Below are 144,179 nucleotides of genomic sequence, written 5' to 3'. Positions count from 1 at the left end.
AGGTATGATCTCTTTTAATAAAGTTTTTACTACTTCTCTAGCTTGATTCGTTCTACAGGGAAATGCTTCTAGCCACCCTGAAAAGGTACATACGTATACCAATAAATACTTAAACCCTTTTGATTTAGGTAATTCTGCAAAATCCACTTGCCAATAGTCACCTGGTTCTATTCCCACTTTCAAAGTTCCCATTGGAATTTGTTTTCGTATTACCGGATTATTCTTTAAACATACTGGACACTTCGCATTCACCCCTTTTGCTATTGTTAACATTTGTGCAGATATAATGCTCCGCTTTAAAAACTGCACCAATGCTTCTGCTCCCCAATGGCATTTATTATGTTCAGTTTGTATTATTCGTTTCATAATTGTAGCAGGCACTACTACTTGTCCATTACCTGTTACATACCATCCATGTGAATTCTTCTGTGCCTTTACCAAATCGGCTAATTTTTCATCTTCTTGGGTATAAAAGGGATTTACAGAGAGATGAGCAGTAATCGGGCTTACCTTAGTAGGTATTAGAGCTAATTCAGTCCATACTTGCCGTGCAGCAATTTTGGCTGCCTGGTCTGCCTTCATGTTTCCTTGTGCCACATCGCTGTCATCCCTCTGATGTCCTCGACAATGCATTACAGCCACTTGCTGAGGTAGTACCACAGCCTCTAATAACTGTAAGATCTCGGTTCGATATTTAATAATACTACCTTGAGCCGTCAACAATCCTCTTTCCTTCCATAAAGCTCCATGTATATGTATTATTCCAAAAGCGTATTTAGAATCTGTCCAAATATTCACTCTCTTATCCGTACTCGGTATTAAAGCCCGAATTAGAGCGACCAGTTCTGCCTTTTGCGCTGACGTTCCTGGCATTAATGCCTTTGCTTCAATTACTTCAAGCTTAGTAACCACAGCATATCCAGAATATCGTGTTCCATTCTCAACAAAGCTGCTACCGTCTGTAAATAATGTCCAGTCAGGATTTACAAGGGGAATATCTTTCAGATCTACCCTACTGGCGTAAGTTTGTTCGATCACCTCAATACAATCATGTTCCAGCTCGCCTTCCTCTATTTTGCTACCTAAAAATTCAGCGGGATTCAAACATGTTGTTATCTTTAAAAATATATCATCCTGTTCTCTCAATATTGCCTGATATTTCAACATTCTACTGGATGACAACCAATGACCCCCCTTTTGTTCCAAAACTGCAATCACCACGTGGGGCACAAATACTTCCATTTTTGTTCCCAATGTCAATTTTCTAGCTTCTTGGACTAACGTTACAGTAGCAGCCACTGCTCGGAGGCAAGAAGGCCATCCGGCACTTACCATATCCAACTGCTTGGAAAAATAGCCCACCGGTCTCTTCCATGATCCAATTCGTTGAGTTAAAACTCCAAGCGCTAGTCGTTGCCGCTCATGTACAAAGAGTTGAAATGTTTTTGTCAAATCAGGCAATCCTAATGCTGGGGCTTCTTGCAGAGCCTGTTTTAAGTCTTGAAAAGCCCTTTTACACTCTAAACTCCAAACTAATTGTGGCTCTTTTAAAGCTGCATACAGTGGTTTGGCTAACAGTCCGTAATTCAAAATCCAGAGTCTGCACCACCCTGTCATTCCTAGAAAAGTTCGTAACTCGTGCAAATTTCTAGGTTCAGGGATGGCACAAATCGCTTGTATTCTATTCACCCCCAACCGTCTTTGTCCTTGGGAAATTTCACATCCCAGATATATCACTTTTTCCCGGGCAATTTGGGCTTTTTCCTTAGAAACTCGATAACCGCTCTGTCCCAGTAAATTTAATCACGCAACTGTAACAGTAATGCAGTTTTCATACCTTTCTGTCGCCACGAAAATGTCATCCACATATTGCAACAATAAGTATGCTTTTGATGGTAATTGAAAATATCCTTGCTCCTTCCAATCCTCCAGTTCTCGTGCCAGCTGATTCCCAAATATTGTAGGACTGTTTTTGAAGCCTTGTGGTAACCTGGTCCAGGTCAGCTGTCGTTTTCGTCCTGTATCCGGATTTTCCCATTCAAACGCAAATAATTTCCTACTTTGTAATGCCAATGGGATGCAGAAGAAAGCATCTTTTAAATCAATTACAGAAAAGTATCTAAATTGTTCTGCCACAGATGTTAACAATGTATAAGGATTTGCTACTACTGGATGTATATCTTTAACTATTTCGTTTACAGCTCTTAAATCTTGAACTAACCTATAATCTCCGTTAGGTTTTCTTATAGGAAATATTGGTGTATTATATTCAGATTCACATTCTTCTAACACATTGTGCATCAAAAATTTTGCAATTAATGGTGCTACCCCTTTCCTAGCTTCTAACTGTATAGGATATTGTCTAACTCTTACCGGTTGGACACCTTCTTTCAATTCTACTATGACAGGTTTTGCTGCTTTCGCTAATCCCGGTACTTGTGTCTCCCATACCCATGGTACTACAGCGTTTTCTACCTCTATTGGTATTGTTGTATTAGCTATTTCTTTTACTATAAATATTCTAGCTATTTCTTCCTCAGGTATCTGCAACTTAGCTTTTCCATTTTCAAATATTATTTTAGCATTAAATCTTGACAATAAATCTCGTCCTAACAAAGATGTAGGACAATCCGGTACATAGAGAAATTCATGATCTAATTCTTTACCCCTAAAATTTAGATGCAATGGCCGCAGAAAGGGCCGTTGCTCTGTTTTTCCTGTAGCTCCTACCACAGTTATCATCGTATCTCCTATCTTTCCTAAACAAGTATTTAAAACAGAATAAGTTGCCCCAGTATCTACCAATAATTGTTTCTCTTCCCCATCAATTTCTGTTGTCACTTTTAATCCATCACTTAGTCAGCTACTATGTTGCCCCAAATGTCCTAACATCATTGTTTCTGCCATTGGTGTTCCTCCTACTGAAGTCTGCTGGGCCAAATTCATTTTCACTGGGCACTCATTTTTCCAATGTCCCTGTTGTCTGCAAAACGCACACTGATTTATCCCTAGCTGATTTTGAGGTATTCCCCGCATGCCTCCTACCCTGTATCCTCCTCGACCTCGTCCTCTACTTCTGCCTCTTATTCCTTGATTTACTCGTTGTAACATTGCTAATAATCCTGCCTGATTTCTCTTTGTGGTTTGTTTTTTTTTTTTTTTTCCCTATTATTGTACACTTTCCAGCTGATTGCTTCCAAATTACTAAATCTCCTGGGGAAAAAGGAACTTTCCCATATACTTTATCAGTCCCCGAAATTGCCTCTCGTAAAGGGGCTAATAATACTTTACTGTTTTGCTCTTGTTCCTTCCTCCCTTGTCTTGTTCTCTGTGCAATTGGGGTTCGTTGCGCTTGTCTTGGGCATGATGAATGCCCTGGCGAACCCTTCGGTGTTAACTTAATCTGGATCGCTCCAGTATTAATTGATTCTGACGGTTTTACCGCCTTAATACTATCAGTATCACTATCGTCCCCTGCATCTATATCGGACATCACAGGGGCCGTCGGTGATGCTAAAAGTGATACCTCCTCTGGCTCTCTTATTGAATTTTGTATTGCCAAACAAGTCATACACTTCTTATTACCTACACATCCTCCACGTTTTGTTTTATCTTTTTTTCGGGATGTACCAACAACATTCCACATTCTCTCTGCATATCTGGATGATTACGTATATCATAAAATAGATCAACATATGGTACTTCATCCCATTTTTCAAGTTCTTAACAATATCTCATTAATGGACCTATAACACCCGGATCTAAACTTCCGTGTTCAGGCCACCGGGGTCCATCATACTCATATTGTGGCCACCAATTCGTACAATAATCTATAAATCGACTTTTACTCATACTCTGAAAATATCCCGCACTTTTCCAATGCTTTAATAAACATCCTAACGGAGAATTATCCGGTATTACCATGGTCTTACACACTCACTCCACACACACACACACTAAATCTACGGGGTAGAAAACGGAAAGATAGCCTCTGATGGGAAACAAAAGACCAAACCAAACTCACGAGACAGCCACGTATGTCCGTGAGTGCTGGACCTGCGGGGCTTTCGCTCCGTCTGACGGCCAGCGCCTAGGCTTCCACAGACCAGACCTCGAGCTCGTTAGCCCAACCTTGCGTGAATCGCCGTCACGTCTTATTAGGCAGGCACCCGACCAAATATTACAATAAAGCACCTTCGGGCTTACCACTTTGGGACGTCAGGAGCAGCGCAGAGCGGGCGCAGCCGATGGCTCCCCGAGAATTCCTCGGTGCCGGCACGGAGCAAAATCGGAAAGCGAACCGTCAACACTACTCCCGAAGTCCCATCTGGGTCGCCAGAAAACTGTTGCCCGTAAAGAAACACATAACTACGAAAGCAGTTATATGCGGTGCTTTATTCGGGGCCCGGGGTCTCAGGGACTCATGTCCAAAGCTGAGAATCCCAAATCCCCGTTTAACTTGGTTAATATTTATAGTGTTCGGTTACGTAACATAATCAACAGAATTGCTAAGCTACATGATTGTTTCCCATTTATAGTTTCTTCAGTTACTGTTGCCAAGATTTGCTTATCATTTACCTAGTTCATCAGATTGTGCTGTACCCAGTTCATCAGATTGTACTGTACCCACTTCATCAGATTGTACTGTACCCAACACCTGCAATTATACCTTCATCTTGTCTACCAAGTATAACCTATTCTAATCAATATAATGTAACAATTCCCCCCTTTGAAAATACTTCAAGTCTTCCAGACTGCAAGGATTTTCATCATCAGTTCCGCAGATTTCCATATTCTTTGGACCGTCTCAAACTGGTGATTGTAGCTGCAATGAATTATTTCCAATGTCTTCATATCTCGGGGGAAGTTCATGATTCTTCCTGGTAACAGCTTTTAAAATTTTCCCCAAGTGTTGCCGTTCCTTATTAACAATATTTTGAATCAAACGCAACACTCCCATAATAGCTAACATAATAATTATAATTATTATACACCATTGAATTAAAGATGCTACCCAACCAGAGATGTTCAATCCAAATGACTTTGCTAAAGCAGCCACCCAATTATGGGTACTTTCTTCTCTTTCTTCCTCAGTTGCACGTTCAATTTGTGTTAGCTGAGACAAATCACGTTCTACCGCGGCTGTAACATTCGGAATATGTACACAACAATGATCAATCTTATCTCGTAAATAACCACATACTCCATGTTCTTTTAGCAACAGCATATCTAATGCCATTCTATTTTGCAGGGTCATTTTTGTGGTTGCCTGTAATTGTAAGTTTATTTCCTTAAATCCTTCTTTAGTCACTCTTGCTAGCCTTTCCGTTTGTCCTAACAACCGGTACAACATTTCTCTATTCCGATAAGTACTAATTGGAGCAAACAATGATTCTAAAGCCCAACCTAACTTCACACCGGATGATGGTTCTTGCCAATCATCATCATCCTTTATTTCTCTCTTCATTATCCATAAATTTTCTAATCTACCCTTAAATGGCGCTTTCTTCCAAATTGGGCAGAGAGTTGGTAACCCTAAAGTTATTTCAGTCACCAACCCATCCAAGGGGAGGTGAGTCGTCCATTGTCCATCACTTGTAACCCAAACTAAATTTCCTGTGCTCCTGCTCGTAGTTCTACAATCTATTCTCACTCCGAATTGTATTACAGGTTCACTCATTGAGTATTTAATTCCTCTACAGGCACAACCTGTCCTTAATGCAAGGACCACAGGTGGAAAGGTAACTTCACTTTCGGGGTGTCACAAGCGTATACTTTTGTACAGTTCTAGACTGGGTGTTTTTCAGCTAACTTTCTTTTGCATTAGATTTTCTTGTGTTTCCTGTTGTGGCGCCTGGATTATTTGTATTGGTTGCATTTCGTCTTTTTCCAAATCTTTTAACTCTCTCCTGGCTCTGTTTCTTTTCTGCATAGGTTCTGATTTTGCAGTAACCTCTAATGCCCTTTTTCCATAATCAAAACTCTCTTTAATCCAAACAATACAGGTGTGGTTTCCTACATCTGTCTTACTTACATTTCGCAATGATAAAATCATAGTACCCCTTCGTGTATCACTATCCCATCGGATTGTAAACCCAGCTGACAATTTGGACTCATTCTTCTGCCAATAGCAACTAATGTCTTGGATTGAACTTCTCATATCTCCAACAAAATCACAAGTCAAATTTACATCCATTCGTTCTTCTATATGTACAGTAGCATATGTATGTATTATTTGAGCGAAACCATTACTTAATCCTACCCAGCATAGTATTACCAAGATGTAAATCTCAGTTTTGTAGGAGTGATCATTTTTACCCCCCATTGTGATGGTACCTTCTTCACTCTGGTATAATGAATCCAATTATCAATTCCTGCTACTTTCACAGCGGTAAATGTTATCAATAGTACCAAATAAAGTCCATGCCACTGTTCCTTTAAAGGCTCCGTTTGCCAGTTTCGAACATACGCTTGGTCTCCTGGTTGATTCTCCAACGGCAAAGGGCGATTCCAGATGATCGCGGCACGTAAGGCTGTGAGTAATCTGCTTAAAGAAATTATATAACTATAAACATCTTGATCTCCTTGGAGGTGTAAATCTGCACTTCCCATTCCCTTCGTTGGTGCAGTATATGGCTTACCGTACAGAATTTCATAGGGACTTACAGACAACCCTTCTCTAGGTTTTATACGAATTCTCAATAAAGCAAGGGGCAATGCCTGTGGCCATTGGATTTGAGCTTCCTGGCATATCTTTTTAATTTGTCCTTTTAATGTTTGATTCATCCTTTCTACCTTTCCACTAGATTGTGGCCTCCACGGTGTATGTAAATCCCAGCTAATTCCAAGCATTTCACTAATTTCCTGTACTATTTTAGCTATAAAGTGTGGGCCTCGATCTGAAGAAATTCCTAAAGGTACCCCAAATCTAGGTATGATCTCTTTTAACAAAGTTTTTACTACTTCTCTAGCTTGATTCGTTCTACAGGGAAATGCTTCTAGCCACCCTGAAAAGGTACATACGTATACCAATAAATACTTAAACCCTTTTGATTTAGGTAATTCTGCAAAATCCACTTGCCAATAGTCACCTGGTTCTATTCCCACTTTCAAAGTTCCCATTGGAATTTGTTTTCGTATTACCGGATTATTCTTTAAACATACTGGACACTTCGCATTCACCCCTTTTGCTATTGTTAACATTTGTGCAGATATAATGCTCCGCTTTAAAAACTGCACCAATGCTTCTGCTCCCCAATGGCATTTATTATGTTCAGTTTGTATTATTCGTTTCATAATTGTAGCAGGCACTACTACTTGTCCATTACCTGTTACATACCATCCATGTGAATTCTTCTGTGCCTTTACCAAATCGGCTAATTTTTCATCTTCTTGGGTATAAAAGGGATTTACAGAGAGATGAGCAGTAATCGGGCTTACCTTAGTAGGTATTAGAGCTAATTCAGTCCATACTTGCCGTGCAGCAATTTTGGCTGCCTGGTCTGCCTTCATGTTTCCTTGTGCCACATCGCTGTCATCCCTCTGATGTCCTCGACAATGCATTACAGCCACTTGCTGAGGTAGTACCACAGCCTCTAATAACTGTAAGATCTCGGTTCGATATTTAATAATACTACCTTGAGCCGTCAACAATCCTCTTTCCTTCCATAAAGCTCCATGTATATGTATTATTCCAAAAGCGTATTTAGAATCTGTCCAAATATTCACCCTCTTATCCGTACTCGGTATTAAAGCCCGAATTAGAGCGACCAGTTCTGCCTTTTGCGCTGACGTTCCTGGCATTAATGCCTTTGCTTCAATTACTTCAAGCTTAGTAACCACAGCATATCCAGAATATCGTGTTCCATTCTCAACAAAGCTGCTACCGTCTGTAAATAATGTCCAGTCAGGATTTACAAGGGGAATATCTTTCAGATCTACCCTACTGGCGTAAGTTTGTTCGATCACCTCAATACAATCATGTTCCAGCTCGCCTTCCTCTATTTTGCTACCTAAAAATTCAGCGGGATTCAAACATGTTGTTATCTTTAAAAATATATCATCCTGTTCTCTCAATATTGCCTGATATTTCAACATTCTACTGGATGACAACCAATGACCCCCCTTTTGTTCCAAAACTGCAATCACCACGTGGGGCACAAATACTTCCATTTTTGTTCCCAATGTCAATTTTCTAGCTTCTTGGACTAACGTTACAGTAGCAGCCACTGCTCGGAGGCAAGAAGGCCATCCGGCACTTACCATATCCAACTGCTTGGAAAAATAGCCCACCGGTCTCTTCCATGATCCAATTCGTTGAGTTAAAACTCCAAGCGCTAGTCGTTGCCGCTCATGTACAAAGAGTTGAAATGTTTTTGTCAAATCAGGCAATCCTAATGCTGGGGCTTCTTGCAGAGCCTGTTTTAAGTCTTGAAAAGCCCTTTTACACTCTAAACTCCAAACTAATTGTGGCTCTTTTAAAGCTGCATACAGTGGTTTGGCTAACAGTCCGTAATTCAAAATCCAGAGTCTGCACCACCCTGTCATTCCTAGAAAAGTTCGTAACTCGTGCAAATTTCTAGGTTCAGGGATGGCACAAATCGCTTGTATTCTATTCACCCCCAACCGTCTTTGTCCTTGGGAAATTTCACATCCCAGATATATCACTTTTTCCCGGGCAATTTGGGCTTTTTCCTTAGAAACTCGATAACCGCTCTGTCCCAGTAAATTTAATCACGCAACTGTAACAGTAATGCAGTTTTCATACCTTTCTGTCGCCACGAAAATGTCATCCACATATTGCAACAATAAGTATGCTTTTGATGGTAATTGAAAATATCCTTGCTCCTTCCAATCCTCCAGTTCTCGTGCCAGCTGATTCCCAAATATTGTAGGACTGTTTTTGAAGCCTTGTGGTAACCTGGTCCAGGTCAGCTGTCGTTTTCGTCCTGTATCCGGATTTTCCCATTCAAACGCAAATAATTTCCTACTTTGTAATGCCAATGGGATGCAGAAGAAAGCATCTTTTAAATCAATTACAGAAAAGTATCTAAATTGTTCTGCCACAGATGTTAACAATGTATAAGGATTTGCTACTACTGGATGTATATCTTTAACTATTTCGTTTACAGCTCTTAAATCTTGAACTAACCTATAATCTCCGTTAGGTTTTCTTATAGGAAATATTGGTGTATTATATTCAGATTCACATTCTTCTAACACACTGTGCATCAAAAATTTTGCAATTAATGGTGCTACCCCTTTCCTAGCTTCTAACTGTATAGGATATTGTCTAACTCTTACCGGTTGGACACCTTCTTTCAATTCTACTATGACAGGTTTTGCTGCTTTCGCTAATCCCGGTACTTGTGTCTCCCATACCCATGGTACTACAGCGTTTTCTACCTCTATTGGTATTGTTGTATTAGCTATTTCTTTTACTATAAATATTCTAGCTATTTCTTCCTCAGGTATCTGCAACTTAGCTTTTCCATTTTCAAATATTATTTTAGCATTAAATCTTGACAATAAATCTCGTCCTAACAAAGATGTAGGACAATCCGGTACATAGAGAAATTCATGATCTAATTCTTTACCCCTAAAATTTAGATGCAATGGCCGCAGAAAGGGCCGTTGCTCTGTTTTTCCTGTAGCTCCTACCACAGTTATCATCGTATCTCCTATCTTTCCTAAACAAGTATTTAAAACAGAATAAGTTGCCCCAGTATCTACCAATAATTGTTTCTCTTCCCCATCAATTTCTGTTGTCACTTTTAATCCATCACTTAGTCAGCTACTATGTTGCCCCAAATGTCCTAACATCATTGTTTCTGCCATTGGTGTTCCTCCTACTGAAGCCTGCTGGGCCAAATTCATTTTCACTGGGCACTCATTTTTCCAATGTCCCTGTTGTCTGCAAAACGCACACTGATTTATCCCTAGCTGATTTTGAGGTATTCCCCGCATGCCTCCTACCCTGTATCCTCCTCGACCTCGTCCTCTACTTCTGCCTCTTATTCCTTGATTTACTCGTTGTAACATTGCTAATAATCCTGCCTGATTTCTCTTTGTGGTTTGTTTTTTTTTTTTTTTTTTTTTTCCCTATTATTGTACACTTTCCAGCTGATTGCTTCCAAATTACTAAATCTCCTGGGGAAAAAGGAACTTTCCCATATACTTTATCAGTCCCCGAAATTGCCTCTCGTAAAGGGGCTAATAATACTTTACTGTTTTGCTCTTGTTCCTTCCTCCCTTGTCTTGTTCTCTGTGCAATTGGGGTTCGTTGCGCTTGTCTTGGGCATGATGAATGCCCTGGCGAACCCTTCGGTGTTAACTTAATCTGGATCGCTCCAGTATTAATTGATTCTGACGGTTTTACCGCCTTAATACTATCAGTATCACTATCGTCCCCTGCATCTATATCGGACATCACAGGGGCCGTCGGTGATGCTAAAAGTGATACCTCCTCTGGCTCTCTTATTGAATTTTGTATTGCCAAACAAGTCATACACTTCTTATTACCTACACATCCTCCACGTTTTGTTTTATCTTTTTTTCGGGATGTACCAACAACATTCCACATTCTCTCTGCATATCTGGATGATTACGTATATCATAAAATAGATCAACATATGGTACTTCATCCCATTTTTCAAGTTCTTAACAATATCTCATTAATGGACCTATAACACCCGGATCTAAACTTCCGTGTTCAGGCCACCGGGGTCCATCATACTCATATTGTGGCCACCAATTCGTACAATAATCTATAAATCGACTTTTACTCATACTCTGAAAATATCCCGCACTTTTCCAATGCTTTAATAAACATCCTAACGGAGAATTATCCGGTATTACCATGGTCTTACACACTCACTCCACACACACACACACTAAATCTACGGGGTAGAAAACGGAAAGATAGCCTCTGATGGGAAACAAAAGACCAAACCAAACTCACGAGACAGCCACGTATGTCCGTGAGTGCTGGACCTGCGGGGCTTTCGCTCCGTCTGACGGCCAGCGCCTAGGCTTCCACAGACCAGACCTCGAGCTCGTTAGCCCAACCTTGCGTGAATCGCCGTCACGTCTTATTAGGCAGGCACCCGACCAAATATTACAATAAAGCACCTTCGGGCTTACCACTTTGGGACGTCAGGAGCAGCGCAGAGCGGGCGCAGCCGATGGCTCCCCGAGAATTCCTCGGTGCCGGCACGGAGCAAAATCGGAAAGCGAACCGTCAACACTACTCCCGAAGTCCCATCTGGGTCGCCAGAAAACTGTTGCCCGTAAAGAAACACATAACTACGAAAGCAGTTATATGCGGTGCTTTATTCGGGGCCCGGGGTCTCAGGGACTCATGTCCAAAGCTGAGAATCCCAAATCCCCGTTTAACTTGGTTAATATTTATAGTGTTCGGTTACGTAACATAATCAACAGAATTGCTAAGCTACATGATTGTTTCCCATTTATAGTTTCTTCAGTTACTGTTGCCAAGATTTGCTTATCATTTACCTAGTTCATCAGATTGTGCTGTACCCAGTTCATCAGATTGTACTGTACCCACTTCATCAGATTGTACTGTACCCAACACCTGCAATTATACCTTCATCTTGTCTACCAAGTATAACCTATTCTAATCAATATAATGTAACAATTCCCCCCTTTGAAAATACTTCAAGTCTTCCAGACTGCAAGGATTTTCATCATCAGTTCCGCAGATTTCCATATTCTTTGGACCGTCTCAAACTGGTGATTGTAGCTGCAATGAATTATTTCCAATGTCTTCATATCTCGGGGGAAGTTCATGATTCTTCCTGGTAACAGCTTTTAAAATTTTCCCCAAGTGTTGCCGTTCCTTATTAACAATATTTTGAATCAAACGCAACACTCCCATAATAGCTAACATAATAATTATAATTATTATACACCACTGAATTAAAGATGCTACCCAACCAGAGATGTTCAATCCAAATGACTTTGCTAAAGCAGCCACCCAATTATGGGTACTTTCTTCTCTTTCTTCCTCAGTTGCACGTTCAATTTGTGTTAGCTGAGACAAATCACGTTCTACCGCGGCTGTAACATTCGGAATATGTACACAACAATGATCAATCTTATCTCGTAAATAACCACATACTCCATGTTCTTTTAGCAACAGCATATCTAATGCCATTCTATTTTGCAGGGTCATTTTTGTGGTTGCCTGTAATTGTAAGTTTATTTCCTTAAATCCTTCTTTAGTCACTCTTGCTAGCCTTTCCGTTTGTCCTAACAACCGGTACAACATTTCTCTATTCCGATAAGTACTAATTGGAGCAAACAATGATTCTAAAGCCCAACCTAACTTCACACCGGATGATGGTTCTTGCCAATCATCATCATCCTTTATTTCTCTCTTCATTATCCATAAATTTTCTAATCTACCCTTAAATGGCGCTTTCTTCCAAATTGGGCAGAGAGTTGGTAACCCTAAAGTTATTTCAGTCACCAACCCATCCAAGGGGAGGTGAGTCGTCCATTGTCCATCACTTGTAACCCAAACTAAATTTCCTGTGCTCCTGCTCGTAGTTCTACAATCTATTCTCACTCCGAATTGTATTACAGGTTCACTCATTGAGTATTTAATTCCTCTACAGGCACAACCTGTCCTTAATGCAAGGACCACAGGTGGAAAGGTAACTTCACTTTCGGGGTGTCACAAGCGTATACTTTTGTACAGTTCTAGACTGGGTGTTTTTCAGCTAACTTTCTTTTGCATTAGATTTTCTTGTGTTTCCTGTTGTGGCGCCTGGATTATTTGTATTGGTTGCATTTCGTCTTTTTCCAAATCTTTTAACTCTCTCCTGGCTCTGTTTCTTTTCTGCATAGGTTCTGATTTTGCAGTAACCTCTAATGCCCTTTTTCCATAATCAAAACTCTCTTTAATCCAAACAATACAGGTGTGGTTTCCTACATCTGTCTTACTTACATTTCGCAATGATAAAATCATAGTACCCCTTCGTGTATCACTATCCCATCGGATTGTAAACCCAGCTGACAATTTGGACTCATTCTTCTGCCAATAGCAACTAATGTCTTGGATTGAACTTCTCATATCTCCAACAAAATCACAAGTCAAATTTACATCCATTCGTTCTTCTATATGTACAGTAGCATATGTATGTATTATTTGAGCGAAACCATTACTTAATCCTACCCAGCATAGTATTACCAAGATGTAAATCTCAGTTTTGTAGGAGTGATCATTTTTACCCCCCATTGTGATGGTACCTTCTTCACTCTGGTATAATGAATCCAATTATCAATTCCTGCTACTTTCACAGCGGTAAATGTTATCAATAGTACCAAATAAAGTCCATGCCACTGTTCCTTTAAAGGCTCCGTTTGCCAGTTTCGAACATACGCTTGGTCTCCTGGTTGATTCTCCAACGGCAAAGGGCGATTCCAGATGATCGCGGCACGTAAGGCTGTGAGTAATCTGCTTAAAGAAATTATATAACTATAAACATCTTGATCTCCTTGGAGGTGTAAATCTGCACTTCCCATTCCCTTCGTTGGTGCAGTATATGGCTTACCGTACAGAATTTCATAGGGACTTACAGACAACCCTTCTCTAGGTTTTATACGAATTCTCAATAAAGCAAGGGGCAATGCCTGTGGCCATTGGATTTGAGCTTCCTGGCATATCTTTTTAATTTGTCCTTTTAATGTTTGATTCATCCTTTCTACCTTTCCACTAGATTGTGGCCTCCACGGTGTATGTAAATCCCAGCTAATTCCAAGCATTTCACTAATTTCCTGTACTATTTTAGCTATAAAGTGTGGGCCTCGATCTGAAGAAATTCCTAAAGGTACCCCAAATCTAGGTATGATCTCTTTTAACAAAGTTTTTACTACTTCTCTAGCTTGATTCGTTCTACAGGGAAATGCTTCTAGCCACCCTGAAAAGGTACATACGTATACCAATAAATACTTAAACCCTTTTGATTTAGGTAATTCTGCAAAATCCACTTGCCAATAGTCACCTGGTTCTATTCCCACTTTCAAAGTTCCCATTGGAATTTGTTTTCGTATTACCGGATTATTCTTTAAACATACTGGACACTTCGCATTCACCCCTTTTGCTATTGTTAACATTTGTGCAGATATAATGCTCCGCTTTAAAAACTGCACCAATGCTTCTGCTCCCCAATGGCATTTATTATGTTCAGTTTGTATTATTCGTTTCATAATTGTAGCAGGCACTACTACTTGTCCATTACCTGTTACATACCATCCATGTGAATTCTTCTGTGCCTTTACCAAATCGGCTAATTTTTCATCTTCTTGGGTATAAAAGGGATTTACAGAGAGATGAGCAGTAATCGGGCTTACCTTAGTAGGTATTAGAGCTAATTCAGTCCATACTTGCCGTGCAGCAATTTTGGCTGCCTGGTCTGCCTTCATGTTTCCTTGTGCCACATCGCTGTCATCCCTCTGATGTCCTCGACAATGCATTACAGCCACTTGCTGAGGTAGTACCACAGCCTCTAATAACTGTAAGATCTCGGTTCGATATTTAATAATACTACCTTGAGCCGTCAACAATCCTCTTTCCTTCCATAAAGCTCCATGTATATGTATTATTCCAAAAGCGTATTTAGAATCTGTCCAAATATTCACCCTCTTATCCGTACTCGGTATTAAAGCCCGAATTAGAGCGACCAGTTCTGCCTTTTGCGCTGACGTTCCTGGCATTAATGCCTTTGCTTCAATTACTTCAAGCTTAGTAACCACAGCATATCCAGAATATCGTGTTCCATTCTCAACAAAGCTGCTACCGTCTGTAAATAATGTCCAGTCAGGATTTACAAGGGGAATATCTTTCAGATCTACCCTACTGGCGTAAGTTTGTTCGATCACCTCAATACAATCATGTTCCAGCTCGCCTTCCTCTATTTTGCTACCTAAAAATTCAGCGGGATTCAAACATGTTGTTATCTTTAAAAATATATCATCCTGTTCTCTCAATATTGCCTGATATTTCAACATTCTACTGGATGACAACCAATGACCCCCCTTTTGTTCCAAAACTGCAATCACCACGTGGGGCACAAATACTTCCATTTTTGTTCCCAATGTCAATTTTCTAGCTTCTTGGACTAACGTTACAGTAGCAGCCACTGCTCGGAGGCAAGAAGGCCATCCGGCACTTACCATATCCAACTGCTTGGAAAAATAGCCCACCGGTCTCTTCCATGATCCAATTCGTTGAGTTAAAACTCCAAGCGCTAGTCGTTGCCGCTCATGTACAAAGAGTTGAAATGTTTTTGTCAAATCAGGCAATCCTAATGCTGGGGCTTCTTGCAGAGCCTGTTTTAAGTCTTGAAAAGCCCTTTTACACTCTAAACTCCAAACTAATTGTGGCTCTTTTAAAGCTGCATACAGTGGTTTGGCTAACAGTCCGTAATTCAAAATCCAGAGTCTGCACCACCCTGTCATTCCTAGAAAAGTTCGTAACTCGTGCAAATTTCTAGGTTCAGGGATGGCACAAATCGCTTGTATTCTATTCACCCCCAACCGTCTTTGTCCTTGGGAAATTTCACATCCCAGATATATCACTTTTTCCCGGGCAATTTGGGCTTTTTCCTTAGAAACTCGATAACCGCTCTGTCCCAGTAAATTTAATCACGCAACTGTAACAGTAATGCAGTTTTCATACCTTTCTGTCGCCACGAAAATGTCATCCACATATTGCAACAATAAGTATGCTTTTGATGGTAATTGAAAATATCCTTGCTCCTTCCAATCCTCCAGTTCTCGTGCCAGCTGATTCCCAAATATTGTAGGACTGTTTTTGAAGCCTTGTGGTAACCTGGTCCAGGTCAGCTGTCGTTTTCGTCCTGTATCCGGATTTTCCCATTCAAACGCAAATAATTTCCTACTTTGTAATGCCAATGGGATGCAGAAGAAAGCATCTTTTAAATCAATTACAGAAAAGTATCTAAATTGTTCTGCCACAGATGTTAACAATGTATAAGGATTTGCTACTACTGGATGTATATCTTTAACTATTTCGTTTACAGCTCTTAAATCTTGAACTAACCTATAATCTCCGTTAGGTTTTCTTATAGGAAATATTGGTGTATTATATTCAGATTCACATTCTTCTAACACACTGTGCATCAAAAATTTTGCAATTAATGGTGCTACCCCTTTCCTAGCTTCTAACTGTATAGGATATTGTCTAACTCTTACCGGTTGGACACCTTCTTTCAATTCTACTATGACAGGTTTTGCTGCTTTCGCTAATCCCGGTACTTGTGTCTCCCATACCCATGGTACTACAGCGTTTTCTACCTCTATTGGTATTGTTGTATTAGCTATTTCTTTTACTATAAATATTCTAGCTATTTCTTCCTCAGGTATCTGCAACTTAGCTTTTCCATTTTCAAATATTATTTTAGCATTAAATCTTGACAATAAATCTCGTCCTAACAAAGATGTAGGACAATCCGGTACATAGAGAAATTCATGATCTAATTCTTTACCCCTAAAATTTAGATGCAATGGCCGCAGAAAGGGCCGTTGCTCTGTTTTTCCTGTAGCTCCTACCACAGTTATCATCGTATCTCCTATCTTTCCTAAACAAGTATTTAAAACAGAATAAGTTGCCCCAGTATCTACCAATAATTGTTTCTCTTCCCCATCAATTTCTGTTGTCACTTTTAATCCATCACTTAGTCAGCTACTATGTTGCCCCAAATGTCCTAACATCATTGTTTCTGCCATTGGTGTTCCTCCTACTGAAGCCTGCTGGGCCAAATTCATTTTCACTGGGCACTCATTTTTCCAATGTCCCTGTTGTCTGCAAAACGCACACTGATTTATCCCTAGCTGATTTTGAGGTATTCCCCGCATGCCTCCTACCCTGTATCCTCCTCGACCTCGTCCTCTACTTCTGCCTCTTATTCCTTGATTTACTCGTTGTAACATTGCTAATAATCCTGCCTGATTTCTCTTTGTGGTTTGTTTTTTTTTTTTTTTTTTTTTTCCCTATTATTGTACACTTTCCAGCTGATTGCTTCCAAATTACTAAATCTCCTGGGGAAAAAGGAACTTTCCCATATACTTTATCAGTCCCCGAAATTGCCTCTCGTAAAGGGGCTAATAATACTTTACTGTTTTGCTCTTGTTCCTTCCTCCCTTGTCTTGTTCTCTGTGCAATTGGGGTTCGTTGCGCTTGTCTTGGGCATGATGAATGCCCTGGCGAACCCTTCGGTGTTAACTTAATCTGGATCGCTCCAGTATTAATTGATTCTGACGGTTTTACCGCCTTAATACTATCAGTATCACTATCGTCCCCTGCATCTATATCGGACATCACAGGGGCCGTCGGTGATGCTAAAAGTGATACCTCCTCTGGCTCTCTTATTGAATTTTGTATTGCCAAACAAGTCATACACTTCTTATTACCTACACATCCTCCACGTTTTGTTTTATCTTTTTTTCGGGATGTACCAACAACATTCCACATTCTCTCTGCATATCTGGATGATTACGTATATCATAAAATAGATCAACATATGGTACTTCATCCCATTTTTCAAGTTCTTAACAATATCTCATTAATGGACCTATAACACCCGGATCTAAACTTCCGTGTTCAGGCCACCGGGGTCCATCATACTCATATTGTGGCCACCAATTCGTACAATAATCTATAAATCGACTTTTACTCATACTCTGAAAATATCCCGCACTTTTCCAATGCTTTAATAAACATCCTAACGGAGAATTATCCGGTATTACCATGGTCTTACACACTCACTCCACACACACACACACTAAATCTACGGGGTAGAAAACGGAAAGATAGCCTCTGATGGGAAACAAAAGACCAAACCAAACTCACGAGACAGCCACGTATGTCCGTGAGTGCTGGACCTGCGGGGCTTTCGCTCCGTCTGACGGCCAGCGCCTAGGCTTCCACAGACCAGACCTCGAGCTCGTTAGCCCAACCTTGCGTGAATCGCCGTCACGTCTTATTAGGCAGGCACCCGACCAAATATTACAATAAAGCACCTTCGGGCTTACCACTTTGGGACGTCAGGAGCAGCGCAGAGCGGGCGCAGCCGATGGCTCCCCGAGAATTCCTCGGTGCCGGCACGGAGCAAAATCGGAAAGCGAACCGTCAACACTACTCCCGAAGTCCCATCTGGGTCGCCAGAAAACTGTTGCCCGTAAAGAAACACATAACTACGAAAGCAGTTATATGCGGTGCTTTATTCGGGGCCCGGGGTCTCAGGGACTCATGTCCAAAGCTGAGAATCCCAAATCCCCGTTTAACTTGGTTAATATTTATAGTGTTCGGTTACGTAACATAATCAACAGAATTGCTAAGCTACATGATTGTTTCCCATTTATAGTTTCTTCAGTTACTGTTGCCAAGATTTGCTTATCATTTACCTAGTTCATCAGATTGTGCTGTACCCAGTTCATCAGATTGTACTGTACCCACTTCATCAGATTGTACTGTACCCAACACCTGCAATTATACCTTCATCTTGTCTACCAAGTATAACCTATTCTAATCAATATAATGTAACAATTCCCCCCTTTGAAAATACTTCAAGTCTTCCAGACTGCAAGGATTTTCATCATCAGTTCCGCAGATTTCCATATTCTTTGGACCGTCTCAAACTGGTGATTGTAGCTGCAATGAATTATTTCCAATGTCTTCATATCTCGGGGGAAGTTCATGATTCTTCCTGGTAACAGCTTTTAAAATTTTCCCCAAGTGTTGCCGTTCCTTATTAACAATATTTTGAATCAAACGCAACACTCCCATAATAGCTAACATAATAATTATAATTATTATACACCACTGAATTAAAGATGCTACCCAACCAGAGATGTTCAATCCAAATGACTTTGCTAAAGCAGCCACCCAATTATGGGTACTTTCTTCTCTTTCTTCCTCAGTTGCACGTTCAATTTGTGTTAGCTGAGACAAATCACGTTCTACCGCGGCTGTAACATTCGGAATATGTACACAACAATGATCAATCTTATCTCGTAAATAACCACATACTCCATGTTCTTTTAGCAACAGCATATCTAATGCCATTCTATTTTGCAGGGTCATTTTTGTGGTTGCCTGTAATTGTAAGTTTATTTCCTTAAATCCTTCTTTAGTCACTCTTGCTAGCCTTTCCGTTTGTCCTAACAACCGGTACAACATTTCTCTATTCCGATAAGTACTAATTGGAGCAAACAATGATTCTAAAGCCCAACCTAACTTCACACCGGATGATGGTTCTTGCCAATCATCATCATCCTTTATTTCTCTCTTCATTATCCATAAATTTTCTAATCTACCCTTAAATGGCGCTTTCTTCCAAATTGGGCAGAGAGTTGGTAACCCTAAAGTTATTTCAGTCACCAACCCATCCAAGGGGAGGTGAGTCGTCCATTGTCCATCACTTGTAACCCAAACTAAATTTCCTGTGCTCCTGCTCGTAGTTCTACAATCTATTCTCACTCCGAATTGTATTACAGGTTCACTCATGGAGTATTTAATTCCTCTACAGGCACAACCTGTCCTTAATGCAAGGACCACAGGTGGAAAGGTAACTTCACTTTCGGGGTGTCACAAGCGTATACTTTTGTACAGTTCTAGACTGGGTGTTTTTCAGCTAACTTTCTTTTGCATTAGATTTTCTTGTGTTTCCTGTTGTGGCGCCTGGATTATTTGTATTGGTTGCATTTCGTCTTTTTCCAAATCTTTTAACTCTCTCCTGGCTCTGTTTCTTTTCTGCATAGGTTCTGATTTTGCAGTAACCTCTAATGCCCTTTTTCCATAATCAAAACTCTCTTTAATCCAAACAATACAGGTGTGGTTTCCTACATCTGTCTTACTTACATTTCGCAATGATAAAATCATAGTACCCCTTCGTGTATCACTATCCCATCGGATTGTAAACCCAGTTGACAATTTGGACTCATTCTTCTGCCAATAGCAACTAATGTCTTGGATTGAACTTCTCATATCTCCAACAAAATCACAAGTCAAATTTACATCCATTCGTTCTTCTATATGTACAGTAGCATATGTATGTATTATTTGAGCGAAACCATTACTTAATCCTACCCAGCATAGTATTACCAAGATGTAAATCTCAGTTTTGTAGGAGTGATCATTTTTACCCCCCATTGTGATGGTACCTTCTTCACTCTGGTATAATGAATCCAATTATCAATTCCTGCTACTTTCACAGCGGTAAATGTTATCAATAGCACCAAATAAAGTCCATGCCACTGTTCCTTTAAAGGCTCCGTTTGCCAATTTCGAACATACGCTTGGTCTCCTGGTTGATTCTCCAACGGCAAAGGGCGATTCCAGATGATCGCGGCACGTAAGGCTGTGAGTAATCTGCTTAAAGAAATTATATAACTATAAACATCTTGATCTCCTTGGAGGTGTAAATCTGCACTTCCCATTCCCTTCGTTGGTGCAGTATATGGCTTACCGTACAGAATTTCATAGGGACTTACAGACAACCCTTCTCTAGGTTTTATACGAATTCTCAATAAAGCAAGGGGCAATGCCTGTGGCCATTGGATTTGAGCTTCCTGGCATATCTTTTTAATTTGTCCTTTTAATGTTTGATTCATCCTTTCTACCTTTCCACTAGATTGTGGCCTCCACGGTGTATGTAAATCCCAGCTAATTCCAAGCATTTCACTAATTTCCTGTACTATTTTAGCTATAAAGTGTGGGCCTCGATCTGAAGAAATTCCTAAAGGTACCCCAAATCTAGGTATGATCTCTTTTAACAAAGTTTTTACTACTTCTCTAGCTTGATTCGTTCTACAGGGAAATGCTTCTAGCCACCCTGAAAAGGTACATACGTATACCAATAAATACTTAAACCCTTTTGATTTAGGTAATTCTGCAAAATCCACTTGCCAATAGTCACCTGGTTCTATTCCCACTTTCAAAGTTCCCATTGGAATTTGTTTTCGTATTACCGGATTATTCTTTAAACATACTGGACACTTCGCATTCACCCCTTTTGCTATTGTTAACATTTGTGCAGATATAATGCTCCGCTTTAAAAACTGCACCAATGCTTCTGCTCCCCAATGGCATTTATTATGTTCAGTTTGTATTATTCGTTTCATAATTGTAGCAGGCACTACTACTTGTCCATTACCTGTTACATACCATCCATGTGAATTCTTCTGTGCCTTTACCAAATCGGCTAATTTTTCATCTTCTTGGGTATAAAAGGGATTTACAGAGAGATGAGCAGTAATCGGGCTTACCTTAGTAGGTATTAGAGCTAATTCAGTCCATACTTGCCGTGCAGCAATTTTGGCTGCCTGGTCTGCCTTCATGTTTCCTTGTGCCACATCGCTGTCATCCCTCTGATGTCCTCGACAATGCATTACAGCCACTTGCTGAGGTAGTACCACAGCCTCTAATAACTGTAAGATCTCGGTTCGATATTTAATAATACTACCTTGAGCCGTCAACAATCCTCTTTCCTTCCATAAAGCTCCATGTATATGTATTATTCCAAAAGCGTATTTAGAATCTGTCCAAATATTCACCCTCTTATCCGTACTCGGTATTAAAGCCCGAATTAGAGCGACCAGTTCTGCCTTTTGCGCTGACGTTCCTGGCATTAATGCCTTTGCTTCAATTACTTCAAGCTTAGTAACCACAGCATATCCAGAATATCGTGTTCCATTCTCAACAAAGCTGCTACCGTCTGTAAATAATGTCCAGTCAGGATTTACAAGGGGAATATCTTTCAGATCTACCCTACTGGCGTAAGTTTGTTCGATCACCTCAATACAATCATGTTCCAGCTCGCCTTCCTCTATTTTGCTACCTAAAAATTCAGCGGGATTCAAACATGTTGTTATCTTTAAAAATATATCATCCTGTTCTCTCAATATTGCCTGATATTTCAACATTCTACTGGATGACAACCAATGACCCCCCTTTTGTTCCAAAACTGCAATCACCACGTGGGGCACAAATACTTCCATTTTTGTTCCCAATGTCAATTTTCTAGCTTCTTGGACTAACGTTACAGTAGCAGCCACTGCTCGGAGGCAAGAAGGCCATCCGGCACTTACCATATCCAACTGCTTGGAAAAATAGCCCACCGGTCTCTTCCATGATCCAATTCGTTGAGTTAAAACTCCAAGCGCTAGTCGTTGCCGCTCATGTACAAAGAGTTGAAATGTTTTTGTCAAATCAGGCAATCCTAATGCTGGGGCTTCTTGCAGAGCCTGTTTTAAGTCTTGAAAAGCCCTTTTACACTCTAAACTCCAAACTAATTGTGGCTCTTTTAAAGCTGCATACAGTGGTTTGGCTAACAGTCCGTAATTCAAAATCCAGAGTCTGCACCACCCTGTCATTCCTAGAAAAGTTCGTAACTCGTGCAAATTTCTAGGTTCAGGGATGGCACAAATCGCTTGTATTCTATTCACCCCCAACCGTCTTTGTCCTTGGGAAATTTCACATCCCAGATATATCACTTTTTCCCGGGCAATTTGGGCTTTTTCCTTAGAAACTCGATAACCGCTCTGTCCCAGTAAATTTAATCACGCAACTGTAACAGTAATGCAGTTTTCATACCTTTCTGTCGCCACGAAAATGTCATCCACATATTGCAACAATAAGTATGCTTTTGATGGTAATTGAAAATATCCTTGCTCCTTCCAATCCTCCAGTTCTCGTGCCAGCTGATTCCCAAATATTGTAGGACTGTTTTTGAAGCCTTGTGGTAACCTGGTCCAGGTCAGCTGTCGTTTTCGTCCTGTATCCGGATTTTCCCATTCAAACGCAAATAATTTCCTACTTTGTAATGCCAATGGGATGCAGAAGAAAGCATCTTTTAAATCAATTACAGAAAAGTATCTAAATTGTTCTGCCACAGATGTTAACAATGTATAAGGATTTGCTACTACTGGATGTATATCTTTAACTATTTCGTTTACAGCTCTTAAATCTTGAACTAACCTATAATCTCCGTTAGGTTTTCTTATAGGAAATATTGGTGTATTATATTCAGATTCACATTCTTCTAACACACTGTGCATCAAAAATTTTGCAATTAATGGTGCTACCCCTTTCCTAGCTTCTAACTGTATAGGATATTGTCTAACTCTTACCGGTTGGACACCTTCTTTCAATTCTACTATGACAGGTTTTGCTGCTTTCGCTAATCCCGGTACTTGTGTCTCCCATACCCATGGTACTACAGCGTTTTCTACCTCTATTGGTATTGTTGTATTAGCTATTTCTTTTACTATAAATATTCTAGCTATTTCTTCCTCAGGTATCTGCAACTTAGCTTTTCCATTTTCAAATATTATTTTAGCATTAAATCTTGACAATAAATCTCGTCCTAACAAAGATGTAGGACAATCCGGTACATAGAGAAATTCATGATCTAATTCTTTACCCCTAAAATTTAGATGCAATGGCCGCAGAAAGGGCCGTTGCTCTGTTTTTCCTGTAGCTCCTACCACAGTTATCATCGTATCTCCTATCTTTCCTAAACAAGTATTTAAAACAGAATAAGTTGCCCCAGTATCTACCAATAATTGTTTCTCTTCCCCATCAATTTCTGTTGTCACTTTTAATCCATCACTTAGTCAGCTACTATGTTGCCCCAAATGTCCTAACATCATTGTTTCTGCCATTGGTGTTCCTCCTACTGAAGCCTGCTGGGCCAAATTCATTTTCACTGGGCACTCATTTTTCCAATGTCCCTGTTGTCTGCAAAACGCACACTGATTTATCCCTAGCTGATTTTGAGGTATTCCCCGCATGCCTCCTACCCTGTATCCTCCTCGACCTCGTCCTCTACTTCTGCCTCTTATTCCTTGATTTACTCGTTGTAACATTGCTAATAATCCTGCCTGATTTCTCTTTGTGGTTTGTTTTTTTTTTTTTTTTTTTTTTCCCTATTATTGTACACTTTCCAGCTGATTGCTTCCAAATTACTAAATCTCCTGGGGAAAAAGGAACTTTCCCATATACTTTATCAGTCCCCGAAATTGCCTCTCGTAAAGGGGCTAATAATACTTTACTGTTTTGCTCTTGTTCCTTCCTCCCTTGTCTTGTTCTCTGTGCAATTGGGGTTCGTTGCGCTTGTCTTGGGCATGATGAATGCCCTGGCGAACCCTTCGGTGTTAACTTAATCTGGATCGCTCCAGTATTAATTGATTCTGACGGTTTTACCGCCTTAATACTATCAGTATCACTATCGTCCCCTGCATCTATATCGGACATCACAGGGGCCGTCGGTGATGCTAAAAGTGATACCTCCTCTGGCTCTCTTATTGAATTTTGTATTGCCAAACAAGTCATACACTTCTTATTACCTACACATCCTCCACGTTTTGTTTTATCTTTTTTTCGGGATGTACCAACAACATTCCACATTCTCTCTGCATATCTGGATGATTACGTATATCATAAAATAGATCAACATATGGTACTTCATCCCATTTTTCAAGTTCTTAACAATATCTCATTAATGGACCTATAACACCCGGATCTAAACTTCCGTGTTCAGGCCACCGGGGTCCATCATACTCATATTGTGGCCACCAATTCGTACAATAATCTATAAATCGACTTTTACTCATACTCTGAAAATATCCCGCACTTTTCCAATGCTTTAATAAACATCCTAACGGAGAATTATCCGGTATTACCATGGTCTTACACACTCACTCCACACACACACACACTAAATCTACGGGGTAGAAAACGGAAAGATAGCCTCTGATGGGAAACAAAAGACCAAACCAAACTCACGAGACAGCCACGTATGTCCGTGAGTGCTGGACCTGCGGGGCTTTCGCTCCGTCTGACGGCCAGCGCCTAGGCTTCCACAGACCAGACCTCGAGCTCGTTAGCCCAACCTTGCGTGAATCGCCGTCACGTCTTATTAGGCAGGCACCCGACCAAATATTACAATAAAGCACCTTCGGGCTTACCACTTTGGGACGTCAGGAGCAGCGCAGAGCGGGCGCAGCCGATGGCTCCCCGAGAATTCCTCGGTGCCGGCACGGAGCAAAATCGGAAAGCGAACCGTCAACACTACTCCCGAAGTCCCATCTGGGTCGCCAGAAAACTGTTGCCCGTAAAGAAACACATAACTACGAAAGCAGTTATATGCGGTGCTTTATTCGGGGCCCGGGGTCTCAGGGACTCATGTCCAAAGCTGAGAATCCCAAATCCCCGTTTAACTTGGTTAATATTTATAGTGTTCGGTTACGTAACATAATCAACAGAATTGCTAAGCTACATGATTGTTTCCCATTTATAGTTTCTTCAGTTACTGTTGCCAAGATTTGCTTATCATTTACCTAGTTCATCAGATTGTGCTGTACCCAGTTCATCAGATTGTACTGTACCCACTTCATCAGATTGTACTGTACCCAACACCTGCAATTATACCTTCATCTTGTCTACCAAGTATAACCTATTCTAATCAATATAATGTAACAATTCCCCCCTTTGAAAATACTTCAAGTCTTCCAGACTGCAAGGATTTTCATCATCAGTTCCGCAGATTTCCATATTCTTTGGACCGTCTCAAACTGGTGATTGTAGCTGCAATGAATTATTTCCAATGTCTTCATATCTCGGGGGAAGTTCATGATTCTTCCTGGTAACAGCTTTTAAAATTTTCCCCAAGTGTTGCCGTTCCTTATTAACAATATTTTGAATCAAACGCAACACTCCCATAATAGCTAACATAATAATTATAATTATTATACACCACTGAATTAAAGATGCTACCCAACCAGAGATGTTCAATCCAAATGACTTTGCTAAAGCAGCCACCCAATTATGGGTACTTTCTTCTCTTTCTTCCTCAGTTGCACGTTCAATTTGTGTTAGCTGAGACAAATCACGTTCTACCGCGGCTGTAACATTCGGAATATGTACACAACAATGATCAATCTTATCTCGTAAATAACCACATACTCCATGTTCTTTTAGCAACAGCATATCTAATGCCATTCTATTTTGCAGGGTCATTTTTGTGGTTGCCTGTAATTGTAAGTTTATTTCCTTAAATCCTTCTTTAGTCACTCTTGCTAGCCTTTCCGTTTGTCCTAACAACCGGTACAACATTTCTCTATTCCGATAAGTACTAATTGGAGCAAACAATGATTCTAAAGCCCAACCTAACTTCACACCGGATGATGGTTCTTGCCAATCATCATCATCCTTTATTTCTCTCTTCATTATCCATAAATTTTCTAATCTACCCTTAAATGGCGCTTTCTTCCAAATTGGGCAGAGAGTTGGTAACCCTAAAGTTATTTCAGTCACCAACCCATCCAAGGGGAGGTGAGTCGTCCATTGTCCATCACTTGTAACCCAAACTAAATTTCCTGTGCTCCTGCTCGTAGTTCTACAATCTATTCTCACTCCGAATTGTATTACAGGTTCACTCATGGAGTATTTAATTCCTCTACAGGCACAACCTGTCCTTAATGCAAGGACCACAGGTGGAAAGGTAACTTCACTTTCGGGGTGTCACAAGCGTATACTTTTGTACAGTTCTAGACTGGGTGTTTTTCAGCTAACTTTCTTTTGCATTAGATTTTCTTGTGTTTCCTGTTGTGGCGCCTGGATTATTTGTATTGGTTGCATTTCGTCTTTTTCCAAATCTTTTAACTCTCTCCTGGCTCTGTTTCTTTTCTGCATAGGTTCTGATTTTGCAGTAACCTCTAATGCCCTTTTTCCATAATCAAAACTCTCTTTAATCCAAACAATACAGGTGTGGTTTCCTACATCTGTCTTACTTACATTTCGCAATGATAAAATCATAGTACCCCTTCGTGTATCACTATCCCATCGGATTGTAAACCCAGTTGACAATTTGGACTCATTCTTCTGCCAATAGCAACTAATGTCTTGGATTGAACTTCTCATATCTCCAACAAAATCACAAGTCAAATTTACATCCATTCGTTCTTCTATATGTACAGTAGCATATGTATGTATTATTTGAGCGAAACCATTACTTAATCCTACCCAGCATAGTATTACCAAGATGTAAATCTCAGTTTTGTAGGAGTGATCATTTTTACCCCCCATTGTGATGGTACCTTCTTCACTCTGGTATAATGAATCCAATTATCAATTCCTGCTACTTTCACAGCGGTAAATGTTATCAATAGCACCAAATAAAGTCCATGCCACTGTTCCTTTAAAGGCTCCGTTTGCCAATTTCGAACATACGCTTGGTCTCCTGGTTGATTCTCCAACGGCAAAGGGCGATTCCAGATGATCGCGGCACGTAAGGCTGTGAGTAATCTGCTTAAAGAAATTATATAACTATAAACATCTTGATCTCCTTGGAGGTGTAAATCTGCACTTCCCATTCCCTTCGTTGGTGCAGTATATGGCTTACCGTACAGAATTTCATAGGGACTTACAGACAACCCTTCTCTAGGTTTTATACGAATTCTCAATAAAGCAAGGGGCAATGCCTGTGGCCATTGGATTTGAGCTTCCTGGCATATCTTTTTAATTTGTCCTTTTAATGTTTGATTCATCCTTTCTACCTTTCCACTAGATTGTGGCCTCCACGGTGTATGTAAATCCCAGCTAATTCCAAGCATTTCACTAATTTCCTGTACTATTTTAGCTATAAAGTGTGGGCCTCGATCTGAAGAAATTCCTAAAGGTACCCCAAATCTAGGTATGATCTCTTTTAACAAAGTTTTTACTACTTCTCTAGCTTGATTCGTTCTACAGGGAAATGCTTCTAGCCACCCTGAAAAGGTACATACGTATACCAATAAATACTTAAACCCTTTTGATTTAGGTAATTCTGCAAAATCCACTTGCCAATAGTCACCTGGTTCTATTCCCACTTTCAAAGTTCCCATTGGAATTTGTTTTCGTATTACCGGATTATTCTTTAAACATACTGGACACTTCGCATTCACCCCTTTTGCTATTGTTAACATTTGTGCAGATATAATGCTCCGCTTTAAAAACTGCACCAATGCTTCTGCTCCCCAATGGCATTTATTATGTTCAGTTTGTATTATTCGTTTCATAATTGTAGCAGGCACTACTACTTGTCCATTACCTGTTACATACCATCCATGTGAATTCTTCTGTGCCTTTACCAAATCGGCTAATTTTTCATCTTCTTGGGTATAAAAGGGATTTACAGAGAGATGAGCAGTAATCGGGCTTACCTTAGTAGGTATTAGAGCTAATTCAGTCCATACTTGCCGTGCAGCAATTTTGGCTGCCTGGTCTGCCTTCATGTTTCCTTGTGCCACATCGCTGTCATCCCTCTGATGTCCTCGACAATGCATTACAGCCACTTGCTGAGGTAGTACCACAGCCTCTAATAACTGTAAGATCTCGGTTCGATATTTAATAATACTACCTTGAGCCGTCAACAATCCTCTTTCCTTCCATAAAGCTCCATGTATATGTATTATTCCAAAAGCGTATTTAGAATCTGTCCAAATATTCACCCTCTTATCCGTACTCGGTATTAAAGCCCGAATTAGAGCGACCAGTTCTGCCTTTTGCGCTGACGTTCCTGGCATTAATGCCTTTGCTTCAATTACTTCAAGCTTAGTAACCACAGCATATCCAGAATATCGTGTTCCATTCTCAACAAAGCTGCTACCGTCTGTAAATAATGTCCAGTCAGGATTTACAAGGGGAATATCTTTCAGATCTACCCTACTGGCGTAAGTTTGTTCGATCACCTCAATACAATCATGTTCCAGCTCGCCTTCCTCTATTTTGCTACCTAAAAATTCAGCGGGATTCAAACATGTTGTTATCTTTAAAAATATATCATCCTGTTCTCTCAATATTGCCTGATATTTCAACATTCTACTGGATGACAACCAATGACCCCCCTTTTGTTCCAAAACTGCAATCACCACGTGGGGCACAAATACTTCCATTTTTGTTCCCAATGTCAATTTTCTAGCTTCTTGGACTAACGTTACAGTAGCAGCCACTGCTCGGAGGCAAGAAGGCCATCCGGCACTTACCATATCCAACTGCTTGGAAAAATAGCCCACCGGTCTCTTCCATGATCCAATTCGTTGAGTTAAAACTCCAAGCGCTAGTCGTTGCCGCTCATGTACAAAGAGTTGAAATGTTTTTGTCAAATCAGGCAATCCTAATGCTGGGGCTTCTTGCAGAGCCTGTTTTAAGTCTTGAAAAGCCCTTTTACACTCTAAACTCCAAACTAATTGTGGCTCTTTTAAAGCTGCATACAGTGGTTTGGCTAACAGTCCGTAATTCAAAATCCAGAGTCTGCACCACCCTGTCATTCCTAGAAAAGTTCGTAACTCGTGCAAATTTCTAGGTTCAGGGATGGCACAAATCGCTTGTATTCTATTCACCCCCAACCGTCTTTGTCCTTGGGAAATTTCACATCCCAGATATATCACTTTTTCCCGGGCAATTTGGGCTTTTTCCTTAGAAACTCGATAACCGCTCTGTCCCAGTAAATTTAATCACGCAACTGTAACAGTAATGCAGTTTTCATACCTTTCTGTCGCCACGAAAATGTCATCCACATATTGCAACAATAAGTATGCTTTTGATGGTAATTGAAAATATCCTTGCTCCTTCCAATCCTCCAGTTCTCGTGCCAGCTGATTCCCAAATATTGTAGGACTGTTTTTGAAGCCTTGTGGTAACCTGGTCCAGGTCAGCTGTCGTTTTCGTCCTGTATCCGGATTTTCCCATTCAAACGCAAATAATTTCCTACTTTGTAATGCCAATGGGATGCAGAAGAAAGCATCTTTTAAATCAATTACAGAAAAGTATCTAAATTGTTCTGCCACAGATGTTAACAATGTATAAGGATTTGCTACTACTGGATGTATATCTTTAACTATTTCGTTTACAGCTCTTAAATCTTGAACTAACCTATAATCTCCGTTAGGTTTTCTTATAGGAAATATTGGTGTATTATATTCAGATTCACATTCTTCTAACACACTGTGCATCAAAAATTTTGCAATTAATGGTGCTACCCCTTTCCTAGCTTCTAACTGTATAGGATATTGTCTAACTCTTACCGGTTGGACACCTTCTTTCAATTCTACTATGACAGGTTTTGCTGCTTTCGCTAATCCCGGTACTTGTGTCTCCCATACCCATGGTACTACAGCGTTTTCTACCTCTATTGGTATTGTTGTATTAGCTATTTCTTTTACTATAAATATTCTAGCTATTTCTTCCTCAGGTATCTGCAACTTAGCTTTTCCATTTTCAAATATTATTTTAGCATTAAATCTTGACAATAAATCTCGTCCTAACAAAGATGTAGGACAATCCGGTACATAGAGAAATTCATGATCTAATTCTTTACCCCTAAAATTTAGATGCAATGGCCGCAGAAAGGGCCGTTGCTCTGTTTTTCCTGTAGCTCCTACCACAGTTATCATCGTATCTCCTATCTTTCCTAAACAAGTATTTAAAACAGAATAAGTTGCCCCAGTATCTACCAATAATTGTTTCTCTTCCCCATCAATTTCTGTTGTCACTTTTAATCCATCACTTAGTCAGCTACTATGTTGCCCCAAATGTCCTAACATCATTGTTTCTGCCATTGGTGTTCCTCCTACTGAAGCCTGCTGGGCCAAATTCATTTTCACTGGGCACTCATTTTTCCAATGTCCCTGTTGTCTGCAAAACGCACACTGATTTATCCCTAGCTGATTTTGAGGTATTCCCCGCATGCCTCCTACCCTGTATCCTCCTCGACCTCGTCCTCTACTTCTGCCTCTTATTCCTTGATTTACTCGTTGTAACATTGCTAATAATCCTGCCTGATTTCTCTTTGTGGTTTGTTTTTTTTTTTTTTTTTTTTTTCCCTATTATTGTACACTTTCCAGCTGATTGCTTCCAAATTACTAAATCTCCTGGGGAAAAAGGAACTTTCCCATATACTTTATCAGTCCCCGAAATTGCCTCTCGTAAAGGGGCTAATAATACTTTACTGTTTTGCTCTTGTTCCTTCCTCCCTTGTCTTGTTCTCTGTGCAATTGGGGTTCGTTGCGCTTGTCTTGGGCATGATGAATGCCCTGGCGAACCCTTCGGTGTTAACTTAATCTGGATCGCTCCAGTATTAATTGATTCTGACGGTTTTACCGCCTTAATACTATCAGTATCACTATCGTCCCCTGCATCTATATCGGACATCACAGGGGCCGTCGGTGATGCTAAAAGTGATACCTCCTCTGGCTCTCTTATTGAATTTTGTATTGCCAAACAAGTCATACACTTCTTATTACCTACACATCCTCCACGTTTTGTTTTATCTTTTTTTCGGGATGTACCAACAACATTCCACATTCTCTCTGCATATCTGGATGATTACGTATATCATAAAATAGATCAACATATGGTACTTCATCCCATTTTTCAAGTTCTTAACAATATCTCATTAATGGACCTATAACACCCGGATCTAAACTTCCGTGTTCAGGCCACCGGGGTCCATCATACTCATATTGTGGCCACCAATTCGTACAATAATCTATAAATCGACTTTTACTCATACTCTGAAAATATCCCGCACTTTTCCAATGCTTTAATAAACATCCTAACGGAGAATTATCCGGTATTACCATGGTCTTACACACTCACTCCACACACACACACACTAAATCTACGGGGTAGAAAACGGAAAGATAGCCTCTGATGGGAAACAAAAGACCAAACCAAACTCACGAGACAGCCACGTATGTCCGTGAGTGCTGGACCTGCGGGGCTTTCGCTCCGTCTGACGGCCAGCGCCTAGGCTTCCACAGACCAGACCTCGAGCTCGTTAGCCCAACCTTGCGTGAATCGCCGTCACGTCTTATTAGGCAGGCACCCGACCAAATATTACAATAAAGCACCTTCGGGCTTACCACTTTGGGACGTCAGGAGCAGCGCAGAGCGGGCGCAGCCGATGGCTCCCCGAGAATTCCTCGGTGCCGGCACGGAGCAAAATCGGAAAGCGAACCGTCAACACTACTCCCGAAGTCCCATCTGGGTCGCCAGAAAACTGTTGCCCGTAAAGAAACACATAACTACGAAAGCAGTTATATGCGGTGCTTTATTCGGGGCCCGGGGTCTCAGGGACTCATGTCCAAAGCTGAGAATCCCAAATCCCCGTTTAACTTGGTTAATATTTATAGTGTTCGGTTACGTAACATAATCAACAGAATTGCTAAGCTACATGATTGTTTCCCATTTATAGTTTCTTCAGTTACTGTTGCCAAGATTTGCTTATCATTTACCTAGTTCATCAGATTGTGCTGTACCCAGTTCATCAGATTGTACTGTACCCACTTCATCAGATTGTACTGTACCCAACACCTGCAATTATACCTTCATCTTGTCTACCAAGTATAACCTATTCTAATCAATATAATGTAACAATTCCCCCCTTTGAAAATACTTCAAGTCTTCCAGACTGCAAGGATTTTCATCATCAGTTCCGCAGATTTCCATATTCTTTGGACCGTCTCAAACTGGTGATTGTAGCTGCAATGAATTATTTCCAATGTCTTCATATCTCGGGGGAAGTTCATGATTCTTCCTGGTAACAGCTTTTAAAATTTTCCCCAAGTGTTGCCGTTCCTTATTAACAATATTTTGAATCAAACGCAACACTCCCATAATAGCTAACATAATAATTATAATTATTATACACCACTGAATTAAAGATGCTACCCAACCAGAGATGTTCAATCCAAATGACTTTGCTAAAGCAGCCACCCAATTATGGGTACTTTCTTCTCTTTCTTCCTCAGTTGCACGTTCAATTTGTGTTAGCTGAGACAAATCACGTTCTACCGCGGCTGTAACATTCGGAATATGTACACAACAATGATCAATCTTATCTCGTAAATAACCACATACTCCATGTTCTTTTAGCAACAGCATATCTAATGCCATTCTATTTTGCAGGGTCATTTTTGTGGTTGCCTGTAATTGTAAGTTTATTTCCTTAAATCCTTCTTTAGTCACTCTTGCTAGCCTTTCCGTTTGTCCTAACAACCGGTACAACATTTCTCTATTCCGATAAGTACTAATTGGAGCAAACAATGATTCTAAAGCCCAACCTAACTTCACACCGGATGATGGTTCTTGCCAATCATCATCATCCTTTATTTCTCTCTTCATTATCCATAAATTTTCTAATCTACCCTTAAATGGCGCTTTCTTCCAAATTGGGCAGAGAGTTGGTAACCCTAAAGTTATTTCAGTCACCAACCCATCCAAGGGGAGGTGAGTCGTCCATTGTCCATCACTTGTAACCCAAACTAAATTTCCTGTGCTCCTGCTCGTAGTTCTACAATCTATTCTCACTCCGAATTGTATTACAGGTTCACTCATGGAGTATTTAATTCCTCTACAGGCACAACCTGTCCTTAATGCAAGGACCACAGGTGGAAAGGTAACTTCACTTTCGGGGTGTCACAAGCGTATACTTTTGTACAGTTCTAGACTGGGTGTTTTTCAGCTAACTTTCTTTTGCATTAGATTTTCTTGTGTTTCCTGTTGTGGCGCCTGGATTATTTGTATTGGTTGCATTTCGTCTTTTTCCAAATCTTTTAACTCTCTCCTGGCTCTGTTTCTTTTCTGCATAGGTTCTGATTTTGCAGTAACCTCTAATGCCCTTTTTCCATAATCAAAACTCTCTTTAATCCAAACAATACAGGTGTGGTTTCCTACATCTGTCTTACTTACATTTCGCAATGATAAAATCATAGTACCCCTTCGTGTATCACTATCCCATCGGATTGTAAACCCAGTTGACAATTTGGACTCATTCTTCTGCCAATAGCAACTAATGTCTTGGATTGAACTTCTCATATCTCCAACAAAATCACAAGTCAAATTTACATCCATTCGTTCTTCTATATGTACAGTAGCATATGTATGTATTATTTGAGCGAAACCATTACTTAATCCTACCCAGCATAGTATTACCAAGATGTAAATCTCAGTTTTGTAGGAGTGATCATTTTTACCCCCCATTGTGATGGTACCTTCTTCACTCTGGTATAATGAATCCAATTATCAATTCCTGCTACTTTCACAGCGGTAAATGTTATCAATAGCACCAAATAAAGTCCATGCCACTGTTCCTTTAAAGGCTCCGTTTGCCAATTTCGAACATACGCTTGGTCTCCTGGTTGATTCTCCAACGGCAAAGGGCGATTCCAGATGATCGCGGCACGTAAGGCTGTGAGTAATCTGCTTAAAGAAATTATATAACTATAAACATCTTGATCTCCTTGGAGGTGTAAATCTGCACTTCCCATTCCCTTCGTTGGTGCAGTATATGGCTTACCGTACAGAATTTCATAGGGACTTACAGACAACCCTTCTCTAGGTTTTATACGAATTCTCAATAAAGCAAGGGGCAATGCCTGTGGCCATTGGATTTGAGCTTCCTGGCATATCTTTTTAATTTGTCCTTTTAATGTTTGATTCATCCTTTCTACCTTTCCACTAGATTGTGGCCTCCACGGTGTATGTAAATCCCAGCTAATTCCAAGCATTTCACTAATTTCCTGTACTATTTTAGCTATAAAGTGTGGGCCTCGATCTGAAGAAATTCCTAAAGGTACCCCAAATCTAGGTATGATCTCTTTTAACAAAGTTTTTACTACTTCTCTAGCTTGATTTGTTCTACAGGGAAATGCTTCTAGCCACCCTGAAAAGGTACATACGTATACCAATAAATACTTAAACCCTTTTGATTTAGGTAATTCTGCAAAATCCACTTGCCAATAGTCACCTGGTTCTATTCCCACTTTCAAAGTTCCCATTGGAATTTGTTTTCGTATTACCGGATTATTCTTTAAACATACTGGACACTTCGCATTCACCCCTTTTGCTATTGTTAACATTTGTGCAGATATAATGCTCCGCTTTAAAAACTGCACCAATGCTTCTGCTCCCCAATGGCATTTATTATGTTCAGTTTGTATTATTCGTTTCATAATTGTAGCAGGCACTACTACTTGTCCATTACCTGTTACATACCATCCATGTGAATTCTTCTGTGCCTTTACCAAATCGGCTAATTTTTCATCTTCTTGGGTATAAAAGGGATTTACAGAGAGATGAGCAGTAATCGGGCTTACCTTAGTAGGTATTAGAGCTAATTCAGTCCATACTTGCCGTGCAGCAATTTTGGCTGCCTGGTCTGCCTTCATGTTTCCTTGTGCCACATCGCTGTCATCCCTCTGATGTCCTCGACAATGCATTACAGCCACTTGCTGAGGTAGTACCACAGCCTCTAATAACTGTAAGATCTCGGTTCGATATTTAATAATACTACCTTGAGCCGTCAACAATCCTCTTTCCTTCCATAAAGCTCCATGTATATGTATTATTCCAAAAGCGTATTTAGAATCTGTCCAAATATTCACCCTCTTATCCGTACTCGGTATTAAAGCCCGAATTAGAGCGACCAGTTCTGCCTTTTGCGCTGACGTTCCTGGCATTAATGCCTTTGCTTCAATTACTTCAAGCTTAGTAACCACAGCATATCCAGAATATCGTGTTCCATTCTCAACAAAGCTGCTACCGTCTGTAAATAATGTCCAGTCAGGATTTACAAGGGGAATATCTTTCAGATCTACCCTACTGGCGTAAGTTTGTTCGATCACCTCAATACAATCATGTTCCAGCTCGCCTTCCTCTATTTTGCTACCTAAAAATTCAGCGGGATTCAAACATGTTGTTATCTTTAAAAATATATCATCCTGTTCTCTCAATATTGCCTGATATTTCAACATTCTACTGGATGACAACCAATGACCCCCCTTTTGTTCCAAAACTGCAATCACCACGTGGGGCACAAATACTTCCATTTTTGTTCCCAATGTCAATTTTCTAGCTTCTTGGACTAACGTTACAGTAGCAGCCACTGCTCGGAGGCAAGAAGGCCATCCGGCACTTACCATATCCAACTGCTTGGAAAAATAGCCCACCGGTCTCTTCCATGATCCAATTCGTTGAGTTAAAACTCCAAGCGCTAGTCGTTGCCGCTCATGTACAAAGAGTTGAAATGTTTTTGTCAAATCAGGCAATCCTAATGCTGGGGCTTCTTGCAGAGCCTGTTTTAAGTCTTGAAAAGCCCTTTTACACTCTAAACTCCAAACTAATTGTGGCTCTTTTAAAGCTGCATACAGTGGTTTGGCTAACAGTCCGTAATTCAAAATCCAGAGTCTGCACCACCCTGTCATTCCTAGAAAAGTTCGTAACTCGTGCAAATTTCTAGGTTCAGGGATGGCACAAATCGCTTGTATTCTATTCACCCCCAACCGTCTTTGTCCTTGGGAAATTTCACATCCCAGATATATCACTTTTTCCCGGGCAATTTGGGCTTTTTCCTTAGAAACTCGATAACCGCTCTGTCCCAGTAAATTTAATCACGCAACTGTAACAGTAATGCAGTTTTCATACCTTTCTGTCGCCACGAAAATGTCATCCACATATTGCAACAATAAGTATGCTTTTGATGGTAATTGAAAATATCCTTGCTCCTTCCAATCCTCCAGTTCTCGTGCCAGCTGATTCCCAAATATTGTAGGACTGTTTTTGAAGCCTTGTGGTAACCTGGTCCAGGTCAGCTGTCGTTTTCGTCCTGTATCCGGATTTTCCCATTCAAACGCAAATAATTTCCTACTTTGTAATGCCAATGGGATGCAGAAGAAAGCATCTTTTAAATCAATTACAGAAAAGTATCTAAATTGTTCTGCCACAGATGTTAACAATGTATAAGGATTTGCTACTACTGGATGTATATCTTTAACTATTTCGTTTACAGCTCTTAAATCTTGAACTAACCTATAATCTCCGTTAGGTTTTCTTATAGGAAATATTGGTGTATTATATTCAGATTCACATTCTTCTAACACATTGTGCATCAAAAATTTTGCAATTAATGGTGCTACCCCTTTCCTAGCTTCTAACTGTATAGGATATTGTCTAACTCTTACCGGTTGGACACCTTCTTTCAATTCTACTATGACAGGTTTTGCTGCTTTCGCTAATCCCGGTACTTGTGTCTCCCATACCCATGGTACTACAGCGTTTTCTACCTCTATTGGTATTGTTGTATTAGCTATTTCTTTTACTATAAATATTCTAGCTATTTCTTCCTCAGGTATCTGCAACTTAGCTTTTCCATTTTCAAATATTATTTTAGCATTAAATCTTGACAATAAATCTCGTCCTAACAAAGATGTAGGACAATCCGGTACATAGAGAAATTCATGATCTAATTCTTTACCCCTAAAATTTAGATGCAATGGCCGCAGAAAGGGCCGTTGCTCTGTTTTTCCTGTAGCTCCTACCACAGTTATCATCGTATCTCCTATCTTTCCTAAACAAGTATTTAAAACAGAATAAGTTGCCCCAGTATCTACCAATAATTGTTTCTCTTCCCCATCAATTTCTGTTGTCACTTTTAATCCATCACTTAGTCAGCTACTATGTTGCCCCAAATGTCCTAACATCATTGTTTCTGCCATTGGTGTTCCTCCTACTGAAGTCTGCTGGGCCAAATTCATTTTCACTGGGCACTCATTTTTCCAATGTCCCTGTTGTCTGCAAAACGCACACTGATTTATCCCTAGCTGATTTTGAGGTATTCCCCGCATGCCTCCTACCCTGTATCCTCCTCGACCTCGTCCTCTACTTCTGCCTCTTATTCCTTGATTTACTCGTTGTAACATTGCTAATAATCCTGCCTGATTTCTCTTTGTGGTTTGTTTTTTTTTTTTTTTTTTTTTCCCTATTATTGTACACTTTCCAGCTGATTGCTTCCAAATTACTAAATCTCCTGGGGAAAAAGGAACTTTCCCATATACTTTATCAGTCCCCGAAATTGCCTCTCGTAAAGGGGCTAATAATACTTTACTGTTTTGCTCTTGTTCCTTCCTCCCTTGTCTTGTTCTCTGTGCAATTGGGGTTCGTTGCGCTTGTCTTGGGCATGATGAATGCCCTGGCGAACCCTTCGGTGTTAACTTAATCTGGATCGCTCCAGTATTAATTGATTCTGACGGTTTTACCGCCTTAATACTATCAGTATCACTATCGTCCCCTGCATCTATATCGGACATCACAGGGGCCGTCGGTGATGCTAAAAGTGATACCTCCTCTGGCTCTCTTATTGAATTTTGTATTGCCAAACAAGTCATACACTTCTTATTACCTACACATCCTCCACGTTTTGTTTTATCTTTTTTTCGGGATGTACCAACAACATTCCACATTCTCTCTGCATATCTGGATGATTACGTATATCATAAAATAGATCAACATATGGTACTTCATCCCATTTTTCAAGTTCTTAACAATATCTCATTAATGGACCTATAACACCCGGATCTAAACTTCCGTGTTCAGGCCACCGGGGTCCATCATACTCATATTGTGGCCACCAATTCGTACAATAATCTATAAATCGACTTTTACTCATACTCTGAAAATATCCCGCACTTTTCCAATGCTTTAATAAACATCCTAACGGAGAATTATCCGGTATTACCATGGTCTTACACACTCACTCCACACACACACACACTAAATCTACGGGGTAGAAAACGGAAAGATAGCCTCTGATGGGAAACAAAAGACCAAACCAAACTCACGAGACAGCCACGTATGTCCGTGAGTGCTGGACCTGCGGGGCTTTCGCTCCGTCTGACGGCCAGCGCCTAGGCTTCCACAGACCAGACCTCGAGCTCGTTAGCCCAACCTTGCGTGAATCGCCGTCACGTCTTATTAGGCAGGCACCCGACCAAATATTACAATAAAGCACCTTCGGGCTTACCACTTTGGGACGTCAGGAGCAGCGCAGAGCGGGCGCAGCCGATGGCTCCCCGAGAATTCCTCGGTGCCGGCACGGAGCAAAATCGGAAAGCGAACCGTCAACACTACTCCCGAAGTCCCATCTGGGTCGCCAGAAAACTGTTGCCCGTAAAGAAACACATAACTACGAAAGCAGTTATATGCGGTGCTTTATTCGGGGCCCGGGGTCTCAGGGACTCATGTCCAAAGCTGAGAATCCCAAATCCCCGTTTAACTTGGTTAATATTTATAGTGTTCGGTTACGTAACATAATCAACAGAATTGCTAAGCTACATGATTGTTTCCCATTTATAGTTTCTTCAGTTACTGTTGCCAAGATTTGCTTATCATTTACCTAGTTCATCAGATTGTGCTGTACCCAGTTCATCAGATTGTACTGTACCCACTTCATCAGATTGTACTGTACCCAACACCTGCAATTATACCTTCATCTTGTCTACCAAGTATAACCTATTCTAATCAATATAATGTAACAATTCCCCCCTTTGAAAATACTTCAAGTCTTCCAGACTGCAAGGATTTTCATCATCAGTTCCGCAGATTTCCATATTCTTTGGACCGTCTCAAACTGGTGATTGTAGCTGCAATGAATTATTTCCAATGTCTTCATATCTCGGGGGAAGTTCATGATTCTTCCTGGTAACAGCTTTTAAAATTTTCCCCAAGTGTTGCCGTTCCTTATTAACAATATTTTGAATCAAACGCAACACTCCCATAATAGCTAACATAATAATTATAATTATTATACACCACTGAATTAAAGATGCTACCCAACCAGAGATGTTCAATCCAAATGACTTTGCTAAAGCAGCCACCCAATTATGGGTACTTTCTTCTCTTTCTTCCTCAGTTGCACGTTCAATTTGTGTTAGCTGAGACAAATCACGTTCTACCGCGGCTGTAACATTCGGAATATGTACACAACAATGATCAATCTTATCTCGTAAATAACCACATACTCCATGTTCTTTTAGCAACAGCATATCTAATGCCATTCTATTTTGCAGGGTCATTTTTGTGGTTGCCTGTAATTGTAAGTTTATTTCCTTAAATCCTTCTTTAGTCACTCTTGCTAGCCTTTCCGTTTGTCCTAACAACCGGTACAACATTTCTCTATTCCGATAAGTACTAATTGGAGCAAACAATGATTCTAAAGCCCAACCTAACTTCACACCGGATGATGGTTCTTGCCAATCATCATCATCCTTTATTTCTCTCTTCATTATCCATAAATTTTCTAATCTACCCTTAAATGGCGCTTTCTTCCAAATTGGGCAGAGAGTTGGTAACCCTAAAGTTATTTCAGTCACCAACCCATCCAAGGGGAGGTGAGTCGTCCATTGTCCATCACTTGTAACCCAAACTAAATTTCCTGTGCTCCTGATCGTAGTTCTACAATCTATTCTCACTCCGAATTGTATTACAGGTTCACTCATGGAGTATTTAATTCCTCTACAGGCACAACCTGTCCTTAATGCAAGGACCACAGGTGGAAAGGTAACTTCACTTTCGGGGTGTCACAAGCGTATACTTTTGTACAGTTCTAGACTGGGTGTTTTTCAGCTAACTTTCTTTTGCATTAGATTTTCTTGTGTTTCCTGTTGTGGCGCCTGGATTATTTGTATTGGTTGCATTTCGTCTTTTTCCAAATCTTTTAACTCTCTCCTGGCTCTGTTTCTTTTCTGCATAGGTTCTGATTTTGCAGTAACCTCTAATGCCCTTTTTCCATAATCAAAACTCTCTTTAATCCAAACAATACAGGTGTGGTTTCCTACATCTGTCTTACTTACATTTCGCAATGATAAAATCATAGTACCCCTTCGTGTATCACTATCCCATCGGATTGTAAACCCAGTTGACAATTTGGACTCATTCTTCTGCCAATAGCAACTAATGTCTTGGATTGAACTTCTCATATCTCCAACAAAATCACAAGTCAAATTTACATCCATTCGTTCTTCTATATGTACAGTAGCATATGTATGTATTATTTGAGCGAAACCATTACTTAATCCTACCCAGCATAGTATTACCAAGATGTAAATCTCAGTTTTGTAGGAGTGATCATTTTTACCCCCCATTGTGATGGTACCTTCTTCACTCTGGTATAATGAATCCAATTATCAATTCCTGCTACTTTCACAGCGGTAAATGTTATCAATAGCACCAAATAAAGTCCATGCCACTGTTCCTTTAAAGGCTCCGTTTGCCAATTTCGAACATACGCTTGGTCTCCTGGTTGATTCTCCAACGGCAAAGGGCGATTCCAGATGATCGCGGCACGTAAGGCTGTGAGTAATCTGCTTAAAGAAATTATATAACTATAAACATCTTGATCTCCTTGGAGGTGTAAATCTGCACTTCCCATTCCCTTCGTTGGTGCAGTATATGGCTTACCGTACAGAATTTCATAGGGACTTACAGACAACCCTTCTCTAGGTTTTATACGAATTCTCAATAAAGCAAGGGGCAATGCCTGTGGCCATTGGATTTGAGCTTCCTGGCATATCTTTTTAATTTGTCCTTTTAATGTTTGATTCATCCTTTCTACCTTTCCACTAGATTGTGGCCTCCACGGTGTATGTAAATCCCAGCTAATTCCAAGCATTTCACTAATTTCCTGTACTATTTTAGCTATAAAGTGTGGGCCTCGATCTGAAGAAATTCCTAAAGGTACCCCAAATCTAGGTATGATCTCTTTTAACAAAGTTTTTACTACTTCTCTAGCTTGATTCGTTCTACAGGGAAATGCTTCTAGCCACCCTGAAAAGGTACATACGTATACCAATAAATACTTAAACCCTTTTGATTTAGGTAATTCTGCAAAATCCACTTGCCAATAGTCACCTGGTTCTATTCCCACTTTCAAAGTTCCCATTGGAATTTGTTTTCGTATTACCGGATTATTCTTTAAACATACTGGACACTTCGCATTCACCCCTTTTGCTATTGTTAACATTTGTGCAGATATAATGCTCCGCTTTAAAAACTGCACCAATGCTTCTGCTCCCCAATGGCATTTATTATGTTCAGTTTGTATTATTCGTTTCATAATTGTAGCAGGCACTACTACTTGTCCATTACCTGTTACATACCATCCATGTGAATTCTTCTGTGCCTTTACCAAATCGGCTAATTTTTCATCTTCTTGGGTATAAAAGGGATTTACAGAGAGATGAGCAGTAATCGGGCTTACCTTAGTAGGTATTAGAGCTAATTCAGTCCATACTTGCCGTGCAGCAATTTTGGCTGCCTGGTCTGCCTTCATGTTTCCTTGTGCCACATCGCTGTCATCCCTCTGATGTCCTCGACAATGCATTACAGCCACTTGCTGAGGTAGTACCACAGCCTCTAATAACTGTAAGATCTCGGTTCGATATTTAATAATACTACCTTGAGCCGTCAACAATCCTCTTTCCTTCCATAAAGCTCCATGTATATGTATTATTCCAAAAGCGTATTTAGAATCTGTCCAAATATTCACTCTCTTATCCGTACTCGGTATTAAAGCCCGAATTAGAGCGACCAGTTCTGCCTTTTGCGCTGACGTTCCTGGCATTAATGCCTTTGCTTCAATTACTTCAAGCTTAGTAACCACAGCATATCCAGAATATCGTGTTCCATTCTCAACAAAGCTGCTACCGTCTGTAAATAATGTCCAGTCAGGATTTACAAGGGGAATATCTTTCAGATCTACCCTACTGGCGTAAGTTTGTTCGATCACCTCAATACAATCATGTTCCAGCTCGCCTTCCTCTATTTTGCTACCTAAAAATTCAGCGGGATTCAAACATGTTGTTATCTTTAAAAATATATCATCCTGTTCTCTCAATATTGCCTGATATTTCAACATTCTACTGGATGACAACCAATGACCCCCCTTTTGTTCCAAAACTGCAATCACCACGTGGGGCACAAATACTTCCATTTTTGTTCCCAATGTCAATTTTCTAGCTTCTTGGACTAACGTTACAGTAGCAGCCACTGCTCGGAGGCAAGAAGGCCATCCGGCACTTACCATATCCAACTGCTTGGAAAAATAGCCCACCGGTCTCTTCCATGATCCAATTCGTTGAGTTAAAACTCCAAGCGCTAGTCGTTGCCGCTCATGTACAAAGAGTTGAAATGTTTTTGTCAAATCAGGCAATCCTAATGCTGGGGCTTCTTGCAGAGCCTGTTTTAAGTCTTGAAAAGCCCTTTTACACTCTAAACTCCAAACTAATTGTGGCTCTTTTAAAGCTGCATACAGTGGTTTGGCTAACAGTCCGTAATTCAAAATCCAGAGTCTGCACCACCCTGTCATTCCTAGAAAAGTTCGTAACTCGTGCAAATTTCTAGGTTCAGGGATGGCACAAATCGCTTGTATTCTATTCACCCCCAACCGTCTTTGTCCTTGGGAAATTTCACATCCCAGATATATCACTTTTTCCCGGGCAATTTGGGCTTTTTCCTTAGAAACTCGATAACCGCTCTGTCCCAGTAAATTTAATCACGCAACTGTAACAGTAATGCAGTTTTCATACCTTTCTGTCGCCACGAAAATGTCATCCACATATTGCAACAATAAGTATGCTTTTGATGGTAATTGAAAATATCCTTGCTCCTTCCAATCCTCCAGTTCTCGTGCCAGCTGATTCCCAAATATTGTAGGACTGTTTTTGAAGCCTTGTGGTAACCTGGTCCAGGTCAGCTGTCGTTTTCGTCCTGTATCCGGATTTTCCCATTCAAACGCAAATAATTTCCTACTTTGTAATGCCAATGGGATGCAGAAGAAAGCATCTTTTAAATCAATTACAGAAAAGTATCTAAATTGTTCTGCCACAGATGTTAACAATGTATAAGGATTTGCTACTACTGGATGTATATCTTTAACTATTTCGTTTACAGCTCTTAAATCTTGAACTAACCTATAATCTCCGTTAGGTTTTCTTATAGGAAATATTGGTGTATTATATTCAGATTCACATTCTTCTAACACACTGTGCATCAAAAATTTTGCAATTAATGGTGCTACCCCTTTCCTAGCTTCTAACTGTATAGGATATTGTCTAACTCTTACCGGTTGGACACCTTCTTTCAATTCTACTATGACAGGTTTTGCTGCTTTCGCTAATCCCGGTACTTGTGTCTCCCATACCCATGGTACTACAGCGTTTTCTACCTCTATTGGTATTGTTGTATTAGCTATTTCTTTTACTATAAATATTCTAGCTATTTCTTCCTCAGGTATCTGCAACTTAGCTTTTCCATTTTCAAATATTATTTTAGCATTAAATCTTGACAATAAATCTCGTCCTAACAAAGATGTAGGACAATCCGGTACATAGAGAAATTCATGATCTAATTCTTTACCCCTAAAATTTAGATGCAATGGCCGCAGAAAGGGCCGTTGCTCTGTTTTTCCTGTAGCTCCTACCACAGTTATCATCGTATCTCCTATCTTTCCTAAACAAGTATTTAAAACAGAATAAGTTGCCCCAGTATCTACCAATAATTGTTTCTCTTCCCCATCAATTTCTGTTGTCACTTTTAATCCATCACTTAGTCAGCTACTATGTTGCCCCAAATGTCCTAACATCATTGTTTCTGCCATTGGTGTTCCTCCTACTGAAGCCTGCTGGGCCAAATTCATTTTCACTGGGCACTCATTTTTCCAATGTCCCTGTTGTCTGCAAAACGCACACTGATTTATCCCTAGCTGATTTTGAGGTATTCCCCGCATGCCTCCTACCCTGTATCCTCCTCGACCTCGTCCTCTACTTCTGCCTCTTATTCCTTGATTTACTCGTTGTAACATTGCTAATAATCCTGCCTGATTTCTCTTTGTGGTTTGTTTTTTTTTTTTTTTTTTTTTCCCTATTATTGTACACTTTCCAGCTGATTGCTTCCAAATTACTAAATCTCCTGGGGAAAAAGGAACTTTCCCATATACTTTATCAGTCCCCGAAATTGCCTCTCGTAAAGGGGCTAATAATACTTTACTGTTTTGCTCTTGTTCCTTCCTCCCTTGTCTTGTTCTCTGTGCAATTGGGGTTCGTTGCGCTTGTCTTGGGCATGATGAATGCCCTGGCGAACCCTTCGGTGTTAACTTAATCTGGATCGCTCCAGTATTAATTGATTCTGACGGTTTTACCGCCTTAATACTATCAGTATCACTATCGTCCCCTGCATCTATATCGGACATCACAGGGGCCGTCGGTGATGCTAAAAGTGATACCTCCTCTGGCTCTCTTATTGAATTTTGTATTGCCAAACAAGTCATACACTTCTTATTACCTACACATCCTCCACGTTTTGTTTTATCTTTTTTTCGGGATGTACCAACAACATTCCACATTCTCTCTGCATATCTGGATGATTACGTATATCATAAAATAGATCAACATATGGTACTTCATCCCATTTTTCAAGTTCTTAACAATATCTCATTAATGGACCTATAACACCCGGATCTAAACTTCCGTGTTCAGGCCACCGGGGTCCATCATACTCATATTGTGGCCACCAATTCGTACAATAATCTATAAATCGACTTTTACTCATACTCTGAAAATATCCCGCACTTTTCCAATGCTTTAATAAACATCCTAACGGAGAATTATCCGGTATTACCATGGTCTTACACACTCACTCCACACACACACACACACTAAATCTACGGGGTAGAAAACGGAAAGATAGCCTCTGATGGGAAACAAAAGACCAAACCAAACTCACGAGACAGCCACGTATGTCCGTGAGTGCTGGACCTGCGGGGCTTTCGCTCCGTCTGACGGCCAGCGCCTAGGCTTCCACAGACCAGACCTCGAGCTCGTTAGCCCAACCTTGCGTGAATCGCCGTCACGTCTTATTAGGCAGGCACCCGACCAAATATTACAATAAAGCACCTTCGGGCTTACCACTTTGGGACGTCAGCAGCAGCGCAGAGCGGGCGCAGCCGATGGCTCCCCAAGAATTCCTCGGTGCCGGCACGGAGCAAAATCGGAAAGCGAACCGTCAACACTACTCCCGAAGTCCCATCTGGGTCGCCAGAAAACTGTTGCCCGTAAAGAAACACATAACTACGAAAGCAGTTATATGCGGTGCTTTATTCGGGGCCCGGGGTCTCAGGGACTCATGTCCAAAGCTGAGAATCCCAAATCCCCGTTTAACTTGGTTAATATTTATAGTGTTCGGTTACGTAACATAATCAACAGAATTGCTAAGCTACATGATTGTTTCCCATTTATAGTTTCTTCAGTTACTGTTGCCAAGATTTGCTTATCATTTACCTAGTTCATCAGATTGTGCTGTACCCAGTTCATCAGATTGTACTGTACCCACTTCATCAGATTGTACTGTACCCAACACCTGCAATTATACCTTCATCTTGTCTACCAAGTATAACCTATTCTAATCAATATAATGTAACAATTCCCCCCTTTGAAAATACTTCAAGTCTTCCAGACTGCAAGGATTTTCATCATCAGTTCCGCAGATTTCCATATTCTTTGGACCGTCTCAAACTGGTGATTGTAGCTGCAATGAATTATTTCCAATGTCTTCATATCTCGGGGGAAGTTCATGATTCTTCCTGGTAACAGCTTTTAAAATTTTCCCCAAGTGTTGCCGTTCCTTATTAACAATATTTTGAATCAAACGCAACACTCCCATAATAGCTAACATAATAATTATAATTATTATACACCACTGAATTAAAGATGCTACCCAACCAGAGATGTTCAATCCAAATGACTTTGCTAAAGCAGCCACCCAATTATGGGTACTTTCTTCTCTTTCTTCCTCAGTTGCACGTTCAATTTGTGTTAGCTGAGACAAATCACGTTCTACCGCGGCTGTAACATTCGGAATATGTACACAACAATGATCAATCTTATCTCGTAAATAACCACATACTCCATGTTCTTTTAGCAACAGCATATCTAATGCCATTCTATTTTGCAGGGTCATTTTTGTGGTTGCCTGTAATTGTAAGTTTATTTCCTTAAATCCTTCTTTAGTCACTCTTGCTAGCCTTTCCGTTTGTCCTAACAACCGGTACAACATTTCTCTATTCCGATAAGTACTAATTGGAGCAAACAATGATTCTAAAGCCCAACCTAACTTCACACCGGATGATGGTTCTTGCCAATCATCATCATCCTTTATTTCTCTCTTCATTATCCATAAATTTTCTAATCTACCCTTAAATGGCGCTTTCTTCCAAATTGGGCAGAGAGTTGGTAACCCTAAAGTTATTTCAGTCACCAACCCATCCAAGGGGAGGTGAGTCGTCCATTGTCCATCACTTGTAACCCAAACTAAATTTCCTGTGCTCCTGATCGTAGTTCTACAATCTATTCTCACTCCGAATTGTATTACAGGTTCACTCATGGAGTATTTAATTCCTCTACAGGCACAACCTGTCCTTAATGCAAGGACCACAGGTGGAAAGGTAACTTCACTTTCGGGGTGTCACAAGTGTATACTTTTGTACAGTTCTAGACTGGGTGTTTTTCAGCTAACTTTCTTTTGCATTAGATTTTCTTGTGTTTCCTGTTGTGGCGCCTGGATTATTTGTATTGGTTGCATTTCGTCTTTTTCCAAATCTTTTAACTCTCTCCTGGCTCTGTTTCTTTTCTGCATAGGTTCTGATTTTGCAGTAACCTCTAATGCCCTTTTTCCATAATCAAAACTCTCTTTAATCCAAACAATACAGGTGTGGTTTCCTACATCTGTCTTACTTACATTTCGCAATGATAAAATCATAGTACCCCTTCGTGTATCACTATCCCATCGGATTGTAAACCCAGTTGACAATTTGGACTCATTCTTCTGCCAATAGCAACTAATGTCTTGGATTGAACTTCTCATATCTCCAACAAAATCACAAGTCAAATTTACATCCATTCGTTCTTCTATATGTACAGTAGCATATGTATGTATTATTTGAGCGAAACCATTACTTAATCCTACCCAGCATAGTATTACCAAGATGTAAATCTCAGTTTTGTAGGAGTGATCATTTTTACCCCCCATTGTGATGGTACCTTCTTCACTCTGGTATAATGAATCCAATTATCAATTCCTGCTACTTTCACAGCGGTAAATGTTATCAATAGTACCAAATAAAGTCCATGCCACTGTTCCTTTAAAGGCTCCGTTTGCCAATTTCGAACATACGCTTGGTCTCCTGGTTGATTCTCCAACGGCAAAGGGCGATTCCAGATGATCGCGGCACGTAAGGCTGTGAGTAATCTGCTTAAAGAAATTATATAACTATAAACATCTTGATCTCCTTGGAGGTGTAAATCTGCACTTCCCATTCCCTTCGTTGGTGCAGTATATGGCTTACCGTACAGAATTTCATAGGGACTTACAGACAACCCTTCTCTAGGTTTTATACGAATTCTCAATAAAGCAAGGGGCAATGCCTGTGGCCATTGGATTTGAGCTTCCTGGCATATCTTTTTAATTTGTCCTTTTAATGTTTGATTCATCCTTTCTACCTTTCCACTAGATTGTGGCCTCCACGGTGTATGTAAATCCCAGCTAATTCCAAGCATTTCACTAATTTCCTGTACTATTTTAGCTATAAAGTGTGGGCCTCGATCTGAAGAAATTCCTAAAGGTACCCCAAATCTAGGTATGATCTCTTTTAACAAAGTTTTTACTACTTCTCTAGCTTGATTCGTTCTACAGGGAAATGCTTCTAGCCACCCTGAAAAGGTACATACGTATACCAATAAATACTTAAACCCTTTTGATTTAGGTAATTCTGCAAAATCCACTTGCCAATAGTCACCTGGTTCTATTCCCACTTTCAAAGTTCCCATTGGAATTTGTTTTCGTATTACCGGATTATTCTTTAAACATACTGGACACTTCGCATTCACCCCTTTTGCTATTGTTAACATTTGTGCAGATATAATGCTCCGCTTTAAAAACTGCACCAATGCTTCTGCTCCCCAATGGCATTTATTATGTTCAGTTTGTATTATTCGTTTCATAATTGTAGCAGGCACTACTACTTGTCCATTACCTGTTACATACCATCCATGTGAATTCTTCTGTGCCTTTACCAAATCGGCTAATTTTTCATCTTCTTGGGTATAAAAGGGATTTACAGAGAGATGAGCAGTAATCGGGCTTACCTTAGTAGGTATTAGAGCTAATTCAGTCCATACTTGCCGTGCAGCAATTTTGGCTGCCTGGTCTGCCTTCATGTTTCCTTGTGCCACATCGCTGTCATCCCTCTGATGTCCTCGACAATGCATTACAGCCACTTGCTGAGGTAGTACCACAGCCTCTAATAACTGTAAGATCTCGGTTCGATATTTAATAATACTACCTTGAGCCGTCAACAATCCTCTTTCCTTCCATAAAGCTCCATGTATATGTATTATTCCAAAAGCGTATTTAGAATCTGTCCAAATATTCACCCTCTTATCCGTACTCGGTATTAAAGCCCGAATTAGAGCGACCAGTTCTGCCTTTTGCGCTGACGTTCCTGGCATTAATGCCTTTGCTTCAATTACTTCAAGCTTAGTAACCACAGCATATCCAGAATATCGTGTTCCATTCTCAACAAAGCTGCTACCGTCTGTAAATAATGTCCAGTCAGGATTTACAAGGGGAATATCTTTCAGATCTACCCTACTGGCGTAAGTTTGTTCGATCACCTCAATACAATCATGTTCCAGCTCGCCTTCCTCTATTTTGCTACCTAAAAATTCAGCGGGATTCAAACATGTTGTTATCTTTAAAAATATATCATCCTGTTCTCTCAATATTGCCTGATATTTCAACATTCTACTGGATGACAACCAATGACCCCCCTTTTGTTCCAAAACTGCAATCACCACGTGGGGCACAAATACTTCCATTTTTGTTCCCAATGTCAATTTTCTAGCTTCTTGGACTAACGTTACAGTAGCAGCCACTGCTCGGAGGCAAGAAGGCCATCCGGCACTTACCATATCCAACTGCTTGGAAAAATAGCCCACCGGTCTCTTCCATGATCCAATTCGTTGAGTTAAAACTCCAAGCGCTAGTCGTTGCCGCTCATGTACAAAGAGTTGAAATGTTTTTGTCAAATCAGGCAATCCTAATGCTGGGGCTTCTTGCAGAGCCTGTTTTAAGTCTTGAAAAGCCCTTTTACACTCTAAACTCCAAACTAATTGTGGCTCTTTTAAAGCTGCATACAGTGGTTTGGCTAACAGTCCGTAATTCAAAATCCAGAGTCTGCACCACCCTGTCATTCCTAGAAAAGTTCGTAACTCGTGCAAATTTCTAGGTTCAGGGATGGCACAAATCGCTTGTATTCTATTCACCCCCAACCGTCTTTGTCCTTGGGAAATTTCACATCCCAGATATATCACTTTTTCCCGGGCAATTTGGGCTTTTTCCTTAGAAACTCGATAACCGCTCTGTCCCAGTAAATTTAATCACGCAACTGTAACAGTAATGCAGTTTTCATACCTTTCTGTCGCCACGAAAATGTCATCCACATATTGCAACAATAAGTATGCTTTTGATGGTAATTGAAAATATCCTTGCTCCTTCCAATCCTCCAGTTCTCGTGCCAGCTGATTCCCAAATATTGTAGGACTGTTTTTGAAGCCTTGTGGTAACCTGGTCCAGGTCAGCTGTCGTTTTCGTCCTGTATCCGGATTTTCCCATTCAAACGCAAATAATTTCCTACTTTGTAATGCCAATGGGATGCAGAAGAAAGCATCTTTTAAATCAATTACAGAAAAGTATCTAAATTGTTCTGCCACAGATGTTAACAATGTATAAGGATTTGCTACTACTGGATGTATATCTTTAACTATTTCGTTTACAGCTCTTAAATCTTGAACTAACCTATAATCTCCGTTAGGTTTTCTTATAGGAAATATTGGTGTATTATATTCAGATTCACATTCTTCTAACACATTGTGCATCAAAAATTTTGCAATTAATGGTGCTACCCCTTTCCTAGCTTCTAACTGTATAGGATATTGTCTAACTCTTACCGGTTGGACACCTTCTTTCAATTCTACTATGACAGGTTTTGCTGCTTTCGCTAATCCCGGTACTTGTGTCTCCCATACCCATGGTACTACAGCGTTTTCTACCTCTATTGGTATTGTTGTATTAGCTATTTCTTTTACTATAAATATTCTAGCTATTTCTTCCTCAGGTATCTGCAACTTAGCTTTTCCATTTTCAAATATTATTTTAGCATTAAATCTTGACAATAAATCTCGTCCTAACAAAGATGTAGGACAATCCGGTACATAGAGAAATTCATGATCTAATTCTTTACCCCTAAAATTTAGATGCAATGGCCGCAGAAAGGGCCGTTGCTCTGTTTTTCCTGTAGCTCCTACCACAGTTATCATCGTATCTCCTATCTTTCCTAAACAAGTATTTAAAACAGAATAAGTTGCCCCAGTATCTACCAATAATTGTTTCTCTTCCCCATCAATTTCTGTTGTCACTTTTAATCCATCACTTAGTCAGCTACTATGTTGCCCCAAATGTCCTAACATCATCGTTTCTGCCATTGGTGTTCCTCCTACTGAAGTCTGCTGGGCCAAATTCATTTTCACTGGGCACTCATTTTTCCAATGTCCCTGTTGTCTGCAAAACGCACACTGATTTATCCCTAGCTGATTTTGAGGTATTCCCCGCATGCCTCCTACCCTGTATCCTCCTCGACCTCGTCCTCTACTTCTGCCTCTTATTCCTTGATTTACTCGTTGTAACATTGCTAATAATCCTGCCTGATTTCTCTTTGTGGTTTGTTTTTTTTTTTTTTTTTTTTTTCCCTATTATTGTACACTTTCCAGCTGATTGCTTCCAAATTACTAAATCTCCTGGGGAAAAAGGAACTTTCCCATATACTTTATCAGTCCCCGAAATTGCCTCTCGTAAAGGGGCTAATAATACTTTACTGTTTTGCTCTTGTTCCTTCCTCCCTTGTCTTGTTCTCTGTGCAATTGGGGTTCGTTGCGCTTGTCTTGGGCATGATGAATGCCCTGGCGAACCCTTCGGTGTTAACTTAATCTGGATCGCTCCAGTATTAATTGATTCTGACGGTTTTACCGCCTTAATACTATCAGTATCACTATCGTCCCCTGCATCTATATCGGACATCACAGGGGCCGTCGGTGATGCTAAAAGTGATACCTCCTCTGGCTCTCTTATTGAATTTTGTATTGCCAAACAAGTCATACACTTCTTATTACCTACACATCCTCCACGTTTTGTTTTATCTTTTTTTCGGGATGTACCAACAACATTCCACATTCTCTCTGCATATCTGGATGATTACGTATATCATAAAATAGATCAACATATGGTACTTCATCCCATTTTTCAAGTTCTTAACAATATCTCATTAATGGACCTATAACACCCGGATCTAAACTTCCGTGTTCAGGCCACCGGGGTCCATCATACTCATATTGTGGCCACCAATTCGTACAATAATCTATAAATCGACTTTTACTCATACTCTGAAAATATCCCGCACTTTTCCAATGCTTTAATAAACATCCTAACGGAGAATTATCCGGTATTACCATGGTCTTACACACTCACTCCACACACACACACACTAAATCTACGGGGTAGAAAACGGAAAGATAGCCTCTGATGGGAAACAAAAGACCAAACCAAACTCACGAGACAGCCACGTATGTCCGTGAGTGCTGGACCTGCGGGGCTTTCGCTCCGTCTGACGGCCAGCGCCTAGGCTTCCACAGACCAGACCTCGAGCTCGTTAGCCCAACCTTGCGTGAATCGCCGTCACGTCTTATTAGGCAGGCACCCGACCAAATATTACAATAAAGCACCTTCGGGCTTACCACTTTGGGACGTCAGGAGCAGCGCAGAGCGGGCGCAGCCGATGGCTCCCCGAGAATTCCTCGGTGCCGGCACGGAGCAAAATCGGAAAGCGAACCGTCAACACTACTCCCGAAGTCCCATCTGGGTCGCCAGAAAACTGTTGCCCGTAAAGAAACACATAACTACGAAAGCAGTTATATGCGGTGCTTTATTCGGGGCCCGGGGTCTCAGGGACTCATGTCCAAAGCTGAGAATCCCAAATCCCCGTTTAACTTGGTTAATATTTATAGTGTTCGGTTACGTAACATAATCAACAGAATTGCTAAGCTACATGATTGTTTCCCATTTATAGTTTCTTCAGTTACTGTTGCCAAGATTTGCTTATCATTTACCTAGTTCATCAGATTGTGCTGTACCTAGTTCATCAGATTGTACTGTACCCACTTCATCAGATTGTACTGTACCCAACACCTGCAATTATACCTTCATCTTGTCTACCAAGTATAACCTATTCTAATCAATATAATGTAACAATTCCCCCCTTTGAAAATACTTCAAGTCTTCCAGACTGCAAGGATTTTCATCATCAGTTCCGCAGATTTCCATATTCTTTGGACCGTCTCAAACTGGTGATTGTAGCTGCAATGAATTATTTCCAATGTCTTCATATCTCGGGGGAAGTTCATGATTCTTCCTGGTAACAGCTTTTAAAATTTTCCCCAAGTGTTGCCGTTCCTTATTAACAATATTTTGAATCAAACGCAACACTCCCATAATAGCTAACATAATAATTATAATTATTATACACCATTGAATTAAAGATGCTACCCAACCAGAGATGTTCAATCCAAATGACTTTGCTAAAGCAGCCACCCAATTATGGGTACTTTCTTCTCTTTCTTCCTCAGTTGCACGTTCAATTTGTGTTAGCTGAGACAAATCACGTTCTACCGCGGCTGTAACATTCGGAATATGTACACAACAATGATCAATCTTATCTCGTAAATAACCACATACTCCATGTTCTTTTAGCAACAGCATATCTAATGCCATTCTATTTTGCAGGGTCATTTTTGTGGTTGCCTGTAATTGTAAGTTTATTTCCTTAAATCCTTCTTTAGTCACTCTTGCTAGCCTTTCCGTTTGTCCTAACAACCGGTACAACATTTCTCTATTCCGATAAGTACTAATTGGAGCAAACAATGATTCTAAAGCCCAACCTAACTTCACACCGGATGATGGTTCTTGCCAATCATCATCATCCTTTATTTCTCTCTTCATTATCCATAAATTTTCTAATCTACCCTTAAATGGCGCTTTCTTCCAAATTGGGCAGAGAGTTGGTAACCCTAAAGTTATTTCAGTCACCAACCCATCCAAGGGGAGGTGAGTCGTCCATTGTCCATCACTTGTAACCCAAACTAAATTTCCTGTGCTCCTGATCGTAGTTCTACAATCTATTCTCACTCCGAATTGTATTACAGGTTCACTCATGGAGTATTTAATTCCTCTACAGGCACAACCTGTCCTTAATGCAAGGACCACAGGTGGAAAGGTAACTTCACTTTCGGGGTGTCACAAGTGTATACTTTTGTACAGTTCTAGACTGGGTGTTTTTCAGCTAACTTTCTTTTGCATTAGATTTTCTTGTGTTTCCTGTTGTGGCGCCTGGATTATTTGTATTGGTTGCATTTCGTCTTTTTCCAAATCTTTTAACTCTCTCCTGGCTCTGTTTCTTTTCTGCATAGGTTCTGATTTTGCAGTAACCTCTAATGCCCTTTTTCCATAATCAAAACTCTCTTTAATCCAAACAATACAGGTGTGGTTTCCTACATCTGTCTTACTTACATTTCGCAATGATAAAATCATAGTACCCCTTCATGTATCACTATCCCATCGGATTGTAAACCCAGTTGACAATTTGGACTCATTCTTCTGCCAATAGCAACTAATGTCTTGGATTGAACTTCTCATATCTCCAACAAAATCACAAGTCAAATTTACATCCATTCGTTCTTCTATATGTACAGTAGCATATGTATGTATTATTTGAGCGAAACCATTACTTAATCCTACCCAGCATAGTATTACCAAGATGTAAATCTCAGTTTTGTAGGAGTGATCATTTTTACCCCCCATTGTGATGGTACCTTCTTCACTCTGGTATAATGAATCCAATTATCAATTCCTGCTACTTTCACAGCGGTAAATGTTATCAATAGCACCAAATAAAGTCCATGCCACTGTTCCTTTAAAGGCTCCGTTTGCCAATTTCGAACATACGCTTGGTCTCCTGGTTGATTCTCCAACGGCAAAGGGCGATTCCAGATGATCGCGGCACGTAAGGCTGTGAGTAATCTGCTTAAAGAAATTATATAACTATAAACATCTTGATCTCCTTGGAGGTGTAAATCTGCACTTCCCATTCCCTTCGTTGGTGCAGTATATGGCTTACCGTACAGAATTTCATAGGGACTTACAGACAACCCTTCTCTAGGTTTTATACGAATTCTCAATAAAGCAAGGGGCAATGCCTGTGGCCATTGGATTTGAGCTTCCTGGCATATCTTTTTAATTTGTCCTTTTAATGTTTGATTCATCCTTTCTACCTTTCCACTAGATTGTGGCCTCCACGGTGTATGTAAATCCCAGCTAATTCCAAGCATTTCACTAATTTCCTGTACTATTTTAGCTATAAAGTGTGGGCCTCGATCTGAAGAAATTCCTAAAGGTACCCCAAATCTAGGTATGATCTCTTTTAACAAAGTTTTTACTACTTCTCTAGCTTGATTCGTTCTACAGGGAAATGCTTCTAGCCACCCTGAAAAGGTACATACGTATACCAATAAATACTTAAACCCTTTTGATTTAGGTAATTCTGCAAAATCCACTTGCCAATAGTCACCTGGTTCTATTCCCACTTTCAAAGTTCCCATTGGAATTTGTTTTCGTATTACCGGATTATTCTTTAAACATACTGGACACTTCGCATTCACCCCTTTTGCTATTGTTAACATTTGTGCAGATATAATGCTCCGCTTTAAAAACTGCACCAATGCTTCTGCTCCCCAATGGCATTTATTATGTTCAGTTTGTATTATTCGTTTCATAATTGTAGCAGGCACTACTACTTGTCCATTACCTGTTACATACCATCCATGTGAATTCTTCTGTGCCTTTACCAAATCGGCTAATTTTTCATCTTCTTGGGTATAAAAGGGATTTACAGAGAGATGAGCAGTAATCGGGCTTACCTTAGTAGGTATTAGAGCTAATTCAGTCCATACTTGCCGTGCAGCAATTTTGGCTGCCTGGTCTGCCTTCATGTTTCCTTGTGCCACATCGCTGTCATCCCTCTGATGTCCTCGACAATGCATTACAGCCACTTGCTGAGGTAGTACCACAGCCTCTAATAACTGTAAGATCTCGGTTCGATATTTAGTAATACTACCTTGAGCCGTCAACAATCCTCTTTCCTTCCATAAAGCTCCATGTATATGTATTATTCCAAAAGCGTATTTAGAATCTGCCCAAATATTCACCCTCTTATCCGTACTCGGTATTAAAGCCCGAATTAGAGCGACCAGTTCTGCCTTTTGCGCTGACGTTCCTGGCATTAATGCCTTTGCTTCAATTACTTCAAGCTTAGTAACCACAGCATATCCAGAATATCGTGTTCCATTCTCAACAAAGCTGCTACCGTCTGTAAATAATGTCCAGTCAGGATTTACAAGGGGAATATCTTTCAGATCTACCCTACTGGCGTAAGTTTGTTCGATCACCTCAATACAATCATGTTCCAGCTCGCCTTCCTCTATTTTGCTACCTAAAAATTCAGCGGGATTCAAACATGTTGTTATCTTTAAAAATATATCATCCTGTTCTCTCAATATTGCCTGATATTTCAACATTCTACTGGATGACAACCAATGACCCCCCTTTTGTTCCAAAACTGCAATCACCACGTGGGGCACAAATACTTCCATTTTTGTTCCCAATGTCAATTTTCTAGCTTCTTGGACTAACGTTACAGTAGCAGCCACTGCTCGGAGGCAAGAAGGCCATCCGGCACTTACCATATCCAACTGCTTGGAAAAATAGCCCACCGGTCTCTTCCATGATCCAATTCGTTGAGTTAAAACTCCAAGCGCTAGTCGTTGCCGCTCATGTACAAAGAGTTGAAATGTTTTTGTCAAATCAGGCAATCCTAATGCTGGGGCTTCTTGCAGAGCCTGTTTTAAGTCTTGAAAAGCCCTTTTACACTCTAAACTCCAAACTAATTGTGGCTCTTTTAAAGCTGCATACAGTGGTTTGGCTAACAGTCCGTAATTCAAAATCCAGAGTCTGCACCACCCTGTCATTCCTAGAAAAGTTCGTAACTCGTGCAAATTTCTAGGTTCAGGGATGGCACAAATCGCTTGTATTCTATTCACCCCCAACCGTCTTTGTCCTTGGGAAATTTCACATCCCAGATATATCACTTTTTCCCGGGCAATTTGGGCTTTTTCCTTAGAAACTCGATAACCGCTCTGTCCCAGTAAATTTAATCACGCAACTGTAACAGTAATGCAGTTTTCATACCTTTCTGTCGCCACGAAAATGTCATCCACATATTGCAACAATAAGTATGCTTTTGATGGTAATTGAAAATATCCTTGCTCCTTCCAATCCTCCAGTTCTCGTGCCAGCTGATTCCCAAATATTGTAGGACTGTTTTTGAAGCCTTGTGGTAACCTGGTCCAGGTCAGCTGTCGTTTTCGTCCTGTATCCGGATTTTCCCATTCAAACGCAAATAATTTCCTACTTTGTAATGCCAATGGGATGCAGAAGAAAGCATCTTTTAAATCAATTACAGAAAAGTATCTAAATTGTTCTGCCACAGATGTTAACAATGTATAAGGATTTGCTACTACTGGATGTATATCTTTAACTATTTCGTTTACAGCTCTTAAATCTTGAACTAACCTATAATCTCCGTTAGGTTTTCTTATAGGAAATATTGGTGTATTATATTCAGATTCACATTCTTCTAACACATTGTGCATCAAAAATTTTGCAATTAATGGTGCTACCCCTTTCCTAGCTTCTAACTGTATAGGATATTGTCTAACTCTTACCGGTTGGACACCTTCTTTCAATTCTACTATGACAGGTTTTGCTGCTTTCGCTAATCCCGGTACTTGTGTCTCCCATACCCATGGTACTACAGCGTTTTCTACCTCTATTGGTATTGTTGTATTAGCTATTTCTTTTACTATAAATATTCTAGCTATTTCTTCCTCAGGTATCTGCAACTTAGCTTTTCCATTTTCAAATATTATTTTAGCATTAAATCTTGACAATAAATCTCGTCCTAACAAAGATGTAGGACAATCCGGTACATAGAGAAATTCATGATCTAATTCTTTACCCCTAAAATTTAGATGCAATGGCCGCAGAAAGGGCCGTTGCTCTGTTTTTCCTGTAGCTCCTACCACAGTTATCATCGTATCTCCTATCTTTCCTAAACAAGTATTTAAAACAGAATAAGTTGCCCCAGTATCTACCAATAATTGTTTCTCTTCCCCATCAATTTCTGTTGTCACTTTTAATCCATCACTTAGTCAGCTACTATGTTGCCCCAAATGTCCTAACATCATTGTTTCTGCCATTGGTGTTCCTCCTACTGAAGTCTGCTGGGCCAAATTCATTTTCACTGGGCACTCATTTTTCCAATGTCCCTGTTGTCTGCAAAACGCACACTGATTTATCCCTAGCTGATTTTGAGGTATTCCCCGCATGCCTCCTACCCTGTATCCTCCTCGACCTCGTCCTCTACTTCTGCCTCTTATTCCTTGATTTACTCGTTGTAACATTGCTAATAATCCTGCCTGATTTCTCTTTGTGGTTTTTTTTTTTTTTTTCTCCCTATTATTGTACACTTTCCAGCTGATTGCTTCCAAATTACTAAATCTCCTGGGGAAAAAGGAACTTTCCCATATACTTTATCAGTCCCCGAAATTGCCTCTCGTAAAGGGGCTAATAATACTTTACTGTTTTGCTCTTGTTCCTTCCTCCCTTGTCTTGTTCTCTGTGCAATTGGGGTTCGTTGCGCTTGTCTTGGGCATGATGAATGCCCTGGCGAACCCTTCGGTGTTAACTTAATCTGGATCGCTCCAGTATTAATTGATTCTGACGGTTTTACCGCCTTAATACTATCAGTATCACTATCGTCCCCTGCATCTATATCGGACATCACAGGGGCCGTCGGTGATGCTAAAAGTGATACCTCCTCTGGCTCTCTTATTGAATTTTGTATTGCCAAACAAGTCATACACTTCTTATTACCTACACATCCTTCACGTTTTGTTTTATCTTTTTTTCGGGATGTACCAACAACATTCCACATTCTCTCTGCATATCTGGATGATTACGTATATCATAAAATAGATCAACATATGGTACTTCATCCCATTTTTCAAGTTCTTAACAATATCTCATTAATGGACCTATAACACCCGGATCTAAACTTCCGTGTTCAGGCCACCGGGGTCCATCATACTCATATTGTGGCCACCAATTCGTACAATAATCTATAAATCGACTTTTACTCATACTCTGAAAATATCCCGCACTTTTCCAATGCTTTAATAAACATCCTAACGGAGAATTATCCGGTATTACCATGGTCTTACACACTCACTCCACACACACACACTAAATCTACGGGGTAGAAAACGGAAAGATAGCCTCTGATGGGAAACAAAAGACCAAACCAAACTCACGAGACAGCCACGTATGTCCGTGAGTGCTGGACCTGCGGGGCTTTCGCTCCGTCTGACGGCCAGCGCCTAGGCTTCCACAGACCAGACCTCGAGCTCGTTAGCCCAACCTTGCGTGAATCGCCGTCACGTCTTATTAGGCAGGCACCCGACCAAATATTACAATAAAGCACCTTCGGGCTTACCACTTTGGGACGTCAGGAGCAGCGCAGAGCGGGCGCAGCCGATGGCTCCCCGAGAATTCCTCGGTGCCGGCACGGAGCAAAATCGGAAAGCGAACCGTCAACACTACTCCCGAAGTCCCATCTGGGTCGCCAGAAAACTGTTGCCCGTAAAGAAACACATAACTACGAAAGCAGTTATATGCGGTGCTTTATTCGGGGCCCGGGGTCTCAGGGACTCATGTCCAAAGCTGAGAATCCCAAATCCCCGTTTAACTTGGTTAATATTTATAGTGTTCGGTTACGTAACATAATCAACAGAATTGCTAAGCTACATGATTGTTTCCCATTTATAGTTTCTTCAGTTACTGTTGCCAAGATTTGCTTATCATTTACCTAGTTCATCAGATTGTGCTGTACCCACTTCATCAGATTGTACTGTACCCAACACCTGCAATTATACCTTCATCTTGTCTACCAAGTATAACCTATTCTAATCAATATAATGTAACAATTCCCCCCTTTGAAAATACTTCAAGTCTTCCAGACTGCAAGGATTTTCATCATCAGTTCCGCAGATTTCCATATTCTTTGGACCGTCTCAAACTGGTGATTGTAGCTGCAATGAATTATTTCCAATGTCTTCATATCTCGGGGGAAGTTCATGATTCTTCCTGGTAACAGCTTTTAAAATTTTCCCCAAGTGTTGCCGTTCCTTATTAACAATATTTTGAATCAAACGCAACACTCCCATAATAGCTAACATAATAATTATAATTATTATACACCATTGAATTAAAGATGCTACCCAACCAGAGATGTTCAATCCAAATGACTTTGCTAAAGCAGCCACCCAATTATGGGTACTTTCTTCTCTTTCTTCCTCAGTTGCATGTTCAATTTGCGTTAGCTGAGACAAATCACGTTCTACCGCAGCTGTAACATTCGGAATATGTACACAACAATGATCAATCTTATCTCGTAAATAACCACATACTCCATGTTCTTTTAGCAACAGCATATCTAATGCCATTCTATTTTGCAGGGTCATTTTTGTGGTTGCCTGTAATTGTAAGTTTATTTCCTTAAATCCTTCTTTAGTCACTCTTGCTAGCCTTTCCGTTTGTCCTAACAACCGGTACAACATTTCTCTATTCCGATAAGTACTAATTGGAGCAAACAATGATTCTAAAGCCCAACCTAACTTCACACCGGATGATGGTTCTTGCCAATCATCATCATCCTTTATTTCTCTCTTCATTATCCATAAATTTTCTAATCTACCCTTAAATGGCGCTTTCTTCCAAATTGGGCAGAGAGTTGGTAACCCTAAAGTTATTTCAGTCACCAACCCATCCAAGGGGAGGTGAGTCGTCCATTGTCCATCACTTGTAACCCAAACTAAATTTCCTGTGCTCCTGATCGTAGTTCTACAATCTATTCTCACTCCGAATTGTATTACAGGTTCACTCATGGAGTATTTAATTCCTCTACAGGCACAACCTGTCCTTAATGCAAGGACCACAGGTGGAAAGGTAACTTCACTTTCGGGGTGTCACAAGTGTATACTTTTGTACAGTTCTAGACTGGGTGTTTTTCAGCTAACTTTCTTTTGCATTGGATTTTCTTGTGTTTCCTGTTGTGGCGCCTGGATTATTTGTATTGGTTGCATTTCGTCTTTTTCCAAATCTTTTAACTCTCTCCTGGCTCTGTTTCTTTTCTGCATAGGTTCTGATTTTGCAGTAACCTCTAATGCCCTTTTTCCATAATCAAAACTCTCTTTAATCCAAACAATACAGGTGTAGTTTCCTACATCTGTCTTACTTACATTTCGCAATGATAAAATCATAGTACCCCTTCGTGTATCACTATCCCATCGGATTGTAAACCCACTTGACAATTTGGACTCATTCTTCTGCCAATAGCAACTAATGTCTTGGATTGAACTTCTCATATCTCCAACAAAATCACAAGTCAAATTTACATCCATTCGTTCTTCTATATGTACAGTAGCATATGTATGTATTATTTGAGCGAAACCATTACTTAATCCTACCCAGCATAGTATTACCAAGATGTAAATCTCAGTTTTGTAGGAGTGATCATTTTTACCCCCCATTGTGATGGTACCTTCTTCACTCTGGTATAATGAATCCAATTATCAATTCCTGCTACTTTCACAGCGGTAAATGTTATCAATAGCACCAAATAAAGTCCATGCCACTGTTCCTTTAAAGGCTCCGTTTGCCAGTTTCGAACATACGCTTGGTCTCCTGGTTGATTCTCCAACGGCAAAGGGCGATTCCAGATGATCGCGGCACGTAAGGCTGTGAGTAATCTGCTTAAAGAAATTATATAACTATAAACATCTTGATCTCCTTGGAGGTGTAAATCTGCACTTCCCATTCCCTTCGTTGGTGCAGTATATGGCTTACCGTACAGAATTTCATAGGGACTTACAGACAACCCTTCTCTAGGTTTTATACGAATTCTCAATAAAGCAAGGGGCAATGCCTGTGGCCATTGGATTTGAGCTTCCTGGCATATCTTTTTAATTTGTCCTTTTAATGTTTGATTCATCCTTTCTACCTTTCCACTAGATTGTGGCCTCCACGGTGTATGTAAATCCCAGCTAATTCCAAGCATTTCACTAATTTCCTGTACTATTTTAGCTATAAAGTGTGGGCCTCGATCTGAAGAAATTCCTAAAGGTACCCCAAATCTAGGTATGATCTCTTTTAACAAAGTTTTTACTACTTCTCTAGCTTGATTCGTTCTACAGGGAAATGCTTCTAGCCACCCTGAAAAGGTACATACGTATACCAATAAATACTTAAACCCTTTTGATTTAGGTAATTCTGCAAAATCCACTTGCCAATAGTCACCTGGTTCTATTCCCACTTTCAAAGTTCCCATTGGAATTTGTTTTCGTATTACCGGATTATTCTTTAAACATACTGGACACTTCGCATTCACCCCTTTTGCTATTGTTAACATTTGTGCAGATATAATGCTCCGCTTTAAAAACTGCACCAATGCTTCTGCTCCCCAATGGCATTTATTATGTTCAGTTTGTATTATTCGTTTCATAATTGTAGCAGGCACTACTACTTGTCCATTACCTGTTACATACCATCCATGTGAATTCTTCTGTGCCTTTACCAAATCGGCTAATTTTTCATCTTCTTGGGTATAAAAGGGATTTACAGAGAGATGAGCAGTAATCGGGCTTACCTTAGTAGGTATTAGAGCTAATTCAGTCCATACTTGCCGTGCAGCAATTTTGGCTGCCTGGTCTGCCTTCATGTTTCCTTGTGCCACATCGCTGTCATCCCTCTGATGTCCTCGACAATGCATTACAGCCACTTGCTGAGGTAGTACCACAGCCTCTAATAACTGTAAGATCTCGGTTCGATATTTAGTAATACTACCTTGAGCCGTCAACAATCCTCTTTCCTTCCATAAAGCTCCATGTATATGTATTATTCCAAAAGCGTATTTAGAATCTGCCCAAATATTCACCCTCTTATCCGTACTCGGTATTAAAGCCCGAATTAGAGCGACCAGTTCTGCCTTTTGCGCTGACGTTCCTGGCATTAATGCCTTTGCTTCAATTACTTCAAGCTTAGTAACCACAGCATATCCAGAATATCGCGTTCCATTCTCAACAAAGCTGCTACCGTCTGTAAATAATGTCCAATCAGGATTTACAAGGGGAATATCTTTCAGATCTACCCTACTGGCGTAAGTTTGTTCGATCACCTCAATACAATCATGTTCCAGCTCGCCTTCCTCTATTTTGCTACCTAAAAATTCAGCGGGATTCAAACATGTTGTTATCTTTAAAAATATATCATCCTGTTCTCTCAATATTGCCTGATATTTCAACATTCTACTGGATGACAACCAATGACCCCCCTTTTGTTCCAAAACTGCAATCACCATGTGGGGCACAAATACTTCCATTTTTGTTCCCAATGTCAATTTTCTAGCTTCTTGGACTAACGTTACAGTAGCAGCCACTGCTCGGAGGCAAGAAGGCCATCCGGCACTTACCATATCCAACTGCTTGGAAAAATAGCCCACCGGTCTCTTCCATGATCCAATTCGTTGAGTTAAAACTCCAAGCGCTAGTCGTTGCCGCTCATGTACAAAGAGTTGAAATGTTTTTGTCAAATCAGGCAATCCTAATGCTGGGGCTTCTTGCAGAGCCTGTTTTAAGTCTTGAAAAGCCCTTTTACACTCTAAACTCCAAACTAATTGTGGCTCTTTTAAAGCTGCATACAGTGGTTTGGCTAACAGTCCATAATTCAAAATCCAGAGTCTGCACCACCCTGTCATTCCTAGAAAAGTTCGTAACTCGTGCAAATTTCTAGGTTCAGGGATGGCACAAATCGCTTGTATTCTATTCACCCCCAACCGTCTTTGTCCTTGGGAAATTTCACATCCCAGATATATCACTTTTTCCCGGGCAATTTGGGCTTTTTCCTTAGAAACTCGATAACCGCTCTGTCCCAGTAAATTTAATCACGCAACTGTAACAGTAATGCAGTTTTCATACCTTTCTGTCGCCACGAAAATGTCATCCACATATTGCAACAATAAGTATGCTTTTGATGGTAATTGAAAATATCCTTGCTCCTTCCAATCCTCCAGTTCTCGTGCCAGCTGATTCCCAAATATTGTAGGACTGTTTTTGAAGCCTTGTGGTAACCTGGTCCAGGTCAGCTGTCGTTTTCGTCCTGTATCCGGATTTTCCCATTCAAACGCAAATAATTTCCTACTTTGTAATGCCAATGGGATGCAGAAGAAAGCATCTTTTAAATCAATTACAGAAAAGTATCTAAATTGTTCTGCCACAGATGTTAACAATGTATAAGGATTTGCTACTACTGGATGTATATCTTTAACTATTTCGTTTACAGCTCTTAAATCTTGAACTAACCTATAATCTCCGTTAGGTTTTCTTATAGGAAATATTGGTGTATTATATTCAGATTCACATTCTTCTAACACATTGTGCATCAAAAATTTTGCAATTAATGGTGCTACCCCTTTCCTAGCTTCTAACTGTATAGGATATTGTCTAACTCTTACCGGTTGGACACCTTCTTTCAATTCTACTATGACAGGTTTTGCTGCTTTCGCTAATCCCGGTACTTGTGTCTCCCATACCCATGGTACTACAGCGTTTTCTACCTCTATTGGTATTGTTGTATTAGCTATTTCTTTTACTATAAATATTCTAGCTATTTCTTCCTCAGGTATCTGCAACTTAGCTTTTCCATTTTCAAATATTATTTTAGCATTAAATCTTGACAATAAATCTCGTCCTAACAAAGATGTAGGACAATCCGGTACATAGAGAAATTCATGATCTAATTCTTTACCCCTAAAATTTAGATGCAATGGCCGCAGAAAGGGCCGTTGCTCTGTTTTTCCTGTAGCTCCTACCACAGTTATCATCGTATCTCCTATCTTTCCTAAACAAGTATTTAAAACAGAATAAGTTGCCCCAGTATCTACCAATAATTGTTTCTCTTCCCCATCAATTTCTGTTGTCACTTTTAATCCATCACTTAGTCAGCTACTATGTTGCCCCAAATGTCCTAACATCATTGTTTCTGCCATTGGTGTTCCTCCTACTGAAGTCTGCTGGGCCAAATTCATTTTCACTGGGCACTCATTTTTCCAATGTCCCTGTTGTCTGCAAAACGCACACTGATTTATCCCTAGCTGATTTTGAGGTATTCCCCGCATGCCTCCTACCCTGTATCCTCCTCGACCTCGTCCTCTACTTCTGCCTCTTATTCCTTGATTTACTCGTTGTAACATTGCTAATAATCCTGCCTGATTTCTCTTTGTGGTTTGTTTTTTTTTTTTTCTCCCTATTATTGTACACTTTCCAGCTGATTGCTTCCAAATTACTAAATCTCCTGGGGAAAAAGGAACTTTCCCATATACTTTATCAGTCCCCGAAATTGCCTCTCGTAAAGGGGCTAATAATACTTTACTGTTTTGCTCTTGTTCCTTCCTCCCTTGTCTTGTTCTCTGTGCAATTGGGGTTCGTTGCGCTTGTCTTGGGCATGATGAATGCCCTGGCGAACCCTTCGGTGTTAACTTAATCTGGATCGCTCCAGTATTAATTGATTCTGACGGTTTTACCGCCTTAATACTATCAGTATCACTATCGTCCCCTGCATCTATATCGGACATCACAGGGGCCGTCGGTGATGCTAAAAGTGATACCTCCTCTGGCTCTCTTATTGAATTTTGTATTGCCAAACAAGTCATACACTTCTTATTACCTACACATCCTTCACGTTTTGTTTTATCTTTTTTTCGGGATGTACCAACAACATTCCACATTCTCTCTGCATATCTGGATGATTACGTATATCATAAAATAGATCAACATATGGTACTTCATCCCATTTTTCAAGTTCTTAACAATATCTCATTAATGGACCTATAACACCCGGATCTAAACTTCCGTGTTCAGGCCACCGGGGTCCATCATACTCATATTGTGGCCACCAATTCGTACAATAATCTATAAATCGACTTTTACTCATACTCTGAAAATATCCCGCACTTTTCCAATGCTTTAATAAACATCCTAACGGAGAATTATCCGGTATTACCATGGTCTTACACACTCACTCCACACACACACACTAAATCTACGGGGTAGAAAACGGAAAGATAGCCTCTGATGGGAAACAAAAGACCAAACCAAACTCACGAGACAGCCACGTATGTCCGTGAGTGCTGGACCTGCGGGGCTTTCGCTCCGTCTGACGGCCAGCGCCTAGGCTTCCACAGACCAGACCTCGAGCTCGTTAGCCCAACCTTGCGTGAATCGCCGTCACGTCTTATTAGGCAGGCACCCGACCAAATATTACAATAAAGCACCTTCGGGCTTACCACTTTGGGACGTCAGGAGCAGCGCAGAGCGGGCGCAGCCGATGGCTCCCCGAGAATTCCTCGGTGCCGGCACGGAGCAAAATCGGAAAGCGAACCGTCAACACTACTCCCGAAGTCCCATCTGGGTCGCCAGAAAACTGTTGCCCGTAAAGAAACACATAACTACGAAAGCAGTTATATGCGGTGCTTTATTCGGGGCCCGGGGTCTCAGGGACTCATGTCCAAAGCTGAGAATCCCAAATCCCCGTTTAACTTGGTTAATATTTATAGTGTTCGGTTACGTAACATAATCAACAGAATTGCTAAGCTACATGATTGTTTCCCATTTATAGTTTCTTCAGTTACTGTTGCCAAGATTTGCTTATCATTTACCTAGTTCATCAGATTGTGCTGTACCCACTTCATCAGATTGTACTGTACCCAACACCTGCAATTATACCTTCATCTTGTCTACCAAGTATAACCTATTCTAATCAATATAATGTAACAATTCCCCCCTTTGAAAATACTTCAAGTCTTCCAGACTGCAAGGATTTTCATCATCAGTTCCGCAGATTTCCATATTCTTTGGACCGTCTCAAACTGGTGATTGTAGCTGCAATGAATTATTTCCAATGTCTTCATATCTCGGGGGAAGTTCATGATTCTTCCTGGTAACAGCTTTTAAAATTTTCCCCAAGTGTTGCCGTTCCTTATTAACAATATTTTGAATCAAACGCAACACTCCCATAATAGCTAACATAATAATTATAATTATTATACACCATTGAATTAAAGATGCTACCCAACCAGAGATGTTCAATCCAAATGACTTTGCTAAAGCAGCCACCCAATTATGGGTACTTTCTTCTCTTTCTTCCTCAGTTGCATGTTCAATTTGCGTTAGCTGAGACAAATCACGTTCTACCGCGGCTGTAACATTCGGAATATGTACACAACAATGATCAATCTTATCTCGTAAATAACCACATACTCCATGTTCTTTTAGCAACAGCATATCTAATGCCATTCTATTTTGCAGGGTCATTTTTGTGGTTGCCTGTAATTGTAAGTTTATTTCCTTAAATCCTTCTTTAGTCACTCTTGCTAGCCTTTCCGTTTGTCCTAACAACCGGTACAACATTTCTCTATTCCGATAAGTACTAATTGGAGCAAACAATGATTCTAAAGCCCAACCTAACTTCACACCGGATGATGGTTCTTGCCAATCATCATCATCCTTTATTTCTCTCTTCATTATCCATAAATTTTCTAATCTACCCTTAAATGGCGCTTTCTTCCAAATTGGGCAGAGAGTTGGTAACCCTAAAGTTATTTCAGTCACCAACCCATCCAAGGGGAGGTGAGTCGTCCATTGTCCATCACTTGTAACCCAAACTAAATTTCCTGTGCTCCTGATCGTAGTTCTACAATCTATTCTCACTCCGAATTGTATTACAGGTTCACTCATGGAGTATTTAATTCCTCTACAGGCACAACCTGTCCTTAATGCAAGGACCACAGGTGGAAAGGTAACTTCACTTTCGGGGTGTCACAAGTGTATACTTTTGTACAGTTCTAGACTGGGTGTTTTTCAGCTAACTTTCTTTTGCATTGGATTTTCTTGTGTTTCCTGTTGTGGCGCCTGGATTATTTGTATTGGTTGCATTTCGTCTTTTTCCAAATCTTTTAACTCTCTCCTGGCTCTGTTTCTTTTCTGCATAGGTTCTGATTTTGCAGTAACCTCTAATGCCCTTTTTCCATAATCAAAACTCTCTTTAATCCAAACAATACAGGTGTAGTTTCCTACATCTGTCTTACTTACATTTCGCAATGATAAAATCATAGTACCCCTTCGTGTATCACTATCCCATCGGATTGTAAACCCACTTGACAATTTGGACTCATTCTTCTGCCAATAGCAACTAATGTCTTGGATTGAACTTCTCATATCTCCAACAAAATCACAAGTCAAATTTACATCCATTCGTTCTTCTATATGTACAGTAGCATATGTATGTATTATTTGAGCGAAACCATTACTTAATCCTACCCAGCATAGTATTACCAAGATGTAAATCTCAGTTTTGTAGGAGTGATCATTTTTACCCCCCATTGTGATGGTACCTTCTTCACTCTGGTATAATGAATCCAATTATCAATTCCTGCTACTTTCACAGCGGTAAATGTTATCAATAGCACCAAATAAAGTCCATGCCACTGTTCCTTTAAAGGCTCCGTTTGCCAGTTTCGAACATACGCTTGGTCTCCTGGTTGATTCTCCAACGGCAAAGGGCGATTCCAGATGATCGCGGCACGTAAGGCTGTGAGTAATCTGCTTAAAGAAATTATATAACTATAAACATCTTGATCTCCTTGGAGGTGTAAATCTGCACTTCCCATTCCCTTCGTTGGTGCAGTATATGGCTTACCGTACAGAATTTCATAGGGACTTACAGACAACCCTTCTCTAGGTTTTATACGAATTCTCAATAAAGCAAGGGGCAATGCCTGTGGCCATTGGATTTGAGCTTCCTGGCATATCTTTTTAATTTGTCCTTTTAATGTTTGATTCATCCTTTCTACCTTTCCACTAGATTGTGGCCTCCACGGTGTATGTAAATCCCAGCTAATTCCAAGCATTTCACTAATTTCCTGTACTATTTTAGCTATAAAGTGTGGGCCTCGATCTGAAGAAATTCCTAAAGGTACCCCAAATCTAGGTATGATCTCTTTTAACAAAGTTTTTACTACTTCTCTAGCTTGATTCGTTCTACAGGGAAATGCTTCTAGCCACCCTGAAAAGGTACATACGTATACCAATAAATACTTAAACCCTTTTGATTTAGGTAATTCTGCAAAATCCACTTGCCAATAGTCACCTGGTTCTATTCCCACTTTCAAAGTTCCCATTGGAATTTGTTTTCGTATTACCGGATTATTCTTTAAACATACTGGACACTTCGCATTCACCCCTTTTGCTATTGTTAACATTTGTGCAGATATAATGCTCCGCTTTAAAAACTGCACCAATGCTTCTGCTCCCCAATGGCATTTATTATGTTCAGTTTGTATTATTCGTTTCATAATTGTAGCAGGCACTACTACTTGTCCATTACCTGTTACATACCATCCATGTGAATTCTTCTGTGCCTTTACCAAATCGGCTAATTTTTCATCTTCTTGGGTATAAAAGGGATTTACAGAGAGATGAGCAGTAATCGGGCTTACCTTAGTAGGTATTAGAGCTAATTCAGTCCATACTTGCCGTGCAGCAATTTTGGCTGCCTGGTCTGCCTTCATGTTTCCTTGTGCCACATCGCTGTCATCCCTCTGATGTCCTCGACAATGCATTACAGCCACTTGCTGAGGTAGTACCACAGCCTCTAATAACTGTAAGATCTCGGTTCGATATTTAGTAATACTACCTTGAGCCGTCAACAATCCTCTTTCCTTCCATAAAGCTCCATGTATATGTATTATTCCAAAAGCGTATTTAGAATCTGCCCAAATATTCACCCTCTTATCCGTACTCGGTATTAAAGCCCGAATTAGAGCGACCAGTTCTGCCTTTTGCGCTGACGTTCCTGGCATTAATGCCTTTGCTTCAATTACTTCAAGCTTAGTAACCACAGCATATCCAGAATATCGCGTTCCATTCTCAACAAAGCTGCTACCGTCTGTAAATAATGTCCAATCAGGATTTACAAGGGGAATATCTTTCAGATCTACCCTACTGGCGTAAGTTTGTTCGATCACCTCAATACAATCATGTTCCAGCTCGCCTTCCTCTATTTTGCTACCTAAAAATTCAGCGGGATTCAAACATGTTGTTATCTTTAAAAATATATCATCCTGTTCTCTCAATATTGCCTGATATTTCAACATTCTACTGGATGACAACCAATGACCCCCCTTTTGTTCCAAAACTGCAATCACCATGTGGGGCACAAATACTTCCATTTTTGTTCCCAATGTCAATTTTCTAGCTTCTTGGACTAACGTTACAGTAGCAGCCACTGCTCGGAGGCAAGAAGGCCATCCGGCACTTACCATATCCAACTGCTTGGAAAAATAGCCCACCGGTCTCTTCCATGATCCAATTCGTTGAGTTAAAACTCCAAGCGCTAGTCGTTGCCGCTCATGTACAAAGAGTTGAAATGTTTTTGTCAAATCAGGCAATCCTAATGCTGGGGCTTCTTGCAGAGCCTGTTTTAAGTCTTGAAAAGCCCTTTTACACTCTAAACTCCAAACTAATTGTGGCTCTTTTAAAGCTGCATACAGTGGTTTGGCTAACAGTCCATAATTCAAAATCCAGAGTCTGCACCACCCTGTCATTCCTAGAAAAGTTCGTAACTCGTGCAAATTTCTAGGTTCAGGGATGGCACAAATCGCTTGTATTCTATTCACCCCCAACCGTCTTTGTCCTTGGGAAATTTCACATCCCAGATATATCACTTTTTCCCGGGCAATTTGGGCTTTTTCCTTAGAAACTCGATAACCGCTCTGTCCCAGTAAATTTAATCACGCAACTGTAACAGTAATGCAGTTTTCATACCTTTCTGTCGCCACGAAAATGTCATCCACATATTGCAACAATAAGTATGCTTTTGATGGTAATTGAAAATATCCTTGCTCCTTCCAATCCTCCAGTTCTCGTGCCAGCTGATTCCCAAATATTGTAGGACTGTTTTTGAAGCCTTGTGGTAACCTGGTCCAGGTCAGCTGTCGTTTTCGTCCTGTATCCGGATTTTCCCATTCAAACGCAAATAATTTCCTACTTTGTAATGCCAATGGGATGCAGAAGAAAGCATCTTTTAAATCAATTACAGAAAAGTATCTAAATTGTTCTGCCACAGATGTTAACAATGTATAAGGATTTGCTACTACTGGATGTATATCTTTAACTATTTCGTTTACAGCTCTTAAATCTTGAACTAACCTATAATCTCCGTTAGGTTTTCTTATAGGAAATATTGGTGTATTATATTCAGATTCACATTCTTCTAACACATTGTGCATCAAAAATTTTGCAATTAATGGTGCTACCCCTTTCCTAGCTTCTAACTGTATAGGATATTGTCTAACTCTTACCGGTTGGACACCTTCTTTCAATTCTACTATGACAGGTTTTGCTGCTTTCGCTAATCCCGGTACTTGTGTCTCCCATACCCATGGTACTACAGCGTTTTCTACCTCTATTGGTATTGTTGTATTAGCTATTTCTTTTACTATAAATATTCTAGCTATTTCTTCCTCAGGTATCTGCAACTTAGCTTTTCCATTTTCAAATATTATTTTAGCATTAAATCTTGACAATAAATCTCGTCCTAACAAAGATGTAGGACAATCCGGTACATAGAGAAATTCATGATCTAATTCTTTACCCCTAAAATTTAGATGCAATGGCCGCAGAAAGGGCCGTTGCTCTGTTTTTCCTGTAGCTCCTACCACAGTTATCATCGTATCTCCTATCTTTCCTAAACAAGTATTTAAAACAGAATAAGTTGCCCCAGTATCTACCAATAATTGTTTCTCTTCCCCATCAATTTCTGTTGTCACTTTTAATCCATCACTTAGTCAGCTACTATGTTGCCCCAAATGTCCTAACATCATTGTTTCTGCCATTGGTGTTCCTCCTACTGAAGTCTGCTGGGCCAAATTCATTTTCACTGGGCACTCATTTTTCCAATGTCCCTGTTGTCTGCAAAACGCACACTGATTTATCCCTAGCTGATTTTGAGGTATTCCCCGCATGCCTCCTACCCTGTATCCTCCTCGACCTCGTCCTCTACTTCTGCCTCTTATTCCTTGATTTACTCGTTGTAACATTGCTAATAATCCTGCCTGATTTCTCTTTGTGGTTTGTTTTTTTTTTTTTCTCCCTATTATTGTACACTTTCCAGCTGATTGCTTCCAAATTACTAAATCTCCTGGGGAAAAAGGAACTTTCCCATATACTTTATCAGTCCCCGAAATTGCCTCTCGTAAAGGGGCTAATAATACTTTACTGTTTTGCTCTTGTTCCTTCCTCCCTTGTCTTGTTCTCTGTGCAATTGGGGTTCGTTGCGCTTGTCTTGGGCATGATGAATGCCCTGGCGAACCCTTCGGTGTTAACTTAATCTGGATCGCTCCAGTATTAATTGATTCTGACGGTTTTACCGCCTTAATACTATCAGTATCACTATCGTCCCCTGCATCTATATCGGACATCACAGGGGCCGTCGGTGATGCTAAAAGTGATACCTCCTCTGGCTCTCTTATTGAATTTTGTATTGCCAAACAAGTCATACACTTCTTATTACCTACACATCCTTCACGTTTTGTTTTATCTTTTTTTCGGGATGTACCAACAACATTCCACATTCTCTCTGCATATCTGGATGATTACGTATATCATAAAATAGATCAACATATGGTACTTCATCCCATTTTTCAAGTTCTTAACAATATCTCATTAATGGACCTATAACACCCGGATCTAAACTTCCGTGTTCAGGCCACCGGGGTCCATCATACTCATATTGTGGCCACCAATTCGTACAATAATCTATAAATCGACTTTTACTCATACTCTGAAAATATCCCGCACTTTTCCAATGCTTTAATAAACATCCTAACGGAGAATTATCCGGTATTACCATGGTCTTACACACTCACTCCACACACACACACTAAATCTACGGGGTAGAAAACGGAAAGATAGCCTCTGATGGGAAACAAAAGACCAAACCAAACTCACGAGACAGCCACGTATGTCCGTGAGTGCTGGACCTGCGGGGCTTTCGCTCCGTCTGACGGCCAGCGCCTAGGCTTCCACAGACCAGACCTCGAGCTCGTTAGCCCAACCTTGCGTGAATCGCCGTCACGTCTTATTAGGCAGGCACCCGACCAAATATTACAATAAAGCACCTTCGGGCTTACCACTTTGGGACGTCAGGAGCAGCGCAGAGCGGGCGCAGCCGATGGCTCCCCGAGAATTCCTCGGTGCCGGCACGGAGCAAAATCGGAAAGCGAACCGTCAACACTACTCCCGAAGTCCCATCTGGGTCGCCAGAAAACTGTTGCCCGTAAAGAAACACATAACTACGAAAGCAGTTATATGCGGTGCTTTATTCGGGGCCCGGGGTCTCAGGGACTCATGTCCAAAGCTGAGAATCCCAAATCCCCGTTTAACTTGGTTAATATTTATAGTGTTCGGTTACGTAACATAATCAACAGAATTGCTAAGCTACATGATTGTTTCCCATTTATAGTTTCTTCAGTTACTGTTGCCAAGATTTGCTTATCATTTACCTAGTTCATCAGATTGTGCTGTACCCACTTCATCAGATTGTACTGTACCCAACACCTGCAATTATACCTTCATCTTGTCTACCAAGTATAACCTATTCTAATCAATATAATGTAACAATTCCCCCCTTTGAAAATACTTCAAGTCTTCCAGACTGCAAGGATTTTCATCATCAGTTCCGCAGATTTCCATATTCTTTGGACCGTCTCAAACTGGTGATTGTAGCTGCAATGAATTATTTCCAATGTCTTCATATCTCGGGGGAAGTTCATGATTCTTCCTGGTAACAGCTTTTAAAATTTTCCCCAAGTGTTGCCGTTCCTTATTAACAATATTTTGAATCAAACGCAACACTCCCATAATAGCTAACATAATAATTATAATTATTATACACCATTGAATTAAAGATGCTACCCAACCAGAGATGTTCAATCCAAATGACTTTGCTAAAGCAGCCACCCAATTATGGGTACTTTCTTCTCTTTCTTCCTCAGTTGCATGTTCAATTTGCGTTAGCTGAGACAAATCACGTTCTACCGCGGCTGTAACATTCGGAATATGTACACAACAATGATCAATCTTATCTCGTAAATAACCACATACTCCATGTTCTTTTAGCAACAGCATATCTAATGCCATTCTATTTTGCAGGGTCATTTTTGTGGTTGCCTGTAATTGTAAGTTTATTTCCTTAAATCCTTCTTTAGTCACTCTTGCTAGCCTTTCCGTTTGTCCTAACAACCGGTACAACATTTCTCTATTCCGATAAGTACTAATTGGAGCAAACAATGATTCTAAAGCCCAACCTAACTTCACACCGGATGATGGTTCTTGCCAATCATCATCATCCTTTATTTCTCTCTTCATTATCCATAAATTTTCTAATCTACCCTTAAATGGCGCTTTCTTCCAAATTGGGCAGAGAGTTGGTAACCCTAAAGTTATTTCAGTCACCAACCCATCCAAGGGGAGGTGAGTCGTCCATTGTCCATCACTTGTAACCCAAACTAAATTTCCTGTGCTCCTGATCGTAGTTCTACAATCTATTCTCACTCCGAATTGTATTACAGGTTCACTCATGGAGTATTTAATTCCTCTACAGGCACAACCTGTCCTTAATGCAAGGACCACAGGTGGAAAGGTAACTTCACTTTCGGGGTGTCACAAGTGTATACTTTTGTACAGTTCTAGACTGGGTGTTTTTCAGCTAACTTTCTTTTGCATTGGATTTTCTTGTGTTTCCTGTTGTGGCGCCTGGATTATTTGTATTGGTTGCATTTCGTCTTTTTCCAAATCTTTTAACTCTCTCCTGGCTCTGTTTCTTTTCTGCATAGGTTCTGATTTTGCAGTAACCTCTAATGCCCTTTTTCCATAATCAAAACTCTCTTTAATCCAAACAATACAGGTGTAGTTTCCTACATCTGTCTTACTTACATTTCGCAATGATAAAATCATAGTACCCCTTCGTGTATCACTATCCCATCGGATTGTAAACCCAGTTGACAATTTGGACTCATTCTTCTGCCAATAGCAACTAATGTCTTGGATTGAACTTCTCATATCTCCAACAAAATCACAAGTCAAATTTACATCCATTCGTTCTTCTATATGTACAGTAGCATATGTATGTATTATTTGAGCGAAACCATTACTTAATCCTACCCAGCATAGTATTACCAAGATGTAAATCTCAGTTTTGTAGGAGTGATCATTTTTACCCCCCATTGTGATGGTACCTTCTTCACTCTGGTATAATGAATCCAATTATCAATTCCTGCTACTTTCACAGCGGTAAATGTTATCAATAGCACCAAATAAAGTCCATGCCACTGTTCCTTTAAAGGCTCCGTTTGCCAGTTTCGAACATACGCTTGGTCTCCTGGTTGATTCTCCAACGGCAAAGGGCGATTCCAGATGATCGCGGCACGTAAGGCTGTGAGTAATCTGCTTAAAGAAATTATATAACTATAAACATCTTGATCTCCTTGGAGGTGTAAATCTGCACTTCCCATTCCCTTCGTTGGTGCAGTATATGGCTTACCGTACAGAATTTCATAGGGACTTACAGACAACCCTTCTCTAGGTTTTATACGAATTCTCAATAAAGCAAGGGGCAATGCCTGTGGCCATTGGATTTGAGCTTCCTGGCATATCTTTTTAATTTGTCCTTTTAATGTTTGATTCATCCTTTCTACCTTTCCACTAGATTGTGGCCTCCACGGTGTATGTAAATCCCAGCTAATTCCAAGCATTTCACTAATTTCCTGTACTATTTTAGCTATAAAGTGTGGGCCTCGATCTGAAGAAATTCCTAAAGGTACCCCAAATCTAGGTATGATCTCTTTTAACAAAGTTTTTACTACTTCTCTAGCTTGATTCGTTCTACAGGGAAATGCTTCTAGCCACCCTGAAAAGGTACATACGTATACCAATAAATACTTAAACCCTTTTGATTTAGGTAATTCTGCAAAATCCACTTGCCAATAGTCACCTGGTTCTATTCCCACTTTCAAAGTTCCCATTGGAATTTGTTTTCGTATTACCGGATTATTCTTTAAACATACTGGACACTTCGCATTCACCCCTTTTGCTATTGTTAACATTTGTGCAGATATAATGCTCCGCTTTAAAAACTGCACCAATGCTTCTGCTCCCCAATGGCATTTATTATGTTCAGTTTGTATTATTCGTTTCATAATTGTAGCAGGCACTACTACTTGTCCATTACCTGTTACATACCATCCATGTGAATTCTTCTGTGCCTTTACCAAATCGGCTAATTTTTCATCTTCTTGGGTATAAAAGGGATTTACAGAGAGATGAGCAGTAATCGGGCTTACCTTAGTAGGTATTAGAGCTAATTCAGTCCATACTTGCCGTGCAGCAATTTTGGCTGCCTGGTCTGCCTTCATGTTTCCTTGTGCCACATCGCTGTCATCCCTCTGATGTCCTCGACAATGCATTACAGCCACTTGCTGAGGTAGTACCACAGCCTCTAATAACTGTAAGATCTCGGTTCGATATTTAGTAATACTACCTTGAGCCGTCAACAATCCTCTTTCCTTCCATAAAGCTCCATGTATATGTATTATTCCAAAAGCGTATTTAGAATCTGCCCAAATATTCACCCTCTTATCCGTACTCGGTATTAAAGCCCGAATTAGAGCGACCAGTTCTGCCTTTTGCGCTGACGTTCCTGGCATTAATGCCTTTGCTTCAATTACTTCAAGCTTAGTAACCACAGCATATCCAGAATATCGCGTTCCATTCTCAACAAAGCTGCTACCGTCTGTAAATAATGTCCAATCAGGATTTACAAGGGGAATATCTTTCAGATCTACCCTACTGGCGTAAGTTTGTTCGATCACCTCAATACAATCATGTTCCAGCTCGCCTTCCTCTATTTTGCTACCTAAAAATTCAGCGGGATTCAAACATGTTGTTATCTTTAAAAATATATCATCCTGTTCTCTCAATATTGCTTGATATTTCAACATTCTACTGGATGACAACCAATGACCCCCCTTTTGTTCCAAAACTGCAATCACCATGTGGGGCACAAATACTTCCATTTTTGTTCCCAATGTCAATTTTCTAGCTTCTTGGACTAACATTACAGTAGCAGCCACTGCTCGGAGGCAAGAAGGCCATCCGGCACTTACCATATCCAACTGCTTGGAAAAATAGCCCACCGGTCTCTTCCATGATCCAATTCGTTGAGTTAAAACTCCAAGCGCTAGTCGTTGCCGCTCATGTACAAAGAGTTGAAATGTTTTTGTCAAATCAGGCAATCCTAATGCTGGGGCTTCTTGCAGAGCCTGTTTTAAGTCTTGAAAAGCCCTTTTACACTCTAAACTCCAAACTAATTGTGGCTCTTTTAAAGCTGCATACAGTGGTTTGGCTAACAGTCCATAATTCAAAATCCAGAGTCTGCACCACCCTGTCATTCCTAGAAAAGTTCGTAACTCGTGCAAATTTCTAGGTTCAGGGATGGCACAAATCGCTTGTATTCTATTCACCCCCAACCGTCTTTGTCCTTGGGAAATTTCACATCCCAGATATATCACTTTTTCCCGGGCAATTTGGGCTTTTTCCTTAGAAACTCGATAACCGCTCTGTCCCAGTAAATTTAATCACGCAACTGTAACAGTAATGCAGTTTTCATACCTTTCTGTCGCCACGAAAATGTCATCCACATATTGCAACAATAAGTATGCTTTTGATGGTAATTGAAAATATCCTTGCTCCTTCCAATCCTCCAGTTCTCGTGCCAGCTGATTCCCAAATATTGTAGGACTGTTTTTGAAGCCTTGTGGTAACCTGGTCCAGGTCAGCTGTCGTTTTCGTCCTGTATCCGGATTTTCCCATTCAAACGCAAATAATTTCCTACTTTGTAATGCCAATGGGATGCAGAAGAAAGCATCTTTTAAATCAATTACAGAAAAGTATCTAAATTGTTCTGCCACAGATGTTAACAATGTATAAGGATTTGCTACTACTGGATGTATATCTTTAACTATTTCGTTTACAGCTCTTAAATCTTGAACTAACCTATAATCTCCGTTAGGTTTTCTTATAGGAAATATTGGTGTATTATATTCAGATTCACATTCTTCTAACACATTGTGCATCAAAAATTTTGCAATTAATGGTGCTACCCCTTTCCTAGCTTCTAACTGTATAGGATATTGTCTAACTCTTACCGGTTGGACACCTTCTTTCAATTCTACTATGACAGGTTTTGCTGCTTTCGCTAATCCCGGTACTTGTGTCTCCCATACCCATGGTACTACAGCGTTTTCTACCTCTATTGGTATTGTTGTATTAGCTATTTCTTTTACTATAAATATTCTAGCTATTTCTTCCTCAGGTATCTGCAACTTAGCTTTTCCATTTTCAAATATTATTTTAGCATTAAATCTTGACAATAAATCTCGTCCTAACAAAGATGTAGGACAATCCGGTACATAGAGAAATTCATGATCTAATTCTTTACCCCTAAAATTTAGATGCAATGGCCGCAGAAAGGGCCGTTGCTCTGTTTTTCCTGTAGCTCCTACCACAGTTATCATCGTATCTCCTATCTTTCCTAAACAAGTATTTAAAACAGAATAAGTTGCCCCAGTATCTACCAATAATTGTTTCTCTTCCCCATCAATTTCTGTTGTCACTTTTAATCCATCACTTAGTCAGCTACTATGTTGCCCCAAATGTCCTAACATCATTGTTTCTGCCATTGGTGTTCCTCCTACTGAAGTCTGCTGGGCCAAATTCATTTTCACTGGGCACTCATTTTTCCAATGTCCCTGTTGTCTGCAAAACGCACACTGATTTATCCCTAGCTGATTTTGAGGTATTCCCCGCATGCCTCCTACCCTGTATCCTCCTCGACCTCGTCCTCTACTTCTGCCTCTTATTCCTTGATTTACTCGTTGTAACATTGCTAATAATCCTGCCTGATTTCTCTTTGTGGTTTTTTTTTTTTTTTTTCCCTATTATTGTACACTTTCCAGCTGATTGCTTCCAAATTACTAAATCTCCTGGGGAAAAAGGAACTTTCCCATATACTTTATCAGTCCCCGAAATTGCCTCTCGTAAAGGGGCTAATAATACTTTACTGTTTTGCTCTTGTTCCTTCCTCCCTTGTCTTGTTCTCTGTGCAATTGGGGTTCGTTGCGCTTGTCTTGGGCATGATGAATGCCCTGGCGAACCCTTCGGTGTTAACTTAATCTGGATCGCTCCAGTATTAATTGATTCTGACGGTTTTACCGCCTTAATACTATCAGTATCACTATCGTCCCCTGCATCTATATCGGACATCACAGGGGCCGTCGGTGATGCTAAAAGTGATACCTCCTCTGGCTCTCTTATTGAATTTTGTATTGCCAAACAAGTCATACACTTCTTATTACCTACACATCCTTCACATTTTGTTTTATCTTTTTTTCGGGATGTACCAACAACATTCCACATTCTCTCTGCATATCTGGATGATTACGTATATCATAAAATAGATCAACATATGGTACTTCATCCCATTTTTCAAGTTCTTAACAATATCTCATTAATGGACCTATAACACCCGGATCTAAACTTCCGTGTTCAGGCCACCGGGGTCCATCATACTCATATTGTGGCCACCAATTCGTACAATAATCTATAAATCGACTTTTACTCATACTCTGAAAATATCCCGCACTTTTCCAATGCTTTAATAAACATCCTAACGGAGAATTATCCGGTATTACCATGGTCTTACACACTCACTCCACACACACACACTAAATCTACGGGGTAGAAAACGGAAAGATAGCCTCTGATGGGAAACAAAAGACCAAACCAAACTCACGAGACAGCCACGTATGTCCGTGAGTGCTGGACCTGCGGGGCTTTCGCTCCGTCTGACGGCCAGCGCCTAGGCTTCCACAGACCAGACCTCGAGCTCGTTAGCCCAACCTTGCGTGAATCGCCGTCACGTCTTATTAGGCAGGCACCCGACCAAATATTACAATAAAGCACCTTCGGGCTTACCACTTTGGGACGTCAGGAGCAGCGCAGAGCGGGCGCAGCCGATGGCTCCCCGAGAATTCCTCGGTGCCGGCACGGAGCAAAATCGGAAAGCGAACCGTCAACACTACTCCCGAAGTCCCATCTGGGTCGCCAGAAAACTGTTGCCCGTAAAGAAACACATAACTACGAAAGCAGTTATATGCGGTGCTTTATTCGGGGCCCGGGGTCTCAGGGACTCATGTCCAAAGCTGAGAATCCCAAATCCCCGTTTAACTTGGTTAATATTTATAGTGTTCGGTTACGTAACATAATCAACAGAATTGCTAAGCTACATGATTGTTTCCCATTTATAGTTTCTTCAGTTACTGTTGCCAAGATTTGCTTATCATTTACCTAGTTCATCAGATTGTGCTGTACCCACTTCATCAGATTGTACTGTACCCACTTCATCAGATTGTACTGTACCCAACACCTGCAATTATACCTTCATCTTGTCTACCAAGTATAACCTATTCTAATCAATATAATGTAACAATTCCCCCCTTTGAAAATACTTCAAGTCTTCCAGACTGCAAGGATTTTCATCATCAGTTCCGCAGATTTCCATATTCTTTGGACCGTCTCAAACTGGTGATTGTAGCTGCAATGAATTATTTCCAATGTCTTCATATCTCGGGGGAAGTTCATGATTCTTCCTGGTAACAGCTTTTAAAATTTTCCCCAAGTGTTGCCGTTCCTTATTAACAATATTTTGAATCAAACGCAACACTCCCATAATAGCTAACATAATAATTATAATTATTATACACCATTGAATTAAAGATGCTACCCAACCAGAGATGTTCAATCCAAATGACTTTGCTAAAGCAGCCACCCAATTATGGGCACTTTCTTCTCTTTCTTCCTCAGTTGCACGTTCAATTTGCGTTAGCTGAGACAAATCACGTTCTACCGCGGCTGTAACATTCGGAATATGTACACAACAATGATCAATCTTATCTCATAAATAACCACATACTCCATGTTCTTTTAGCAACAGCATATCTAATGCCATTCTATTTTGCAGGGTCATTTTTGTGGTTGCCTGTAATTGTAAGTTTATTTCCTTAAATCCTTCTTTAGTCACTCTTGCTAGCCTTTCCGTTTGTCCTAACAACCGGTACAACATTTCTCTATTCCGATAAGTACTAATTGGAGCAAACAATGATTCTAAAGCCCAACCTAACTTCACACCGGATGATGGTTCTTGCCAATCATCATCATCCTTTATTTCTCTCTTCATTATCCATAAATTTTCTAATCTACCCTTAAATGGCGCTTTCTTCCAAATTGGGCAGAGAGTTGGTAACCCTAAAGTTATTTCAGTCACCAACCCATCCAAGGGGAGGTGAGTCGTCCATTGTCCATCACTTGTAACCCAAACTAAATTTCCTGTGCTCCTGATCGTAGTTCTACAATCTATTCTCACTCCGAATTGTATTACAGGTTCACTCATTGAGTATTTAATTCCTCTACAGGCACAACCTGTCCTTAATGCAAGGACCACAGGTGGAAAGGTAACTTCACTTTCGGGGTGTCACAAGTGTATACTTTTGTACAGTTCTAGACTGGGTGTTTTTCAGCTAACTTTCTTTTGCATTAGATTTTCTTGTGTTTCCTGTTGTGGTGCCTGGATTATTTGTATTGGTTGCATTTCGTCTTTTTCCAAATCTTTTAACTCTCTCCTGGCTCTGTTTCTTTTCTGCATAGGTTCTGATTTTGCAGTAACCTCTAATGCCCTTTTTCCATAATCAAAACTCTCTTTAATCCAAACAATACAGGTGTAGTTTCCTACATCTGTCTTACTTACATTTCGCAATGATAAAATCATAGTACCCCTTCGTGTATCACTATCCCATCGGATTGTAAACCCACTTGACAATTTGGACTCATTCTTCTGCCAATAGCAACTAATGTCTTGGATTGAACTTCTCATATCTCCAACAAAATCACAAGTCAAATTTACATCCATTCGTTCTTCTATATGTACAGTAGCATATGTATGTATTATTTGAGCGAAACCATTACTTAATCCTACCCAGCATAGTATTACCAAGATGTAAATCTCAGTTTTGTAGGAGTGATCATTTTTACCCCCCATTGTGATGGTACCTTCTTCACTCTGGTATAATGAATCCAATTATCAATTCCTGCTACTTTCACAGCGGTAAATGTTATCAATAGCACCAAATAAAGTCCATGCCACTGTTCCTTTAAAGGCTCCGTTTGCCAGTTTCGAACATACGCTTGGTCTCCTGGTTGATTCTCCAACGGCAAAGGGCGATTCCAGATGATCGCGGCACGTAAGGCTGTGAGTAATCTGCTTAAAGAAATTATATAACTATAAACATCTTGATCTCCTTGGAGGTGTAAATCTGCACTTCCCATTCCCTTCGTTGGTGCAGTATATGGCTTACCGTACAGAATTTCATAGGGACTTACAGACAACCCTTCTCTAGGTTTTATACGAATTCTCAATAAAGCAAGGGGCAATGCCTGTGGCCATTGGATTTGAGCTTCCTGGCATATCTTTTTAATTTGTCCTTTTAATGTTTGATTCATCCTTTCTACCTTTCCACTAGATTGTGGCCTCCACGGTGTATGTAAATCCCAGCTAATTCCAAGCATTTCACTAATTTCCTGTACTATTTTAGCTATAAAGTGTGGGCCTCGATCTGAAGAAATTCCTAAAGGTACCCCAAATCTAGGTATGATCTCTTTTAACAAAGTTTTTACTACTTCTCTAGCTTGATTCGTTCTACAGGGAAATGCTTCTAGCCACCCTGAAAAGGTACATACGTATACCAATAAATACTTAAACCCTTTTGATTTAGGTAATTCTGCAAAATCCACTTGCCAATAGTCACCTGGTTCTATTCCCACTTTCAAAGTTCCCATTGGAATTTGTTTTCGTATTACCGGATTATTCTTTAAACATACTGGACACTTCGCATTCACCCCTTTTGCTATTGTTAACATTTGTGCAGATATAATGCTCCGCTTTAAAAACTGCACCAATGCTTCTGCTCCCCAATGGCATTTATTATGTTCAGTTTGTATTATTCGTTTCATAATTGTAGCAGGCACTACTACTTGTCCATTACCTGTTACATACCATCCATGTGAATTCTTCTGTGCCTTTACCAAATCGGCTAATTTTTCATCTTCTTGGGTATAAAAGGGATTTACAGAGAGATGAGCAGTAATCGGGCTTACCTTAGTAGGTATTAGAGCTAATTCAGTCCATACTTGCCGTGCAGCAATTTTGGCTGCCTGGTCTGCCTTCATGTTTCCTTGTGCCACATCGCTGTCATCCCTCTGATGTCCTCGACAATGCATTACAGCCACTTGCTGAGGTAGTACCACAGCCTCTAATAACTGTAAGATCTCGGTTCGATATTTAGTAATACTACCTTGAGCCGTCAACAATCCTCTTTCCTTCCATAAAGCTCCATGTATATGTATTATTCCAAAAGCGTATTTAGAATCTGCCCAAATATTCACCCTCTTATCCGTACTCGGTATTAAAGCCCGAATTAGAGCGACCAGTTCTGCCTTTTGCGCTGACGTTCCTGGCATTAATGCCTTTGCTTCAATTACTTCAAGCTTAGTAACCACAGCATATCCAGAATATCGTGTTCCATTCTCAACAAAGCTGCTACCGTCTGTAAATAATGTCCAATCAGGATTTACAAGGGGAATATCTTTCAGATCTACCCTACTGGCGTAAGTTTGTTCGATCACCTCAATACAATCATGTTCCAGCTCGCCTTCCTCTATTTTGCTACCTAAAAATTCAGCGGGATTCAAACATGTTGTTATCTTTAAAAATATATCATCCTGTTCTCTCAATATTGCCTGATATTTCAACATTCTACTGGATGACAACCAATGACCCCCCTTTTGTTCCAAAACTGCAATCACCATGTGGGGCACAAATACTTCCATTTTTGTTCCCAATGTCAATTTTCTAGCTTCTTGGACTAACATTACAGTAGCAGCCACTGCTCGGAGGCAAGAAGGCCATCCGGCACTTACCATATCCAACTGCTTGGAAAAATAGCCCACCGGTCTCTTCCATGATCCAATTCGTTGAGTTAAAACTCCAAGCGCTAGTCGTTGCCGCTCATGTACAAAGAGTTGAAATGTTTTTGTCAAATCAGGCAATCCTAATGCTGGGGCTTCTTGCAGAGCCTGTTTTAAGTCTTGAAAAGCCCTTTTACACTCTAAACTCCAAACTAATTGTGGCTCTTTTAAAGCTGCATACAGTGGTTTGGCTAACAGTCCGTAATTCAAAATCCAGAGTCTGCACCACCCTGTCATTCCTAGAAAAGTTCGTAACTCGTGCAAATTTCTAGGTTCAGGGATGGCACAAATCGCTTGTATTCTATTCACCCCCAACCGTCTTTGTCCTTGGGAAATTTCACATCCCAGATATATCACTTTTTCCCGGGCAATTTGGGCTTTTTCCTTAGAAACTCGATAACCGCTCTGTCCCAGTAAATTTAATCACGCAACTGTAACAGTAATGCAGTTTTCATACCTTTCTGTCGCCACGAAAATGTCATCCACATATTGCAACAATAAGTATGCTTTTGATGGTAATTGAAAATATCCTTGCTCCTTCCAATCCTCCAGTTCTCGTGCCAGCTGATTCCCAAATATTGTAGGACTGTTTTTGAAGCCTTGTGGTAACCTGGTCCAGGTCAGCTGTCGTTTTCGTCCTGTATCCGGATTTTCCCATTCAAACGCAAATAATTTCCTACTTTGTAATGCCAATGGGATGCAGAAGAAAGCATCTTTTAAATCAATTACAGAAAAGTATCTAAATTGTTCTGCCACAGATGTTAACAATGTATAAGGATTTGCTACTACTGGATGTATATCTTTAACTATTTCGTTTACAGCTCTTAAATCTTGAACTAACCTATAATCTCCGTTAGGTTTTCTTATAGGAAATATTGGTGTATTATATTCAGATTCACATTCTTCTAACACATTGTGCATCAAAAATTTTGCAATTAATGGTGCTACCCCTTTCCTAGCTTCTAACTGTATAGGATATTGTCTAACTCTTACCGGTTGGACACCTTCTTTCAATTCTACTATGACAGGTTTTGCTGCTTTCGCTAATCCCGGTACTTGTGTCTCCCATACCCATGGTACTACAGCGTTTTCTACCTCTATTGGTATTGTTGTATTAGCTATTTCTTTTACTATAAATATTCTAGCTATTTCTTCCTCAGGTATCTGCAACTTAGCTTTTCCATTTTCAAATATTATTTTAGCATTAAATCTTGACAATAAATCTCGTCCTAACAAAGATGTAGGACAATCCGGTACATAGAGAAATTCATGATCTAATTCTTTACCCCTAAAATTTAGATGCAATGGCCGCAGAAAGGGCCGTTGCTCTGTTTTTCCTGTAGCTCCTACCACAGTTATCATCGTATCTCCTATCTTTCCTAAACAAGTATTTAAAACAGAATAAGTTGCCCCAGTATCTACCAATAATTGTTTCTCTTCCCCATCAATTTCTGTTGTCACTTTTAATCCATCACTTAGTCAGCTACTATGTTGCCCCAAATGTCCTAACATCATTGTTTCTGCCATTGGTGTTCCTCCTACTGAAGTCTGCTGGGCCAAATTCATTTTCACTGGGCACTCATTTTTCCAATGTCCCTGTTGTCTGCAAAACGCACACTGATTTATCCCTAGCTGATTTTGAGGTATTCCCCGCATGCCTCCTACCCTGTATCCTCCTCGACCTCGTCCTCTACTTCTGCCTCTTATTCCTTGATTTACTCGTTGTAACATTGCTAATAATCCTGCCTGATTTCTCTTTGTGGTTTTTTTTTTTTTTTTTCCCTATTATTGTACACTTTCCAGCTGATTGCTTCCAAATTACTAAATCTCCTGGGGAAAAAGGAACTTTCCCATATACTTTATCAGTCCCCGAAATTGCCTCTCGTAAAGGGGCTAATAATACTTTACTGTTTTGCTCTTGTTCCTTCCTCCCTTGTCTTGTTCTCTGTGCAATTGGGGTTCGTTGCGCTTGTCTTGGGCATGATGAATGCCCTGGCGAACCCTTCGGTGTTAACTTAATCTGGATCGCTCCAGTATTAATTGATTCTGACGGTTTTACCGCCTTAATACTATCAGTATCACTATCGTCCCCTGCATCTATATCGGACATCACAGGGGCCGTCGGTGATGCTAAAAGTGATACCTCCTCTGGCTCTCTTATTGAATTTTGTATTGCCAAACAAGTCATACACTTCTTATTACCTACACATCCTTCACATTTTGTTTTATCTTTTTTTCGGGATGTACCAACAACATTCCACATTCTCTCTGCATATCTGGATGATTACGTATATCATAAAATAGATCAACATATGGTACTTCATCCCATTTTTCAAGTTCTTAACAATATCTCATTAATGGACCTATAACACCCGGATCTAAACTTCCGTGTTCAGGCCACCGGGGTCCATCATACTCATATTGTGGCCACCAATTCGTACAATAATCTATAAATCGACTTTTACTCATACTCTGAAAATATCCCGCACTTTTCCAATGCTTTAATAAACATCCTAACGGAGAATTATCCGGTATTACCATGGTCTTACACACTCACTCCACACACACACACTAAATCTACGGGGTAGAAAACGGAAAGATAGCCTCTGATGGGAAACAAAAGACCAAACCAAACTCACGAGACAGCCACGTATGTCCGTGAGTGCTGGACCTGCGGGGCTTTCGCTCCGTCTGACGGCCAGCGCCTAGGCTTCCACAGACCAGACCTCGAGCTCGTTAGCCCAACCTTGCGTGAATCGCCGTCACGTCTTATTAGGCAGGCACCCGACCAAATATTACAATAAAGCACCTTCGGGCTTACCACTTTGGGACGTCAGCAGCAGCGCAGAGCGGGCGCAGCCGATGGCTCCCCGAGAATTCCTCGGTGCCGGCACGGAGCAAAATCGGAAAGCGAACCGTCAACACTACTCCCGAAGTCCCATCTGGGTCGCCAGAAAACTGTTGCCCGTAAAGAAACACATAACTACGAAAGCAGTTATATGCGGTGCTTTATTCGGGGCCCGGGGTCTCAGGGACTCATGTCCAAAGCTGAGAATCCCAAATCCCCGTTTAACTTGGTTAATATTTATAGTGTTCGGTTACGTAACATAATCAACAGAATTGCTAAGCTACATGATTGTTTCCCATTTATAGTTTCTTCAGTTACTGTTGCCAAGATTTGCTTATCATTTACCTAGTTCATCAGATTGTGCTGTACCCACTTCATCAGATTGTACTGTACCCACTTCATCAGATTGTACTGTACCCAACACCTGCAATTATACCTTCATCTTGTCTACCAAGTATAACCTATTCTAATCAATATAATGTAACAATTCCCCCCTTTGAAAATACTTCAAGTCTTCCAGACTGCAAGGATTTTCATCATCAGTTCCGCAGATTTCCATATTCTTTGGACCGTCTCAAACTGGTGATTGTAGCTGCAATGAATTATTTCCAATGTCTTCATATCTCGGGGGAAGTTCATGATTCTTCCTGGTAACAGCTTTTAAAATTTTCCCCAAGTGTTGCCGTTCCTTATTAACAATATTTTGAATCAAACGCAACACTCCCATAATAGCTAACATAATAATTATAATTATTATACACCATTGAATTAAAGATGCTACCCAACCAGAGATGTTCAATCCAAATGACTTTGCTAAAGCAGCCACCCAATTATGGGCACTTTCTTCTCTTTCTTCCTCAGTTGCACGTTCAATTTGCGTTAGCTGAGACAAATCACGTTCTACCGCGGCTGTAACATTCGGAATATGTACACAACAATGATCAATCTTATCTCATAAATAACCACATACTCCATGTTCTTTTAGCAACAGCATATCTAATGCCATTCTATTTTGCAGGGTCATTTTTGTGGTTGCCTGTAATTGTAAGTTTATTTCCTTAAATCCTTCTTTAGTCACTCTTGCTAGCCTTTCCGTTTGTCCTAACAACCGGTACAACATTTCTCTATTCCGATAAGTACTAATTGGAGCAAACAATGATTCTAAAGCCCAACCTAACTTCACACCGGATGATGGTTCTTGCCAATCATCATCATCCTTTATTTCTCTCTTCATTATCCATAAATTTTCTAATCTACCCTTAAATGGCGCTTTCTTCCAAATTGGGCAGAGAGTTGGTAACCCTAAAGTTATTTCAGTCACCAACCCATCCAAGGGGAGGTGAGTCGTCCATTGTCCATCACTTGTAACCCAAACTAAATTTCCTGTGCTCCTGATCGTAGTTCTACAATCTATTCTCACTCCGAATTGTATTACAGGTTCACTCATTGAGTATTTAATTCCTCTACAGGCACAACCTGTCCTTAATGCAAGGACCACAGGTGGAAAGGTAACTTCACTTTCGGGGTGTCACAAGTGTATACTTTTGTACAGTTCTAGACTGGGTGTTTTTCAGCTAACTTTCTTTTGCATTAGATTTTCTTGTGTTTCCTGTTGTGGTGCCTGGATTATTTGTATTGGTTGCATTTCGTCTTTTTCCAAATCTTTTAACTCTCTCCTGGCTCTGTTTCTTTTCTGCATAGGTTCTGATTTTGCAGTAACCTCTAATGCCCTTTTTCCATAATCAAAACTCTCTTTAATCCAAACAATACAGGTGTAGTTTCCTACATCTGTCTTACTTACATTTCGCAATGATAAAATCATAGTACCCCTTCGTGTATCACTATCCCATCGGATTGTAAACCCACTTGACAATTTGGACTCATTCTTCTGCCAATAGCAACTAATGTCTTGGATTGAACTTCTCATATCTCCAACAAAATCACAAGTCAAATTTACATCCATTCGTTCTTCTATATGTACAGTAGCATATGTATGTATTATTTGAGCGAAACCATTACTTAATCCTACCCAGCATAGTATTACCAAGATGTAAATCTCAGTTTTGTAGGAGTGATCATTTTTACCCCCCATTGTGATGGTACCTTCTTCACTCTGGTATAATGAATCCAATTATCAATTCCTGCTACTTTCACAGCGGTAAATGTTATCAATAGCACCAAATAAAGTCCATGCCACTGTTCCTTTAAAGGCTCCGTTTGCCAGTTTCGAACATACGCTTGGTCTCCTGGTTGATTCTCCAACGGCAAAGGGCGATTCCAGATGATCGCGGCACGTAAGGCTGTGAGTAATCTGCTTAAAGAAATTATATAACTATAAACATCTTGATCTCCTTGGAGGTGTAAATCTGCACTTCCCATTCCCTTCGTTGGTGCAGTATATGGCTTACCGTACAGAATTTCATAGGGACTTACAGACAACCCTTCTCTAGGTTTTATACGAATTCTCAATAAAGCAAGGGGCAATGCCTGTGGCCATTGGATTTGAGCTTCCTGGCATATCTTTTTAATTTGTCCTTTTAATGTTTGATTCATCCTTTCTACCTTTCCACTAGATTGTGGCCTCCACGGTGTATGTAAATCCCAGCTAATTCCAAGCATTTCACTAATTTCCTGTACTATTTTAGCTATAAAGTGTGGGCCTCGATCTGAAGAAATTCCTAAAGGTACCCCAAATCTAGGTATGATCTCTTTTAACAAAGTTTTTACTACTTCTCTAGCTTGATTCGTTCTACAGGGAAATGCTTCTAGCCACCCTGAAAAGGTACATACGTATACCAATAAATACTTAAACCCTTTTGATTTAGGTAATTCTGCAAAATCCACTTGCCAATAGTCACCTGGTTCTATTCCCACTTTCAAAGTTCCCATTGGAATTTGTTTTCGTATTACCGGATTATTCTTTAAACATACTGGACACTTCGCATTCACCCCTTTTGCTATTGTTAACATTTGTGCAGATATAATGCTCCGCTTTAAAAACTGCACCAATGCTTCTGCTCCCCAATGGCATTTATTATGTTCAGTTTGTATTATTCGTTTCATAATTGTAGCAGGCACTACTACTTGTCCATTACCTGTTACATACCATCCATGTGAATTCTTCTGTGCCTTTACCAAATCGGCTAATTTTTCATCTTCTTGGGTATAAAAGGGATTTACAGAGAGATGAGCAGTAATCGGGCTTACCTTAGTAGGTATTAGAGCTAATTCAGTCCATACTTGCCGTGCAGCAATTTTGGCTGCCTGGTCTGCCTTCATGTTTCCTTGTGCCACATCGCTGTCATCCCTCTGATGTCCTCGACAATGCATTACAGCCACTTGCTGAGGTAGTACCACAGCCTCTAATAACTGTAAGATCTCGGTTCGATATTTAGTAATACTACCTTGAGCCGTCAACAATCCTCTTTCCTTCCATAAAGCTCCATGTATATGTATTATTCCAAAAGCGTATTTAGAATCTGCCCAAATATTCACCCTCTTATCCGTACTCGGTATTAAAGCCCGAATTAGAGCGACCAGTTCTGCCTTTTGCGCTGACGTTCCTGGCATTAATGCCTTTGCTTCAATTACTTCAAGCTTAGTAACCACAGCATATCCAGAATATCGTGTTCCATTCTCAACAAAGCTGCTACCGTCTGTAAATAATGTCCAATCAGGATTTACAAGGGGAATATCTTTCAGATCTACCCTACTGGCGTAAGTTTGTTCGATCACCTCAATACAATCATGTTCCAGCTCGCCTTCCTCTATTTTGCTACCTAAAAATTCAGCGGGATTCAAACATGTTGTTATCTTTAAAAATATATCATCCTGTTCTCTCAATATTGCCTGATATTTCAACATTCTACTGGATGACAACCAATGACCCCCCTTTTGTTCCAAAACTGCAATCACCATGTGGGGCACAAATACTTCCATTTTTGTTCCCAATGTCAATTTTCTAGCTTCTTGGACTAACATTACAGTAGCAGCCACTGCTCGGAGGCAAGAAGGCCATCCGGCACTTACCATATCCAACTGCTTGGAAAAATAGCCCACCGGTCTCTTCCATGATCCAATTCGTTGAGTTAAAACTCCAAGCGCTAGTCGTTGCCGCTCATGTACAAAGAGTTGAAATGTTTTTGTCAAATCAGGCAATCCTAATGCTGGGGCTTCTTGCAGAGCCTGTTTTAAGTCTTGAAAAGCCCTTTTACACTCTAAACTCCAAACTAATTGTGGCTCTTTTAAAGCTGCATACAGTGGTTTGGCTAACAGTCCGTAATTCAAAATCCAGAGTCTGCACCACCCTGTCATTCCTAGAAAAGTTCGTAACTCGTGCAAATTTCTAGGTTCAGGGATGGCACAAATCGCTTGTATTCTATTCACCCCCAACCGTCTTTGTCCTTGGGAAATTTCACATCCCAGATATATCACTTTTTCCCGGGCAATTTGGGCTTTTTCCTTAGAAACTCGATAACCGCTCTGTCCCAGTAAATTTAATCACGCAACTGTAACAGTAATGCAGTTTTCATACCTTTCTGTCGCCACGAAAATGTCATCCACATATTGCAACAATAAGTATGCTTTTGATGGTAATTGAAAATATCCTTGCTCCTTCCAATCCTCCAGTTCTCGTGCCAGCTGATTCCCAAATATTGTAGGACTGTTTTTGAAGCCTTGTGGTAACCTGGTCCAGGTCAGCTGTCGTTTTCGTCCTGTATCCGGATTTTCCCATTCAAACGCAAATAATTTCCTACTTTGTAATGCCAATGGGATGCAGAAGAAAGCATCTTTTAAATCAATTACAGAAAAGTATCTAAATTGTTCTGCCACAGATGTTAACAATGTATAAGGATTTGCTACTACTGGATGTATATCTTTAACTATTTCGTTTACAGCTCTTAAATCTTGAACTAACCTATAATCTCCGTTAGGTTTTCTTATAGGAAATATTGGTGTATTATATTCAGATTCACATTCTTCTAACACATTGTGCATCAAAAATTTTGCAATTAATGGTGCTACCCCTTTCCTAGCTTCTAACTGTATAGGATATTGTCTAACTCTTACCGGTTGGACACCTTCTTTCAATTCTACTATGACAGGTTTTGCTGCTTTCGCTAATCCCGGTACTTGTGTCTCCCATACCCATGGTACTACAGCGTTTTCTACCTCTATTGGTATTGTTGTATTAGCTATTTCTTTTACTATAAATATTCTAGCTATTTCTTCCTCAGGTATCTGCAACTTAGCTTTTCCATTTTCAAATATTATTTTAGCATTAAATCTTGACAATAAATCTCGTCCTAACAAAGATGTAGGACAATCCGGTACATAGAGAAATTCATGATCTAATTCTTTACCCCTAAAATTTAGATGCAATGGCCGCAGAAAGGGCCGTTGCTCTGTTTTTCCTGTAGCTCCTACCACAGTTATCATCGTATCTCCTATCTTTCCTAAACAAGTATTTAAAACAGAATAAGTTGCCCCAGTATCTACCAATAATTGTTTCTCTTCCCCATCAATTTCTGTTGTCACTTTTAATCCATCACTTAGTCAGCTACTATGTTGCCCCAAATGTCCTAACATCATTGTTTCTGCCATTGGTGTTCCTCCTACTGAAGTCTGCTGGGCCAAATTCATTTTCACTGGGCACTCATTTTTCCAATGTCCCTGTTGTCTGCAAAACGCACACTGATTTATCCCTAGCTGATTTTGAGGTATTCCCCGCATGCCTCCTACCCTGTATCCTCCTCGACCTCGTCCTCTACTTCTGCCTCTTATTCCTTGATTTACTCGTTGTAACATTGCTAATAATCCTGCCTGATTTCTCTTTGTGGTTTGTTTTTTTTTTTTTTTTCCCTATTATTGTACACTTTCCAGCTGATTGCTTCCAAATTACTAAATCTCCTGGGGAAAAAGGAACTTTCCCATATACTTTATCAGTCCCCGAAATTGCCTCTCGTAAAGGGGCTAATAATACTTTACTGTTTTGCTCTTGTTCCTTCCTCCCTTGTCTTGTTCTCTGTGCAATTGGGGTTCGTTGCGCTTGTCTTGGGCATGATGAATGCCCTGGCGAACCCTTCGGTGTTAACTTAATCTGGATCGCTCCAGTATTAATTGATTCTGACGGTTTTACCGCCTTAATACTATCAGTATCACTATCGTCCCCTGCATCTATATCGGACATCACAGGGGCCGTCGGTGATGCTAAAAGTGATACCTCCTCTGGCTCTCTTATTGAATTTTGTATTGCCAAACAAGTCATACACTTCTTATTACCTACACATCCTCCACGTTTTGTTTTATCTTTTTTTCGGGATGTACCAACAACATTCCACATTCTCTCTGCATATCTGGATGATTACGTATATCATAAAATAGATCAACATATGGTACTTCATCCCATTTTTCAAGTTCTTAACAATATCTCATTAATGGACCTATAACACCCGGATCTAAACTTCCGTGTTCAGGCCACCGGGGTCCATCATACTCATATTGTGGCCACCAATTCGTACAATAATCTATAAATCGACTTTTACTCATACTCTGAAAATATCCCGCACTTTTCCAATGCTTTAATAAACATCCTAACGGAGAATTATCCGGTATTACCATGGTCTTACACACTCACTCCACACACACACACACTAAATCTACGGGGTAGAAAACGGAAAGATAGCCTCTGATGGGAAACAAAAGACCAAACCAAACTCACGAGACAGCCACGTATGTCCGTGAGTGCTGGACCTGCGGGGCTTTCGCTCCGTCTGACGGCCAGCGCCTAGGCTTCCACAGACCAGACCTCGAGCTCGTTAGCCCAACCTTGCGTGAATCGCCGTCACGTCTTATTAGGCAGGCACCCGACCAAATATTACAATAAAGCACCTTCGGGCTTACCACTTTGGGACGTCAGGAGCAGCGCAGAGCGGGCGCAGCCGATGGCTCCCCGAGAATTCCTCGGTGCCGGCACGGAGCAAAATCGGAAAGCGAACCGTCAACACTACTCCCGAAGTCCCATCTGGGTCGCCAGAAAACTGTTGCCCGTAAAGAAACACATAACTACGAAAGCAGTTATATGCGGTGCTTTATTCGGGGCCCGGGGTCTCAGGGACTCATGTCCAAAGCTGAGAATCCCAAATCCCCGTTTAACTTGGTTAATATTTATAGTGTTCGGTTACGTAACATAATCAACAGAATTGCTAAGCTACATGATTGTTTCCCATTTATAGTTTCTTCAGTTACTGTTGCCAAGATTTGCTTATCATTTACCTAGTTCATCAGATTGTGCTGTACCCAGTTCATCAGATTGTACTGTACCCACTTCATCAGATTGTACTGTACCCAACACCTGCAATTATACCTTCATCTTGTCTACCAAGTATAACCTATTCTAATCAATATAATGTAACAATTCCCCCCTTTGAAAATACTTCAAGTCTTCCAGACTGCAAGGATTTTCATCATCAGTTCCGCAGATTTCCATATTCTTTGGACCGTCTCAAACTGGTGATTGTAGCTGCAATGAATTATTTCCAATGTCTTCATATCTCGGGGGAAGTTCATGATTCTTCCTGGTAACAGCTTTTAAAATTTTCCCCAAGTGTTGCCGTTCCTTATTAACAATATTTTGAATCAAACGCAACACTCCCATAATAGCTAACATAATAATTATAATTATTATACACCATTGAATTAAAGATGCTACCCAACCAGAGATGTTCAATCCAAATGACTTTGCTAAAGCAGCCACCCAATTATGGGTACTTTCTTCTCTTTCTTCCTCAGTTGCACGTTCAATTTGTGTTAGCTGAGACAAATCACGTTCTACCGCGGCTGTAACATTCGGAATATGTACACAACAATGATCAATCTTATCTCGTAAATAACCACATACTCCATGTTCTTTTAGCAACAGCATATCTAATGCCATTCTATTTTGCAGGGTCATTTTTGTGGTTGCCTGTAATTGTAAGTTTATTTCCTTAAATCCTTCTTTAGTCACTCTTGCTAGCCTTTCCGTTTGTCCTAACAACCGGTACAACATTTCTCTATTCCGATAAGTACTAATTGGAGCAAACAATGATTCTAAAGCCCAACCTAACTTCACACCGGATGATGGTTCTTGCCAATCATCATCATCCTTTATTTCTCTCTTCATTATCCATAAATTTTCTAATCTACCCTTAAATGGCGCTTTCTTCCAAATTGGGCAGAGAGTTGGTAACCCTAAAGTTATTTCAGTCACCAACCCATCCAAGGGGAGGTGAGTCGTCCATTGTCCATCACTTGTAACCCAAACTAAATTTCCTGTGCTCCTGCTCGTAGTTCTACAATCTATTCTCACTCCGAATTGTATTACAGGTTCACTCATTGAGTATTTAATTCCTCTACAGGCACAACCTGTCCTTAATGCAAGGACCACAGGTGGAAAGGTAACTTCACTTTCGGGGTGTCACAAGCGTATACTTTTGTACAGTTCTAGACTGGGTGTTTTTCAGCTAACTTTCTTTTGCATTAGATTTTCTTGTGTTTCCTGTTGTGGCGCCTGGATTATTTGTATTGGTTGCATTTCGTCTTTTTCCAAATCTTTTAACTCTCTCCTGGCTCTGTTTCTTTTCTGCATAGGTTCTGATTTTGCAGTAACCTCTAATGCCCTTTTTCCATAATCAAAACTCTCTTTAATCCAAACAATACAGGTGTGGTTTCCTACATCTGTCTTACTTACATTTCGCAATGATAAAATCATAGTACCCCTTCGTGTATCACTATCCCATCGGATTGTAAACCCAGCTGACAATTTGGACTCATTCTTCTGCCAATAGCAACTAATGTCTTGGATTGAACTTCTCATATCTCCAACAAAATCACAAGTCAAATTTACATCCATTCGTTCTTCTATATGTACAGTAGCATATGTATGTATTATTTGAGCGAAACCATTACTTAATCCTACCCAGCATAGTATTACCAAGATGTAAATCTCAGTTTTGTAGGAGTGATCATTTTTACCCCCCATTGTGATGGTACCTTCTTCACTCTGGTATAATGAATCCAATTATCAATTCCTGCTACTTTCACAGCGGTAAATGTTATCAATAGTACCAAATAAAGTCCATGCCACTGTTCCTTTAAAGGCTCCGTTTGCCAGTTTCGAACATACGCTTGGTCTCCTGGTTGATTCTCCAACGGCAAAGGGCGATTCCAGATGATCGCGGCACGTAAGGCTGTGAGTAATCTGCTTAAAGAAATTATATAACTATAAACATCTTGATCTCCTTGGAGGTGTAAATCTGCACTTCCCATTCCCTTCGTTGGTGCAGTATATGGCTTACCGTACAGAATTTCATAGGGACTTACAGACAACCCTTCTCTAGGTTTTATACGAATTCTCAATAAAGCAAGGGGCAATGCCTGTGGCCATTGGATTTGAGCTTCCTGGCATATCTTTTTAATTTGTCCTTTTAATGTTTGATTCATCCTTTCTACCTTTCCACTAGATTGTGGCCTCCACGGTGTATGTAAATCCCAGCTAATTCCAAGCATTTCACTAATTTCCTGTACTATTTTAGCTATAAAGTGTGGGCCTCGATCTGAAGAAATTCCTAAAGGTACCCCAAATCTAGGTATGATCTCTTTTAACAAAGTTTTTACTACTTCTCTAGCTTGATTCGTTCTACAGGGAAATGCTTCTAGCCACCCTGAAAAGGTACATACGTATACCAATAAATACTTAAACCCTTTTGATTTAGGTAATTCTGCAAAATCCACTTGCCAATAGTCACCTGGTTCTATTCCCACTTTCAAAGTTCCCATTGGAATTTGTTTTCGTATTACCGGATTATTCTTTAAACATACTGGACACTTCGCATTCACCCCTTTTGCTATTGTTAACATTTGTGCAGATATAATGCTCCGCTTTAAAAACTGCACCAATGCTTCTGCTCCCCAATGGCATTTATTATGTTCAGTTTGTATTATTCGTTTCATAATTGTAGCAGGCACTACTACTTGTCCATTACCTGTTACATACCATCCATGTGAATTCTTCTGTGCCTTTACCAAATCGGCTAATTTTTCATCTTCTTGGGTATAAAAGGGATTTACAGAGAGATGAGCAGTAATCGGGCTTACCTTAGTAGGTATTAGAGCTAATTCAGTCCATACTTGCCGTGCAGCAATTTTGGCTGCCTGGTCTGCCTTCATGTTTCCTTGTGCCACATCGCTGTCATCCCTCTGATGTCCTCGACAATGCATTACAGCCACTTGCTGAGGTAGTACCACAGCCTCTAATAACTGTAAGATCTCGGTTCGATATTTAATAATACTACCTTGAGCCGTCAACAATCCTCTTTCCTTCCATAAAGCTCCATGTATATGTATTATTCCAAAAGCGTATTTAGAATCTGTCCAAATATTCACCCTCTTATCCGTACTCGGTATTAAAGCCCGAATTAGAGCGACCAGTTCTGCCTTTTGCGCTGACGTTCCTGGCATTAATGCCTTTGCTTCAATTACTTCAAGCTTAGTAACCACAGCATATCCAGAATATCGTGTTCCATTCTCAACAAAGCTGCTACCGTCTGTAAATAATGTCCAGTCAGGATTTACAAGGGGAATATCTTTCAGATCTACCCTACTGGCGTAAGTTTGTTCGATCACCTCAATACAATCATGTTCCAGCTCGCCTTCCTCTATTTTGCTACCTAAAAATTCAGCGGGATTCAAACATGTTGTTATCTTTAAAAATATATCATCCTGTTCTCTCAATATTGCCTGATATTTCAACATTCTACTGGATGACAACCAATGACCCCCCTTTTGTTCCAAAACTGCAATCACCACGTGGGGCACAAATACTTCCATTTTTGTTCCCAATGTCAATTTTCTAGCTTCTTGGACTAACGTTACAGTAGCAGCCACTGCTCGGAGGCAAGAAGGCCATCCGGCACTTACCATATCCAACTGCTTGGAAAAATAGCCCACCGGTCTCTTCCATGATCCAATTCGTTGAGTTAAAACTCCAAGCGCTAGTCGTTGCCGCTCATGTACAAAGAGTTGAAATGTTTTTGTCAAATCAGGCAATCCTAATGCTGGGGCTTCTTGCAGAGCCTGTTTTAAGTCTTGAAAAGCCCTTTTACACTCTAAACTCCAAACTAATTGTGGCTCTTTTAAAGCTGCATACAGTGGTTTGGCTAACAGTCCGTAATTCAAAATCCAGAGTCTGCACCACCCTGTCATTCCTAGAAAAGTTCGTAACTCGTGCAAATTTCTAGGTTCAGGGATGGCACAAATCGCTTGTATTCTATTCACCCCCAACCGTCTTTGTCCTTGGGAAATTTCACATCCCAGATATATCACTTTTTCCCGGGCAATTTGGGCTTTTTCCTTAGAAACTCGATAACCGCTCTGTCCCAGTAAATTTAATCACGCAACTGTAACAGTAATGCAGTTTTCATACCTTTCTGTCGCCACGAAAATGTCATCCACATATTGCAACAATAAGTATGCTTTTGATGGTAATTGAAAATATCCTTGCTCCTTCCAATCCTCCAGTTCTCGTGCCAGCTGATTCCCAAATATTGTAGGACTGTTTTTGAAGCCTTGTGGTAACCTGGTCCAGGTCAGCTGTCGTTTTCGTCCTGTATCCGGATTTTCCCATTCAAACGCAAATAATTTCCTACTTTGTAATGCCAATGGGATGCAGAAGAAAGCATTTTTTAAATCAATTACAGAAAAGTATCTAAATTGTTCTGCCACAGATGTTAACAATGTATAAGGATTTGCTACTACTGGATGTATATCTTTAACTATTTCGTTTACAGCTCTTAAATCTTGAACTAACCTATAATCTCCGTTAGGTTTTCTTATAGGAAATATTGGTGTATTATATTCAGATTCACATTCTTCTAACACACTGTGCATCAAAAATTTTGCAATTAATGGTGCTACCCCTTTCCTAGCTTCTAACTGTATAGGATATTGTCTAACTCTTACCGGTTGGACACCTTCTTTCAATTCTACTATGACAGGTTTTGCTGCTTTCGCTAATCCCGGTACTTGTGTCTCCCATACCCATGGTACTACAGCGTTTTCTACCTCTATTGGTATTGTTGTATTAGCTATTTCTTTTACTATAAATATTCTAGCTATTTCTTCCTCAGGTATCTGCAACTTAGCTTTTCCATTTTCAAATATTATTTTAGCATTAAATCTTGACAATAAATCTCGTCCTAACAAAGATGTAGGACAATCCGGTACATAGAGAAATTCATGATCTAATTCTTTACCCCTAAAATTTAGATGCAATGGCCGCAGAAAGGGCCGTTGCTCTGTTTTTCCTGTAGCTCCTACCACAGTTATCATCGTATCTCCTATCTTTCCTAAACAAGTATTTAAAACAGAATAAGTTGCCCCAGTATCTACCAATAATTGTTTCTCTTCCCCATCAATTTCTGTTGTCACTTTTAATCCATCACTTAGTCAGCTACTATGTTGCCCCAAATGTCCTAACATCATTGTTTCTGCCATTGGTGTTCCTCCTACTGAAGCCTGCTGGGCCAAATTCATTTTCACTGGGCACTCATTTTTCCAATGTCCCTGTTGTCTGCAAAACGCACACTGATTTATCCCTAGCTGATTTTGAGGTATTCCCCGCATGCCTCCTACCCTGTATCCTCCTCGACCTCGTCCTCTACTTCTGCCTCTTATTCCTTGATTTACTCGTTGTAACATTGCTAATAATCCTGCCTGATTTCTCTTTGTGGTTTGTTTTTTTTTTTTTTTTTTTTTTCCCTATTATTGTACACTTTCCAGCTGATTGCTTCCAAATTACTAAATCTCCTGGGGAAAAAGGAACTTTCCCATATACTTTATCAGTCCCCGAAATTGCCTCTCGTAAAGGGGCTAATAATACTTTACTGTTTTGCTCTTGTTCCTTCCTCCCTTGTCTTGTTCTCTGTGCAATTGGGGTTCGTTGCGCTTGTCTTGGGCATGATGAATGCCCTGGCGAACCCTTCGGTGTTAACTTAATCTGGATCGCTCCAGTATTAATTGATTCTGACGGTTTTACCGCCTTAATACTATCAGTATCACTATCGTCCCCTGCATCTATATCGGACATCACAGGGGCCGTCGGTGATGCTAAAAGTGATACCTCCTCTGGCTCTCTTATTGAATTTTGTATTGCCAAACAAGTCATACACTTCTTATTACCTACACATCCTCCACGTTTTGTTTTATCTTTTTTTCGGGATGTACCAACAACATTCCACATTCTCTCTGCATATCTGGATGATTACGTATATCATAAAATAGATCAACATATGGTACTTCATCCCATTTTTCAAGTTCTTAACAATATCTCATTAATGGACCTATAACACCCGGATCTAAACTTCCGTGTTCAGGCCACCGGGGTCCATCATACTCATATTGTGGCCACCAATTCGTACAATAATCTATAAATCGACTTTTACTCATACTCTGAAAATATCCCGCACTTTTCCAATGCTTTAATAAACATCCTAACGGAGAATTATCCGGTATTACCATGGTCTTACACACTCACTCCACACACACACACACTAAATCTACGGGGTAGAAAACGGAAAGATAGCCTCTGATGGGAAACAAAAGACCAAACCAAACTCACGAGACAGCCACGTATGTCCGTGAGTGCTGGACCTGCGGGGCTTTCGCTCCGTCTGACGGCCAGCGCCTAGGCTTCCACAGACCAGACCTCGAGCTCGTTAGCCCAACCTTGCGTGAATCGCCGTCACGTCTTATTAGGCAGGCACCCGACCAAATATTACAATAAAGCACCTTCGGGCTTACCACTTTGGGACGTCAGGAGCAGCGCAGAGCGGGCGCAGCCGATGGCTCCCCGAGAATTCCTCGGTGCCGGCACGGAGCAAAATCGGAAAGCGAACCGTCAACACTACTCCCGAAGTCCCATCTGGGTCGCCAGAAAACTGTTGCCCGTAAAGAAACACATAACTACGAAAGCAGTTATATGCGGTGCTTTATTCGGGGCCCGGGGTCTCAGGGACTCATGTCCAAAGCTGAGAATCCCAAATCCCCGTTTAACTTGGTTAATATTTATAGTGTTCGGTTACGTAACATAATCAACAGAATTGCTAAGCTACATGATTGTTTCCCATTTATAGTTTCTTCAGTTACTGTTGCCAAGATTTGCTTATCATTTACCTAGTTCATCAGATTGTGCTGTACCCAGTTCATCAGATTGTACTGTACCCACTTCATCAGATTGTACTGTACCCAACACCTGCAATTATACCTTCATCTTGTCTACCAAGTATAACCTATTCTAATCAATATAATGTAACAATTCCCCCCTTTGAAAATACTTCAAGTCTTCCAGACTGCAAGGATTTTCATCATCAGTTCCGCAGATTTCCATATTCTTTGGACCGTCTCAAACTGGTGATTGTAGCTGCAATGAATTATTTCCAATGTCTTCATATCTCGGGGGAAGTTCATGATTCTTCCTGGTAACAGCTTTTAAAATTTTCCCCAAGTGTTGCCGTTCCTTATTAACAATATTTTGAATCAAACGCAACACTCCCATAATAGCTAACATAATAATTATAATTATTATACACCACTGAATTAAAGATGCTACCCAACCAGAGATGTTCAATCCAAATGACTTTGCTAAAGCAGCCACCCAATTATGGGTACTTTCTTCTCTTTCTTCCTCAGTTGCACGTTCAATTTGTGTTAGCTGAGACAAATCACGTTCTACCGCGGCTGTAACATTCGGAATATGTACACAACAATGATCAATCTTATCTCGTAAATAACCACATACTCCATGTTCTTTTAGCAACAGCATATCTAATGCCATTCTATTTTGCAGGGTCATTTTTGTGGTTGCCTGTAATTGTAAGTTTATTTCCTTAAATCCTTCTTTAGTCACTCTTGCTAGCCTTTCCGTTTGTCCTAACAACCGGTACAACATTTCTCTATTCCGATAAGTACTAATTGGAGCAAACAATGATTCTAAAGCCCAACCTAACTTCACACCGGATGATGGTTCTTGCCAATCATCATCATCCTTTATTTCTCTCTTCATTATCCATAAATTTTCTAATCTACCCTTAAATGGCGCTTTCTTCCAAATTGGGCAGAGAGTTGGTAACCCTAAAGTTATTTCAGTCACCAACCCATCCAAGGGGAGGTGAGTCGTCCATTGTCCATCACTTGTAACCCAAACTAAATTTCCTGTGCTCCTGCTCGTAGTTCTACAATCTATTCTCACTCCGAATTGTATTACAGGTTCACTCATGGAGTATTTAATTCCTCTACAGGCACAACCTGTCCTTAATGCAAGGACCACAGGTGGAAAGGTAACTTCACTTTCGGGGTGTCACAAGCGTATACTTTTGTACAGTTCTAGACTGGGTGTTTTTCAGCTAACTTTCTTTTGCATTAGATTTTCTTGTGTTTCCTGTTGTGGCGCCTGGATTATTTGTATTGGTTGCATTTCGTCTTTTTCCAAATCTTTTAACTCTCTCCTGGCTCTGTTTCTTTTCTGCATAGGTTCTGATTTTGCAGTAACCTCTAATGCCCTTTTTCCATAATCAAAACTCTCTTTAATCCAAACAATACAGGTGTGGTTTCCTACATCTGTCTTACTTACATTTCGCAATGATAAAATCATAGTACCCCTTCGTGTATCACTATCCCATCGGATTGTAAACCCAGTTGACAATTTGGACTCATTCTTCTGCCAATAGCAACTAATGTCTTGGATTGAACTTCTCATATCTCCAACAAAATCACAAGTCAAATTTACATCCATTCGTTCTTCTATATGTACAGTAGCATATGTATGTATTATTTGAGCGAAACCATTACTTAATCCTACCCAGCATAGTATTACCAAGATGTAAATCTCAGTTTTGTAGGAGTGATCATTTTTACCCCCCATTGTGATGGTACCTTCTTCACTCTGGTATAATGAATCCAATTATCAATTCCTGCTACTTTCACAGCGGTAAATGTTATCAATAGCACCAAATAAAGTCCATGCCACTGTTCCTTTAAAGGCTCCGTTTGCCAGTTTCGAACATACGCTTGGTCTCCTGGTTGATTCTCCAACGGCAAAGGGCGATTCCAGATGATCGCGGCACGTAAGGCTGTGAGTAATCTGCTTAAAGAAATTATATAACTATAAACATCTTGATCTCCTTGGAGGTGTAAATCTGCACTTCCCATTCCCTTCGTTGGTGCAGTATATGGCTTACCGTACAGAATTTCATAGGGACTTACAGACAACCCTTCTCTAGGTTTTATACGAATTCTCAATAAAGCAAGGGGCAATGCCTGTGGCCATTGGATTTGAGCTTCCTGGCATATCTTTTTAATTTGTCCTTTTAATGTTTGATTCATCCTTTCTACCTTTCCACTAGATTGTGGCCTCCACGGTGTATGTAAATCCCAGCTAATTCCAAGCATTTCACTAATTTCCTGTACTATTTTAGCTATAAAGTGTGGGCCTCGATCTGAAGAAATTCCTAAAGGTACCCCAAATCTAGGTATGATCTCTTTTAACAAAGTTTTTACTACTTCTCTAGCTTGATTCGTTCTACAGGGAAATGCTTCTAGCCACCCTGAAAAGGTACATACGTATACCAATAAATACTTAAACCCTTTTGATTTAGGTAATTCTGCAAAATCCACTTGCCAATAGTCACCTGGTTCTATTCCCACTTTCAAAGTTCCCATTGGAATTTGTTTTCGTATTACCGGATTATTCTTTAAACATACTGGACACTTCGCATTCACCCCTTTTGCTATTGTTAACATTTGTGCAGATATAATGCTCCGCTTTAAAAACTGCACCAATGCTTCTGCTCCCCAATGGCATTTATTATGTTCAGTTTGTATTATTCGTTTCATAATTGTAGCAGGCACTACTACTTGTCCATTACCTGTTACATACCATCCATGTGAATTCTTCTGTGCCTTTACCAAATCGGCTAATTTTTCATCTTCTTGGGTATAAAAGGGATTTACAGAGAGATGAGCAGTAATCGGGCTTACCTTAGTAGGTATTAGAGCTAATTCAGTCCATACTTGCCGTGCAGCAATTTTGGCTGCCTGGTCTGCCTTCATGTTTCCTTGTGCCACATCGCTGTCATCCCTCTGATGTCCTCGACAATGCATTACAGCCACTTGCTGAGGTAGTACCACAGCCTCTAATAACTGTAAGATCTCGGTTCGATATTTAGTAATACTACCTTGAGCCGTCAACAATCCTCTTTCCTTCCATAAAGCTCCATGTATATGTATTATTCCAAAAGCGTATTTAGAATCTGCCCAAATATTCACCCTCTTATCCGTACTCGGTATTAAAGCCCGAATTAGAGCGACCAGTTCTGCCTTTTGCGCTGACGTTCCTGGCATTAATGCCTTTGCTTCAATTACTTCAAGCTTAGTAACCACAGCATATCCAGAATATCGTGTTCCATTCTCAACAAAGCTGCTACCGTCTGTAAATAATGTCCAATCAGGATTTACAAGGGGAATATCTTTCAGATCTACCCTACTGGCGTAAGTTTGTTCGATCACCTCAATACAATCATGTTCCAGCTCGCCTTCCTCTATTTTGCTACCTAAAAATTCAGCGGGATTCAAACATGTTGTTATCTTTAAAAATATATCATCCTGTTCTCTCAATATTGCCTGATATTTCAACATTCTACTGGATGACAACCAATGACCCCCCTTTTGTTCCAAAACTGCAATCACCATGTGGGGCACAAATACTTCCATTTTTGTTCCCAATGTCAATTTTCTAGCTTCTTGGACTAACATTACAGTAGCAGCCACTGCTCGGAGGCAAGAAGGCCATCCGGCACTTACCATATCCAACTGCTTGGAAAAATAGCCCACCGGTCTCTTCCATGATCCAATTCGTTGAGTTAAAACTCCAAGCGCTAGTCGTTGCCGCTCATGTACAAAGAGTTGAAATGTTTTTGTCAAATCAGGCAATCCTAATGCTGGGGCTTCTTGCAGAGCCTGTTTTAAGTCTTGAAAAGCCCTTTTACACTCTAAACTCCAAACTAATTGTGGCTCTTTTAAAGCTGCATACAGTGGTTTGGCTAACAGTCCGTAATTCAAAATCCAGAGTCTGCACCACCCTGTCATTCCTAGAAAAGTTCGTAACTCGTGCAAATTTCTAGGTTCAGGGATGGCACAAATCGCTTGTATTCTATTCACCCCCAACCGTCTTTGTCCTTGGGAAATTTCACATCCCAGATATATCACTTTTTCCCGGGCAATTTGGGCTTTTTCCTTAGAAACTCGATAACCGCTCTGTCCCAGTAAATTTAATCACGCAACTGTAACAGTAATGCAGTTTTCATACCTTTCTGTCGCCACGAAAATGTCATCCACATATTGCAACAATAAGTATGCTTTTGATGGTAATTGAAAATATCCTTGCTCCTTCCAATCCTCCAGTTCTCGTGCCAGCTGATTCCCAAATATTGTAGGACTGTTTTTGAAGCCTTGTGGTAACCTGGTCCAGGTCAGCTGTCGTTTTCGTCCTGTATCCGGATTTTCCCATTCAAACGCAAATAATTTCCTACTTTGTAATGCCAATGGGATGCAGAAGAAAGCATCTTTTAAATCAATTACAGAAAAGTATCTAAATTGTTCTGCCACAGATGTTAACAATGTATAAGGATTTGCTACTACTGGATGTATATCTTTAACTATTTCGTTTACAGCTCTTAAATCTTGAACTAACCTATAATCTCCGTTAGGTTTTCTTATAGGAAATATTGGTGTATTATATTCAGATTCACATTCTTCTAACACATTGTGCATCAAAAATTTTGCAATTAATGGTGCTACCCCTTTCCTAGCTTCTAACTGTATAGGATATTGTCTAACTCTTACCGGTTGGACACCTTCTTTCAATTCTACTATGACAGGTTTTGCTGCTTTCGCTAATCCCGGTACTTGTGTCTCCCATACCCATGGTACTACAGCGTTTTCTACCTCTATTGGTATTGTTGTATTAGCTATTTCTTTTACTATAAATATTCTAGCTATTTCTTCCTCAGGTATCTGCAACTTAGCTTTTCCATTTTCAAATATTATTTTAGCATTAAATCTTGACAATAAATCTCGTCCTAACAAAGATGTAGGACAATCCGGTACATAGAGAAATTCATGATCTAATTCTTTACCCCTAAAATTTAGATGCAATGGCCGCAGAAAGGGCCGTTGCTCTGTTTTTCCTGTAGCTCCTACCACAGTTATCATCGTATCTCCTATCTTTCCTAAACAAGTATTTAAAACAGAATAAGTTGCCCCAGTATCTACCAATAATTGTTTCTCTTCCCCATCAATTTCTGTTGTCACTTTTAATCCATCACTTAGTCAGCTACTATGTTGCCCCAAATGTCCTAACATCATTGTTTCTGCCATTGGTGTTCCTCCTACTGAAGTCTGCTGGGCCAAATTCATTTTCACTGGGCACTCATTTTTCCAATGTCCCTGTTGTCTGCAAAACGCACACTGATTTATCCCTAGCTGATTTTGAGGTATTCCCCGCATGCCTCCTACCCTGTATCCTCCTCGACCTCGTCCTCTACTTCTGCCTCTTATTCCTTGATTTACTCGTTGTAACATTGCTAATAATCCTGCCTGATTTCTCTTTGTGGTTTGTTTTTTTTTTTTTTTTCCCTATTATTGTACACTTTCCAGCTGATTGCTTCCAAATTACTAAATCTCCTGGGGAAAAAGGAACTTTCCCATATACTTTATCAGTCCCCGAAATTGCCTCTCGTAAAGGGGCTAATAATACTTTACTGTTTTGCTCTTGTTCCTTCCTCCCTTGTCTTGTTCTCTGTGCAATTGGGGTTCGTTGCGCTTGTCTTGGGCATGATGAATGCCCTGGCGAACCCTTCGGTGTTAACTTAATCTGGATCGCTCCAGTATTAATTGATTCTGACGGTTTTACCGCCTTAATACTATCAGTATCACTATCGTCCCCTGCATCTATATCGGACATCACAGGGGCCGTCGGTGATGCTAAAAGTGATACCTCCTCTGGCTCTCTTATTGAATTTTGTATTGCCAAACAAGTCATACACTTCTTATTACCTACACATCCTCCACGTTTTGTTTTATCTTTTTTTCGGGATGTACCAACAACATTCCACATTCTCTCTGCATATCTGGATGATTACGTATATCATAAAATAGATCAACATATGGTACTTCATCCCATTTTTCAAGTTCTTAACAATATCTCATTAATGGACCTATAACACCCGGATCTAAACTTCCGTGTTCAGGCCACCGGGGTCCATCATACTCATATTGTGGCCACCAATTCGTACAATAATCTATAAATCGACTTTTACTCATACTCTGAAAATATCCCGCACTTTTCCAATGCTTTAATAAACATCCTAACGGAGAATTATCCGGTATTACCATGGTCTTACACACTCACTCCACACACACACACACTAAATCTACGGGGTAGAAAACGGAAAGATAGCCTCTGATGGGAAACAAAAGACCAAACCAAACTCACGAGACAGCCACGTATGTCCGTGAGTGCTGGACCTGCGGGGCTTTCGCTCCGTCTGACGGCCAGCGCCTAGGCTTCCACAGACCAGACCTCGAGCTCGTTAGCCCAACCTTGCGTGAATCGCCGTCACGTCTTATTAGGCAGGCACCCGACCAAATATTACAATAAAGCACCTTCGGGCTTACCACTTTGGGACGTCAGGAGCAGCGCAGAGCGGGCGCAGCCGATGGCTCCCCGAGAATTCCTCGGTGCCGGCACGGAGCAAAATCGGAAAGCGAACCGTCAACACTACTCCCGAAGTCCCATCTGGGTCGCCAGAAAACTGTTGCCCGTAAAGAAACACATAACTACGAAAGCAGTTATATGCGGTGCTTTATTCGGGGCCCGGGGTCTCAGGGACTCATGTCCAAAGCTGAGAATCCCAAATCCCCGTTTAACTTGGTTAATATTTATAGTGTTCGGTTACGTAACATAATCAACAGAATTGCTAAGCTACATGATTGTTTCCCATTTATAGTTTCTTCAGTTACTGTTGCCAAGATTTGCTTATCATTTACCTAGTTCATCAGATTGTGCTGTACCCAGTTCATCAGATTGTACTGTACCCACTTCATCAGATTGTACTGTACCCAACACCTGCAATTATACCTTCATCTTGTCTACCAAGTATAACCTATTCTAATCAATATAATGTAACAATTCCCCCCTTTGAAAATACTTCAAGTCTTCCAGACTGCAAGGATTTTCATCATCAGTTCCGCAGATTTCCATATTCTTTGGACCGTCTCAAACTGGTGATTGTAGCTGCAATGAATTATTTCCAATGTCTTCATATCTCGGGGGAAGTTCATGATTCTTCCTGGTAACAGCTTTTAAAATTTTCCCCAAGTGTTGCCGTTCCTTATTAACAATATTTTGAATCAAACGCAACACTCCCATAATAGCTAACATAATAATTATAATTATTATACACCATTGAATTAAAGATGCTACCCAACCAGAGATGTTCAATCCAAATGACTTTGCTAAAGCAGCCACCCAATTATGGGTACTTTCTTCTCTTTCTTCCTCAGTTGCACGTTCAATTTGTGTTAGCTGAGACAAATCACGTTCTACCGCGGCTGTAACATTCGGAATATGTACACAACAATGATCAATCTTATCTCGTAAATAACCACATACTCCATGTTCTTTTAGCAACAGCATATCTAATGCCATTCTATTTTGCAGGGTCATTTTTGTGGTTGCCTGTAATTGTAAGTTTATTTCCTTAAATCCTTCTTTAGTCACTCTTGCTAGCCTTTCCGTTTGTCCTAACAACCGGTACAACATTTCTCTATTCCGATAAGTACTAATTGGAGCAAACAATGATTCTAAAGCCCAACCTAACTTCACACCGGATGATGGTTCTTGCCAATCATCATCATCCTTTATTTCTCTCTTCATTATCCATAAATTTTCTAATCTACCCTTAAATGGCGCTTTCTTCCAAATTGGGCAGAGAGTTGGTAACCCTAAAGTTATTTCAGTCACCAACCCATCCAAGGGGAGGTGAGTCGTCCATTGTCCATCACTTGTAACCCAAACTAAATTTCCTGTGCTCCTGCTCGTAGTTCTACAATCTATTCTCACTCCGAATTGTATTACAGGTTCACTCATTGAGTATTTAATTCCTCTACAGGCACAACCTGTCCTTAATGCAAGGACCACAGGTGGAAAGGTAACTTCACTTTCGGGGTGTCACAAGCGTATACTTTTGTACAGTTCTAGACTGGGTGTTTTTCAGCTAACTTTCTTTTGCATTAGATTTTCTTGTGTTTCCTGTTGTGGCGCCTGGATTATTTGTATTGGTTGCATTTCGTCTTTTTCCAAATCTTTTAACTCTCTCCTGGCTCTGTTTCTTTTCTGCATAGGTTCTGATTTTGCAGTAACCTCTAATGCCCTTTTTCCATAATCAAAACTCTCTTTAATCCAAACAATACAGGTGTGGTTTCCTACATCTGTCTTACTTACATTTCGCAATGATAAAATCATAGTACCCCTTCGTGTATCACTATCCCATCGGATTGTAAACCCAGCTGACAATTTGGACTCATTCTTCTGCCAATAGCAACTAATGTCTTGGATTGAACTTCTCATATCTCCAACAAAATCACAAGTCAAATTTACATCCATTCGTTCTTCTATATGTACAGTAGCATATGTATGTATTATTTGAGCGAAACCATTACTTAATCCTACCCAGCATAGTATTACCAAGATGTAAATCTCAGTTTTGTAGGAGTGATCATTTTTACCCCCCATTGTGATGGTACCTTCTTCACTCTGGTATAATGAATCCAATTATCAATTCCTGCTACTTTCACAGCGGTAAATGTTATCAATAGTACCAAATAAAGTCCATGCCACTGTTCCTTTAAAGGCTCCGTTTGCCAGTTTCGAACATACGCTTGGTCTCCTGGTTGATTCTCCAACGGCAAAGGGCGATTCCAGATGATCGCGGCACGTAAGGCTGTGAGTAATCTGCTTAAAGAAATTATATAACTATAAACATCTTGATCTCCTTGGAGGTGTAAATCTGCACTTCCCATTCCCTTCGTTGGTGCAGTATATGGCTTACCGTACAGAATTTCATAGGGACTTACAGACAACCCTTCTCTAGGTTTTATACGAATTCTCAATAAAGCAAGGGGCAATGCCTGTGGCCATTGGATTTGAGCTTCCTGGCATATCTTTTTAATTTGTCCTTTTAATGTTTGATTCATCCTTTCTACCTTTCCACTAGATTGTGGCCTCCACGGTGTATGTAAATCCCAGCTAATTCCAAGCATTTCACTAATTTCCTGTACTATTTTAGCTATAAAGTGTGGGCCTCGATCTGAAGAAATTCCTAAAGGTACCCCAAATCTAGGTATGATCTCTTTTAACAAAGTTTTTACTACTTCTCTAGCTTGATTCGTTCTACAGGGAAATGCTTCTAGCCACCCTGAAAAGGTACATACGTATACCAATAAATACTTAAACCCTTTTGATTTAGGTAATTCTGCAAAATCCACTTGCCAATAGTCACCTGGTTCTATTCCCACTTTCAAAGTTCCCATTGGAATTTGTTTTCGTATTACCGGATTATTCTTTAAACATACTGGACACTTCGCATTCACCCCTTTTGCTATTGTTAACATTTGTGCAGATATAATGCTCCGCTTTAAAAACTGCACCAATGCTTCTGCTCCCCAATGGCATTTATTATGTTCAGTTTGTATTATTCGTTTCATAATTGTAGCAGGCACTACTACTTGTCCATTACCTGTTACATACCATCCATGTGAATTCTTCTGTGCCTTTACCAAATCGGCTAATTTTTCATCTTCTTGGGTATAAAAGGGATTTACAGAGAGATGAGCAGTAATCGGGCTTACCTTAGTAGGTATTAGAGCTAATTCAGTCCATACTTGCCGTGCAGCAATTTTGGCTGCCTGGTCTGCCTTCATGTTTCCTTGTGCCACATCGCTGTCATCCCTCTGATGTCCTCGACAATGCATTACAGCCACTTGCTGAGGTAGTACCACAGCCTCTAATAACTGTAAGATCTCGGTTCGATATTTAATAATACTACCTTGAGCCGTCAACAATCCTCTTTCCTTCCATAAAGCTCCATGTATATGTATTATTCCAAAAGCGTATTTAGAATCTGTCCAAATATTCACCCTCTTATCCGTACTCGGTATTAAAGCCCGAATTAGAGCGACCAGTTCTGCCTTTTGCGCTGACGTTCCTGGCATTAATGCCTTTGCTTCAATTACTTCAAGCTTAGTAACCACAGCATATCCAGAATATCGTGTTCCATTCTCAACAAAGCTGCTACCGTCTGTAAATAATGTCCAGTCAGGATTTACAAGGGGAATATCTTTCAGATCTACCCTACTGGCGTAAGTTTGTTCGATCACCTCAATACAATCATGTTCCAGCTCGCCTTCCTCTATTTTGCTACCTAAAAATTCAGCGGGATTCAAACATGTTGTTATCTTTAAAAATATATCATCCTGTTCTCTCAATATTGCCTGATATTTCAACATTCTACTGGATGACAACCAATGACCCCCCTTTTGTTCCAAAACTGCAATCACCACGTGGGGCACAAATACTTCCATTTTTGTTCCCAATGTCAATTTTCTAGCTTCTTGGACTAACGTTACAGTAGCAGCCACTGCTCGGAGGCAAGAAGGCCATCCGGCACTTACCATATCCAACTGCTTGGAAAAATAGCCCACCGGTCTCTTCCATGATCCAATTCGTTGAGTTAAAACTCCAAGCGCTAGTCGTTGCCGCTCATGTACAAAGAGTTGAAATGTTTTTGTCAAATCAGGCAATCCTAATGCTGGGGCTTCTTGCAGAGCCTGTTTTAAGTCTTGAAAAGCCCTTTTACACTCTAAACTCCAAACTAATTGTGGCTCTTTTAAAGCTGCATACAGTGGTTTGGCTAACAGTCCGTAATTCAAAATCCAGAGTCTGCACCACCCTGTCATTCCTAGAAAAGTTCGTAACTCGTGCAAATTTCTAGGTTCAGGGATGGCACAAATCGCTTGTATTCTATTCACCCCCAACCGTCTTTGTCCTTGGGAAATTTCACATCCCAGATATATCACTTTTTCCCGGGCAATTTGGGCTTTTTCCTTAGAAACTCGATAACCGCTCTGTCCCAGTAAATTTAATCACGCAACTGTAACAGTAATGCAGTTTTCATACCTTTCTGTCGCCACGAAAATGTCATCCACATATTGCAACAATAAGTATGCTTTTGATGGTAATTGAAAATATCCTTGCTCCTTCCAATCCTCCAGTTCTCGTGCCAGCTGATTCCCAAATATTGTAGGACTGTTTTTGAAGCCTTGTGGTAACCTGGTCCAGGTCAGCTGTCGTTTTCGTCCTGTATCCGGATTTTCCCATTCAAACGCAAATAATTTCCTACTTTGTAATGCCAATGGGATGCAGAAGAAAGCATTTTTTAAATCAATTACAGAAAAGTATCTAAATTGTTCTGCCACAGATGTTAACAATGTATAAGGATTTGCTACTACTGGATGTATATCTTTAACTATTTCGTTTACAGCTCTTAAATCTTGAACTAACCTATAATCTCCGTTAGGTTTTCTTATAGGAAATATTGGTGTATTATATTCAGATTCACATTCTTCTAACACACTGTGCATCAAAAATTTTGCAATTAATGGTGCTACCCCTTTCCTAGCTTCTAACTGTATAGGATATTGTCTAACTCTTACCGGTTGGACACCTTCTTTCAATTCTACTATGACAGGTTTTGCTGCTTTCGCTAATCCCGGTACTTGTGTCTCCCATACCCATGGTACTACAGCGTTTTCTACCTCTATTGGTATTGTTGTATTAGCTATTTCTTTTACTATAAATATTCTAGCTATTTCTTCCTCAGGTATCTGCAACTTAGCTTTTCCATTTTCAAATATTATTTTAGCATTAAATCTTGACAATAAATCTCGTCCTAACAAAGATGTAGGACAATCCGGTACATAGAGAAATTCATGATCTAATTCTTTACCCCTAAAATTTAGATGCAATGGCCGCAGAAAGGGCCGTTGCTCTGTTTTTCCTGTAGCTCCTACCACAGTTATCATCGTATCTCCTATCTTTCCTAAACAAGTATTTAAAACAGAATAAGTTGCCCCAGTATCTACCAATAATTGTTTCTCTTCCCCATCAATTTCTGTTGTCACTTTTAATCCATCACTTAGTCAGCTACTATGTTGCCCCAAATGTCCTAACATCATTGTTTCTGCCATTGGTGTTCCTCCTACTGAAGCCTGCTGGGCCAAATTCATTTTCACTGGGCACTCATTTTTCCAATGTCCCTGTTGTCTGCAAAACGCACACTGATTTATCCCTAGCTGATTTTGAGGTATTCCCCGCATGCCTCCTACCCTGTATCCTCCTCGACCTCGTCCTCTACTTCTGCCTCTTATTCCTTGATTTACTCGTTGTAACATTGCTAATAATCCTGCCTGATTTCTCTTTGTGGTTTGTTTTTTTTTTTTTTTTTTTTTTCCCTATTATTGTACACTTTCCAGCTGATTGCTTCCAAATTACTAAATCTCCTGGGGAAAAAGGAACTTTCCCATATACTTTATCAGTCCCCGAAATTGCCTCTCGTAAAGGGGCTAATAATACTTTACTGTTTTGCTCTTGTTCCTTCCTCCCTTGTCTTGTTCTCTGTGCAATTGGGGTTCGTTGCGCTTGTCTTGGGCATGATGAATGCCCTGGCGAACCCTTCGGTGTTAACTTAATCTGGATCGCTCCAGTATTAATTGATTCTGACGGTTTTACCGCCTTAATACTATCAGTATCACTATCGTCCCCTGCATCTATATCGGACATCACAGGGGCCGTCGGTGATGCTAAAAGTGATACCTCCTCTGGCTCTCTTATTGAATTTTGTATTGCCAAACAAGTCATACACTTCTTATTACCTACACATCCTCCACGTTTTGTTTTATCTTTTTTTCGGGATGTACCAACAACATTCCACATTCTCTCTGCATATCTGGATGATTACGTATATCATAAAATAGATCAACATATGGTACTTCATCCCATTTTTCAAGTTCTTAACAATATCTCATTAATGGACCTATAACACCCGGATCTAAACTTCCGTGTTCAGGCCACCGGGGTCCATCATACTCATATTGTGGCCACCAATTCGTACAATAATCTATAAATCGACTTTTACTCATACTCTGAAAATATCCCGCACTTTTCCAATGCTTTAATAAACATCCTAACGGAGAATTATCCGGTATTACCATGGTCTTACACACTCACTCCACACACACACACACTAAATCTACGGGGTAGAAAACGGAAAGATAGCCTCTGATGGGAAACAAAAGACCAAACCAAACTCACGAGACAGCCACGTATGTCCGTGAGTGCTGGACCTGCGGGGCTTTCGCTCCGTCTGACGGCCAGCGCCTAGGCTTCCACAGACCAGACCTCGAGCTCGTTAGCCCAACCTTGCGTGAATCGCCGTCACGTCTTATTAGGCAGGCACCCGACCAAATATTACAATAAAGCACCTTCGGGCTTACCACTTTGGGACGTCAGGAGCAGCGCAGAGCGGGCGCAGCCGATGGCTCCCCGAGAATTCCTCGGTGCCGGCACGGAGCAAAATCGGAAAGCGAACCGTCAACACTACTCCCGAAGTCCCATCTGGGTCGCCAGAAAACTGTTGCCCGTAAAGAAACACATAACTACGAAAGCAGTTATATGCGGTGCTTTATTCGGGGCCCGGGGTCTCAGGGACTCATGTCCAAAGCTGAGAATCCCAAATCCCCGTTTAACTTGGTTAATATTTATAGTGTTCGGTTACGTAACATAATCAACAGAATTGCTAAGCTACATGATTGTTTCCCATTTATAGTTTCTTCAGTTACTGTTGCCAAGATTTGCTTATCATTTACCTAGTTCATCAGATTGTGCTGTACCCAGTTCATCAGATTGTACTGTACCCACTTCATCAGATTGTACTGTACCCAACACCTGCAATTATACCTTCATCTTGTCTACCAAGTATAACCTATTCTAATCAATATAATGTAACAATTCCCCCCTTTGAAAATACTTCAAGTCTTCCAGACTGCAAGGATTTTCATCATCAGTTCCGCAGATTTCCATATTCTTTGGACCGTCTCAAACTGGTGATTGTAGCTGCAATGAATTATTTCCAATGTCTTCATATCTCGGGGGAAGTTCATGATTCTTCCTGGTAACAGCTTTTAAAATTTTCCCCAAGTGTTGCCGTTCCTTATTAACAATATTTTGAATCAAACGCAACACTCCCATAATAGCTAACATAATAATTATAATTATTATACACCACTGAATTAAAGATGCTACCCAACCAGAGATGTTCAATCCAAATGACTTTGCTAAAGCAGCCACCCAATTATGGGTACTTTCTTCTCTTTCTTCCTCAGTTGCACGTTCAATTTGTGTTAGCTGAGACAAATCACGTTCTACCGCGGCTGTAACATTCGGAATATGTACACAACAATGATCAATCTTATCTCGTAAATAACCACATACTCCATGTTCTTTTAGCAACAGCATATCTAATGCCATTCTATTTTGCAGGGTCATTTTTGTGGTTGCCTGTAATTGTAAGTTTATTTCCTTAAATCCTTCTTTAGTCACTCTTGCTAGCCTTTCCGTTTGTCCTAACAACCGGTACAACATTTCTCTATTCCGATAAGTACTAATTGGAGCAAACAATGATTCTAAAGCCCAACCTAACTTCACACCGGATGATGGTTCTTGCCAATCATCATCATCCTTTATTTCTCTCTTCATTATCCATAAATTTTCTAATCTACCCTTAAATGGCGCTTTCTTCCAAATTGGGCAGAGAGTTGGTAACCCTAAAGTTATTTCAGTCACCAACCCATCCAAGGGGAGGTGAGTCGTCCATTGTCCATCACTTGTAACCCAAACTAAATTTCCTGTGCTCCTGCTCGTAGTTCTACAATCTATTCTCACTCCGAATTGTATTACAGGTTCACTCATGGAGTATTTAATTCCTCTACAGGCACAACCTGTCCTTAATGCAAGGACCACAGGTGGAAAGGTAACTTCACTTTCGGGGTGTCACAAGCGTATACTTTTGTACAGTTCTAGACTGGGTGTTTTTCAGCTAACTTTCTTTTGCATTAGATTTTCTTGTGTTTCCTGTTGTGGCGCCTGGATTATTTGTATTGGTTGCATTTCGTCTTTTTCCAAATCTTTTAACTCTCTCCTGGCTCTGTTTCTTTTCTGCATAGGTTCTGATTTTGCAGTAACCTCTAATGCCCTTTTTCCATAATCAAAACTCTCTTTAATCCAAACAATACAGGTGTGGTTTCCTACATCTGTCTTACTTACATTTCGCAATGATAAAATCATAGTACCCCTTCGTGTATCACTATCCCATCGGATTGTAAACCCAGTTGACAATTTGGACTCATTCTTCTGCCAATAGCAACTAATGTCTTGGATTGAACTTCTCATATCTCCAACAAAATCACAAGTCAAATTTACATCCATTCGTTCTTCTATATGTACAGTAGCATATGTATGTATTATTTGAGCGAAACCATTACTTAATCCTACCCAGCATAGTATTACCAAGATGTAAATCTCAGTTTTGTAGGAGTGATCATTTTTACCCCCCATTGTGATGGTACCTTCTTCACTCTGGTATAATGAATCCAATTATCAATTCCTGCTACTTTCACAGCGGTAAATGTTATCAATAGCACCAAATAAAGTCCATGCCACTGTTCCTTTAAAGGCTCCGTTTGCCAATTTCGAACATACGCTTGGTCTCCTGGTTGATTCTCCAACGGCAAAGGGCGATTCCAGATGATCGCGGCACGTAAGGCTGTGAGTAATCTGCTTAAAGAAATTATATAACTATAAACATCTTGATCTCCTTGGAGGTGTAAATCTGCACTTCCCATTCCCTTCGTTGGTGCAGTATATGGCTTACCGTACAGAATTTCATAGGGACTTACAGACAACCCTTCTCTAGGTTTTATACGAATTCTCAATAAAGCAAGGGGCAATGCCTGTGGCCATTGGATTTGAGCTTCCTGGCATATCTTTTTAATTTGTCCTTTTAATGTTTGATTCATCCTTTCTACCTTTCCACTAGATTGTGGCCTCCACGGTGTATGTAAATCCCAGCTAATTCCAAGCATTTCACTAATTTCCTGTACTATTTTAGCTATAAAGTGTGGGCCTCGATCTGAAGAAATTCCTAAAGGTACCCCAAATCTAGGTATGATCTCTTTTAACAAAGTTTTTACTACTTCTCTAGCTTGATTCGTTCTACAGGGAAATGCTTCTAGCCACCCTGAAAAGGTACATACGTATACCAATAAATACTTAAACCCTTTTGATTTAGGTAATTCTGCAAAATCCACTTGCCAATAGTCACCTGGTTCTATTCCCACTTTCAAAGTTCCCATTGGAATTTGTTTTCGTATTACCGGATTATTCTTTAAACATACTGGACACTTCGCATTCACCCCTTTTGCTATTGTTAACATTTGTGCAGATATAATGCTCCGCTTTAAAAACTGCACCAATGCTTCTGCTCCCCAATGGCATTTATTATGTTCAGTTTGTATTATTCGTTTCATAATTGTAGCAGGCACTACTACTTGTCCATTACCTGTTACATACCATCCATGTGAATTCTTCTGTGCCTTTACCAAATCGGCTAATTTTTCATCTTCTTGGGTATAAAAGGGATTTACAGAGAGATGAGCAGTAATCGGGCTTACCTTAGTAGGTATTAGAGCTAATTCAGTCCATACTTGCCGTGCAGCAATTTTGGCTGCCTGGTCTGCCTTCATGTTTCCTTGTGCCACATCGCTGTCATCCCTCTGATGTCCTCGACAATGCATTACAGCCACTTGCTGAGGTAGTACCACAGCCTCTAATAACTGTAAGATCTCGGTTCGATATTTAGTAATACTACCTTGAGCCGTCAACAATCCTCTTTCCTTCCATAAAGCTCCATGTATATGTATTATTCCAAAAGCGTATTTAGAATCTGTCCAAATATTCACCCTCTTATCCGTACTCGGTATTAAAGCCCGAATTAGAGCGACCAGTTCTGCCTTTTGCGCTGACGTTCCTGGCATTAATGCCTTTGCTTCAATTACTTCAAGCTTAGTAACCACAGCATATCCAGAATATCGTGTTCCATTCTCAACAAAGCTGCTACCGTCTGTAAATAATGTCCAGTCAGGATTTACAAGGGGAATATCTTTCAGATCTACCCTACTGGCGTAAGTTTGTTCGATCACCTCAATACAATCATGTTCCAGCTCGCCTTCCTCTATTTTGCTACCTAAAAATTCAGCGGGATTCAAACATGTTGTTATCTTTAAAAATATATCATCCTGTTCTCTCAATATTGCCTGATATTTCAACATTCTACTGGATGACAACCAATGACCCCCCTTTTGTTCCAAAACTGCAATCACCACGTGGGGCACAAATACTTCCATTTTTGTTCCCAATGTCAATTTTCTAGCTTCTTGGACTAACGTTACAGTAGCAGCCACTGCTCGGAGGCAAGAAGGCCATCCGGCACTTACCATATCCAACTGCTTGGAAAAATAGCCCACCGGTCTCTTCCATGATCCAATTCGTTGAGTTAAAACTCCAAGCGCTAGTCGTTGCCGCTCATGTACAAAGAGTTGAAATGTTTTTGTCAAATCAGGCAATCCTAATGCTGGGGCTTCTTGCAGAGCCTGTTTTAAGTCTTGAAAAGCCCTTTTACACTCTAAACTCCAAACTAATTGTGGCTCTTTTAAAGCTGCATACAGTGGTTTGGCTAACAGTCCGTAATTCAAAATCCAGAGTCTGCACCACCCTGTCATTCCTAGAAAAGTTCGTAACTCGTGCAAATTTCTAGGTTCAGGGATGGCACAAATCGCTTGTATTCTATTCACCCCCAACCGTCTTTGTCCTTGGGAAATTTCACATCCCAGATATATCACTTTTTCCCGGGCAATTTGGGCTTTTTCCTTAGAAACTCGATAACCGCTCTGTCCCAGTAAATTTAATCACGCAACTGTAACAGTAATGCAGTTTTCATACCTTTCTGTCGCCACGAAAATGTCATCCACATATTGCAACAATAAGTATGCTTTTGATGGTAATTGAAAATATCCTTGCTCCTTCCAATCCTCCAGTTCTCGTGCCAGCTGATTCCCAAATATTGTAGGACTGTTTTTGAAGCCTTGTGGTAACCTGGTCCAGGTCAGCTGTCGTTTTCGTCCTGTATCCGGATTTTCCCATTCAAACGCAAATAATTTCCTACTTTGTAATGCCAATGGGATGCAGAAGAAAGCATCTTTTAAATCAATTACAGAAAAGTATCTAAATTGTTCTGCCACAGATGTTAACAATGTATAAGGATTTGCTACTACTGGATGTATATCTTTAACTATTTCGTTTACAGCTCTTAAATCTTGAACTAACCTATAATCTCCGTTAGGTTTTCTTATAGGAAATATTGGTGTATTATATTCAGATTCACATTCTTCTAACACACTGTGCATCAAAAATTTTGCAATTAATGGTGCTACCCCTTTCCTAGCTTCTAACTGTATAGGATATTGTCTAACTCTTACCGGTTGGACACCTTCTTTCAATTCTACTATGACAGGTTTTGCTGCTTTCGCTAATCCCGGTACTTGTGTCTCCCATACCCATGGTACTACAGCGTTTTCTACCTCTATTGGTATTGTTGTATTAGCTATTTCTTTTACTATAAATATTCTAGCTATTTCTTCCTCAGGTATCTGCAACTTAGCTTTTCCATTTTCAAATATTATTTTAGCATTAAATCTTGACAATAAATCTCGTCCTAACAAAGATGTAGGACAATCCGGTACATAGAGAAATTCATGATCTAATTCTTTACCCCTAAAATTTAGATGCAATGGCCGCAGAAAGGGCCGTTGCTCTGTTTTTCCTGTAGCTCCTACCACAGTTATCATCGTATCTCCTATCTTTCCTAAACAAGTATTTAAAACAGAATAAGTTGCCCCAGTATCTACCAATAATTGTTTCTCTTCCCCATCAATTTCTGTTGTCACTTTTAATCCATCACTTAGTCAGCTACTATGTTGCCCCAAATGTCCTAACATCATTGTTTCTGCCATTGGTGTTCCTCCTACTGAAGCCTGCTGGGCCAAATTCATTTTCACTGGGCACTCATTTTTCCAATGTCCCTGTTGTCTGCAAAACGCACACTGATTTATCCCTAGCTGATTTTGAGGTATTCCCCGCATGCCTCCTACCCTGTATCCTCCTCGACCTCGTCCTCTACTTCTGCCTCTTATTCCTTGATTTACTCGTTGTAACATTGCTAATAATCCTGCCTGATTTCTCTTTGTGGTTTGTTTTTTTTTTTTTTTTTTTTTTCCCTATTATTGTACACTTTCCAGCTGATTGCTTCCAAATTACTAAATCTCCTGGGGAAAAAGGAACTTTCCCATATACTTTATCAGTCCCCGAAATTGCCTCTCGTAAAGGGGCTAATAATACTTTACTGTTTTGCTCTTGTTCCTTCCTCCCTTGTCTTGTTCTCTGTGCAATTGGGGTTCGTTGCGCTTGTCTTGGGCATGATGAATGCCCTGGCGAACCCTTCGGTGTTAACTTAATCTGGATCGCTCCAGTATTAATTGATTCTGACGGTTTTACCGCCTTAATACTATCAGTATCACTATCGTCCCCTGCATCTATATCGGACATCACAGGGGCCGTCGGTGATGCTAAAAGTGATACCTCCTCTGGCTCTCTTATTGAATTTTGTATTGCCAAACAAGTCATACACTTCTTATTACCTACACATCCTCCACGTTTTGTTTTATCTTTTTTTCGGGATGTACCAACAACATTCCACATTCTCTCTGCATATCTGGATGATTACGTATATCATAAAATAGATCAACATATGGTACTTCATCCCATTTTTCAAGTTCTTAACAATATCTCATTAATGGACCTATAACACCCGGATCTAAACTTCCGTGTTCAGGCCACCGGGGTCCATCATACTCATATTGTGGCCACCAATTCGTACAATAATCTATAAATCGACTTTTACTCATACTCTGAAAATATCCCGCACTTTTCCAATGCTTTAATAAACATCCTAACGGAGAATTATCCGGTATTACCATGGTCTTACACACTCACTCCACACACACACACACTAAATCTACGGGGTAGAAAACGGAAAGATAGCCTCTGATGGGAAACAAAAGACCAAACCAAACTCACGAGACAGCCACGTATGTCCGTGAGTGCTGGACCTGCGGGGCTTTCGCTCCGTCTGACGGCCAGCGCCTAGGCTTCCACAGACCAGACCTCGAGCTCGTTAGCCCAACCTTGCGTGAATCGCCGTCACGTCTTATTAGGCAGGCACCCGACCAAATATTACAATAAAGCACCTTCGGGCTTACCACTTTGGGACGTCAGGAGCAGCGCAGAGCGGGCGCAGCCGATGGCTCCCCGAGAATTCCTCGGTGCCGGCACGGAGCAAAATCGGAAAGCGAACCGTCAACACTACTCCCGAAGTCCCATCTGGGTCGCCAGAAAACTGTTGCCCGTAAAGAAACACATAACTACGAAAGCAGTTATATGCGGTGCTTTATTCGGGGCCCGGGGTCTCAGGGACTCATGTCCAAAGCTGAGAATCCCAAATCCCCGTTTAACTTGGTTAATATTTATAGTGTTCGGTTACGTAACATAATCAACAGAATTGCTAAGCTACATGATTGTTTCCCATTTATAGTTTCTTCAGTTACTGTTGCCAAGATTTGCTTATCATTTACCTAGTTCATCAGATTGTGCTGTACCCAGTTCATCAGATTGTACTGTACCCACTTCATCAGATTGTACTGTACCCAACACCTGCAATTATACCTTCATCTTGTCTACCAAGTATAACCTATTCTAATCAATATAATGTAACAATTCCCCCCTTTGAAAATACTTCAAGTCTTCCAGACTGCAAGGATTTTCATCATCAGTTCCGCAGATTTCCATATTCTTTGGACCGTCTCAAACTGGTGATTGTAGCTGCAATGAATTATTTCCAATGTCTTCATATCTCGGGGGAAGTTCATGATTCTTCCTGGTAACAGCTTTTAAAATTTTCCCCAAGTGTTGCCGTTCCTTATTAACAATATTTTGAATCAAACGCAACACTCCCATAATAGCTAACATAATAATTATAATTATTATACACCACTGAATTAAAGATGCTACCCAACCAGAGATGTTCAATCCAAATGACTTTGCTAAAGCAGCCACCCAATTATGGGTACTTTCTTCTCTTTCTTCCTCAGTTGCACGTTCAATTTGTGTTAGCTGAGACAAATCACGTTCTACCGCGGCTGTAACATTCGGAATATGTACACAACAATGATCAATCTTATCTCGTAAATAACCACATACTCCATGTTCTTTTAGCAACAGCATATCTAATGCCATTCTATTTTGCAGGGTCATTTTTGTGGTTGCCTGTAATTGTAAGTTTATTTCCTTAAATCCTTCTTTAGTCACTCTTGCTAGCCTTTCCGTTTGTCCTAACAACCGGTACAACATTTCTCTATTCCGATAAGTACTAATTGGAGCAAACAATGATTCTAAAGCCCAACCTAACTTCACACCGGATGATGGTTCTTGCCAATCATCATCATCCTTTATTTCTCTCTTCATTATCCATAAATTTTCTAATCTACCCTTAAATGGCGCTTTCTTCCAAATTGGGCAGAGAGTTGGTAACCCTAAAGTTATTTCAGTCACCAACCCATCCAAGGGGAGGTGAGTCGTCCATTGTCCATCACTTGTAACCCAAACTAAATTTCCTGTGCTCCTGCTCGTAGTTCTACAATCTATTCTCACTCCGAATTGTATTACAGGTTCACTCATGGAGTATTTAATTCCTCTACAGGCACAACCTGTCCTTAATGCAAGGACCACAGGTGGAAAGGTAACTTCACTTTCGGGGTGTCACAAGCGTATACTTTTGTACAGTTCTAGACTGGGTGTTTTTCAGCTAACTTTCTTTTGCATTAGATTTTCTTGTGTTTCCTGTTGTGGCGCCTGGATTATTTGTATTGGTTGCATTTCGTCTTTTTCCAAATCTTTTAACTCTCTCCTGGCTCTGTTTCTTTTCTGCATAGGTTCTGATTTTGCAGTAACCTCTAATGCCCTTTTTCCATAATCAAAACTCTCTTTAATCCAAACAATACAGGTGTGGTTTCCTACATCTGTCTTACTTACATTTCGCAATGATAAAATCATAGTACCCCTTCGTGTATCACTATCCCATCGGATTGTAAACCCAGTTGACAATTTGGACTCATTCTTCTGCCAATAGCAACTAATGTCTTGGATTGAACTTCTCATATCTCCAACAAAATCACAAGTCAAATTTACATCCATTCGTTCTTCTATATGTACAGTAGCATATGTATGTATTATTTGAGCGAAACCATTACTTAATCCTACCCAGCATAGTATTACCAAGATGTAAATCTCAGTTTTGTAGGAGTGATCATTTTTACCCCCCATTGTGATGGTACCTTCTTCACTCTGGTATAATGAATCCAATTATCAATTCCTGCTACTTTCACAGCGGTAAATGTTATCAATAGCACCAAATAAAGTCCATGCCACTGTTCCTTTAAAGGCTCCGTTTGCCAATTTCGAACATACGCTTGGTCTCCTGGTTGATTCTCCAACGGCAAAGGGCGATTCCAGATGATCGCGGCACGTAAGGCTGTGAGTAATCTGCTTAAAGAAATTATATAACTATAAACATCTTGATCTCCTTGGAGGTGTAAATCTGCACTTCCCATTCCCTTCGTTGGTGCAGTATATGGCTTACCGTACAGAATTTCATAGGGACTTACAGACAACCCTTCTCTAGGTTTTATACGAATTCTCAATAAAGCAAGGGGCAATGCCTGTGGCCATTGGATTTGAGCTTCCTGGCATATCTTTTTAATTTGTCCTTTTAATGTTTGATTCATCCTTTCTACCTTTCCACTAGATTGTGGCCTCCACGGTGTATGTAAATCCCAGCTAATTCCAAGCATTTCACTAATTTCCTGTACTATTTTAGCTATAAAGTGTGGGCCTCGATCTGAAGAAATTCCTAAAGGTACCCCAAATCTAGGTATGATCTCTTTTAACAAAGTTTTTACTACTTCTCTAGCTTGATTCGTTCTACAGGGAAATGCTTCTAGCCACCCTGAAAAGGTACATACGTATACCAATAAATACTTAAACCCTTTTGATTTAGGTAATTCTGCAAAATCCACTTGCCAATAGTCACCTGGTTCTATTCCCACTTTCAAAGTTCCCATTGGAATTTGTTTTCGTATTACCGGATTATTCTTTAAACATACTGGACACTTCGCATTCACCCCTTTTGCTATTGTTAACATTTGTGCAGATATAATGCTCCGCTTTAAAAACTGCACCAATGCTTCTGCTCCCCAATGGCATTTATTATGTTCAGTTTGTATTATTCGTTTCATAATTGTAGCAGGCACTACTACTTGTCCATTACCTGTTACATACCATCCATGTGAATTCTTCTGTGCCTTTACCAAATCGGCTAATTTTTCATCTTCTTGGGTATAAAAGGGATTTACAGAGAGATGAGCAGTAATCGGGCTTACCTTAGTAGGTATTAGAGCTAATTCAGTCCATACTTGCCGTGCAGCAATTTTGGCTGCCTGGTCTGCCTTCATGTTTCCTTGTGCCACATCGCTGTCATCCCTCTGATGTCCTCGACAATGCATTACAGCCACTTGCTGAGGTAGTACCACAGCCTCTAATAACTGTAAGATCTCGGTTCGATATTTAATAATACTACCTTGAGCCGTCAACAATCCTCTTTCCTTCCATAAAGCTCCATGTATATGTATTATTCCAAAAGCGTATTTAGAATCTGTCCAAATATTCACCCTCTTATCCGTACTCGGTATTAAAGCCCGAATTAGAGCGACCAGTTCTGCCTTTTGCGCTGACGTTCCTGGCATTAATGCCTTTGCTTCAATTACTTCAAGCTTAGTAACCACAGCATATCCAGAATATCGTGTTCCATTCTCAACAAAGCTGCTACCGTCTGTAAATAATGTCCAGTCAGGATTTACAAGGGGAATATCTTTCAGATCTACCCTACTGGCGTAAGTTTGTTCGATCACCTCAATACAATCATGTTCCAGCTCGCCTTCCTCTATTTTGCTACCTAAAAATTCAGCGGGATTCAAACATGTTGTTATCTTTAAAAATATATCATCCTGTTCTCTCAATATTGCCTGATATTTCAACATTCTACTGGATGACAACCAATGACCCCCCTTTTGTTCCAAAACTGCAATCACCACGTGGGGCACAAATACTTCCATTTTTGTTCCCAATGTCAATTTTCTAGCTTCTTGGACTAACGTTACAGTAGCAGCCACTGCTCGGAGGCAAGAAGGCCATCCGGCACTTACCATATCCAACTGCTTGGAAAAATAGCCCACCGGTCTCTTCCATGATCCAATTCGTTGAGTTAAAACTCCAAGCGCTAGTCGTTGCCGCTCATGTACAAAGAGTTGAAATGTTTTTGTCAAATCAGGCAATCCTAATGCTGGGGCTTCTTGCAGAGCCTGTTTTAAGTCTTGAAAAGCCCTTTTACACTCTAAACTCCAAACTAATTGTGGCTCTTTTAAAGCTGCATACAGTGGTTTGGCTAACAGTCCGTAATTCAAAATCCAGAGTCTGCACCACCCTGTCATTCCTAGAAAAGTTCGTAACTCGTGCAAATTTCTAGGTTCAGGGATGGCACAAATCGCTTGTATTCTATTCACCCCCAACCGTCTTTGTCCTTGGGAAATTTCACATCCCAGATATATCACTTTTTCCCGGGCAATTTGGGCTTTTTCCTTAGAAACTCGATAACCGCTCTGTCCCAGTAAATTTAATCACGCAACTGTAACAGTAATGCAGTTTTCATACCTTTCTGTCGCCACGAAAATGTCATCCACATATTGCAACAATAAGTATGCTTTTGATGGTAATTGAAAATATCCTTGCTCCTTCCAATCCTCCAGTTCTCGTGCCAGCTGATTCCCAAATATTGTAGGACTGTTTTTGAAGCCTTGTGGTAACCTGGTCCAGGTCAGCTGTCGTTTTCGTCCTGTATCCGGATTTTCCCATTCAAACGCAAATAATTTCCTACTTTGTAATGCCAATGGGATGCAGAAGAAAGCATCTTTTAAATCAATTACAGAAAAGTATCTAAATTGTTCTGCCACAGATGTTAACAATGTATAAGGATTTGCTACTACTGGATGTATATCTTTAACTATTTCGTTTACAGCTCTTAAATCTTGAACTAACCTATAATCTCCGTTAGGTTTTCTTATAGGAAATATTGGTGTATTATATTCAGATTCACATTCTTCTAACACATTGTGCATCAAAAATTTTGCAATTAATGGTGCTACCCCTTTCCTAGCTTCTAACTGTATAGGATATTGTCTAACTCTTACCGGTTGGACACCTTCTTTCAATTCTACTATGACAGGTTTTGCTGCTTTCGCTAATCCCGGTACTTGTGTCTCCCATACCCATGGTACTACAGCGTTTTCTACCTCTATTGGTATTGTTGTATTAGCTATTTCTTTTACTATAAATATTCTAGCTATTTCTTCCTCAGGTATCTGCAACTTAGCTTTTCCATTTTCAAATATTATTTTAGCATTAAATCTTGACAATAAATCTCGTCCTAACAAAGATGTAGGACAATCCGGTACATAGAGAAATTCATGATCTAATTCTTTACCCCTAAAATTTAGATGCAATGGCCGCAGAAAGGGCCGTTGCTCTGTTTTTCCTGTAGCTCCTACCACAGTTATCATCGTATCTCCTATCTTTCCTAAACAAGTATTTAAAACAGAATAAGTTGCCCCAGTATCTACCAATAATTGTTTCTCTTCCCCATCAATTTCTGTTGTCACTTTTAATCCATCACTTAGTCAGCTACTATGTTGCCCCAAATGTCCTAACATCATTGTTTCTGCCATTGGTGTTCCTCCTACTGAAGTCTGCTGGGCCAAATTCATTTTCACTGGGCACTCATTTTTCCAATGTCCCTGTTGTCTGCAAAACGCACACTGATTTATCCCTAGCTGATTTTGAGGTATTCCCCGCATGCCTCCTACCCTGTATCCTCCTCGACCTCGTCCTCTACTTCTGCCTCTTATTCCTTGATTTACTCGTTGTAACATTGCTAATAATCCTGCCTGATTTCTCTTTGTGGTTTGTTTTTTTTTTTTTTTTTTTTTCCCTATTATTGTACACTTTCCAGCTGATTGCTTCCAAATTACTAAATCTCCTGGGGAAAAAGGAACTTTCCCATATACTTTATCAGTCCCCGAAATTGCCTCTCGTAAAGGGGCTAATAATACTTTACTGTTTTGCTCTTGTTCCTTCCTCCCTTGTCTTGTTCTCTGTGCAATTGGGGTTCGTTGCGCTTGTCTTGGGCATGATGAATGCCCTGGCGAACCCTTCGGTGTTAACTTAATCTGGATCGCTCCAGTATTAATTGATTCTGACGGTTTTACCGCCTTAATACTATCAGTATCACTATCGTCCCCTGCATCTATATCGGACATCACAGGGGCCGTCGGTGATGCTAAAAGTGATACCTCCTCTGGCTCTCTTATTGAATTTTGTATTGCCAAACAAGTCATACACTTCTTATTACCTACACATCCTCCACGTTTTGTTTTATCTTTTTTTCGGGATGTACCAACAACATTCCACATTCTCTCTGCATATCTGGATGATTACGTATATCATAAAATAGATCAACATATGGTACTTCATCCCATTTTTCAAGTTCTTAACAATATCTCATTAATGGACCTATAACACCCGGATCTAAACTTCCGTGTTCAGGCCACCGGGGTCCATCATACTCATATTGTGGCCACCAATTCGTACAATAATCTATAAATCGACTTTTACTCATACTCTGAAAATATCCCGCACTTTTCCAATGCTTTAATAAACATCCTAACGGAGAATTATCCGGTATTACCATGGTCTTACACACTCACTCCACACACACACACACTAAATCTACGGGGTAGAAAACGGAAAGATAGCCTCTGATGGGAAACAAAAGACCAAACCAAACTCACGAGACAGCCACGTATGTCCGTGAGTGCTGGACCTGCGGGGCTTTCGCTCCGTCTGACGGCCAGCGCCTAGGCTTCCACAGACCAGACCTCGAGCTCGTTAGCCCAACCTTGCGTGAATCGCCGTCACGTCTTATTAGGCAGGCACCCGACCAAATATTACAATAAAGCACCTTCGGGCTTACCACTTTGGGACGTCAGGAGCAGCGCAGAGCGGGCGCAGCCGATGGCTCCCCGAGAATTCCTCGGTGCCGGCACGGAGCAAAATCGGAAAGCGAACCGTCAACACTACTCCCGAAGTCCCATCTGGGTCGCCAGAAAACTGTTGCCCGTAAAGAAACACATAACTACGAAAGCAGTTATATGCGGTGCTTTATTCGGGGCCCGGGGTCTCAGGGACTCATGTCCAAAGCTGAGAATCCCAAATCCCCGTTTAACTTGGTTAATATTTATAGTGTTCGGTTACGTAACATAATCAACAGAATTGCTAAGCTACATGATTGTTTCCCATTTATAGTTTCTTCAGTTACTGTTGCCAAGATTTGCTTATCATTTACCTAGTTCATCAGATTGTGCTGTACCCAGTTCATCAGATTGTACTGTACCCACTTCATCAGATTGTACTGTACCCAACACCTGCAATTATACCTTCATCTTGTCTACCAAGTATAACCTATTCTAATCAATATAATGTAACAATTCCCCCCTTTGAAAATACTTCAAGTCTTCCAGACTGCAAGGATTTTCATCATCAGTTCCGCAGATTTCCATATTCTTTGGACCGTCTCAAACTGGTGATTGTAGCTGCAATGAATTATTTCCAATGTCTTCATATCTCGGGGGAAGTTCATGATTCTTCCTGGTAACAGCTTTTAAAATTTTCCCCAAGTGTTGCCGTTCCTTATTAACAATATTTTGAATCAAACGCAACACTCCCATAATAGCTAACATAATAATTATAATTATTATACACCACTGAATTAAAGATGCTACCCAACCAGAGATGTTCAATCCAAATGACTTTGCTAAAGCAGCCACCCAATTATGGGTACTTTCTTCTCTTTCTTCCTCAGTTGCACGTTCAATTTGTGTTAGCTGAGACAAATCACGTTCTACCGCGGCTGTAACATTCGGAATATGTACACAACAATGATCAATCTTATCTCGTAAATAACCACATACTCCATGTTCTTTTAGCAACAGCATATCTAATGCCATTCTATTTTGCAGGGTCATTTTTGTGGTTGCCTGTAATTGTAAGTTTATTTCCTTAAATCCTTCTTTAGTCACTCTTGCTAGCCTTTCCGTTTGTCCTAACAACCGGTACAACATTTCTCTATTCCGATAAGTACTAATTGGAGCAAACAATGATTCTAAAGCCCAACCTAACTTCACACCGGATGATGGTTCTTGCCAATCATCATCATCCTTTATTTCTCTCTTCATTATCCATAAATTTTCTAATCTACCCTTAAATGGCGCTTTCTTCCAAATTGGGCAGAGAGTTGGTAACCCTAAAGTTATTTCAGTCACCAACCCATCCAAGGGGAGGTGAGTCGTCCATTGTCCATCACTTGTAACCCAAACTAAATTTCCTGTGCTCCTGCTCGTAGTTCTACAATCTATTCTCACTCCGAATTGTATTACAGGTTCACTCATGGAGTATTTAATTCCTCTACAGGCACAACCTGTCCTTAATGCAAGGACCACAGGTGGAAAGGTAACTTCACTTTCGGGGTGTCACAAGCGTATACTTTTGTACAGTTCTAGACTGGGTGTTTTTCAGCTAACTTTCTTTTGCATTAGATTTTCTTGTGTTTCCTGTTGTGGCGCCTGGATTATTTGTATTGGTTGCATTTCGTCTTTTTCCAAATCTTTTAACTCTCTCCTGGCTCTGTTTCTTTTCTGCATAGGTTCTGATTTTGCAGTAACCTCTAATGCCCTTTTTCCATAATCAAAACTCTCTTTAATCCAAACAATACAGGTGTGGTTTCCTACATCTGTCTTACTTACATTTCGCAATGATAAAATCATAGTACCCCTTCGTGTATCACTATCCCATCGGATTGTAAACCCAGTTGACAATTTGGACTCATTCTTCTGCCAATAGCAACTAATGTCTTGGATTGAACTTCTCATATCTCCAACAAAATCACAAGTCAAATTTACATCCATTCGTTCTTCTATATGTACAGTAGCATATGTATGTATTATTTGAGCGAAACCATTACTTAATCCTACCCAGCATAGTATTACCAAGATGTAAATCTCAGTTTTGTAGGAGTGATCATTTTTACCCCCCATTGTGATGGTACCTTCTTCACTCTGGTATAATGAATCCAATTATCAATTCCTGCTACTTTCACAGCGGTAAATGTTATCAATAGCACCAAATAAAGTCCATGCCACTGTTCCTTTAAAGGCTCCGTTTGCCAATTTCGAACATACGCTTGGTCTCCTGGTTGATTCTCCAACGGCAAAGGGCGATTCCAGATGATCGCGGCACGTAAGGCTGTGAGTAATCTGCTTAAAGAAATTATATAACTATAAACATCTTGATCTCCTTGGAGGTGTAAATCTGCACTTCCCATTCCCTTCGTTGGTGCAGTATATGGCTTACCGTACAGAATTTCATAGGGACTTACAGACAACCCTTCTCTAGGTTTTATACGAATTCTCAATAAAGCAAGGGGCAATGCCTGTGGCCATTGGATTTGAGCTTCCTGGCATATCTTTTTAATTTGTCCTTTTAATGTTTGATTCATCCTTTCTACCTTTCCACTAGATTGTGGCCTCCACGGTGTATGTAAATCCCAGCTAATTCCAAGCATTTCACTAATTTCCTGTACTATTTTAGCTATAAAGTGTGGGCCTCGATCTGAAGAAATTCCTAAAGGTACCCCAAATCTAGGTATGATCTCTTTTAACAAAGTTTTTACTACTTCTCTAGCTTGATTCGTTCTACAGGGAAATGCTTCTAGCCACCCTGAAAAGGTACATACGTATACCAATAAATACTTAAACCCTTTTGATTTAGGTAATTCTGCAAAATCCACTTGCCAATAGTCACCTGGTTCTATTCCCACTTTCAAAGTTCCCATTGGAATTTGTTTTCGTATTACCGGATTATTCTTTAAACATACTGGACACTTCGCATTCACCCCTTTTGCTATTGTTAACATTTGTGCAGATATAATGCTCCGCTTTAAAAACTGCACCAATGCTTCTGCTCCCCAATGGCATTTATTATGTTCAGTTTGTATTATTCGTTTCATAATTGTAGCAGGCACTACTACTTGTCCATTACCTGTTACATACCATCCATGTGAATTCTTCTGTGCCTTTACCAAATCGGCTAATTTTTCATCTTCTTGGGTATAAAAGGGATTTACAGAGAGATGAGCAGTAATCGGGCTTACCTTAGTAGGTATTAGAGCTAATTCAGTCCATACTTGCCGTGCAGCAATTTTGGCTGCCTGGTCTGCCTTCATGTTTCCTTGTGCCACATCGCTGTCATCCCTCTGATGTCCTCGACAATGCATTACAGCCACTTGCTGAGGTAGTACCACAGCCTCTAATAACTGTAAGATCTCGGTTCGATATTTAATAATACTACCTTGAGCCGTCAACAATCCTCTTTCCTTCCATAAAGCTCCATGTATATGTATTATTCCAAAAGCGTATTTAGAATCTGTCCAAATATTCACTCTCTTATCCGTACTCGGTATTAAAGCCCGAATTAGAGCGACCAGTTCTGCCTTTTGCGCTGACGTTCCTGGCATTAATGCCTTTGCTTCAATTACTTCAAGCTTAGTAACCACAGCATATCCAGAATATCGTGTTCCATTCTCAACAAAGCTGCTACCGTCTGTAAATAATGTCCAGTCAGGATTTACAAGGGGAATATCTTTCAGATCTACCCTACTGGCGTAAGTTTGTTCGATCACCTCAATACAATCATGTTCCAGCTCGCCTTCCTCTATTTTGCTACCTAAAAATTCAGCGGGATTCAAACATGTTGTTATCTTTAAAAATATATCATCCTGTTCTCTCAATATTGCCTGATATTTCAACATTCTACTGGATGACAACCAATGACCCCCCTTTTGTTCCAAAACTGCAATCACCACGTGGGGCACAAATACTTCCATTTTTGTTCCCAATGTCAATTTTCTAGCTTCTTGGACTAACGTTACAGTAGCAGCCACTGCTCGGAGGCAAGAAGGCCATCCGGCACTTACCATATCCAACTGCTTGGAAAAATAGCCCACCGGTCTCTTCCATGATCCAATTCGTTGAGTTAAAACTCCAAGCGCTAGTCGTTGCCGCTCATGTACAAAGAGTTGAAATGTTTTTGTCAAATCAGGCAATCCTAATGCTGGGGCTTCTTGCAGAGCCTGTTTTAAGTCTTGAAAAGCCCTTTTACACTCTAAACTCCAAACTAATTGTGGCTCTTTTAAAGCTGCATACAGTGGTTTGGCTAACAGTCCGTAATTCAAAATCCAGAGTCTGCACCACCCTGTCATTCCTAGAAAAGTTCGTAACTCGTGCAAATTTCTAGGTTCAGGGATGGCACAAATCGCTTGTATTCTATTCACCCCCAACCGTCTTTGTCCTTGGGAAATTTCACATCCCAGATATATCACTTTTTCCCGGGCAATTTGGGCTTTTTCCTTAGAAACTCGATAACCGCTCTGTCCCAGTAAATTTAATCACGCAACTGTAACAGTAATGCAGTTTTCATACCTTTCTGTCGCCACGAAAATGTCATCCACATATTGCAACAATAAGTATGCTTTTGATGGTAATTGAAAATATCCTTGCTCCTTCCAATCCTCCAGTTCTCGTGCCAGCTGATTCCCAAATATTGTAGGACTGTTTTTGAAGCCTTGTGGTAACCTGGTCCAGGTCAGCTGTCGTTTTCGTCCTGTATCCGGATTTTCCCATTCAAACGCAAATAATTTCCTACTTTGTAATGCCAATGGGATGCAGAAGAAAGCATCTTTTAAATCAATTACAGAAAAGTATCTAAATTGTTCTGCCACAGATGTTAACAATGTATAAGGATTTGCTACTACTGGATGTATATCTTTAACTATTTCGTTTACAGCTCTTAAATCTTGAACTAACCTATAATCTCCGTTAGGTTTTCTTATAGGAAATATTGGTGTATTATATTCAGATTCACATTCTTCTAACACACTGTGCATCAAAAATTTTGCAATTAATGGTGCTACCCCTTTCCTAGCTTCTAACTGTATAGGATATTGTCTAACTCTTACCGGTTGGACACCTTCTTTCAATTCTACTATGACAGGTTTTGCTGCTTTCGCTAATCCCGGTACTTGTGTCTCCCATACCCATGGTACTACAGCGTTTTCTACCTCTATTGGTATTGTTGTATTAGCTATTTCTTTTACTATAAATATTCTAGCTATTTCTTCCTCAGGTATCTGCAACTTAGCTTTTCCATTTTCAAATATTATTTTAGCATTAAATCTTGACAATAAATCTCGTCCTAACAAAGATGTAGGACAATCCGGTACATAGAGAAATTCATGATCTAATTCTTTACCCCTAAAATTTAGATGCAATGGCCGCAGAAAGGGCCGTTGCTCTGTTTTTCCTGTAGCTCCTACCACAGTTATCATCGTATCTCCTATCTTTCCTAAACAAGTATTTAAAACAGAATAAGTTGCCCCAGTATCTACCAATAATTGTTTCTCTTCCCCATCAATTTCTGTTGTCACTTTTAATCCATCACTTAGTCAGCTACTATGTTGCCCCAAATGTCCTAACATCATTGTTTCTGCCATTGGTGTTCCTCCTACTGAAGCCTGCTGGGCCAAATTCATTTTCACTGGGCACTCATTTTTCCAATGTCCCTGTTGTCTGCAAAACGCACACTGATTTATCCCTAGCTGATTTTGAGGTATTCCCCGCATGCCTCCTACCCTGTATCCTCCTCGACCTCGTCCTCTACTTCTGCCTCTTATTCCTTGATTTACTCGTTGTAACATTGCTAATAATCCTGCCTGATTTCTCTTTGTGGTTTGTTTTTTTTTTTTTTTTTTTTTCCCTATTATTGTACACTTTCCAGCTGATTGCTTCCAAATTACTAAATCTCCTGGGGAAAAAGGAACTTTCCCATATACTTTATCAGTCCCCGAAATTGCCTCTCGTAAAGGGGCTAATAATACTTTACTGTTTTGCTCTTGTTCCTTCCTCCCTTGTCTTGTTCTCTGTGCAATTGGGGTTCGTTGCGCTTGTCTTGGGCATGATGAATGCCCTGGCGAACCCTTCGGTGTTAACTTAATCTGGATCGCTCCAGTATTAATTGATTCTGACGGTTTTACCGCCTTAATACTATCAGTATCACTATCGTCCCCTGCATCTATATCGGACATCACAGGGGCCGTCGGTGATGCTAAAAGTGATACCTCCTCTGGCTCTCTTATTGAATTTTGTATTGCCAAACAAGTCATACACTTCTTATTACCTACACATCCTCCACGTTTTGTTTTATCTTTTTTTCGGGATGTACCAACAACATTCCACATTCTCTCTGCATATCTGGATGATTACGTATATCATAAAATAGATCAACATATGGTACTTCATCCCATTTTTCAAGTTCTTAACAATATCTCATTAATGGACCTATAACACCCGGATCTAAACTTCCGTGTTCAGGCCACCGGGGTCCATCATACTCATATTGTGGCCACCAATTCGTACAATAATCTATAAATCGACTTTTACTCATACTCTGAAAATATCCCGCACTTTTCCAATGCTTTAATAAACATCCTAACGGAGAATTATCCGGTATTACCATGGTCTTACACACTCACTCCACACACACACACTAAATCTACGGGGTAGAAAACGGAAAGATAGCCTCTGATGGGAAACAAAAGACCAAACCAAACTCACGAGACAGCCACGTATGTCCGTGAGTGCTGGACCTGCGGGGCTTTCGCTCCGTCTGACGGCCAGCGCCTAGGCTTCCACAGACCAGACCTCGAGCTCGTTAGCCCAACCTTGCGTGAATCGCCGTCACGTCTTATTAGGCAGGCACCCGACCAAATATTACAATAAAGCACCTTCGGGCTTACCACTTTGGGACGTCAGCAGCAGCGCAGAGCGGGCGCAGCCGATGGCTCCCCGAGAATTCCTCGGTGCCGGCACGGAGCAAAATCGGAAAGCGAACCGTCAACACTACTCCCGAAGTCCCATCTGGGTCGCCAGAAAACTGTTGCCCGTAAAGAAACACATAACTACGAAAGCAGTTATATGCGGTGCTTTATTCGGGGCCCGGGGTCTCAGGGACTCATGTCCAAAGCTGAGAATCCCAAATCCCCGTTTAACTTGGTTAATATTTATAGTGTTCGGTTACGTAACATAATCAACAGAATTGCTAAGCTACATGATTGTTTCCCATTTATAGTTTCTTCAGTTACTGTTGCCAAGATTTGCTTATCATTTACCTAGTTCATCAGATTGTGCTGTACCCACTTCATCAGATTGTGCTGTACCCACTTCATCAGATTGTACTGTACCCAACACCTGCAATTATACCTTCATCTTGTCTACCAAGTATAACCTATTCTAATCAATATAATGTAACAATTCCCCCCTTTGAAAATACTTCAAGTCTTCCAGACTGCAAGGATTTTCATCATCAGTTCCGCAGATTTCCATATTCTTTGGACCGTCTCAAACTGGTGATTGTAGCTGCAATGAATTATTTCCAATGTCTTCATATCTCGGGGGAAGTTCATGATTCTTCCTGGTAACAGCTTTTAAAATTTTCCCCAAGTGTTGCCGTTCCTTATTAACAATATTTTGAATCAAACGCAACACTCCCATAATAGCTAACATAATAATTATAATTATTATACACCATTGAATTAAAGATGCTACCCAACCAGAGATGTTCAATCCAAATGACTTTGCTAAAGCAGCCACCCAATTATGGGTACTTTCTTCTCTTTCTTCCTCAGTTGCATGTTCAATTTGCGTTAGCTGAGACAAATCACGTTCTACCGCAGCTGTAACATTCGGAATATGTACACAACAATGATCAATCTTATCTCGTAAATAACCACATACTCCATGTTCTTTTAGCAACAGCATATCTAATGCCATTCTATTTTGCAGGGTCATTTTTGTGGTTGCCTGTAATTGTAAGTTTATTTCCTTAAATCCTTCTTTAGTCACTCTTGCTAGCCTTTCCGTTTGTCCTAACAACCGGTACAACATTTCTCTATTCCGATAAGTACTAATTGGAGCAAACAATGATTCTAAAGCCCAACCTAACTTCACACCGGATGATGGTTCTTGCCAATCATCATCATCCTTTATTTCTCTCTTCATTATCCATAAATTTTCTAATCTACCCTTAAATGGCGCTTTCTTCCAAATTGGGCAGAGAGTTGGTAACCCTAAAGTTATTTCAGTCACCAACCCATCCAAGGGGAGGTGAGTCGTCCATTGTCCATCACTTGTAACCCAAACTAAATTTCCTGTGCTCCTGATCGTAGTTCTACAATCTATTCTCACTCCGAATTGTATTACAGGTTCACTCATGGAGTATTTAATTCCTCTACAGGCACAACCTGTCCTTAATGCAAGGACCACAGGTGGAAAGGTAACTTCACTTTCGGGGTGTCACAAGTGTATACTTTTGTACAGTTCTAGACTGGGTGTTTTTCAGCTAACTTTCTTTTGCATTGGATTTTCTTGTGTTTCCTGTTGTGGCGCCTGGATTATTTGTATTGGTTGCATTTCGTCTTTTTCCAAATCTTTTAACTCTCTCCTGGCTCTGTTTCTTTTCTGCATAGGTTCTGATTTTGCAGTAACCTCTAATGCCCTTTTTCCATAATCAAAACTCTCTTTAATCCAAACAATACAGGTGTAGTTTCCTACATCTGTCTTACTTACATTTCGCAATGATAAAATCATAGTACCCCTTCGTGTATCACTATCCCATCGGATTGTAAACCCACTTGACAATTTGGACTCATTCTTCTGCCAATAGCAACTAATGTCTTGGATTGAACTTCTCATATCTCCAACAAAATCACAAGTCAAATTTACATCCATTCGTTCTTCTATATGTACAGTAGCATATGTATGTATTATTTGAGCGAAACCATTACTTAATCCTACCCAGCATAGTATTACCAAGATGTAAATCTCAGTTTTGTAGGAGTGATCATTTTTACCCCCCATTGTGATGGTACCTTCTTCACTCTGGTATAATGAATCCAATTATCAATTCCTGCTACTTTCACAGCGGTAAATGTTATCAATAGCACCAAATAAAGTCCATGCCACTGTTCCTTTAAAGGCTCCGTTTGCCAGTTTCGAACATACGCTTGGTCTCCTGGTTGATTCTCCAACGGCAAAGGGCGATTCCAGATGATCGCGGCACGTAAGGCTGTGAGTAATCTGCTTAAAGAAATTATATAACTATAAACATCTTGATCTCCTTGGAGGTGTAAATCTGCACTTCCCATTCCCTTCGTTGGTGCAGTATATGGCTTACCGTACAGAATTTCATAGGGACTTACAGACAACCCTTCTCTAGGTTTTATACGAATTCTCAATAAAGCAAGGGGCAATGCCTGTGGCCATTGGATTTGAGCTTCCTGGCATATCTTTTTAATTTGTCCTTTTAATGTTTGATTCATCCTTTCTACCTTTCCACTAGATTGTGGCCTCCACGGTGTATGTAAATCCCAGCTAATTCCAAGCATTTCACTAATTTCCTGTACTATTTTAGCTATAAAGTGTGGGCCTCGATCTGAAGAAATTCCTAAAGGTACCCCAAATCTAGGTATGATCTCTTTTAACAAAGTTTTTACTACTTCTCTAGCTTGATTCGTTCTACAGGGAAATGCTTCTAGCCACCCTGAAAAGGTACATACGTATACCAATAAATACTTAAACCCTTTTGATTTAGGTAATTCTGCAAAATCCACTTGCCAATAGTCACCTGGTTCTATTCCCACTTTCAAAGTTCCCATTGGAATTTGTTTTCGTATTACCGGATTATTCTTTAAACATACTGGACACTTCGCATTCACCCCTTTTGCTATTGTTAACATTTGTGCAGATATAATGCTCCGCTTTAAAAACTGCACCAATGCTTCTGCTCCCCAATGGCATTTATTATGTTCAGTTTGTATTATTCGTTTCATAATTGTAGCAGGCACTACTACTTGTCCATTACCTGTTACATACCATCCATGTGAATTCTTCTGTGCCTTTACCAAATCGGCTAATTTTTCATCTTCTTGGGTATAAAAGGGATTTACAGAGAGATGAGCAGTAATCGGGCTTACCTTAGTAGGTATTAGAGCTAATTCAGTCCATACTTGCCGTGCAGCAATTTTGGCTGCCTGGTCTGCCTTCATGTTTCCTTGTGCCACATCGCTGTCATCCCTCTGATGTCCTCGACAATGCATTACAGCCACTTGCTGAGGTAGTACCACAGCCTCTAATAACTGTAAGATCTCGGTTCGATATTTAGTAATACTACCTTGAGCCGTCAACAATCCTCTTTCCTTCCATAAAGCTCCATGTATATGTATTATTCCAAAAGCGTATTTAGAATCTGCCCAAATATTCACCCTCTTATCCGTACTCGGTATTAAAGCCCGAATTAGAGCGACCAGTTCTGCCTTTTGCGCTGACGTTCCTGGCATTAATGCCTTTGCTTCAATTACTTCAAGCTTAGTAACCACAGCATATCCAGAATATCGCGTTCCATTCTCAACAAAGCTGCTACCGTCTGTAAATAATGTCCAATCAGGATTTACAAGGGGAATATCTTTCAGATCTACCCTACTGGCGTAAGTTTGTTCGATCACCTCAATACAATCATGTTCCAGCTCGCCTTCCTCTATTTTGCTACCTAAAAATTCAGCGGGATTCAAACATGTTGTTATCTTTAAAAATATATCATCCTGTTCTCTCAATATTGCCTGATATTTCAACATTCTACTGGATGACAACCAATGACCCCCCTTTTGTTCCAAAACTGCAATCACCATGTGGGGCACAAATACTTCCATTTTTGTTCCCAATGTCAATTTTCTAGCTTCTTGGACTAACGTTACAGTAGCAGCCACTGCTCGGAGGCAAGAAGGCCATCCGGCACTTACCATATCCAACTGCTTGGAAAAATAGCCCACCGGTCTCTTCCATGATCCAATTCGTTGAGTTAAAACTCCAAGCGCTAGTCGTTGCCGCTCATGTACAAAGAGTTGAAATGTTTTTGTCAAATCAGGCAATCCTAATGCTGGGGCTTCTTGCAGAGCCTGTTTTAAGTCTTGAAAAGCCCTTTTACACTCTAAACTCCAAACTAATTGTGGCTCTTTTAAAGCTGCATACAGTGGTTTGGCTAACAGTCCATAATTCAAAATCCAGAGTCTGCACCACCCTGTCATTCCTAGAAAAGTTCGTAACTCGTGCAAATTTCTAGGTTCAGGGATGGCACAAATCGCTTGTATTCTATTCACCCCCAACCGTCTTTGTCCTTGGGAAATTTCACATCCCAGATATATCACTTTTTCCCGGGCAATTTGGGCTTTTTCCTTAGAAACTCGATAACCGCTCTGTCCCAGTAAATTTAATCACGCAACTGTAACAGTAATGCAGTTTTCATACCTTTCTGTCGCCACGAAAATGTCATCCACATATTGCAACAATAAGTATGCTTTTGATGGTAATTGAAAATATCCTTGCTCCTTCCAATCCTCCAGTTCTCGTGCCAGCTGATTCCCAAATATTGTAGGACTGTTTTTGAAGCCTTGTGGTAACCTGGTCCAGGTCAGCTGTCGTTTTCGTCCTGTATCCGGATTTTCCCATTCAAACGCAAATAATTTCCTACTTTGTAATGCCAATGGGATGCAGAAGAAAGCATCTTTTAAATCAATTACAGAAAAGTATCTAAATTGTTCTGCCACAGATGTTAACAATGTATAAGGATTTGCTACTACTGGATGTATATCTTTAACTATTTCGTTTACAGCTCTTAAATCTTGAACTAACCTATAATCTCCGTTAGGTTTTCTTATAGGAAATATTGGTGTATTATATTCAGATTCACATTCTTCTAACACATTGTGCATCAAAAATTTTGCAATTAATGGTGCTACCCCTTTCCTAGCTTCTAACTGTATAGGATATTGTCTAACTCTTACCGGTTGGACACCTTCTTTCAATTCTACTATGACAGGTTTTGCTGCTTTCGCTAATCCCGGTACTTGTGTCTCCCATACCCATGGTACTACAGCGTTTTCTACCTCTATTGGTATTGTTGTATTAGCTATTTCTTTTACTATAAATATTCTAGCTATTTCTTCCTCAGGTATCTGCAACTTAGCTTTTCCATTTTCAAATATTATTTTAGCATTAAATCTTGACAATAAATCTCGTCCTAACAAAGATGTAGGACAATCCGGTACATAGAGAAATTCATGATCTAATTCTTTACCCCTAAAATTTAGATGCAATGGCCGCAGAAAGGGCCGTTGCTCTGTTTTTCCTGTAGCTCCTACCACAGTTATCATCGTATCTCCTATCTTTCCTAAACAAGTATTTAAAACAGAATAAGTTGCCCCAGTATCTACCAATAATTGTTTCTCTTCCCCATCAATTTCTGTTGTCACTTTTAATCCATCACTTAGTCAGCTACTATGTTGCCCCAAATGTCCTAACATCATTGTTTCTGCCATTGGTGTTCCTCCTACTGAAGTCTGCTGGGCCAAATTCATTTTCACTGGGCACTCATTTTTCCAATGTCCCTGTTGTCTGCAAAACGCACACTGATTTATCCCTAGCTGATTTTGAGGTATTCCCCGCATGCCTCCTACCCTGTATCCTCCTCGACCTCGTCCTCTACTTCTGCCTCTTATTCCTTGATTTACTCGTTGTAACATTGCTAATAATCCTGCCTGATTTCTCTTTGTGGTTTGTTTTTTTTTTTTTCTCCCTATTATTGTACACTTTCCAGCTGATTGCTTCCAAATTACTAAATCTCCTGGGGAAAAAGGAACTTTCCCATATACTTTATCAGTCCCCGAAATTGCCTCTCGTAAAGGGGCTAATAATACTTTACTGTTTTGCTCTTGTTCCTTCCTCCCTTGTCTTGTTCTCTGTGCAATTGGGGTTCGTTGCGCTTGTCTTGGGCATGATGAATGCCCTGGCGAACCCTTCGGTGTTAACTTAATCTGGATCGCTCCAGTATTAATTGATTCTGACGGTTTTACCGCCTTAATACTATCAGTATCACTATCGTCCCCTGCATCTATATCGGACATCACAGGGGCCGTCGGTGATGCTAAAAGTGATACCTCCTCTGGCTCTCTTATTGAATTTTGTATTGCCAAACAAGTCATACACTTCTTATTACCTACACATCCTTCACGTTTTGTTTTATCTTTTTTTCGGGATGTACCAACAACATTCCACATTCTCTCTGCATATCTGGATGATTACGTATATCATAAAATAGATCAACATATGGTACTTCATCCCATTTTTCAAGTTCTTAACAATATCTCATTAATGGACCTATAACACCCGGATCTAAACTTCCGTGTTCAGGCCACCGGGGTCCATCATACTCATATTGTGGCCACCAATTCGTACAATAATCTATAAATCGACTTTTACTCATACTCTGAAAATATCCCGCACTTTTCCAATGCTTTAATAAACATCCTAACGGAGAATTATCCGGTATTACCATGGTCTTACACACTCACTCCACACACACACACTAAATCTACGGGGTAGAAAACGGAAAGATAGCCTCTGATGGGAAACAAAAGACCAAACCAAACTCACGAGACAGCCACGTATGTCCGTGAGTGCTGGACCTGCGGGGCTTTCGCTCCGTCTGACGGCCAGCGCCTAGGCTTCCACAGACCAGACCTCGAGCTCGTTAGCCCAACCTTGCGTGAATCGCCGTCACGTCTTATTAGGCAGGCACCCGACCAAATATTACAATAAAGCACCTTCGGGCTTACCACTTTGGGACGTCAGGAGCAGCGCAGAGCGGGCGCAGCCGATGGCTCCCCGAGAATTCCTCGGTGCCGGCACGGAGCAAAATCGGAAAGCGAACCGTCAACACTACTCCCGAAGTCCCATCTGGGTCGCCAGAAAACTGTTGCCCGTAAAGAAACACATAACTACGAAAGCAGTTATATGCGGTGCTTTATTCGGGGCCCGGGGTCTCAGGGACTCATGTCCAAAGCTGAGAATCCCAAATCCCCGTTTAACTTGGTTAATATTTATAGTGTTCGGTTACGTAACATAATCAACAGAATTGCTAAGCTACATGATTGTTTCCCATTTATAGTTTCTTCAGTTACTGTTGCCAAGATTTGCTTATCATTTACCTAGTTCATCAGATTGTGCTGTACCCACTTCATCAGATTGTACTGTACCCAACACCTGCAATTATACCTTCATCTTGTCTACCAAGTATAACCTATTCTAATCAATATAATGTAACAATTCCCCCCTTTGAAAATACTTCAAGTCTTCCAGACTGCAAGGATTTTCATCATCAGTTCCGCAGATTTCCATATTCTTTGGACCGTCTCAAACTGGTGATTGTAGCTGCAATGAATTATTTCCAATGTCTTCATATCTCGGGGGAAGTTCATGATTCTTCCTGGTAACAGCTTTTAAAATTTTCCCCAAGTGTTGCCGTTCCTTATTAACAATATTTTGAATCAAACGCAACACTCCCATAATAGCTAACATAATAATTATAATTATTATACACCATTGAATTAAAGATGCTACCCAACCAGAGATGTTCAATCCAAATGACTTTGCTAAAGCAGCCACCCAATTATGGGTACTTTCTTCTCTTTCTTCCTCAGTTGCATGTTCAATTTGCGTTAGCTGAGACAAATCACGTTCTACCGCGGCTGTAACATTCGGAATATGTACACAACAATGATCAATCTTATCTCGTAAATAACCACATACTCCATGTTCTTTTAGCAACAGCATATCTAATGCCATTCTATTTTGCAGGGTCATTTTTGTGGTTGCCTGTAATTGTAAGTTTATTTCCTTAAATCCTTCTTTAGTCACTCTTGCTAGCCTTTCCGTTTGTCCTAACAACCGGTACAACATTTCTCTATTCCGATAAGTACTAATTGGAGCAAACAATGATTCTAAAGCCCAACCTAACTTCACACCGGATGATGGTTCTTGCCAATCATCATCATCCTTTATTTCTCTCTTCATTATCCATAAATTTTCTAATCTACCCTTAAATGGCGCTTTCTTCCAAATTGGGCAGAGAGTTGGTAACCCTAAAGTTATTTCAGTCACCAACCCATCCAAGGGGAGGTGAGTCGTCCATTGTCCATCACTTGTAACCCAAACTAAATTTCCTGTGCTCCTGATC

The sequence above is a fragment of the Apteryx mantelli genome (genome assembly GCF_036417845.1).
Source record: "Apteryx mantelli isolate bAptMan1 chromosome Z unlocalized genomic scaffold, bAptMan1.hap1 SUPER_Z_unloc_2, whole genome shotgun sequence".
NCBI lineage: Eukaryota > Metazoa > Chordata > Aves > Apterygiformes > Apterygidae > Apteryx > Apteryx mantelli.
This window is presented reverse-complemented; position numbering follows the sequence as displayed.